General features: G+C 35.1%; 9 protein-coding genes and 1 long non-coding RNA gene across 38 annotated transcripts in view; 6 read left to right on the plus strand and 4 right to left on the minus strand.

Annotated features, from left to right (window-relative positions):
- Positions 1-20,335: 20,335 nt before the first annotated feature.
- On the minus strand, positions 20,336-33,456 carry LOC141401676 (phospholipase B1, membrane-associated). Of its 2 annotated transcripts, none has more exons than XM_073982012.1 (7): positions 33,032-33,456; positions 32,700-32,972; positions 26,523-26,722; positions 26,098-26,438; positions 25,580-26,033; positions 21,046-21,172; positions 20,336-20,975 (listed from the first exon to the last, which is right to left on the minus strand). In XM_073982012.1, exons 3-7 carry the CDS (start codon positions 26,712-26,714, stop codon positions 20,827-20,829), a joined length of 1,263 nt encoding a protein of 420 aa, XP_073838113.1. In that variant the 5' UTR covers positions 26,715-26,722; positions 32,700-32,972; positions 33,032-33,456; the 3' UTR covers positions 20,336-20,826. The 2 variants fall into 2 exon arrangements, with proteins under 2 accessions (XP_073838113.1, XP_073838115.1); XM_073982014.1 differs by having other exon boundaries at positions 32,700-32,986.
- A 12,486-nt stretch (positions 33,457-45,942) lies between these two features.
- Positions 45,943-46,878, plus strand: LOC141403958 (uncharacterized). Its single transcript, XR_012412927.1, has 2 exons — positions 45,943-46,381; positions 46,471-46,878. It is a non-coding gene; the product is annotated as an uncharacterized lncRNA (long non-coding RNA).
- A 2,492-nt stretch (positions 46,879-49,370) lies between these two features.
- LOC141403959 (phospholipase B1, membrane-associated-like) lies at positions 49,371-56,082 on the minus strand. Of its 2 annotated transcripts, XM_073987083.1 has the most exons (7): positions 55,802-56,077; positions 53,261-53,466; positions 53,029-53,185; positions 52,845-52,959; positions 50,656-51,109; positions 49,712-49,838; positions 49,371-49,646 (listed from the first exon to the last, which is right to left on the minus strand). In XM_073987083.1, exons 2-7 carry the CDS (start codon positions 53,444-53,446, stop codon positions 49,498-49,500), a joined length of 1,188 nt encoding a protein of 395 aa, XP_073843184.1. In that variant the 5' UTR covers positions 53,447-53,466; positions 55,802-56,077; the 3' UTR covers positions 49,371-49,497. The 2 variants fall into 2 exon arrangements, with proteins under 2 accessions (XP_073843184.1, XP_073843185.1); XM_073987084.1 differs by having other exon boundaries at positions 52,845-53,185; positions 55,802-56,082.
- A 5,448-nt stretch (positions 56,083-61,530) lies between these two features.
- Positions 61,531-66,540, plus strand: LOC141403960 (ADP-dependent glucokinase). Of its 2 annotated transcripts, none has more exons than XM_073987085.1 (4): positions 61,531-63,625; positions 64,590-64,754; positions 64,820-65,552; positions 65,773-66,540. In XM_073987085.1, the coding sequence occupies exons 1-4, from the start codon at positions 63,267-63,269 to the stop codon at positions 66,031-66,033; spliced, it is 1,518 nt and encodes a 505-aa protein (XP_073843186.1). In that variant the 5' UTR covers positions 61,531-63,266; the 3' UTR covers positions 66,034-66,540. The 2 variants fall into 2 exon arrangements, with proteins under 2 accessions (XP_073843186.1, XP_073843187.1); XM_073987086.1 differs by having other exon boundaries at positions 63,123-63,625; positions 64,593-64,754.
- A 2,386-nt stretch (positions 66,541-68,926) lies between these two features.
- Positions 68,927-70,849, minus strand: LOC141403961 (uncharacterized). Its single transcript, XM_073987087.1, has 2 exons — positions 70,474-70,849; positions 68,927-70,415 (listed from the first exon to the last, which is right to left on the minus strand). Exons 1-2 carry the CDS (start codon positions 70,496-70,498, stop codon positions 69,055-69,057), a joined length of 1,386 nt encoding a protein of 461 aa, XP_073843188.1. The 5' UTR covers positions 70,499-70,849; the 3' UTR covers positions 68,927-69,054.
- A 3,402-nt stretch (positions 70,850-74,251) lies between these two features.
- LOC141403962 (uncharacterized) lies at positions 74,252-80,983 on the plus strand. 2 transcript variants are annotated; one of them, XR_012412928.1, is made up of 4 exons: positions 74,252-74,440; positions 78,535-79,941; positions 80,005-80,070; positions 80,500-80,983. XR_012412928.1 is itself a non-coding variant. In XM_073987089.1 (2 exons), the coding sequence occupies exons 1-2, from the start codon at positions 74,332-74,334 to the stop codon at positions 79,485-79,487; spliced, it is 1,062 nt and encodes a 353-aa protein (XP_073843190.1). In that variant the 5' UTR covers positions 74,252-74,331; the 3' UTR covers positions 79,488-80,983. The 2 variants fall into 2 exon arrangements, 1 of the variants encoding a protein (XP_073843190.1); XM_073987089.1 differs by having other exon boundaries at positions 78,535-80,983.
- A 3,905-nt stretch (positions 80,984-84,888) lies between these two features.
- Positions 84,889-94,804, plus strand: LOC141402378 (uncharacterized). Of its 3 annotated transcripts, XR_012412616.1 has the most exons (4): positions 84,889-84,911; positions 85,111-85,247; positions 85,331-85,880; positions 93,673-94,804. XR_012412616.1 is itself a non-coding variant. In XM_073983445.1 (3 exons), the coding sequence occupies exons 2-3, from the start codon at positions 85,243-85,245 to the stop codon at positions 94,439-94,441; spliced, it is 774 nt and encodes a 257-aa protein (XP_073839546.1). In that variant the 5' UTR covers positions 84,889-84,911; positions 85,111-85,242; the 3' UTR covers positions 94,442-94,804. The 3 variants fall into 3 exon arrangements, 2 of the variants coding, with proteins under 2 accessions (XP_073839546.1, XP_073839545.1); XM_073983445.1 differs by lacking the exon at positions 85,331-85,880; XM_073983444.1 differs by lacking the exon at positions 85,331-85,880 and having other exon boundaries at positions 84,889-85,247.
- A 3,636-nt stretch (positions 94,805-98,440) lies between these two features.
- LOC141401920 (uncharacterized) lies at positions 98,441-99,261 on the plus strand. 2 transcript variants are annotated; one of them, XM_073982487.1, is made up of 2 exons: positions 98,441-98,835; positions 98,925-99,261. In XM_073982487.1, the coding sequence occupies exons 1-2, from the start codon at positions 98,464-98,466 to the stop codon at positions 98,928-98,930; spliced, it is 378 nt and encodes a 125-aa protein (XP_073838588.1). In that variant the 5' UTR covers positions 98,441-98,463; the 3' UTR covers positions 98,931-99,261. The 2 variants fall into 2 exon arrangements, with proteins under 2 accessions (XP_073838588.1, XP_073838587.1); XM_073982486.1 differs by having other exon boundaries at positions 98,441-98,862; positions 98,925-99,260.
- Positions 99,262-101,771: 2,510 nt separating this feature from the next.
- The window catches only part of LOC141402377 (NADH-cytochrome b5 reductase 3-like), a 45,365-nt gene continuing 2,957 nt past the window's right edge, over positions 101,772-144,179 (plus strand). For 2 of the 22 annotated variants that reach the window (XR_012412613.1, XM_073983438.1), the window contains exons 1-7: positions 101,777-102,113; positions 102,251-102,325; positions 104,236-104,289; positions 104,365-105,036; positions 105,122-105,223; positions 138,626-139,282; positions 139,349-139,448. Coding sequence is in view for 12 of the 22 variants with exons in the window: in XM_073983438.1 (XP_073839539.1) it covers positions 105,200-105,223; positions 138,626-139,282; positions 139,349-139,448 (781 nt within the window). In the remaining 10 variants the exon portion in view is untranslated. Of the gene's footprint in view, positions 102,598-104,235; positions 104,290-104,364; positions 105,224-132,777; positions 133,144-138,625; positions 139,283-139,348; positions 139,449-144,179 lie in introns of those variants that run through there. The other 20 variants (XR_012412614.1, XM_073983440.1, XR_012412609.1 and 17 more) reach the window with 17 other exon arrangements.
- On the minus strand, positions 124,352-126,396 carry LOC141402376 (uncharacterized). The gene is made up of 2 exons (XM_073983429.1): positions 124,802-126,396; positions 124,352-124,727 (listed from the first exon to the last, which is right to left on the minus strand). Exons 1-2 carry the CDS (start codon positions 126,089-126,091, stop codon positions 124,707-124,709), a joined length of 1,311 nt encoding a protein of 436 aa, XP_073839530.1. The 5' UTR covers positions 126,092-126,396; the 3' UTR covers positions 124,352-124,706.

Consider the following 144,179-nt stretch of genomic DNA (forward strand, 5'->3'; position numbering starts at 1 on the left):
TTTTATATGAAAAATTCAATTTACAACAACTTAGTTTTTCATTCATGCTCGATCAGCTGCGCATATGTATCTACCTTGATTATTGAGATATGTTTGAAATCAACAATAAATAAGTGTACTTTAGGATTTTGTGAAATCCAGTGGATTTCGGAGCATGAGTGTAAACCAGCTATATGAGTGGAATAAAGGAGAAACAATAGATGTGTTCGTAACTTCTTGTAATCGGCTAAAGTCTTTTGCATTGTGCTGTAGAGTAAACAAACGACATCCAGTAACAATTTGTACAAACTTTGAGTAATGGCTATATCACACCATATGCTTTTTCACATGCATGTTGTCACTTTGGGTATACTAATATACAGACCAGCTGATGTCATATGTGTGAAAAAGCATATGAGCTCTGTTCCAGAACTAAAAAGTTTTTACAATTTTTACCACTTTTACACATTTTGCGTTCCCGTTCACAAAATTTATATGAAAATCGTTTACGACTTTTACAACTTTTACCACTTTATAAAGTACGGGAACAGGCCAATGGTGTGATATAGCCATAAACTAACACACATTATTGGTCTGTTCCAGTACTGCAAGAATCTACTAATTTTTACTATTTTTTCCGATAACATAGTAGTAAAAAGTAGTAGCATCTTGCAGGTTCTGGAACAGAGCATATGAGAGTTTGGTGTCTAGCGGCAAAAGTTAACTAGGCGTTTACACCAGACAGTTTGTCTTCAAATACAACTCTGATTTACTAACACATACATTCATTTTTACCATCATTTTTTCACAGACAGTAAGGAAGACAAATTTTTGGCATTTTTGTAAAAATAAATGAGATAATAATTGAAATGTGTAAAAAACAAAAGAACATGAACATAAACAAAATATGTGAACGAAAAACAAAAAAAAATCGACGATTTTCATTCAAAATTTTACAACTGTTTTTACAGTTGTCTGGACGCCTACGTCACATAGGCAAGTTGTGGGATTTTGACAATCAATACATGAAGTCAATTGTCCTGTCATTTGTAAACGCAGAGTAAAGGTGAGTTAATATTTAGAAAACCAGATAAATTAGTAACAGTTTTGTACGTTTTTCAATTTTACTTATAGATGACAACTGCCAATAGAATCATTAAAGCTCAAAACACATCCAATGTTTGAGCTAAGTTTTGTGTCATTTCTGGTAGAAGAATAAAGAATAATTAAAACCAAGTTTTAAGTTCCTAACATTATGGACGTACACAGGGGATGACTCAGCGGCAAAACTGGAAGGTAAGTTATTATTTGAAAACCAGTTTATTTGTAAATAATTTGTTTATTCTTTCAATTTTACTTACAGATGACAACGCATTAATGTCGTTAATGTCTGAGGAGTCAAAAATGACGTGTTGTCAACTAATTGCAATAAAATGAATTAAACATATTTAGCATAGACTTAGTTTTTGTTCATTACGTCAGTATGAAATGACTTCATAGCATAAATGAAATCTTACGTTACATCAATGAAATGTATCATTGATTTTGAACCAACGTTAGACTTCATTGCATTAATGAAAGTATTTCATTGCGTTAATGAAAAAAGTTTCATTGCATCAATGAAGAAGTTTCATTGCATTAATGAACAAATTAGTTAATTTTACTGCAATGAAACTCAATGAAACCTTTTTCGTTTATTCAATGGAGCTCCACGTTCAAAATCAATGACAAATTTCAGTGATGGACAGTAAGATTTCGTTTATGTTATGAAGGTTTTTCTTTCAGTGTACAGATGCAGCAGCGTCAATTATTTCTAAAATTGCAGAGATAGTCCCGGTCCACACTAGAGCAATTTCAATAAAATAATTTAATGAAATTAGGCGTTCTTAGACCGAGTTCCATACTAAAGTAATTTTATGAAATTGTGGTAGTTGGGACTCGATCTAAGAACGCATAATTTCATTAAATTATTTCATTGAAATTGCTCTAGTGTGGATCGGGACTATCTCTGCAATTTCTAGAAATAATTGACGCTGCTGCATCTTTACACTGAAAGAAAACCCTTCAAAACCTTTCAACGCGCAACGCGTCGCATAACGGATCGTATGTGCCTAGACCTTAAGATTGATGGAGAGAGAGGTGAGGCATATGGTAACCCTTTGCCTGTCAACACCCTCTCTCACCGAAAAACTGATAATTGCCGCATGGAAATGTGTGTTCCCGTACTTAATGGTAAAAGTAGTAAAAGCGCGAGCTGTTAAAAATGAGATAGGGTAAACGTTCCTATTGCCGGCCGGTTCTGGTAGTAGGCCAAATTTTTATAAAGGGTGATCCGTTTAGAGGTTCTTACTTTCTTTAAAGAAAAAAAAACACAGAAAAATCAAATTGAATGGGGAATGTTTATTATCATGTGAAGGAACATTCGATGGCATTTATTTTTTGCAGATTATGTCTAACAAATATTGGCCGAGGCTACGTCTAAGACGGTCTGTCCGTAGAGTCCAATTTTCGCAGAATTATTCGAACATTTCGACTGGTAACTGACGAATGACACGTGTAATGTTTTCCGCCAAGGCATGAATCGAAGCGGGGTTGTCCGTATACTCTTTAGACTTAGCATAACCCCACAGGAAAAAGTCTAACGGAGTGATATGAGACGATCTTGGTGGCCAATCGACTGGTCCAAAACGTGCTCACCGAATTGTTCTTTCAATAAATCCATTGATTGATGCGATGTGTGGGAAGTGGCGCCGTTTTGTTGAAACCAACTATCGCCGAGATTACGAGCTTCAATTTCAGACATCAAATAGTCGCCATTAACGAGGAAGTCCTAACCGGCATTATTTTGAAGAAATAGGGTCCGACGATTCCACCGACCCACAAACCGTTATTTTTTCTGGATGGAGTACCAACTCTTGAATCTCTTTAAGTTGCTCTTCTTTCAAAATGTTACGTACCTATAAAGCCAGAAATGTGCCTTAGCACTGAACAAAATTAGGCTCAAAACACACTCTCCACATAACGCGAATTTTTGTAACAAAGTTGAACGATTTGTAAACGTTCTACAGGCGTAAAGGCCTGCGTACATAAGCTGCTCTGCCTGATTGCCTTGCTTTTCTACTTCATTTTTGACATAATAAAAATAAAAGAATAAAGAAGGCCAAGGAAATTTCGAACTGGGTTGCCCTTTTCTTTTTTATTCTTTTATCAGAAGTAAGCAAGGTAAGCAGGCAAGGCAGCTTATGTACGCAGGCCTTAAGCTTTTCCATGATAAAATGGCAAACAGTAGTAAAGTCCCGGTCCACACTAGCGTGAATTTCATTAGAAAATTTCATGAAATTAGGTGTTCTTAAATCGAATTCCCTACTACAGCAATTTTATGATTTTACTCTACTATGGACGTCGATCTAGAGACGCATAATTTCATATCAAAATTTCAGTGAAATTACTGTAGTGTGGCCCGGGACAAACTAAAATAACATGAACACGTGACACGACTCACGCGTGATCTGTCAACAAAAAGAAAGATTTCTTATTGTCTTTTTGTTTTAAATGTAAAAATTGTTGTTTGTTGTCGATTTATATAAGAAAAAAAAAAAATAGTAAATAAATCTCAGCATTTTTCTACACAAAATAACAAGAAAAATTGGGAAAAGTCCTTTGCCATCGTTTGAGAAATAGTAATAAAATTAGAATTAAAATAAATATACAAACTTATGAATTTATTAAGGGCTGAGTACATAAGCTGCCTTGCCTGCTTACCTTGCTTACTTCTGATAAAAGAATAAAAAATTAAAGGACAACCCAGTTCGAAAATTTCTCGGCCTTCTTTATTCTATTATTTTTATTATGTCAGAAATGAAGCAGGAAAGCAAGGCAATCAGGCAAGGCAGCTTATGTACCCAGGCCTTTAGCCAAAATTTACTGTTTGCAGTCTTTAAATATAATTATATATAATAAAAAAATATATAATAAAAAAGTAAGCATTTCCGCAAAAAATTAATATTAATAGCCTTTTTTATAGGTAAACAACATTTAATAGAATACATCCGCCCTTGATTACCAAATGAAAGATTCTCTCAGAGAGGCTAAGCAAAAACCCACCAAATTCTCTCTCATTTATTTTGAGAGAGAACTATTAAGGTAGATGTATTAGCAATTTGTTACAACAATGTCAAAACATAGACAATTTTTTTATTTTCTTAGCACTACTTCATTCCGAAATTATTATTCGATGTATTGTTCAACAAATTCCACTAATATTTACATTTTTCATTCAAAATTTTGGTTTTTAGTTTTTGTTTTAAAATAAACACATTTTTTGGCGTCTACCTTCATAATATTCCCTGATCGATTACCGGTTACTATCGAAAACATCGATAACATTGCTTGAATGTGTTCGATCGAGTCTTTTCATGTCGTTTTTTATCGTGTCGAAAACTTATTCACGAGCAAATTCTCGATCGAATCGAATGTCGTAATTAGGCCCCAGTTAAGGCCCTGGCACATACGGCGCGGTGAGCGTCGCGCTACAACAACCACATGAAAACTTCAAGAACAAACTTGGCATCACTCACACATTTTTCATGTGGTTGTTGTTTTCAACGCGCAACGCGTGACACAACGGACCGTATGTATTTGGCCCATTATTTTTACACTCAAACAAGATCACTTTTACCTAAGGATTACACATGCAAGTAACTTGCAGACAGTTGTGTATACATATTATAGTCGAAACTTCAATTTTTTCGAACTGACACTTGCATGTGTAAACGTTCGGAAAAAATTGAAGTTACTTTCAAAGCACTTACATTGATTACTGACAAGGAAATTTTGTCGGCAGTGAGGTTGTTAGTTGGTGTGGCAGTGAATATGTGTGAGTGTATTGGTATTTTTCGAACTGTCACTTGCATGTGTAATCACTGGGTTAAGCTCTCTGCAAATAAAGCTGAAAACAGATACAACGTTTGATTAAAGTTTTGCGTTGGGCGTCGAGAAAAAACAACAACAACAGGGCGACGACGATACCAAAGTCCAGCGTTTATCTGTTTGTCGGCATATATTTCAAATGAATTTGAATTTTTCGGCATCATGCCCAACAGTGTAAAAAAGTCCAAAACGACACAAAACTTTAATCAAACGTTGTATCAGTTTTCAGCTTAAGGCTTTTTCTTATCTAAACCTTTCATCTTCTATTTGTTCCAACATCATTTGTTTCCAAAAAAGCGTTTACTTCTATTCTTCTTTGATCATACGTTAGTTACTGACCTGCCGTATCATTTTTTCGGATAGTTAGGTTGTGGTGCATGGAATAATTAAATATTTAAAAAATCGTATATACACTAAAACCGGTTTAATATTGTATATTAATGACCCACTTAAAACACTGGTCGATTCAAATAAATGCATTAATCCCGCTCATGTTAGATATTAAAAATGTATTATCTCCAAGCAAAAACATAAATTACTTCCAAAAATTATATGTGTTCTAAAACAAATGCAATCCAATACGGAACTGCCTGTATAAATAGAATTTCGATCTCAAAACAATCACGTTTCACAGAATAAATTATGCTGACACAATGTCTTCTTGTGCCGTCTAATCACCCATTAAACCGGTTTTCGCAGTCGTATAATATTTATTTTAAAATGGCATGGAAGGAAATTGCAGCAATTAAGCTGCAAGGTATGACCATAGCATCATTAAGAGGAGATCTGGTGTTGATGGTGGGGGCAAAACTAAAAATAAATTGTCTAGAAATAATACTTTGTGGCTACTAGATTGAACAAAATACAGTGGTTTGTGGAAAGGAGCGAAAGCAGTTTGACATTTCTTTTACTGAGAGTTTGCAAATTCTTGCTGGACAAATTTCTTCTAGCAAGAACTTGCAACTCTTCTTCTTCCTGAAAACAATCAATCATCTGTTTTTAATTTTTCGTTGATTTATGTTTGTGAAAATTAAAAACAATTTTATTGCGGAAATAGCAAGTCTAATTGTATTATTTTGTAGAACATTTTCTTTTCTATTTTTAATAAAATGCAACACTGTTTCTTCCTTTGGTTCCTTCATTGGCGGACAAATTAGGTGTGTTCGTTTACTCAATAATTTGTACAAATTTGTACAAGTCCAGTAACTTCTTGCAAACGACTAAGGTCTTTTGCATTGTACTGAAGAGCAAACGAACAACATCCAGTAACAATTTGTACAAATTTTGAGTAAACGAACACACCTAATTTGTCCGCCAATGAAGGAACCAAAGGAAGAAACAGTGTTGCATTTTATTAAAAATAGAAAAGAAAATGTTCTGTTGTGGCAAGTCAGCTGATTGCTTGCAGGTTTTTGCTGGTAAGCTGTCTGTCATGGTACAATAATACAGGTAGCATTATCATGCCAGCTGATGGTAACATAATGTGTCAACTGCATTGAATTGATGTCAAATTTTGACACCTTATGTTACCAACAATTGCCGATGCGGCTACCTGTGTATTTGTACCATGCTGTCTGTTTACTTTTTACAATTTTCTTGCAAAAGAGAATAAAAACTCCTTACTCTCTGAGAAAGTTCTTGCTGGAAAAGTAACCAGACAGATTTCAAGTTACTATTTTTTACACGCCCAAATTTGTTTGTTTAAAGAGAAGTGAACATTTTACAACTTTTTTGTGTACGGAACGGTTTTTCGGGTAAAAGTGATAAAAATTGTAAAAACCTTTTAGTTCAGGAACAAAGCTGAAAAATGCAAAACCAATTCAATTGAATTACAATGTACAAATTTGAAGAATTATTTAGTTGACGTTTTCTATTTTTAATTCACTTATTTAAAATAAAATACAAGAAATGAATTTCAATAGTAAAATAAAACTACTATTATAATTATTTGTTAAAAAAATTTTTTGGGATTTTTTTGGGAAATTCAATCTGGGGAATTTGGTGGAGTTGGGGAAAAGAGGTTGAAATATACTGACAAAGGTGCATACAGATATGGCCAAAATAAAGGGGAGTACACTAGAGTTGTATAGTTCATGAACGAACTAGTTCAATTGAACGATTCATTGAATAGAGCGTATGAACTAGATCAGTCGATATAGTTCATTATAGTTCAATAGTTCACTATAATCAGTCGGCGACCGTACGATCAACGAACGAACGATTCACAATCTAGTTCAACATGTCGTTCACATATGCATAAAGTTACGCCGTCGTCAGTGTTAAGTGATGCCTTCGTAATGTGATGAGTTTGTTTACGTTTTGGATCAAGGTACAATGAATAGTTGTTCGAAAGTGAAGATTTCTTCGAAAACACATCAAATTCCACATATTCCCATATTAAATGTGCCTTAAGGAACAGAACAATTGTTCTGAATAGAAAAAAATAAGAAGAAACACACACGCACAAAGCTTATTCGCATTGACAGTTTCTACACACACACACACACACACACAACATAAGATTTTTGCTATTGTTTGTTTCTATTTGGTGTATGTTGCGTTTGATTGAACGATTATGATCCGATTGAATGAACTGGATAGTGAACTATGAACTAGATTACTGAACTAGTTCAGTTAAAAGAGCTGAACTATTGAACTAGATCTTTCAAATGAACTAGATTGTACAACTCTAGAGTACACACCATCTTTCCAAATTGACAGTCAAGGAAGTTTTACGACAGTTTTTTTTGCAAATAAAAATTTGTGTTTAGATGAAGATGTTTAAATACATTATGGTATGTATTATCTAGAGATTAGGAAAGTAATTATCCAGCTAGCTTAATAGTTCTGCTCTGTACAAATTTGTACAAACTTTTACAAAATGCTGTTCGATAACAAACTTGTTCATGGTCTAACCACTGTGTTTGTTGCCAACTTACAATTGGCCTTGACTTTGACCGTTGTTGGAATGTTGGTATTACAATCATAAACATGTTCAACAAGTGGATAACAACGGTGTGCATTGTTGTCTGCATAGTTTCACTTTCAAGAAAATACGTTGCAACAAAAACAACAGCAACGAAGCAACGTTATACATAAACAAAACAAAGAATGGTAGTGTGTGGCATTTTAATTGGTTTGTTGGCTTTTTAAGAACTACTATTTTCAGATATTTATGTGCGGACAGAATTTTATAGATGCACATCTAAAAAAGTGTGTGTATATAAATAGAAAATTAAAACCTAAATTACACTTACAGTATGTGGGGAAAATACGTCATTTATTTGACAGATACTTAATGGAATTTGCAACTATAGCTCTGTTCCTTTACGTTCAAGAATCTTAAAGTGTTACCACTTTTTACTCGAAAGGCGTTCCTTTACTTCAGACACAATACAATTCATGTGGGATCAGTTTACAACTTTTACTATTTTTGCCGGTTTTACCATTTTCAGAAGTAAAGGAACAGATCATATATTGAAGCATGTTTTATAAAATTTATAAGAATGATGATAAGAAATGTAAATAAATAAATACAATTTATAAGAATGATAAGAAATGTTAAAGCCCTAAACACATCCAATCCATTTGAGTAAAATTGGACGTCATATCTGGTAAAAGAATAAAATAACAAATACAATATAGTTCAAGTTTTTCTGTATTCTTTTATCAAAAATAACTACCAACTTTACTCAATACCTTTTGTATGTCAGCTATACCTAATTTAAGTCGTGACGTACAAAAAATATTCACCTACCTACCACAACAACGCTCTCTGAGCGTCCGTATTACCCAAATACGTTGAATCCGAAATCCCATTTAAAACACAAAAACCGCGACAGGAACTTTATTAAACATTTTCATTCGTAAAACAAACATTTTTCCTTTGCAATAAATTGTATTTCAAGTTTTGTTGGGCTTTTGTTTTCAAAATACAAAACCCACACACATACAGACATACAATAACATATAGTACGTTCTGTCAAAGTTGAAAATTTTCTACTTACAAAAAGTATACGCTCGACGTATTTCGGTAGTTCTCATAAGAATACATGTGTTCTACTTTTTTCATCACACACGCCCTGGGAATACGGTCGTATTTAGGCACAGCAGTTTATACCATCGCAATGGCCTGGGTACATAAGCTGCTGGTTGCCTTGCTTTCCTGCTTCATTTTAGACATAATAAAAATAAAGGAATAAAGGAGGCCGAGCAAATTTCGAACTGGGTTGCCCTTTTCTTTTTAATTCTTTTATCAGAAGCAAGCAAGGCAGCTTATGTACGTAGGCCTTTAATCCTCATAAAGAAGGTTAACCCTGCAAAAAGCTCTAATGCAACATAATTCCAACATAATTATGACATAAAGAAATAATTCCGCATTTACCTCATATTACGTAAAAGCTCTGTTCCAGAACTAAAAAGTTTTTACAATTTTTACCACTTTTACACATTTTGCGTTTCCGTACACAAAATTTATATGAAAATCATTTACGATTTTTACAACTTTTACGACTTTTACCACTTTATAAAGTACGGGAACAGGCCAAATTTAAATTTTTAATGATGAATTTTACAAAAAAACTTGTTTGTTGTAAATGTGGTATAAAATACATAATCTTATGCTTGGTTTACATTTACGAAATCCACTCGATTTCAACTGTCAAATCCATAGGTTAAACGTCAAATGAAATCCAGATGAGATTTCATTTGACGTTTGAGCTATGGAATTGACAGTTGAAATCGAGTGGATTTTGTAAATGTAAACTTAGCATAAATGAAACAGTTGTCATTAAACGCCTTTTAGACTATGCACTTATAACATGTTTAAGCGCATTATCTCGATTTATTTGACGTATATTGTATGAAAATGACAACTTAAATCGACTGTATTTGCTAAATCCACCATAGTCTAAAAAGTTTTATTATCGCTTCACCTTATAGTGTTTTTAGATTATCACATTATATGATATCGTTTTACGATGTGATATACGGCGAAAAATGTTGCATTCTAGCAATTAAATGACGAAACAGTCCTAAAACCTGTTTTTCCTACTAATCTAAAAACCCTATTATGTGTTGCACCATGGGTACCAAAACAGATGATTTTCGTTCTTGTTGTCAAAATGCATTATTTTTAATAAAACCCATGGTACAATAATACAGGTACAACGGCAAAAACAGCTGATTATCACATTAGTTGTCAAATTGCATTATTGTGAATAGAAATACATACAAAATGTAAACAAGTCATTCACAGTAATGCGTTATTTTGACGATTGGTGTGGTAAATGGCCCGATTTGTGTTATCGATGTAACACCTTCTTATTCCGCCATGATAAAACCACATAAAAACGTTAGCAAGTAATTCACAGCACCGACGTAGCCGACGTAGAAATGATTTTCGATCCTATAAGATATTAGCTTATGGTACACATATTTATAATTTTTGAATAAAATTTTAAAATGTTCTAAATGTTTCAAGAAATATATAAAGTATCAGGAGGAAGTATTACAGAGAATTATTTAAATACATTGGTATACTTATTGTCCAACATATTTGAAAGTATAAAGTCGAATGAACACGTTACGCTTTTTGAGCAATTTTCCGCATAGTTGTTGTTAAGTTTTAAGGCGTTGTTTAACCGTTTATTCGTAATTTTAGGCTGACTGCAAGTGTTACTGATTTCAGAACAAGATATTTATTTGTATTTGTTGAACGTTTGTTGCATATTACGTCCAATAATTTGGCTTATAAACAACATATAGAAAAAACATTCTTGGGATCTTTTGTTTTTTTTTTTTTTTAATTTTTGATAAAATCAGTTCAACAATAAAAGATAAAAGCGTTGCTTAATTTTGTGGTTTTAAATTTTTGTATATAGTTTCTAACACGTTTTTGTAATGAACTATTTTGAACATCATAACAATTACAAATTCTTTATTATGTTTGTAATTTGCAAAAAAAAAAAAAAAACTATATCAACCATTTTCTTATGATATAATTCTTTTTCACCGCAGTGTCGCCCGTTGAGATTATTTGAAACTGGTCTCTTGCTAAACATTAGTAAATGCCTATTGTACAAAAAGGATTTTCTGTCCTATTTTTCAGGGTGATTATGAATGTAAACTACTGTTGATATTCATAATTGGGCTGTTTATGTTTGGTTCGTGAGTTTTCTCACGGGGAGTTGATATTCATAATTGGGCCGAATGACAATAACATCAAGATTATTGAGGTTAAAGTTTATATTTTATTTATTGCATATTATTTCTAATATTTCAAAATTACATTGAATTGAATTGTATTTTGGGACGTACTTTCAATGGATACACATTTCTAGAAATGTTCCTTTTTCCTTCTTCGGCAAAGGACTTTGTGACGACAAACGAAATCAAACAAGTGAGCAAAGGCTATAGTCGGGACGGGGCTGACCATGTGATACCCTACACCACTACCCCTGTGCATAAGCTTTTCACTGGTAAACATTTTTTTAGGGAATATAATCCGACTACCATAAGCAACCAAAATTTCGTGACTATCCGATCAAAATTACGACCTGTAGCGTAATTAAAAGGTTTAGATGGACAGACAGACGGATGGACACACATAGCCAGATGAACTCAGCTCGTCGAGACCAACTTATAATACCCTCCCCACATAGTGGTGTAGGGTATAAAAAAACTGGTCGGAAACAGATTCTTCTTCGTCAAAATCTCAACAAGTATCAGTCGGCTTTGCGGACAGGAATATACCCAGAGCCTGTGTGAACTGAAACTTACATCTATGGAGAGATTGAATAGCGGCTTCATAACCAAAATCCTTTAAGCCGAAGCTATGTATTAGGAGGTTTTCAGAATTGTGTAGCCATTTGCGGACGTATAAACTTGCCAACAAAATATAGATTTTATCATTGATCACAAGTGTTGCGAAGAAAGTACCTGAAGGAATGGACCGGACCAACATTGTTTATTTTGGAAGTAGATATTATTTTGGGGGTCATTCCTTTTAAAAGATATTGCGGCCACCAGTAATTTCAGTTCTACACCAATGTGGTTCATTTTCGAGCTAAAACTAAGTTTGGACAAAATATTACTAAATCCAAAATTTGGCCCAAATCTGTTGCTCCATTCAAGAAAAATAGCACATAACGCTTTAGCTAAAATTCTTGAAATTTGAGGGGAAATACCAGAAGGAGTAGACCGAAAATCACCTTCTTTGAACTTCATATAAGGCTCGCAGAAATATGGCGCTAAACAAAGTTTAAACCAACGTAATATCCGGTTCGAACATTGTTGTGCGCACATGGTAGGTGCCGTAAGTGTTCTTTACAGCTTTCGAGCCATTTTCTCTGGAAGTATGGACTTGCCCCTGAAAAAACTTGTGCTGTAGTAATAGCGGACCCGAGAACGCTTGTTGCAAAAAAGCAAAGCGTATATTTATTTCATGTTTTTACTTATAACTAAATTATTAGCATAAAGGAAGTGAGACCATATTTACTAATTATCCAGAGAGGTCTGCAACTGCACTTTTCTGAAAATTTTAGAAATACTCTGTGGATGGATATCGAAAGAGTGGATCGATATTGTCCATATTCGAAGTGGATCGAAATTTGGACAAAATATCACAAAGGCCAAATTTTGGACAGAATCGGTTGATCTGTTCGAGAATTATCGTGTTCTCCAGGCAGCCACCCAGATGGATGGGCATATATAAGTGGACTCCAAATTTTCTGAAACACATTTCTTCCAAACACTCTTTGCCCTTAAAACCATTATTTCGACGAGGCACATTTTTACTAAATGCTAAGAGTATAAAAAATGTAGGTTGGGGAAAATTGTGTTTATGGATTTGTATACATGTATAGACCTTGGATTGGCGGCAGAATTTCATTTTAAACGAATTCAAGACTGGTTGCCAGAGTTTTCCTAGTTCCTAATCAACTTATGAGAAGATCCACGATAGGAAACCAGAATTTCTATAAAAGAAGCCCGACGATTGTCCCGCGATTGGGTGCTAGAATTTCATCATGGATAGACTTACTATTGCTCAGCATTAGTTCTCTATCAAGAAAACCACTATCAGCCTTCAGAAATTCTTTGCGATAAGATCTACGATTGAACACGAAAATATACTTAGGGAAATAACTACAATTGGTTTCTTTATGACAATAGCAACGATTGAATTTCCGAAATTGACCATATTCTGACACGGCAGCGTGATAAAAGACAAAAAAGAAGACGCGTGTCTCGGCGTTTTTTCCTTTATTTATATAACTGCTAAATAGACCTGTAAATATAAAAAATACTACTGGATAACGTCATGATATCCGCACGCATAAATCAATTCTCTACTAATCTCATTTTCCTTCCACAAATTACTCAATAAAATTGGAGTGGAAAATTAAAGCCGTGATTTTGAATTTTTGTGAAGTAAGAGACAAAGGAAAGGTCCTCAATATTCCATGTAAACAAAAAAGATAAATCTTAAGATATTTCTAAGGGTTTCCGATTGTATACTCCTTATTTTGATCTTACCGAAGTGATATCACTGAATTACATAACATTCACTGTAGTTGTGAGTTATTTGATAAATGATACACCCAAAAATATATGCGATGATTAATATATCTATTGTTTTGAACATATATTAACTCTGATATATTGTCAAAAAGACAAGGGACATTGGCCAAGAAGACTTACGTCATTTTATTTAAAATATAGTAATGAACATCAGTAATATAAGTGTAAAATAAGGTTTACGTCTTTGCTAAATAAGAAATTTTCGCTAACATGAACTTTCAAAATTTTGGTCAGGTGGCCCCCCCCCGAAATGAAATCCTGGCTACGTCCCTGATTCACAGTAATGCGTTATTGTGAACAAATTTTGAAGTTTATACCCCGCATGGCATTCTTGCTTAAGTCATATCTGGTAAATGACTAAAGACCAAGTTCGACCTAATTCAAATGTGATTCTAAAATCTTTTTATTAGGTCGAACTTGGTCTTTAGTCTTTTATCAGATATGACTTCAGCAAGAATGCCATGCTTGTTATGTGTCGAGCCCTTTAACCGGATTTAATATACCCACTGGGGTTTTAAATGTCAATTCCATAGCGCAAACGTCAAATAAGTCCACATAAAGAAGGTTAACTAGACAAAAAGCTCTAATGCAAACGCCGTTTTAGACTGATTCCACCATGATTAGGTATGTACGATAACCCAAAAGTTTGTACAAATTTGTACAAACTTTTACAAAATGCTGTTCGATAACCCTGCGTTTACAAATGACAGGACAGTTGACTACATGTATTGATTGTCAAAAGCCCAAAACTTGTCTGTGTGACGTAGGCGTCCAGACAACTGCAAAAACAGTTGTAAAATTATGAATGAAAATCGTCTATTTCTTTTTGTTTTACGTTCACATTTTTTGTTTTTGGTCATGTTCTTTTGTTTTCAACACATTTCAATTATTATCTCACTTATTTGTACAAAAATGCCAAAAATTTGTCGTCCTGGCTGTCTGTGAAAAAAGGATGGACAGCTGGGAGACAGCCGACAAATGTTTGTATGTGTTAATAAATCAGAGTTGTATTTGCAGACAGACTGTCTTGTGTAAACGCCTAGTAACAAACTTGTACAGTAAGGCTGGGTACACATTGTCAGTTTTGAATGACGACATTTCGCATTTATCGATAACTGTCAAACCGTCCAGCAACCTCAAAACATTTTGTGGTTGCATGATGAATGACAAAAATGAACGGCCAAACTAGCAAGCAACAACAAAGCTGTCATTCAAAACTGACAATGTGTACCCAGCTTTAAAGAGAACTGAGAAGCATTGCAAGTAGTTGCAAGAACTTGCAAATTCTTTTTACTTGCGAAGTTATCGAACAGGCCTATTATGTCCTGACATTTACACAGACTTACACCATGGCACAATTACCCTGGTAGTGGCGTCGTAAAATTTTGAATATGTTATGTCAAAACGTTCTTTATGTTGTTGGGGAAATTACAACATACAAAATGTAAACAAACAATTCACTCCAATGCATTATTGTGACCAAACGTTTGGTATGATTTGATGTAACACCTCCCAGCAAAAAGTTTGGAAGTAGTGCAATGCAGAGTTATGATTTCAATACATCTTTCGAGGCAGTCCACACGGAGTTATGAAAAATGCACTCCGCTCGATACATTTTAGAAGCACTCGCTTATAGATCTCTAGCCAAGCAAGCCAATTTTTTGATCCCCACAGTCGCAGTCTTTTTTCTGAACACAAGAAAGAGTGTAAAATTATAAGAATTTGTTTAAAAAAATAAAGAAATACAAACTAAAGATAAGAACATTGCTGTACTTCACGAGACGCAAATTATTTTTTAAGTGGAGTTAGAGTTTTTTTGGAAATCTGATGCATTTTATAAAAATGTGTTTAAAATACATAATCTTAAAGAAACATTGGTTTTATTGAGTAAAAATAATATCATGAAATAACATCTGTTTGTAGCAATGTTTTATAAGGAATTTGTTAAGCTAATGCAAATATAACTTTCTTTTTTGCATCATGTGTATTTTTATACTATTTATTATTCTCTAGCAGTTGTGTCCATAACTTATAAATAGTGAAGCAATATCACTTTTATGGCAAAAACTCATATGAGACGAATATTGCCACAGATATCGTATGATTTTATTTGAAATTAATATGCGAATGTAAAAGTTAACATCGCGATTTACACGGAATATAAATAGAATAGTCAACAATTCAATAAAAGTGTAAAATAAGCTCTGTTCCAGAACTAAAAAGTTTTTAAAATTTTTACCACTTTAACACATTTTGCGTTTCCGTACTCAAAATTTATATGAAAATCGTTTACGACTTTTACCCCTTTGTAAGGTACGGGAACAGGCCAATAATCTTAATGCCTAAAATTGTCAATTAATGCACATTCCACTAATGAATATTAAGATGAGAAACTTTCCAAGCAGAGCTTAAATCGTGGATTTCTATTCGAGAATAATTTTACATACATTAAAGTACAAACGATATGTTTGGGCAGACAATAGACCTTTTTCACCAAAAATACCCCCTCACATTCTTTTACCAGAAATGTCCCAAAACTTTACTCAAACGTTTAATCGTCTTCTAAGTGTATAGTCTAGACCAAGTTTTAGTGTGAAATTCAAATATGTATTGAGCATCATTATTTATGCAGTGATCATCTAAATCCATTTCAGTGTGAAATGCATAATTAAGTGCAGTACACATTGTCAGTTTTGAATGTCGATTTTTCGGAATTATCGATAATTATCCAACCGTCCAGTAACCACAAAATATTTTGTAGTTGCATGATGTATGACAAAAATTAACGGCCATACTAGCAAGCAACCGCAAAGCTGTCATTCAAGCCCGATAATGTGTAGCCAGCTTTAGTGATCATGATTTTAAGTGCGTTTATAAAAAATTGCAATAGGTATCCATTGCAAACGGCATTTGTAATTTGTATTTTCATTTCTGATCTCAAGCATTTAAATATAATGATGTCGTCTCTGAGTCTGACAATGTAACTTGCCTACTGGTTGTCATTCATTCAATTGTGTCTGCTGTTGCTGATTGACATTGATTAATTTTATTCATTTATCTATTCAATTGTTAGCTGAACTTCTTGTTGATATGTTAATTTTTCTCTTTATAATGAAGCTATTAATTTTGCATTAAAACTAAATAACGTCAATGTAAAAAAGGTTAAATCAGGATTTAGAAGGATGATGATAATGCAAATTTCCTTGGAACACCGTGACAAAATCAAATATGTTTTGCTGTAGGTCTATAATAGCACGGTTACACTACAGCTTTTTGCCGGGTTAACCCACTTTATGAGGATTTATTTGCTTAATCTGCTCAAATCTGACCAGATTTGCCATACAAAAATTAAATCCTCTCATGACTGGGTTTATTTTAAATCCGGCACAAATCCACCAAAAATACAGTGTTGTATTCGGTATTTGTGCAAAAAATGCAACTCTACTCAAAAAGTACCAACAGAGTTTGTCGGATTTTACACGTTTACGATTGGTCGCATGAGATTTTATAGAGTTAATGAATCTAAAGTTATTTGGAAATCATAAAATTATTTATTTATTTGTTCATTAAACACTTTTTTAACAAAAAGTATGATTGCTACCGTGATACAAAAATGTTTCCCTGTGTGTAAAATATACCAACATGAGCAAAGAGGGGACGATATCTCATACGAGAAATTGTAAAAGTGTAAAACACGACTTTATTAGTTATTTTGTATGTATACGTAAACAAACATCAGCTGACAGTTTATATCCTCGAAAAGCTAAGTGTAACCAGCAAAGATTAACCCACTGGATTTATTAAACCAAGTGGGTTAACCTTCAATAGTGTAACCGGGGTATAAGGTAATGTTTGCACTAATATTAATTAATTGGCCTGTTCGATAACTTCGCATGTAAAAAGTATTTGCAAGTTCTTGCAACTACTTGCAAGTACTTCTCACTTCACTTTTATTGAACAAGTTTGTTATCGAACAGCATTTTGTAAAAGTTTGTACAAACTTTTGAGTTATCGTATGCTTGGTTTACATTCGGCGTCGTTTCGTGATTTCGCGCGGAATTAAGCAAAATTTATCTAGATTTCGCATACAAAAATGAAATCATCTCATGAAATCTCATCTGGATTTCATTTGACGTTTAACCTATGGAATTGACAGTTGAAATCGAGTGGATTTCGTAAATGTAAACCAAGCATAAAAAGTACCAAAAGTTGCAACACTTTTCACGTATCACAATAAACAAGGTAAATGGTCAATTGCTGCAACAGAAAATTTTAGTATCAAAATGTATAAACAATGTGAACAAAATATTAAATTAATTTGTTACAAGGATATATTCCATCGTGTTCCCGTACTTTTTAATCATAATGTTAGAATAAAGAGCGAATTGTCAAAAAATTTCTTTCCCATACAAATTTCCTAAAAAATACGGGAATGAAAAAATTACGGAAATTGTAAAAACTCCAGCAGAAATGTCAAAATCAATGTATCAGCTATCATATTCAGATGCCAATAAACATGCTGCTAGTTTTTACTATGCCAAATTTGTATAGCAGAAAAGAGAAGAGGGTGTTTGTTATTCAGCACTATTTTGGTTTAAAGAGAAGTGTAAGTTTTGCTAGATTTCGGAGTACGGGAACGCATTTGTAGCACTAAACGGGAAAACTACTGCAAGTAGTAATATTTTGCAGGTTCTGAACACAACTTTTATCTATAAAAATTTATTATTATGATGTCTCAACGATAAAATCATTTTTTTATTTTTTTCATTTGTTAGTATTAAACACAATTAACACGATATATAGATAATTTTCGAAATAAAGCAGCAAAGTTCTATATTGTAGTATTTTTTTGATGACTAATTCAATTTAAAACAGCCTCTTTTGAAAATTCATGTTCGATCAGCTGCGCATATGCATCTACCTTGATTATTGTGATATGTTTGAAATCAACAAAAAATAAGTGTAAACACCGGGGTGTATTTCAGGATTTCGCGAAATCCAGTGGATTTTGGAGTGTAAGTGGAAACTTGGTAGTACCGACCTAATATTTGGTGTGTCTTTTTACTTACTAATACCCTAGACAGACGGCAGCGTTAATTTTCATTAAGGACGACATTTAATTTTACAGTGACAGACGACAGTTTTTGCATTTACGAAACATCTGATTGCTGGTAAACAACTGTTTGCTATGTAAATTGTGTCTCTGAGCATGAATATATGACTATGCTCTCTCTCCTACATGAATATGGACTCTCTTTTACAGCATTGCCATATTGAAATACCTAAATTCAGTTTAAATTCCCTTTGATTTTATGTGTGTTCGTTTACTCAAAATTTGTACAAATTGTTACTGGATGTTGTTCGTTTACTCTACAGTACAATGCAAAAGACCTTAGTCGATTACAAGAAGTTACTGGACTTGTACAAATTTGTACAAATTGTTGAGTAAACGAACACACCTTTTGTGCATTAATAATACGGTTACACTAGAGTTTTTTGCCGGGTTAACCCACTTCGAGAGGATTTATTTGACGTTTGGGCTATGGATGATTGACATTTGAAATCCAAACCCACTGGGTTAATCCGGTTAAGTGTAACCGGGGTATAAGAATGTGGATAAGGCACAAATTAATTTGAAGTAAAGCCCCAAACACATCCAACGTTTGAATACAGTTTTGTGTCATTTCTGGCAGAAGAATAAAGAAAAGTTGAAACTTGGCAGCACTTTGTCTTTTATTCATCTACCAGAAATGACACAAAACTTTACTCAAACGTTTGATGTGTTTACAGCTTATGCTAGGTTTACATTTACGAAATCCACTCGTTTTCAACTGTCAATTCCATTGGTTAAACGTCAAATGAAATCCAATGGATTTCAGATAAGTTTTCTCTTGACGTATGCGCATAGGAAATGACAGTTGAAATCGAGTGGATTTCGTAAATGTAAACGTAGTATTAGGGCAGTTAATGCAAATTAACGCTGCCGTCTGTCTACGATATAAATGTAGCTGAAAATTTTTTTCAGCAACTTTTCCTTTATACAACTGTCAAAATCTGCAACATTAGTAATAATTACAGCTAATTATCACGTAAAAAGACACTGCTATTACAATAACTGATATATCTGTAGTGAGATTCTCTAAAGCCCTAAACACATCCAACGTTTGATTAAAGTTTTAGCTTCGTTCCCGTACGTTTTAATAGTAAAAATCGTAAAAGAGAGAACTTTAAAAAAATTATTCTCCCATAAAAGTTTTTTGAAAAGTTTTTACAATTTTTATGACTTTTACACATTTTACCCGAAAACCCGTTCCCGTACACAAAAAAGTTGTAAAATGTTCACTTCTCTTTAAACAAAAATGGCGCTGAATGACGCTCTCTTTAAAAACTTTTTACTCGACAAATTTGAGCGTGTAAAAATATAGTAACATGTATGCCGGCGTCTGATTGGCTGGTACGCCGACTTTGACATTTGTTCCAGCTTTTTTGACGTTTTTTCCATTTTTGCGTTCCCGAACTTTTTGAAAAAAACTTTTGTATGACAACAATTTTTCTCTCCTCTCTTTTACGAGTTTTACTATTAAAATGTACGGGAACAAAGCTAATGTCTACGATTTTTGTCGGTAACTCAAAAAATGAGTTAGAGAATCGCACTACAGGTCACGTTCTGTTTTGGTCGAAAATTCTGCAATATGTCAAAATGTTTGTTTACGATTTCATACAATTTATTCACAATAACAAAAAGTTTGACAGATTGAAACCAATCAGCTGGTCGTTTTACAACACCTTATAATTTCATCATGCACTAAACATATTTTTATTAAAAAAGTAAATTGAACAACGATTACCATTTTGCCACTTTTTTATTTTTTTGAAAATATACAAATAAAAAACAATTTTTTTAATAATAAAAAATGTTGCTGGTACTTATCTCTTTATTTCTAAATGTATAAAATATAAACATGATTTATCACAGTTTTTAGAAGAAATGCATGAAATTGACTAAAAATTACAAAACACTGGAGCTGAGCTAATAAAACTCTAATTCAGTTGAGAAATTTCTTGCACATTATGAAATCATGACATATGACATACAATTTGTTGGCTTATTTTTTTTTTCAAAAACAATTTGTATGTCATAATAAATTCTACTCCAAGCTCAACCCTGGGGCTGGATTCTTGTTCTATGAAAATTTGAAATGAAAAATATTTCCTTTATAATTTTTTTTTTTCATTTGACAGTTTTTTCCTTTATAAAAGTTTTCATTTCACATTTTCATAGAAACAGAATTGAGCCCCTGCTCCACTGTTGACAATGATAATTATTCTAAGGACGGCTTAAACTTTAAAATCTTTACGACTATTAACTCTAGTTATAATATATGGATGCTCTTCGGTGGGACACAAAAAATTGTCATAGATATTTGTGTTAAAAGATGATTTGTTATTGGGCATCTCAAAGAGATTATTCCAATAAGAGTTGGCACCTGCAACAAAAAAAATAGCAACAATTAATATTTTTTAATAACAAAAAAAAATATATTTAAAATAACTTACTTGCTGCATGACCCTTTTGACTAATGTGGAAACAATCTTCTGAACTATAGGAGGTATCGGTGTTGCCATTGGGTAATTTTGGAAACACAAAATCTTTGGTAAAATGTTCAATGTTAATGGTGAAAGTCTGAAAAAGAAGAAAATAAAATATTATATACATTTACATACAAAAAAAACGTTGTTATTATAAAATATTTCTACAGAAAAGTTTGTTAGCCGACAACGTTTCTATAGAAAAACTTGTTATCGGACAACTTATACATAGAACAACTTGTTATCGCACAACTTTTCTATAGACAAAGTTGTTATCGGACAACTTTTCTATAGAAAAAGTTATCATCGGACAACTTTTCTATAGAAAAAGTTGTTATTGAATATCTTTTCTACAGAAAAAGTTGTTATCGGACAACTTTTCCATAAAAAAATTGTTGTCGGACAAGTTTTCTATTGAAAAAGTTGTTATCGGACAACTTTTCTATAGAAAAAGTTGTTATCGGACAACTTTTCTATAGAAAAAGTTGTTATCGGACAACTTTTCTATAGATAAAGTTGTTATCGAATAACTTTTTTATGGAAATAGAGGTTATCGAACAACTTTTCTATAGAAAAAGTTGTTATCGACCATCTTTTCTATAGAAGAATTTGTAATCGAACAACTTTTTTATAGAAAAAGTTGTTATCAAACAAATTTTCTATACAAAAAGTTGTTATCGAAAAACTTTTCTATAGAAAAAGTTGTTATCGAAAAATACTTTTCTATACAAAAAGTTGTTATCGAAAAACTTTTCTATAGAAAAAGTTGTTATCGGACTACTTTTCTATAGAAAAAGTTGTTATCGGACAACTTTTCTATAGAAAAAGTTGTTGTCGGACAACTTTTCTTTAGAAAAAGTTGTCATCGGAAAACTTGTCTATAGAAAAAGTTGTTATCGGACAACTTTTCTATAGAAAAAGTTGTTATCGGACAACTTTTCTAAAGAAAAAGTTGTTATCGAAAAATACTTTTCTATAGAAAATATTGTTATCGAACAACTGTTCTTATCGGACAACTTTTCTATAGAAAAATTTGTTATCGAACAACTTTTCTATAGAAAAAGTTGTTATCGGACAACTTTTCTATAGAAAAAGTTGTTATCGAACAACTTTTCTATAGAAAAAGTTGTTATCGAACAACTTTTCTATAGAAAAAGTTGTTATCGGACAACTTTTCTGTTGAAAATGTTGTTATCGAACAACTTTTCTATAGAAAAAGTTGTTATCGGACCACTTTTCTATGGAAAAAGTTGTTATCGGACAAATTTTCTATAGAAAAAGTTGTTTCGGACAACTTTTCTATAGAAAAAGTTGTTATCAGACAATTTTTCTATAGATAAAGTTATTATCGCATAATTTTTCTATAGAAAAGATTGTTATCAGACAATTTTTCTATAAAAAATATGTTATCGAACAACTTTTCTATACAAAAGTTGTTATCGGACAATTTTTCTATAGAAAATGTTGTTATCGAACAAATTTTCTACAGAAAATTTTGCTATCGGACTACTTTTCTATCTAAAAAGTTGTTATCGGACAAATTTTCTATATAAAGAGTTGTTATCGGAAAACTTTTCTATGGAAAAAGTTGTTATCGGACAACGTTGCTATAGAAACAGTTGCTATTGGACAACTTTTTTTATAGAAAAAAAAAAATTATCGAACAACTTTTCTATAGAAAAAGTTGTTATCGGACAACTTTTTTATAGAACTTTTCTATAAAAAAGTGGTTATCGGACAACTTTTCTATAGAATTGTTATTGGACAATTTTCTATAGAAAATGTTGTTATCGGTCAATTTTTCTATAAAAAGAGTTGTTATCGGACAACTTTTCCATGGAAAAAGTTGTTATCGGACAACTTTTCTATAGAAAAAGTTGTTATCGGACAACTTTTCTGTAGAAAATGTTGTTATCGGACAATTTTCTACAGAAAACTTTGTTATCGGACTACTTTTCTACGGAAAAAGTTGTTATCGGACAACTTTTTATAGAAAAAGTTGTTATCGGACAACTTTTCTATAAAAAAAGTTGTTATCGAACAACTTTTCTATAGAAAAAGTTGTTATCGGACAACTTTTTTATAGAAAAAGTTGTTATCGGGCAACTTTTCTATAGAAAAAGTTGTTATCGGACAACTTTTCTATAGGAAAAGTTGTTATCGGACAACTTTTCTATAGAAAAAGTTGTTATCGGACAACTTTTCTATAGAAAAAGTTGTTATCGGACAACTTTTCTATAGAAAAAGTTGTTATCGGACAACTTTTCTATTGAAAAAGTTGTTATCGGACAACTTTTCTATAGAAAATGTTGTTATCGGACAATTTTCTACAGAAAACTTTGTTATCGGACTACTTTTCTATGGAAAAAGTTGTTATCGGACAACTTTTTTATAGAAAAAGTTGTTATCGGACAACTTTTCTATAAAAAAGTTGTTATCGAACAACTTTTCTATAGAAAAAGTTGTTATCGGAAAACTTTTCTATAGAAAAAGTTGTTATCGGACAACTTTTCTATAGAAAAGGTTGTTATCGGACAACTTTTCTATAGAAAAAGTTGTTATCGGACAACTTTTCTATAGAAAAAGTTGTTATCGGACAACTTTTCTATAGAAAAAGTTGTTATCGAACAACTTTTCTATAGAAAAAGTTGTTATCGGACAACTTTTTTCATAGAAAAAGTTGTTATCGGACAGCTTTTTTATAGAAAAAGTTGTTATCGGACAGCTTTTCTATAGACAAATTGTTATCGGACAACTTTTCTATAGAAAAAGTTGTTATCGGACAACTTTTCTATAGATAAAGTTGTTATCGGACAACTTTTCTATAGAAAAAGTTGTTATCGGACAAATTTTCTATAGAAAAAGTTGTTATCGGACAAGTTTTCTATAGAAAAAGTTGTTATCGGACAACTTTTCTATAGATAAAGTTTTTTTCGGACAACTTTTCTATAGAAAAAGTTGTTATCGGACAACTTTTCTATAGAACAAGTTGTTATCGGACATCTTTTCTGTAGAAAAAGTTGTTATCGGACAACTTTTCTATAGAACAAGGTGTTATCGGACAACATTTCTATAGACCAATTGTTATCGGACAACTTTTCTATAGAAAAAGTTGTTGTCGGACAACTTTTCTTTAGAAAAAGTTGTCATCGGAAAACTTGTCTATAGAAAAAGTTGTTATCGGACAACTTTTCTATAGAAAAAGTTGTTGTCGGACAACTTTTTTTAGAAAAATTTGTTATCGGACAACTTTTTTTATAGAAAAAGTTGTTATCGAACAACTTTTCTATAGAAAATACTGTTATCGAACAACTTTTCTATAGAAAATGTTGTTATCGGACAACTTTTCTATAGCAAATGTTGTTATAGGACAACTTTTCTATAGAAAAATTTGTTATCGGACAACTTTTCTATAGAAAAATTTGTTATCGGACAACTTTTCTATAGAAAAATTTGTTATCGGACAACTTTTCTATAGAAAAAGTTGTTATCGGACAACTTTTCTATAGAAAAAGTTGTTATCGGGCAACTTTTCTATAGAAAAAGTTGTTATCGGACAACTTTTCTATAGAACAAGTTGTTATCGGACATCTTTTCTGTAGAAAAAGTTGTTATCGGACAACTTTTCTATAGAACAAGGTGTTATCGGACAACATTTCTATAGACCAATTGTTATCGGACAACTTTTCTATAGAAAAAGTTGTTATCGGACAACTTTTCTATAGAAAAAGCTGTTATCGGACAACTTTTCTATAGAACGAGTTGTTATCGGACAACTTTTCTATAGATAACGTTGTTATCGGACAACTTTTGTATAGAAAAAGTTGTTATCGGACAACTTTTGTATAGAACAAGTTGTTATCGGACAACTTTTCTATAGAACAAGTTGTTATCGAACAACTTTTCTATAGAAAAAGTTGTTATCGGAAAACTTTTCTATAGAAAAAGTTGTTATCGGACAACTTTTCTATAGAAAATATTGTTATCGAACAACTTTTCTATAGAAAATGTTGTTATCGAACAACTTTTCTATAGAAAATGTTGTTATCGAACAACTTTTCTTTGAAAATATTGTTATCGGACAACTTTTCTATAGAAAATGTTGTTATCGAAAAACATTTGTATAGAAAATGTTGTTATCGGTCAACTATTCTCTAGAAAAAGTTGATATCGGAAAGCTTTTCTATAGAAAATTTTATTTTCGACCAAACAAAGGTTTGCGTCTGCAGAAAATGTTGGTATCGAACAAATGTTCTATAGATAAGGTTGTTATCGTATAACTTTTCTACAAAAAATTTTGTCGGTTACTTTTTCTACAGAAAAAGTAGTTATCGATCGCTTTTTTCATTGAAAATTTACTGTCGGTTATTTTTTCTTTACCACCGATAATATTGATACTTGTTTCTGTAGAAAAGCTTCTTATCGATCACTAGTTTTTAGAAACATTTGTTATCGATCTCTTTTCCTTTAATGTTTGCTAATTTTTCGTGTTTATTCTTACCTCACTATTAAACTCCTCCCTATTGGCAATTTCATAATCTTTTCTTATCCATTTCTCCATCAACTTATTCATATACTCCTGGCGCTTCCTCGACTTACCAATAAGGCATGGACATTCGAATGGCAGTGTTATGTGACACTGAGGCGGCAAACCTTTCATCTTTGTCAGCAGTAATAAATTCGGTGCTGGTACAACATTTAACATAAGCCGCGGTACATTATCCCTAAGATAACGATAAGTTTTCAACATATTCTGTTCGTGATAATCGATCGATTTCATTGGATCGGCTAGATAACAAACGTCAGAACAAAAATCATTATTACCAATCAACATGGTTATGAGCTTCCAGTGATGCGTCATATTGACATTGGGATCATGTGACATGCGGGCAACCAAAACCTTGGCCATATAGGGCATGTCACGTGACATGGCGCCCAATTCGGCAACATTGAATCTGAAAACGAAGAATATTAGAACTATTTTTTTTGAGTTGTGTTTGGCCTTTTTATTCAACATACCTTGATGTCCTGTCACGTCCCAAACCATCCTTGAGCGAATAACCATATAGATTTGGATTATATTCCTTGAGAAGATTAGGTATGGTCACATATTGACGCCAATTTCCCAGTCCTCCAATTGACCAAACCACACCTCTGTTCTCATGTATAACTTGCATTAAATTATTGGCTATAACACCATTACCAGCTGTTAAAGAATCGCCCATGGCGGCAATAATATCAATATCGCCAGGTCGTAGGCGATGTACCGAGGTAGGTGGCTGTGGGCTACGTTTTCCCGGTCCCTTGACATCACAAAATTCTTTGGTTGATCTGGAACGTTTATCGGAATGTTGGGTTTTCTAAAGGAAAGGGGAAATTATGAATATAAATGCACGTACTTTAAATATCTAAGCATTTGGATAGACCTAATATTCCCCACTCACCCCTCTCCTTCTATGCAGATCCACATTGCTGGGAACATCACCGGATCTTCCCATTACATTTAAAATTAAAGGGCGTATTAGGCTCACCAAACCACCCAAATTAGTATCGAGCGCTGTTCTTTGGGCTTGAAGAAATTGGACATCGAAAAATGCGCAGTACAACAGAATTGGAAATATATTTCGAAAAAGCATTTCGTTTTCTTTGAAAATAAAAGTAGATAGAAGAAGAATAAAGAAAATAAATTATTAGCGACTTGGCCATTTAAAAGGTTATCGAACTCATTTGTTAAATTCTTCTTAACTTAATTATAATTTTTAAATTTCAAAACAAAATGCCTATATTAGGAAGTGGAGACAAAACAAAAGACACTAATATTTGCCAAAAAATATGAAGATTTAATATCGGTGTTTGTTTCAAATCAATTGCTTCAGCAACTTCTCAAGAATTTCTTTGTTATGTCATTAAATTGAAACACAACTTATATCTGATATTGTTGTTGTCATTTTAATACTTTGTGAATACAAATAAAATTTTTGTAACTTTTTTATACAAGGAAATTGTAGTATTTGTTTTCTTTAATTCTCCCAAATCGTGTTCAAAATAATTGCTTTTATGTTTCGATTTGTTGTTTTTTTTTTTTAAACAAACAAAAAAACTTCATTCATTCAGGCGATATGTCAATTATCGATAGAATGAATGAAATTCTAATTAAATGAGGAACTATGGAAATATTGCATGATGACAAAAAAGATAAAGTGGATAAAGAGGAAACTTCATTTTGAGAATGTGTATAAAGCAATTAAGAGCTTATGGATAATGCGGGTAACAGATAATTAGCGATTTGGATAACATGGATAAGTTGTCATCGGACAACTTTTCTATAGAAAAAGTTGTTATCGGACAACTTTTCTATAGAAACAGTTGTTATCGGACAACTTTTCTATAGAAAAAGTTGTTATCGGACAACTTTTCTATAGAAAAAGTTGTTATCGGACAACTTTTCTATAGAAAAAGTTGTTATCGGACAACTTTTCTATAGAAAAAGTTGTTATCGGACAACTTTTCTATAGAAAAAGTTGTTATCGGACAAGTTGTTATCGGACAAGTTGTTATCGGACAGCTTTTCTATAGAAAAAGTTGTTATCGGACAACTTTTCTATAGAAACAGATGTTGTCGGACAACTTTTCTATAGAAACAGGTGTTATCGGACAACTTTTTTATGGAAAAAGTTGTTATCGCACAACTTTTCAATGGAAAAGTTGTTGTCGGGCACCTTTTCTATAGAAACAGATGTTATCGCACAACTTTTCTATAAAAAAAAGTTGTTATAGGACAACTTTTCTATAGAAAAAGTTGTTATCGGACAACTTTTCAATAGAACAAGTTGCTATCGGACAACTTTTCAATAGAAAAAAGTTGTTATTGGACAAATTTTCAATAGAAAAAAGTTGTTATTGGACAACTTTTCAATAGAAAAAAGTTGTTATCGGACAACTTTTCTACAGAAAAATTGTTATCGGACAACTTTTCTACAGAAAAATTGTTATCGGACAACTTTTCTACAGAAAAATTGTTATCGGACAACTTTTCTATAGAAAAAGTTGTTATCGGACAACTCTTCTATAGAAAAAGTTGTTATCGGACAACTTTCCTATAGAAAAAGTTGTTATCAGAAAACTTTTCTATAGAAAAAGTTGTTATCGGACAACTTTTCTATAGCAAAAGTTGTTATCAGACAACTTCCTATAGAAAAAGTTGTTATCGGATAACTTTTCTGTAGAAAAAGTTGTTATCGGACAGCTTTTCTATAGAAAAAGTTGTAATCGGACAACGTTCCAATAGAAAAAGTTGTTATCGGACAACTTTTCTATAAAAAAAAAGTTTTATCGGACAACTTTTCTATGGAAAAATATATTATCGAACCTCTTTTCTATAGAGAAAGATGTTATCGGACAACTTTTCAATAGAAAAAGTTGCTATCGGACAACTTTTCTATGGAAAAATATATTATCGAACCTCTTTTCTATAGAAGAAATTGTTATCGGACAACTTTTCTATAGAAAAAGTTGTTATGGGACAACTTCTATTTCTATTCTATCGGACAACTTCTATAGAAAAGGTTGTTATTGGACAACTTTTCTATAGAAAAGGTTGTTATCGGACAACTTTTCTATAGAAAAGATTGTTATCGGACAACTTTTCAATAAAAATAGTTCTTATCGGACAACTTTTCTATAGGAAGAGTTGTTGTCGGACAACGTTTCTATAGGAAAAGTTGTTATCGGACAACTTTTCTATAAAACAGTTGTTATCGGACAACTTTTCTATAGAAAAAGTTGTTATCGGACAACTTTGTTATCGGACAACTTTTCTATAGAAAATGTTGTTATCGGACAACGTTTCTATAGAAAAAGTTGTTATCAGACAACTTTTCTATAGAAAATTTGTTATCGGACAATTTTTCTATAAAAAAGTTGTTATCGGACAACATTCCTATAGAAAAAGTTGTTATCGGACAACTTTTTTATAGAAAAAGTTGTTATCGGACAACTTATCTATAGAAGAAGTTTTTATCAGAAAACTTTTCTATAGAAAAAAATTGTTATCGGACAGCTTTTCTATGGAAAAAGTTGTTATCGGACAACCTTCCTAATAGAAACTGTTGTTATCGGACACGTTTCCTTTAGAAAATGTTGTTACCATGCTGAGCAGAAATATTCCAATGACTTAAGCAACAAACTTCATTCTACAACGGTTGAAATCATTCCTCGTGTTTGTTTCTTAAGTCTTTTGTTTTTAATAATGTTTTTACATTTTTAAGAGGAAAATAAAACAAATTTTGATCTAATTTCAAAATATTCCACCAAGAAATGGAAACTTATATACATACATACATACATTTTGCGCAGACTTTGCCTATGCACTTTCACGATAAATGTATGCATCCAATATTTGAATATTAATTAATATATAATATTTCATAAAACCAGTTTAAATGATCTAACGGTTCTCCCTCTCTATTCCTTCAACACAATGGAAATGACGATAATTTCTAATCTGAAGGTTATTATAATCAAAACAAATTTTGTAAATAAGCAAAAAATATTCAAATATTCGCATCTTCACGCAGTTTTGTTCAGGCAATAGTTTGTTATTATTGTTGTTTTATTTGACTTTTGTTTACATGGCGTGCTGTTTGTTTTGTTTTTTTTTTTTGTTTGTTAATATTGATTTAACATGTTAATGTTAATTTCAGCATTTAACAGAAGCTTGTTAGTAGTTATAAAAATGGGCGAATAGTTCTAGAAAAAAAAAAAAATAATAAAAACAATGGTTTTAATTTATTACGTTGGAGCTAATGATGGTTTTAAATGGTGATTTTTTAAAGAATTTTCTGAGCTAACTTGTGACTAATAAAAATAATTTTTCTGAGGTAACCTCTGACCAAAAAAAGTTGATTTTTTAAAGAATTTTTCTGAGCTATCATCTGACCAATAAAATTTGATTTTTTAAGATTTTTTCTGATCTAACCTCGAACTAATAAAAGTTGATTTTTTAAAGAATTTTTCTGAGCTAACCTCTGATCAATAAAAGTTGATTTTTTAAGGAATTTTTCTGAGCTAACCTCTGACCAATAAAAGTTGATTTTTTAAAGAATTTTTCTGATCTTACCTCTGGCCAATAAAAGTTGATTTTTTAAAGAATTTTTCTGAGCTAACCTCTGACCAGTAAAAGTTAATTTTTTAAAGAATTTTTCTGACCTAAGCTCTAACCAACAAAAGTTGATTTTTTTAAGAATTTTTCTGTGCTAACCTCCGGCCAATAAAAGTTGATTTTTTAAAGAATTTTTCTGAGCTAACCTCTGACCAATAAAAGCAGATTTTTTTAAAGAATTTTTCTGAGCTAACCTCTGACCAATAAAAGTTGATTTTTTAAGGAAATTTTCTGAGCTAACCTCTGACCAATAAAATTTGATTTTTTAAAGAATTTTTCTGAGCTAACCTCTGACCAATAAAAGTTGATTTTTTTAAGAATTTTTCTGAGCTAACCTCTGACCAATAAAAGTTGATTTTTTAAAGAATTTTTCTGAGCTAACCTCTGACCAATAAAAGTTGATTTTTTTTAAGAATTTTTCTGAGCTAACCTCTGACCAAAAAAAAAAATTACCTCTGACCAATAAAAGTTGATTTTTTTAAGAATTTTTCTGAGCTAACCTCTGACCAATAAAAGTTGATTTTTTTAAGAATTTTTCTGACCTTACCTCTGACCAATAAAAGTTGATTTTTTCAAGAATTTTTTTGAGCTAACCTCTGACCAATAAAAGTTGATTTTTTTTAAGAATTTTTCTGAGCTAACCTCTGACCAATAAAAGTTGATTTTTTAAAGAATTTTTCTGAGCTAACCTCTGACCAATAAAAGTTGATTTTTTAAAGAATTTTTCTTTAATTTTTCTGAGCTAACCTCTGACCAATAAAAGTTGATTTTTTAAATAATTTTTCTGAGCTAACCTCTGACCAACAAAAGTTGATTTTTTGAAGAATTTTTCTGAGCTAACCTCCGGCCAATAAAAGTTGATTATTTAAAGAATTTTTCTGTGCTAACCTCCGGCCAATAAAAGTTGATTTTTTAAAGAATTTTTCTGAGCTAACCTCTGACCAATAAAAATTGATTTTTTGAAGAATTTTTCTGAGCTAACCTCTGACCAATAAAAGTTGATTATTTAAAGAATTTTTCTGAGCTAACCTCTGACCAATAAAAAATAATTTTTTAAAGAATTTTTCTGAGCTAACCTCTGACCAATAAAAATTGATTTTCTAAAGAATTTTTCTGAGCTAACCTCAGACCAATAAAAATTGATTTTTTGACGAATTTTTCTGGGCTAACCTCTGACCAATAAAAGTTGATTATTTAAAGAATTTTTCTGAGCTAACCTCAGACCAACAAAAATTGATTTTTTGAAGAATTTTTCTGAGCTAACCTCCGGCCAATAAAAGTTGATTATTTAAAGAATTTTTCTGTGCTAACCTCCGGCCAATAAAAGTTGATTTTTTAAAGAATTTTTCTGAGCTAACCTCTGACCAATAAAAATTGATTTTTTGAAGAATTTTTCTGAGCTAACCTCTGACCAATAAAAGTTGATTATTTAAAGAATTTTTCTGAGCTAACCTCTGACCAATAAAAGTTGATTTTTTAAGGAATTTTTCTGAGCTAACCTTTGACCAATAAAAATTGTTTTTTTAAAGAATTTTTCTGAGCTAACCTCTAGCCAATAAAATTTGATTTTTTAAAGAATTTTTCTGGGCTAACCTTCGGCCAATAAAAGTTGATTTTTTAAGAATTTTTCCAGAGCTTACCTCCGGCCAATAAAATGCGACTTTTAAGGAATTTTTCTGAGCTAACTTCCGGCCAATAAAAGTTGATTTTTTAAATAATTTTTCTGAGCTAACCTCCGGCCAATAAAAGTTGATTTTTTAAAGAATTTTTCTGAGCTAACCTCTGACCAATAAAAGGTGACTTTTTAAGAATTTTTCTGGGCTAACCTCCGGCCAATAAAAGTTGATTTTTTAAAGAATTTTTCTGAGCTATCCTCCGGCCAATAAAAGTTGATTTTTCAAAGAATTTTTCTGAGCTAACCTCTGACCAATAAAAGTTAATTTTTTCAAGATTTTTTCTGACCTAACCTCTGACCAATAAAATTTGATTTTTAAAGAATTTTTCTGAGCTAACCTCTGACCAAAAAAAGTTGATTTTTTAAAAAAATTTTCTGGGCTAACCTTCGGCCAATAAAAGTTGATTTTTTCAAGAATTTTTCTGAGCTAACCTCTGACCAATAAAAGTTGATTTTTCCAAGAATTTTTCTGGGCTAACCTTCGGCCAATAAAAGTTGATTTTTTAAAGAATTTTTCCTGAGCTTACCTCCGGCCAATAAAATGCGACTTTTAAGGAATTTTTCTGAGCTAACATCCGGTCAATAAAAGTTGATTTTAACACAGTTTTCTGTCCTAACCTCTGGCCAATGAAAAGTGATTTTAAGAATTTTTCGGACCAATAAAATGCAATTTTGTTGAGAATTTTTTTTTAATTTTTTTTAACACATTAGGTTTGAACGCTGTTTTTTAGAGCCACATTGCACAATGCACATAATTTTTAGTTTCCACACCTCGGATTGACTTACTTTTATTTTAGATAATAACAAAATAAATTTGTTGATTTTTATTTTTTTAATTATTTTTTTTTTATTTTTTACTTTTAATATTTTTTAATTATTTTTCTCTTTTTAATCCGTTATAATTTCGTTTTGATTATTTTTTTTTCTTTGTTCTTCAACTTTTTGCACAAACGCGTCCTTCGCCCAACAAGCAACGACTGAACACTACCGCTGCATTACTGTGCTATAGAATCCGTTGTCGTCTTCTTCCCAATCCAATGCCGATCGCAAAGCAGAATACTAGAAAATATATTCTGAATGTGATTATTTTTATAGATCTCAATATTCTATACACTCACTTATACACACACGCACACATGTCCACGGAAAGACATCTTTTTGGATGGATAGCAAAATCATCTATCCGCTGCTTGCCTTTCAAAGTTGCCGGTAGTTATGCTTCACCCGCCACACACACTTGTCTTTTGCGGATTTTTGATTTTTTTGGTGATTTTATTCTTCAGTCTACAATTGTGACGTGATTGCGTTTATTCTGAGTTCCACTGGCAGTGCTACACACTCGCCTCTTTCTCCATCTGATTAGCAGCTAGAAGTAGACGTAAGAAAAAAAGTTGAAACCACGGTAAAGAAGAACAATGAGCAACAATTCTTTTAGGGGGAAAAAGTGCTGCGAACGTTAAATGCTTATCAATTTCAACAAATTGACAGGGCACCAAAACAATGCGGCTGTCATCCCCATAGCGTTATCATCGATCAAAAGCCAGTATTACAACAACAATAACGGTTATGGGGTATAAAGTTTGTTTTTTGCACATTTAATGTAAATCAATATGAGGGGGAGGCACGATAAGTTAAGGGTATATAAGGGTCAGAAGATACCACAGAAGAATCCAGAAAAATCCTTAAAAATAATCAACTTTTATTGGTAAGAGGTTAGATCAGAAAAATTCTTTAAAAAATCAATTTTTATTGGTCAGAGGTTAGCTCAGAAAAGTTCTTTAAAAAATCAACTTTTATTGGTCAGAGGTTAGCTCAGAAAAATTCGTTAAAAAATCAACTTTTATTAGTCAGAGGTTAGCTCAGAGAAATTCTTTAAAAATCAACTTTTAGTGGTCAGAGGTTAGCTCAGAAAAATTCGTTAAAAAATCAACTTTTATTAGTCAGAGGTTAGCTCAGAGAAATTCTTTAAAAAATCAACTTTTATTGGTCAGAGGTTAGCCCAGAAAAATTCTTTAAAAAATCAACTTTTATTGGTCAGAGGTTAGCTCAGAAAACTTTTTTAAAAAATCAACTTTTATTGGCCACAGGTTAGCTCAGAAAAATTCTTTAAAAAATCAACTTTTATTGGTCAGAGGTTAGCTCAGAAAAATTCTTTAAAAAATCAACTTTTATTCGTCAGAGGTTAGCTCAGAAAAATTCTTTAAAAAATCAACTTTTATTGGTCAAAGGTTAGCTCAGAAAAATTCTTTAAATAATCAACTTTTATTGGTCAAAGCTTAGCTCAGAAAATTTTTTTTAAAAAATCTACTTTTAATGGTCAGAGGTTAGCCTAGAAAAAGTCGTTAAAAAACATCCTTTCCCTTCTAAACCCACCCTCTTTTTTTCTCTCGCCTGTATAAGAAGAACTAAAATACTTCTCATGATGACAAGTAAAGTGGTGACAAATGACAACAGCAAATAGTTGGTTGTTTAAATTCATGTATGGTAATTAATTAAATATTTCAACGACGTGCGTTTTATAAATTAAAAACACAATTTTTTGCTACTGCTGCTGCCGACAACTGTCGTCTGGAAGTCAGTCAGCCAGCCAGCCTTATTAAAAATTTATAACTGTTTGAATAAATATCAGTTGGTTGTGACGTATTGCGTGGTCTGTATGTTTTGCTTCTGGATTACGAAGTGATGTTGACAGTTTTTTATCACACATCCAAATCCTCCACTTGGGTGATGAAAGTAAGTTGTAACAAATTATATTTTATTGAAATATAAATAAGATTGACTAATTAAAAAGTATTTAATGAGCAGTTAATTACAAAGTATTTTATAGATCGGCTTTTAATTGGTTTTTTTTCAGGCAACATTTCTATAGCAAATGTTGTTATCGAACAACATTTCTATAGAACATGTTGTTATCGCACAACATTTCTATAGAAAATGTTGTTATCGGACAACTTTTCTATAGAAAATTTTGTTATCGGACAACATTCCTATAGAAAATGTTGTTATCGGACAACATTTCTATAGAAAATGTTGTTATCGGACAACATTTCTATAGAAAATGTTGTTATCGAACAATATTCTATAGAAAATTGTGATATCGGACAACATTACTATGGAAAATGTTGTTATCAGACAACATTTTTATAGAAAAAGTTGTTATCGGACCACTTTTTTATAAAAAATGTTGTTATAGGACAACATCTTTATAGAAAATGATGTCGTCGGAAAAATTTTTATAGAAAAAGTTGTTAGCGAACAACATTTCTATAGAAAATGTTGTTATCGGAAAACACTTCTATACAAAATGTTGTTATCGGACAACATTTCTATAGAAAATGTTGTTGCCGGACAATATTTCTATAGAAATTTTGCTATAGAAAATGTTGGTTTGTTCCAGAACTGCAAGAATCTACTAATTTTTACTATTTTTTCCGATAACATTAAGGGAAAAATGCTATCGTAGTAAAAAATAGTAGCTTCTTGCAGGTTCTGGAACAGAGCAAACATTTCTATAGAAAATGTTGTTATCGGACAACATTTCTATAGAAAATGTTGTTATCGGACAACATTTCTATAGAAAATGTTGTTATCGGACAACATTTCTATAGAAAATGTTGTTATCGAACAACATTTCTATAGAAAATTGTGATATCGGACAACATTTCTTTAGAAAATGTTGTTATCGGACAACATTTATACAGAAAATGTCGTTATCGGACAACATTTCCATAGAAAATATTGTTATCGGACAACATATCTATAGAACATGTTGTTATCGGACAATATTTCTAGATAACATGTTGTTATTTGACAGCATTTCTATAGAAAATTTTGTTATCGAACAAAATTTCTATAGAAAATATTATCGAACAACATTTCTATAGAAAATGTAGTTGTCGGACAACATTTCTAACGAAACCGTTGTTATCGAACAACTGCTGAATGATCTCTCACGTTCATGGATGATTGAAAAATCCACAATTAGTGTTTTTTTCGATTACCAGAATTGTCCATATGTGAAATCATCGATTTGCAACTATTTACTTTTATTAGCATAATTAGATAAACATTTCAAATAAAAATTAATTTCCGATTCGAAGCTCATTGCACCCATCAAATTGACGCTCAAACACAGATCTTACAATTTAAGTAAACATCTCAAAGTTTAATCTGACATTTTTTGTCAAAAATCTTTAGCCACAATTAATTAATTAGTAACCAACAAGAACAAAACGAAACTCATCCATCATATTTTCTGCAAAACCATCATTTCAAATACAAAACAAAAAGTTGTGAAAACAGTAAAAAGAATAACATTTTTTATTGCAACCAGCAAATCTGTTTTGAAATCTTTAACATTTGCCGATTAGTGCGGAAGAATGATATTTGCAAAAATAACTTTTCTGGCACGAATCGTGCTTCAAAAAAAAAAATGAACTGACAATAACCTATCAAACACTCAAAATTAATCCCATTAATGATGTGCCGAATTTTTTTCACACACTTTAATTAAACAATTTATTTTTTGTTGTATATATTTTTATATACAATAATATATAAATAAATATATTTTTTGCGATGAAATATCTCCACTTAATGAGATTAATTTAAGCAATTTTAACATGTCATTCACTTTTAACTTCCACCTTTTGAGAAGCAAATTTTTTTCACATCTTCTAGGTAATTTTACATTTCAAAATAAGTACTAAAACCAATTAAATTCATATCAATTCCTCCCAATTTAGGTAGCAAAACATCGCAACACATTAAACCGCAATACTAAGACATGCTGTTCTGACATGCATTACGTCGTTAAACGGTTTAAGTTAAGTTGTCACGCTTCAATTTCAAGTGCATGGCCAATAACAGAAATAACCGGCTACCATTCTAGCAGGTTAGTCGTTCACAACTGATTCATAGAAAGCCAGTTGGTATGATCGACGTCATAACTAAATAATAAAAAATTAACAACATGCAATGTCTGTTATTGTTACCTCATGGATTATTGATGTTGTTAACATTACGATTACCATACAAATTTGTAATCCGAAAGGTGTGGAAAATTAGACAAATTAACAACTTGGGACATTTACTCTTTTACTTTATGTTCAGGTGTAATCAGAATAATAAACAAGTGCTCTGTTCTAGAACCTGCAAGAAGCTACCACTTTTTACTACGATAACATTTTTTCCCTTTATGTCATCGAAAAAATAGTAAAACTTAGTATATTCTTGCTGTACTGGAACAGACCAATATATTCTTAAAATTAAATATATTATTTACTAGGCTTTTACACAAGACAATTTCTCTCAGAATACATCTCTGAGTTACTAACACATACAGACATTTGTCGTTTGTCTCCCAGCTGTCCATCATTTTTTGACAGACAGTAGGGTTAACAAATTTTGGACATTATTGTAAAAATAATTAAGACAATAATTGAAATGTGTTGAAAACATAAGAACATCAACAATATCAAAACATGTGATGGAAACCAAAAAGAAATCGATGATTTTTATTCATAATTTTACAACTGTTTTGGAAGTTGTCTGAACTCAACTGTCCTATCATGTGTAAATACAGGGTTAGGGTCTAAAGGACCAGTAAACGTGGAATATTTTTTAGGAGTCTAATAATTAATTTATCTCTAGCACACGAATTTTGCGAAAAATACTTCTTATAGTACGTTTATATATAAGAGGATTTAACAAACCCACTGGGTTTCAAGTGTCAATTCCTTTGTCGTATACTTCAAATAAATCCTCATTAAGAAGTTTAACCCTGCAAAAGGCTATAATATAAAGAGCATATTATACTATTCGACAGATATTCTATGGAGTTGACAAATTATTTTTTTAAAACACCTTTAATGTAAATTTGTTGTTACAAACATTTCACCTTAAGTTTTTTTACACTAACGCTTAGCAAAATGATAACTGGTGTATCTCGATTCCATTTGACGCAAAATGTATGAAAACATCTGTCAAAAACTCATCAATATAGAGCCCTTATAAAAAAATAAACATCAGTATAAACGTGTTTTTAGTATTTTGTTCCACGATCCATTGAACGTACGAGTGTTGCCAGCATACATACGCTAGACCGCCCCCACCCCCTTTACATGGCGTTTACACCAGACAGATACAACTCTGACTTGCTAACACATACTACATACATTTGTCGTTTGTCTCCCAGCTGTCCATCATTTTTTGACATTTTTGTAAAAATAAGTGAGATTAATGTCTGATTTAGACTATGCTGGATTTAGCAAATCCAGTGGATTTAAGATGTCATTTTCATACAAAATTGGTCTGTTCCAGTACTACACATTTCTACACATTTTTACTCCGATAACCGATTTTTCCTTTATGTTATCGAAAAAAATAGTAAAAATGTGTAGAAATGTGCAGTACTGGAACAGACCACATATGTCAAATAAAACCAGATAATTGCTAAATCCAGCGTAGTCTAAATGGACTTTAAGGCACATTTATAGAAGGTAGAAGTGGCAATCATCTGTATTTTGACTTTTTTTTTTTTGTAAATTTGGTTTTCAACATGTAATCATGTAATATTTAGGCCGCCATCAGACCATCTGCTTTTTCACATGTATGACATCAGCTGTTCTGTATATTAGTATACCCAAAGTGACAACATACATGTGAAAAAGCAGATGGTCTGATGGCGGCCTTAGTGGTTGCCTGATGACTGACAAAAGTGAATGGCCACACTGGCAAGCAACCGATTATTTGAGCAAAATTGACAGTCAAAACTGATCGTGTGTACCCCACTTTATAGGTTTGGCCCTATAATGGCACAATTATAAAGGTAGTGATATCGCACCAGCTGTTCGAATATGAAGTGTCAAATCCCTCTATAAAAAAATATTTGCTCTGTTCCAGAACCTGCAAGAAGCTACCCTTTTTTACTACGATAACATTTTTTCCTTTGTGTTATCGGAAAAAATAGTAAAAATTAGTAGATTCTTGCAGTTCTGGAACATACCCAGCAAAAAATTTTGGAAGTTGTGCAATTGGAGGTATGATTTCACAACATCTTTCGATGTAGTCCAACAGAGTTATAAGAAATGCACTCCGTTCGATACATTTTATAAGTAGTTGCTGTAGAGATCCCTACAGAAAAAACAGTTGTTTGATCCCTACACATTTCTTCATAAGATAAACAAGAGTGTATACATTTCGGAGAATTTGTTATAAAATAAAGAAATAAAAACTGAAGTTGCAAACATTTTTGCTGTAATTCACGAGACGGAAATTGTTAATGGAGTGAAGTGCAGTTGGAGTCCATGTCGAAAGCTGAACTAGTGATGGGAAGTCAATATAAAAACCTTTAGTATGATGAAGCAAAATCAGATGCGCTTGGATTAATTGGAAAACGGAGAAAGTAAACTCAAATGTGATTGAATTTAATGGAAACTTTTTTAATTTGTGTTTAATAAAGTTCTTTGCATTCTTGTTTTATACAAATAATAAATGCATTTTATTTATTCTGCGATATTTCGCAATAGCTTGCATTTTTACTGCATATTTGGATTGATTAAAAACACAATCCGAAGAGTGCCCTTAAATTCAATCCAAAATACTACATAAAAAGTTGTGATTTGGATCGAAAACAGAGTGCATCCTAGCTGTGTGCCGTGGAAGCAAAATGGAGTGCATCCTAGCTGCGCGCTCTCTTGTAAAATTCATAAGTGAATTCATAGGAAAAGATGTGCTCCAACAGCAAATGTACTGTACACTTGTAGTGATTCTACTGCATCCGTGGATGCAAACTTTTTGCTGGGTACTGTTACGAATGTAACTGATAGGTTTAAGTTAATTTAGTTTAATTTCCGTTAATTTAAAAATTTGAATTGTAACGTAAAGTTTTTATTACTCAGTTACTTTATTTAAGCAACAACAACTACCATGTAGAATTCTCTTCATCATTCTAGTTCTTACTTTGCCTTTTATTAATGTGCTTTTGTTTGTTCTCCATAATCATGTAATTATCGTTTAGTGTCCATTTCTTATTTCTTGCATTTGTTTGTTGTTGTAATTACGTCATTAGTGTGCTTGTCCAATTGTATTTATCTTCCCTCATGTATGTGAGTATGGTTGTTCGCTTAGGCCTCCATCAGACCATCTGCTTTTTCACATGTAAGACATCAGCTGTTCTGTATATTAGTATACCCAAAGTGACAACTTCTTCTTCTTTATTTGCATATCCGTTGTTCGGATGTTAAGCGATCATACATTTTGTTACATTCTTATTGGAAATATTTATTTTATGTGGAAAGCGATAGTTGTCTGTTTTTAGCTGCTGTAAGAAGACTGAGTTCATCACGGTATCCGGTCCAGTCTTGAATATTTTTTAGCCAGGACAGTTCTCTTCGACCTCTACAACGTCTTCCTTCAACTTGGGATTTGAGAATTATCTGCAGTATCTTATATTTATTGTTCCTCATCAAATGTCCCAAATAAGAAATTTTTCGGGTTTTGATGGTTTTCATTAACTGTCGTTGTTCATTAATTCTTCTTAAGACTTCGGTATTTGACACTCGATCGGTCCATGGAATTTTGAGCACACGTCGGTATGTCCACATTTCAAAAGCTTCCAGTTTCTTCTCGTCTGCTGATTTTACAGTCCATGTTTCAGCACCGTATAATAGAACTGACCATACATAGCATTTGATAAACCGTTTTTTAAGTTCAATATTGATGTCGTGGCTGTTTAGTACTTTTTTGTACTTGAGAAACGCTTCTCTCGCCATTTCTATCCGACATCTTATTTCTTTAGAAGACTCCCATTGCTCATTTAATTGCACTCCCAAGTATTTATACGATTTTACTCTCTCTATTTCTGATTCACTGATTTTTAGTGAGGAGTCGTAAACATTGTTACTTTTACTAATGATCATAAATTTTGTCTTATTGAGATTAATATGTAATCCGTACGAATTACTTGTTTCGTTGAGAGAATTAAGGAGATTTTGGAGGCCACCTAAAGAGCTCGCTACTATCATTGTGTCATCAGCGTATCGTATATTGTTAATGAATTGCCCATGTATTTTTATTCCAATCCTCTTTCCTTCTACACACTCTCGAAAAATCTGTTCCGCATATATATTAAATAATAATGGTGAGAGTATACACCCCTGTCGAACACCTTTGGATATTGTTATTTCATCGGATGTTTCACCGGATACTTCTACTGATGCTGTCTGGTTCCAGTAAAGATTTTTTATGCATCTTAGTTCTTTGGGTTCAATACCTATTGATGTTAAAATTTCAACCAGTTTGTCGTGTCGAACTGTGTCAAATGCCTTTTCGTAGTCCACGAAACAAATAAATATGTCTTTTTGGACATCGCGACACTTCTGGATGAGCACTTGAACACCAAGCAGTGCTTCCCGGGTTCCCATTCCCTCCTTAAATCCAAATTGGGTTTCTCCCATTGCTGCTTCACATTTAGTGTATATTCTTTTGTGAATAATACGTAAAAAAATTTTTAAGGCGTGACTCATTAGACTAATTATTCTATAATCGTTGCAATTCCTGGCGTTTGCTTTCTTTGGTATGGGAACAAATGTAGATTTCAGCCAATCTCGTGGATATTGTCCTGTGTCGTATATATCGTTGAAGAGTTTCACAAACAGTTGTATATTATTTTCATCTATTAATTTGAGCAATTCAGCGGGAATTTCGTCTGGTCCCACAGCTTTTCTGTCCTTCAGGGTTTTTATTGCATAGACGACTTCTTCTTTGGTAATAGGATTTTCACTTTCAAGGGAATTTTCATTGCGATTATAGTCTGATCTGTTCTGATCTGTAAACAATTTTGATATGTATTCCTTCCATACTTGCTTTTGTTTTGAGATTTCAAAAACGGGTTGGTTGTTATCGTCAAAGAGTATATTTGGCGGTTTTCTTCTGTATATTCCGGCTGTTTCTTTCAGCTTTTTGTGCAAATTAAAGTCGTCGTGGAGTGTTTGCAGGGCTTCAATTTCTTCACATTTACGTTTGATTTGTTCATTTTTAGCGATGCGCGTTGCGATTCTTATTTCTTTATTGACTTCCCAATATCTTTCAAAGTTTACGTTTTTGAATTTTTTCCGTTCTAATCGAAGTTCTCTGATTTCATCAGTCATCCACTCTTCATATTTTGGGGCTGGATCCTTTTTTAAAGTATTTCTGATAGTATTTTTGATAATATCCTTAACATCATTCCATACCGTTTCTATACCATCTTGCTGGATTATTCTGAGGTCGGAGTTAATAGTGTCCGCAACTGCTCGTCTAATTATGGGATTGCTTAATTTATTGATATCGGGTTTCGGTACATTCTTTTTACGTCTAATTGTTGCCAGCTTTGTCCGAACATTTGCCATAAGAAGGTTGTGATCTGATGGTATCTCCGCTCCAGGATATGTAGAGCATTTTGTTATACAGGAGCTAAAACGTCTGTTAATCAGAATATAATCTATTTGATTACGAACCACATTATTTATATGGTCCCGTGGGGATTTCCATGTATATAATCTTCTTGGATGGAGTTGAAATAGTGTATTTGATATTACAAAGTTGTGTTCTTGGCAGAACTGTACAAGTCTATTTCCCCTTTCGTTTCTCTCCCCCAATCCATGCTTTCCTGTGACGCCAGTTACATGTTCATTGCCAACTTTGGCATTGAAATCACCCTGTATGATGGTTAATTCGTGGGGTTTTGTCATTTTCAAAAGTTTTCCTATTTCGTCGTAAAATTGTTCAACTTCATCTGAACTTCCATCACATGTGGGCGCATAGACTTGAATTATATTCATGTTTATTGGTTTTCCATTTATTTTTACCAACATTGTTCTTTCAGACATTGGGACATATCCAGCTTCGCAATTAGCTATATGATTCTTCATTATAATACCCACGCCTTTTCTATGTACACCGTTTAGGTTTCCGGAGTGGTATACTTTTGTGTTTTCAAATCTAAAATCACCAGAGTCTGTCCACCAAGTTTCGCTGACTCCAAGTATGTCCATGTTTAATCTATTCATTTCACATACAGCATTGTTGAGTTTTCCAGTTTCATATAGGCTTCTTACATTCCATGTTCCAATATTTAGTTTTTGTTTTGTTTTACCTCCGGGGATTCTTAGCACCCTCCTTTCGCCGGAGACTGAGGGCCATTCATTCTGCGATGTGTTATTCATTTGTATGATTTTCAAGGAAAATTACTTCAGTGGTTTCCCGTTTCCTTCTGAAGGGTTTAAAGTTTTCCATCTACATATTCAGCCGCTCCAATGGAGTACAGACGCCGTTTGCTGCCGCTTATTGTAAGACAGACGCAGCTACCTGTTGGTCCGCGGGACGTATTTGATTTCCGTCCTACCACCCATATCTGGGAAGCATTCCCCTATCCGCCACCTGGGGACGCGCCCTATAGGGGTTACAGGCTCCCCCTAGGGGAGATTGGTTGTTGGTGGACGATTGGTTGTTGTTATTTTTCGACAACTATCAAAATAGTTATGTGCATTCTCTGCAATGTGGAGACACATGACAGTGGGAGTAGTTAATTTGGTTTACATATGCGGCTACGAGAATTTTTAGGTGTTTCGGTTGAATTCGCATTTAAACGAATTCATCAGTCACACTTATTCTTGAGCTCGAGTCGTCATAAAATTGGGGAAGGGTTCTTTGTTTCAATACAAAGAACTAAGAGAACTGATGAGTCCAAGTGGCGTTGGACGAAACTAGTCTTCTCTGCCATCCCCGAAAGTAATCAATATTAACTACACCCACTTTAAACTTGTTGTTTTTAAATTTGAAAACAACAAATATGAGATTAAGCTTTACTAACATACAAATAGTAAGTAAAACACACATCTCAACAAAACTGCCAAAGTGAGTTATCGAACAACATTTCTATAAAAAGTTTGTCGTCGAACAACATTTCTATAGAAAATGTTTTTCTCGGACAACATTTCTATAGAAAATATTGTTTTCGAAAAATTTTTCTATCGAAAATGTTGTTATTGAACAACATATCTGTAGAAAATATTATTGGGCAACATTTCTGTAGAAAATGATGTTTTCGGACAACATTTCTATAGAAAATATTGTTATCGAACAACATTTCTATAGAAAATGTTGTTATCGAACAACATTTCTATAGAAAATGTTGTTATCGAACAACATTTCTATAGAAAATGTTGTTATCGAACAACATTTCTATAGAAAATGTTGTTATCGGACAACATTTCTCTAGAAAATGTTGTTATCGGACAACATTTTTGTAGAAAATGTTGTTATCGAACAACATTTCTATAGAAAAAATTGTTATCGAAAAACATTTCTATAGAAGATTGTGATATTGGACAACATTTCTATAGAAAATTGTGATATTGGACAACATTTCTATAAAAAATATTTGATATTGGACAACATTTCTATAAAAAATGTTCTTATCAGAAACACTTCTATAAAAAATTTTGTTATTGGACAACACTTCTATAGTAAATATTGTTATCGGACAACATTTCTATAGAAAATGTTGTTATCGGACAACATTTCTATAGAAAACGTTGTTATCGGACAACATTTCTATAGAAAATGTTGTTATCGGACAACATTTCTATAGAAAATGTTGTTATCGGACAACATTTCTATAGAAAATGTTGTTATCGGACAACATTTCTACAGAAAATTTTCCTATCGGACAATATTTCTATATAAAATGTTGTTATCGGACAACACTTCTATAGAAAATGTTGTTATCTGACAACATTTCTATAGAAAATGTTGTTATCGAACAACATTTCTATAGAAAATTGTGATATTGGACAACATTTCTGCAGAAAATTTTGTTATCGAACATTTTTGTAGAAAATGTTGCTATCGGACAACATTTCTATAGAAAATGTTGTTATCGGACAAAATTTTAATAGAAAGTGTGGTCTTCTGACAACATTTCTATAGAAAATGTTTTTATCGGACAACAGTTCTATAGAAAATGTTTTTATCTGACAGCATTTCTACAGAAAATGTTGTTATCGAACAACATTTCTATAGAAAATGTTGTTATCGAACAACATTTCTGTAGAAAATGTTGTTATCGAACAACATATCTGTAGAAAATGTTGTTATCGGACAACATTTCTAACGAAACTGTTGTTATCGAACAACTGTTGAATGATCTCTCAACGTTCATGGATGATTGAAAAATCCACGTTTAGTGTTTTTTTTTTTTTTGCAATTTCCAGAATTGTCCAAATGTAAAATCATCGATTTGCAACTATTTACTTTTATTAGCATACATATATTAGCATAATTAGATAAACATTTCAAATAAAAATTAATTTCCGATTGGAAGTTCATTGCACCCATCAAATTGACGCTCAAACACAGATCGTCCAATCTAAGTAAACATCTCAAAGTTCAATCTGACATTTTTTGCCACAATTAATTAATTAGTAACCAACAAGAACAAAACGAAACTCATCCATCATATTTTCTGCAAAACCATCATTTCAAATACAAAACAAAAAGTTGTGAAAACAGTAAAAAGAATAACATTTTTTATTGCAACCAGCAAATCTGTTTTGAAATCTTTAACATTTGCCGATTAGTGCGGAAGAATGATATTCGCAGAAATAACTTTTTTGGCACGACTCGTGTTTCAAAACAAAACAAAAAAACTGACAATAACTTATCAAACACTCAAAATTAATCCCATTAATGATTTGCCGATTTTTTTTCACACACTTTAATTAAACAGTTTATTTTTTGTTGTACATATTTTTATATACAATAATATATATATATATATATATATATATATATACATATATTTTTTGCGATGAAATATCTTCCATTTAATGAGATTCATTTAAGCAATTTTAACATGTCATTCACTTTTAACTTCCACCTTTTGAGAGGTAAATTTTTTTCACATCTTCTAGGTAGATTGACATTTCAAAATAAGTACTAAAACCAATTAAATTCATATCAATTCCTCCCAATTTAGGTAGCAAAACATCGCAACACATTAAACCGCAATACTTAGACATGCTGCAAACATGCATTACGTCGTTAAACGATTTAAGTTTAAGTTGTCACGCATCAATTTCAATTTCAAGTGCATGGCCAATAACAGAAATAACCGGCTACCAATCCAGCAGTTTAGTTGTTCACAACTGATTCATAGCCAACCAGAGCAATTATTTACTAGGTGTTTAAGTGTATGAAAACATCTGTCAAACACTCGTGAAGATAGAGCCTTTATCAAGAAAGTATACATCAGTGCAAACGTGTTTTTAGTGTTCTGGTACACGATCCATTGAACGTATGAGTGTTGCCAGCAGATACACGCTCCACCGGATTTTTGACAATCAATACATGAACTCAACAGTCCTTTCATGTGTAAACGCAGGGTTAGCTGTGGCCATGGTATACGCCATGATGAAATTAAAAAGGTGAACCAGTAACTATACCAACAAGCATGGTAGAATAAGGAAGGTAATTTCATGCTAACGGCTGATTTCAATTTTTTTATTTTTTTAAGTTTGAAGTACATTCGTTGTCAAAATGAATTTGACAAACATTGTGTAAATGTATATGTGCACACATACTAACATTTGGAAAAATGTCACATAATCTAAAAAGAATATAACAAGGTGAAAACAAACAAATTCAAATTAAAAATATATTATGTAATCCTGCATTTGAAAACACCAAACAATAGCTAGATGTTTCCTTTTCCAATGTCCAGTACCTTCTCCGTGAACACAGAAACGACGAATCAAAATCCTATTGAAGTGTCACGCAACACAAGAAAAATTCCAGCAATGATAGTATGAATACCAAGGCGTCCAACTTTTAAAACATGTCGGCATTGGTTGGACCAATATTAATAATGTATTTCCTAGAATTTAAACACCAATATCAATAAAATCTTTTTAAATAAGTGATATATTCAAGGAATTATTGAACTTAAACTTAGTATGGAATGACAAAATGACGCAGAGAAAATAGAGCCTTTGCCAGAATGTCTTCTTATAGTTTTTATGAAGAGATTTCTACAGCCTTTTTTGAAGAATACTCAGAAAGTCATATCATATACTTTCTTGTGGAAGACTAAGAAGTCTTCTAGTGAAAAAGCCTCAAAGTGCTTCTTATAAAAAAGAGAAGAGCATTTTTTATGTGAGACAGATGTGCAATTGAATACTCAAACCTCGTCTTATTTTCCTTTGGACGATTACTATTAATATTAAGGGGGTCTTGCAAAAATATGGTGGTAGTAGAAGAGACCAAAAAGTCTTCTTGAAAGTTTCCTCAAAAGAAAAAAGTCACCTTTAAAAGCAGAAGGGCGCCTTATGGAACCAGAAATTATTTGTACGGAAGAATATTTTTCTGGAAGACCCATGTTCTATACCACAGCCTTGTCTTCTCCTACAAGTCTCTCTTGTCTTAATGGGACGGTTATTTAATTAAACACTGAATGATCTTATGAAAATGGTAATATTCTCTTATAGAAACGGTATAGAAGTCAAGACTCGTATTAAGGAAAGTATCGTAAATTATATAGGACTTCAATGTATTTTTTAACAACACATGTTTAGGGTTTTATTGGTGATGATGCATATTTCGTAAAGCCACTAATTGTTGTTGGGTTGATGCGACGGTGTTGGGTTTGATGCGACATCATATATAGTATTTGCTAGGTTGAGATAATACTCGTAATTGCAGATGTTTCTTTTAAAAAATAAAGTTTTCTGAGATCCAATCTGTACATCCGCATTTGGTTTGGGTGAATTCAGTTCCCTGTCCCCCAGAGAATAGAAGTTTTCAGCACCAATAACTTTAACCAAGGAAAGCTTTTATAGAATACTCTTGATGTTGTTGCGTTTCTGCCTTTTGTTGCTGCTTGGTTGTGGTGGGTGTTAGCAAATATTCACTCCGCGAATACCAGGTTTGGGTATCACTCGTAGGATTTGCCGAAATTCTTAAAATGTTCTATTTTTCCAAAACGAAATAGGTGTAATAATAAATAAATATTTTGGTTTTGTAATGAAATGTCAAATACTATTTTTGTTGTTTTATATCTGACACGGTCATGTACAGACATACAGAGTTGTATTTACATATATTTGACAGATGCGACTACCTTTTATTATTCTACCATGACCAACAAGACTATTCTGATTGAAAGTGATTCAAGATGTCAAAATTTTTGTTTACATTTTAGTACGAATAATTAACGATGAATTTGACAAATTGGGTAAAAATTGCTTGTCTTACACATACAATTAATTCACAATAACAACTAATTTGACAGATTGGGTGAAATTAAGATCTATTTACCAGGTCACGCAAGTAGCACAACAACAACTCTATTTTGACCAACAATTGTTCAATACGTCAAAATGTTAGTTTACGTTTTCATACAATTTATTCACAATAACAACGGCCAATCAGCTGGCCACTTTATGCCATATTATAATTTCATCATGGCTGAAATTAGCTGGTCCTATGTTTACATTTACGAGATCCACTCCATTTCAACTGTCAATGAAATCCAATGGATTTCAGATGAGATTTCATTTGACGTATACGCAACGGAATTGACACTTGAAATCCACTCGATTTCGTAAATGTAAACATACTATTACTGTTCCACTTTATACGCAAAGGAATTGACATTTGAAATCGAGTGGATTTATTAAACAGTAGTAGTAAAAATTTGTAGATTTTTGTAGGTTCTGGAATAGACATACATATATAATCATTGCGGAATAAAGAGGTGTTACCAGTTAAACGTCAGAATTTATTCACAATAACGCATTACTGTGAATGCTCGTTTACGTTTTGTAGATGATGTTATTCACAATAATGAATATTGACAACTAGAACAATACTCAGCTGTTTTTGGTGTAGTACCTGAATTATTGTACCACACATATATGCTATGTTCCTTTACTTACCTGAGTTAAACATTTTTACCATTTTTAACCTGCAAAGCGTTCCTTAACCCAAAATGTGGTAAAACAGGCAGCAATTATTAAGAGAGTAAGAGAAGAGAGAGAACATATGCTATTCTCTTCTACCATAGGCTACCAGACAAATTTATGCAGGTAAAAATGGTAGAACTGATTTTTCGACATTTGTTTGAGGATTATTTCACAATAAAGAACAAAATGGACGAAGAACAGAAGAAAAAGTCGAACGCTTACAAAACTAAATTAAAAACTGTGAAATAAAAGACGGAAATTGATTTTTTATGTTTCTTTTTGCCATTGCTACCAGATGTACCATTTTTCCGTTCCTTTACTTTTCTGGTAAAAATGTTCATGAGTGAGCAATTTTGACACTTTTCTCTTTTACCACTTTTACCATTAAAAAGGTAAAGGAACAAAGCTATAACAAACAAATAAGCCTAATTTACACTTGCATTTAAAACCAGTATTTGGGGCAAATACGAAATTTATTTGACATATGGACTTGACAACATAAATGACGATTTTTTTAAACAGACCACGTAATTCCATTTAAAATTTTTTTATCACAGTTTATAATACGAAATTTTCTTAATCTAAACCTTAAAATCACTGCGACTATTGACTCTGGTTATAATATAGGGCTTTTCTTCACTGGGACATAGAAAATTTTCATAGATATCTCGTTTAAAAGAACGTTTTTGATTGGGCATTTCAAAGAGATTGTTCCAATAGGAGTGGGCACCTTAAAGAAAACAAAAACTGTTTAATAAAATGTTCATCAGAACACTTTAAAATAACAATACTCACTTGCTGCCTGGGCTTTCTGGCTGATGTGGAAACAATCTTCTGAAGTATATGTGGTATCAGCATTACCATTTGTCAATGTGGGTAGTCTATACTGGTTCGTATAGTGTTCAATGTTGATGGTGAAAGTCTGAAATTGAAATCTGATGTTAGAGTAGGTTTATATATACCATTCCAGCAAAAAGTTTGGAAGTAGTGCAATGCAGAGTTATGATTTCAATACATCTTTCGATGCAGTCCACACGGAGTTATGAAAATGCACTGTGCTCGATACATTTTGGAAGAACTCGCTTAAAGATCCCTAGCCAAGCAAGCTAATTTTTGATCCCTACAGTCGCAGTCTTTTTTCTAAACACAAGAGTGTTAAAATTCTAAGAATTTGTTTTATAAAAAATAAAGAAAGAGTTAAGACTATGTTTACATTAACGAAATCTACTCGATTTCTTCTGTCAATTCCTTTGTGTATACGTCAAATGAAAACTCATCTGAAATCGATTGGATTTCACTTGACGTTTGAGCAATGAAATTGACAGTTGAAATCTAGTGGATTTCGTAAATGTAAACATAGTATAACACTGCAAAAGGCTATAATAAAAACATGACCTTAGCTGTGTCTTTTCAGGTGATAATGTTATACTTTACTCAAATTTTGACATTTGTATAAAGCAAAACTTGTTAAAGGTCACTTAGGAAATTAATTCCGTGACTTTTATCGATTAAAATTATACAAATTATCTCCAATTATAATGATAATGCTCCACTTTAGTCCAATTGGCCAGTACCAATTATCTCCATTTACATTGATAAATGCTCCATTTTATTTCAATTAGCGAGTACTTTTCCCCGTCAATTAAATCAATACAAAGTAGTTTATCATGATAATAAGCACCACCATTCTACTCTAAGTGGCTTTAAATGTTTACATTTTTTTTTAATTTTCATCTTACCTCTGTATTAAATTCATCCCTTTTGGCTACATCAATATCTCTTTGCGCCCATTTATCCATTAGGTTGCCCATAAATTGTTGATATTTCGGAGATTTTCCAAAAATACACGGACACTCAAAGGTAAGCATTAGTCGACATTGTGCCGGAATACCTTTTTGTTTGGTCAGGAGCAAAAGATTTGGTGCTGGTGCAATATTTAACATTAAACGCGGCACATTATCTCTCAGATAACGAAATGTTTTCAACATATTTTTCTCATGAACATCAATGGCTTTGAGTGGCTCGGGTAAATAACACACATCTGCACAATAATCATTATTACCAATCATTAACGTTATAACTTTCCAATCGTGGGTCATATTAACATTTGGATCATGAAGCATACGTTTAACGAGGACCTTAGCCATATAGGGCATATCGCGTGACATGGCGCCCAATTCGGCAACATTGAATCTGAAGGTGGAAGAATGGAAATAATATGGAAATTAAAGAATGAAGATGACAAGGAAAAACGTTGAACTTTCAAAGGATATACATATATGTTTGTCTGTTCCAGAACCTGCAAGAATCTACAAACTTTTACTAGGATAATATTTTTCACTTATAGCCCATTTAGATATGACTTCATTAATCGGATTTAGCACATTATCAGGTTTTATTTGCTAAATCCTGCCAAAATCTTCCAGATTTCAAATACGAAAATAAAACCTCCTATTTATTTTAAATCTGGAATAAATCCTCGTATACAACTCTGTTTTTTTGCAACATGTTGCTAGAAAATACAAAAAGTTGCAAGCTGGCACAAGAAATAGGGTAGACGCATCGGTCAATTGCTATACTAAAAATAATTTAAAATTTAAAAATATGTAAACAAGGCGGAAAAATTAAGTTTATTTTGATGTACAAAGTTGATTTTATTCAACCAAGACTAACATTTACGACATCTAAACGATAAAATAATTCGTTTATTTATTTTAGATCGGCAAACTGCGATAAAATAATGTGCTAACATTTTCAGTATTAAACAATAAATTTGTAATTTGACGTAAGTTTTTTGAGACGAATTCAATTTACAAAAAATTCTTTTGACTGATGCATCTACCTTGGTAATTGTGCTATGAACAAAAATCAGCTGACTGCCATATAAATCCTCCAAAATGTATATCTAAATGCAATGAGATTTGTACTGGATTTATTAAATCCAGTCGAGGATTTATGGCTAGTCTAAATGAGCTATTATTCTTGCAGTTCTGGAACAGACCATATGTGAAATATAAAAAAGTAACATTTGGGCCGTTGTTAGGGTAGAAACACAATCAGCTCGTTGGTTGCTTTGTCCCGGTCCACACTAGAGAGATTTCATTGAAAAAATGTCATGAAAATATGCGTTTCTAGATCGAGTTTCATAGTAGAGTAAAATATAAAATTGTTGTAGTGGGGAATTCCATTTAAGAACGCCTAATTTCATGAAATTTGTTAATGAAATTCACGCTAGTGTGGACCGGGACTTTCTTCGCTTTGCTCTAGTATAAGAAAAATGAAAAAAGCCACGCAAGCAAAAAAAATCCAAAATCCAAGGCACATTTATATAAGGTAGAAGTGACAATCAGCTGTAATTATAAAGCAATGCCAGAGCCTCTTTGCAAATCCGCCTGCGTTCTCCTTTAGGAGGCTCTGGCATTCCTTTATAATTTGACATTTGCGAAGCAAGCAAAGCAAGTGACGATTGATTCTGTTCTGGCCTTTACAAAAGAATGCTTACACTAAGTTCACAAAGGATAAGACAAATGACAAAATGTAATTTCAAAACTTCAAAAATGTTATCTATTTCAGAACCTGCAGGAATCTACTATTTTTGATTTTTTTTTTTTTTTTTGACAAATTTGTAAAAGAAAATCTCTTCAAACATTTCAATAATTATTTACTGGTTCCTTTCCATTAACATGATAAGTCCCAATTTACATTGGGCGAGTTTACTTGCGGCAATTGTCAGTTTGTAGGTGAGAGAGGGTGCTGAGAGGCAAAGGGTTACCATATGCCTCACCTCTCTCTCCTACAAAATGACAATTGCCGCAAGTAAACTCGCCCAATGTAAATTGGGACTAAACAATGTAAACATACTCTAAGATTATATGAATTCTCCCACTCGGTAATTTCATGATAACTTTGTACGCGTCATTTCACTCACCTGGAAGCCCTTTCAGTGGACATCGAATCGCCCAAAGAATACCCATACAAATTGGGATTATATTCCTTGAGTAAATTCGGAAATGTCATATATTCTCTCCATGTACCTTGACCACCTATTGACCATGAAGCACCACGATTTTCATGTGTTAAATGTAATAGATTTGTACCCAATATACCATTACCGGATGTCAAAGAATCACCCATAGCAGCAACAATATCAATATCACCAGGCCTCAGACGATGAACAGATGTTGGTCGGTCAGTGCTACGTTTGCCTGGTCCATTTAAATCACAAAATTCTGTAATATTCTTAGTAAATGTATCCGATAACTGGGTTCTCTAAGGGAAAAAGTAGTTATAATGAAATGTTAACATCTTTGGTTTAGCCAAGGGGAGGATTTTGATTATACCAACACCTTTACTTTGTAGTAATTTTAAATTACTTGCAGTTCCACCAGATCGTCCCATTCCAGTTAGAATGTTTAAACGAAATTGCCTTAACAATGGTCCGAATGTCACATCAAGAGATGTTCTTTGCGCTTCCACAGCATTATAAGAAATTACAGCTGCTAGCAGTAAATGGAACGCAATTTGCTTCATGAGAAACTTATTATATAGGTCTGAAAATAGAAGTATGATATTTTTATGTTTAGAATCTTTATTTAGAGATATTCAAACAAAATCCGGCATTTATTTAAATGACGCATTTTATTAAAAAGCGTTCGGTGTAAATGCGGCTTTTGAAGGGCATTGACAAATGTCAACGTATCCAAGGAACAGATCTAGTACTAGAGCTGGCAAAAAATCGATGGCACTATCGATAATATCGATTATTATTTAAAAATTCAATATCGATAAATAGTTTTGCCTATCGATATTATAATTGTTCCACAAACATCCCATAAGGGACAAGGGAGACTTCTCTCATATCAATGAGTGCACCCCGATTCATATTAGCTCAATGATATGGGACCTACAGTTTATCGCCGAGTCCGAATGGCGTGTCTAAGACACCACTTTTGTAGAGAAGTTTTACATGGCTGAAATACTCAGGAAATGTCGCCAACATTACTGAGGGGTATTTTGCCACCGTTGAAAAGTGTTTTGATGTTGCCTGGCCGGGGAATCGAATCCACGACCTTATGTGTGCAAGGCGAATGTGCATACCATTGCACCACGGTGGCACCCCAATCGATATTATCCGAATAAAAACCCCTAAAGAGCAGTACACATTGTCAGTTTTGAATGTCGATGTTTCGCAATTATCGATAACTGTCAAACCGTCCAGCAACCACAAAACATTTTTTTTTTGTCAGCTCTATCCAGTACCCCGGTTACACTAAACCGGATTAACTCAGTGGGTTTGGGTTTCAAATGTCAATTCCATAGCGCAAACGTCAAATAAATCCTCATGAAGTGGGCTAACTCGGCAAAAATTCTATAGGCCTGGGTACATAAGCAGCTTCGCCAGGTTGCGTTGCTTGCCTGCTTCATTTCTGAAGCAAATTTCGGCGGAGCAAATTTCGAACTAGTTTGCCCTTTTCTTTTTTATTCTTTTATTTTTTTATTATGTCAGAAATGAAGCAGGCAACCAGGCGAGGTTGCTTATTTACCCAGGCCTTAAAGTAACCGTACTATAGGTCTAGTTAATTGCTCTGTTCCAGAGCCTGCAAGAATCTACTAATTTTTACTACGATAACAATTTTGTTTATAGCCCTGTTCCTTTAATTGCAAGAATCTTCAAGTTTTACCACTTTTTACTCGAAAAGCGTTCCTTTACTTCAGACACCACACAATTCATATGAGTGCAGTTTACAACTTATACTACTTTTGCCGGTTTTACCACTTTCAAAAGTAAAGGAACATACCATATGTTATCGGAAAGAATAGTAAAAATTAGTAGATTCTTGCAGTTCTGGAACAGGCCAATTGTCACGCTAATACCATGTTTATATTACAGCCTTTTGCAGGGTTAAAACGCATTTTACACTTGCACTTAAAACAGGTGTTTTGCGAGTTTGCGTCATTTATTTAACAGATACTGTATGTAAATAGCTGTGTCTTTTTACGTGATAATTTGTAGTAATTATTACTTATGTAGCAAATTTTAACAGTTGTATAAAGGAAAAGTTGCTGGAAAAAATGTTTAAGCAACATTTAGTAAGGCCGTCATCAGACCATCTGCTTTTTCACATGTATGACATCAGCTGTTCTGTATATTAGTATACCCAACATACATGTGAAAAAGCAGATGGTCTGATGGCCGCCTAAGTAAAAAGACACACCTGATGACAACATAAATGATGTAAGTTTTATAAAACATGTTAAATGTAAAATTCGTTTAACCTTCTTAATGAGGATTTATTCGACGTATACGCAAAGGAATTGGCATTTGAATCCCAGTGGGTTTGTTAAATCCGGTTATGTATAAACGTACTATAATAGTGCGTTTGCATATAACAGGATTAAATGAATGTCAATTCCATTGCGCATACGTCAATATAAACCCTCATAAGAAGGTTAACCCGGCAAAACGTTCTAATGCAAACGCCGTTTTGGAATACAACAACAACTCTATTTTGATTGAATATCCTTCAATGAATTTTACAGATTGGGTGAGATCAGCTGGTCTTATTATGCCACCTTGTACCATGGAACAGATTAACAGTACGTTTAGATTCAATAAATCCACTGGATTATTCCGTTGCGTATAAATCTCACAAGGATGGTGAAAGTGATTAAACGATTTTATGTGTATGGTGTTCTACTTCAAAAACAACAACTGCGACAAGGAGAAAAAGATACCAATGCTGTGCGTTGATGTGTTTTGCGGCATCAACGCGGAAAAGTTGAACAACGGCACACAACTTTGTTTTGTTTTCGTCTTACACCCTTGAATAAATCTGTTATTCTTTCCTTCTGGCTTTTCATTATCCATCCCATAGTTAGACTCACCACTTTTATTATCGAATATACACAAAAGAATTCCGTACAAGGATGGCTATTTTTTTCCGCTCGTTTTAAAATTTATTTTCCGTTTCGTTTCTCGTTAGAAAACAACATGTTCCGTTTAACATTACCTGACAACGACTGAAATCTAAAGAAATAAAACTTTACCGCATTGCAATCAATCTCGTCTCGACTAAAATAGAATAATACAAAGTTGTGCCTTAATTAAAAACCGCTTTTATTTTCAATAAACATTATATTTCATTGAACAATTTCCACTTTAGAAATGCACTTCGTCAAATTACAAATGTTAACTGCATTAGTCAAGTGTTGCTGTTGTTGTTGTTTTGGTTGTTGTTATTGAAATTTAATTCTAAAGAGATTTAATTACATAGAGATTAAATTAATTCGTTGCTGGGCAGCAGGTGGAGTGATTTTTTTTGATGAAGTTACATTACAGTTTGCACAGAAAATCTTTACGAAATCATGAAATCACATAAATTTGTGGTTTTAAAAGTTTCTAAAGAGAACGCTATGTCGGGAAGAAAACACACAATTTCAAGAAACTAGTCTAAACGCTTTGTCCAGGTCCACACTAAAGAGGTCGGCACATACGGTCCGTTGTGGGTCGCGTTAAAAACAACAACCACATAAAAAAGTGTAAGTTATGCCAAGTTTGTTCTTGAAGTTATGATGTGGTTGTTGTAAGGTGGCCTTAAGACCGCGGCACATACGGTCCACTGAGCGTCGCGTTACAACAACCACATGAAAACTTCAAGAACAAACTTGGCATCACTTACACACATGTGATTGTTGTTTTCAACGTGCAACGCGTCACACAACGGACCGTATTTGGCCAGACTAGCAAGGTTTCTTGAAACCAATTTCGTTAAATTTTCTGTTCCAGTTTCGTTAGTGTCCACACACGTTAACGTGAAATTTAAGATTTTTTGCGTGTCCTCTTTATTTTACCATTTGCGTTTGTTGTGTTTCTCATACCAATAAAAACAAAACAAACATAAATGAACTAAAAAACAACACAAAATAATTAGCATTTAAAATTAAATTACTTTAAAAGCACGCAATTTATATGGGAGCAGTTCACCACTTTTACCTTTTTTGCCACTGTTACCATGGTATAAGTAAAGAGGTAGATTTAAATGAAAAAAATCTATAGAACCCTTGTTTTTCTTGAATTCCTAAAATTTCAAAATAAAAGCAACAAGTGAGTTTGTTTGCAATGCATTTTTTGAACATTTTATAAAAAACGATAAAAATGAATGAAGAGTTATGTTTTCTCCACATAATCGAATTGTGAATATGATCAACTGATTGTTTCAATGCAAATCTCACCAATCTCTTCCATACAAATGGTCTAAAAACAATTTTAAAAATCATTGAATTCGATTGTTTTTAAGATTGTTTGAAATATTATTCAAACACCACACACACATACACAGTTTGCTTATATTGTTTTGAAGTTTTAGGCATACTCGAATGAAAAAATTTAAATTGACATAAAGCTTTGGCTAACCTTTATTATTAAACCATGACTGTTACCATTTTTAAAAGTAAAGGAGCAGGCCAATTATTTAACTGTTTTGGGACAAAGTGTGCCGAGGGCTTAAGTCCGTATTTACATTTGTCAATTTTCCTTGCGGCAACTGTCAGTTTGTCGGTGAGAGAGGGTGCTGAGAGGCAAAGGCTTACCAGATGCCTCACCTCTCTCCCCATCAAACTGACAATTGCCGCAAGGAAAATTGCCTAATGTAAATATGGACTAATTTAACCCTGCGTTTACACATGACAGGACAGTTGAGTACATGTATTAATTGTCAAAAACCCAAAACTTGCCTCTGTGACGTAGGCGTCCAGACAACTGAAAAAACAGTTGTAAAAAAGTGAATGAAAATCGTCGATTTCTTTTTGTTTTCCATTCACATATTTTCTTCTTGTTCATGTTCTTTTGTTTTCAACACATTTCAATTATTATCTTACTTATTTTTACAAAAATGACAAAAATTTGTCTTCCCTACTGTCTGTGAAAAAATGATGGACAGCTAGGAGACAGCCGACAAATGTGTGTATGTGTTAGTAAATCAGGGTTGTATTTGCAGACTGTCTGTCTTGTGTAAACGCCTAGTAACTAATTTCATTCGAAATTTGAATAATGATAACTTATGCCCGTAATTTCTAGCCCTATGTAACCGGGTAGGTAGCTACCTATTAGTTATCTTTACCTACGAGTTTGGTAATTTCTACGTGCCATTTACCGAGGCGTGTAAATTTTGAAAACATGTGGTAACATTGTTGATTTTCATTCATGATTTCGTAAAAACATTGCCACCTATAAGTGTTTTACAATTTTTAACACATTGGCAACGATCAACCATGCAAAATTTTTAGTGTATGTAACACGGCCGTTTTCGACCCGGTAACGTTACCTATGGATTGAAATTATGAAATTTTGCTTACACGGGGGATATCTATGAACTCATAGATAACTACGCGTAGAAATTACGGGCATTAGAAAGCGTATTACTTTGGTTAAAGTGTTTTTTGTTTTCACTTTTCCTACAAATAAAAAGAAACGTTTAAAAGATTAGGGTCCATTATTACATGTGTTCTTTTACTATCTGATGGATTTGAAAATGCAAAATAAACTAATTTGGAGGCATTAAAAATATAATTTTCACATTGAAAGTTAATGACAAGAAGCTGCTCCTTAAAAATTCAATCATCACTTTTACTTTTAAGTTAACCGGAACGCTATAAATCTGTTCGGTAAATCCAAACTATAACAAAAGATGACTTATAATAATGGGGGTAGGAAATTAAATATTCAGCTAGACTTTGACATTAACGAAATAGACCTCGATGACTGTCTGTTTTGTTGAACGGTGTGTCCCAGCAAAAAGTTTGCATCCGCGGATACAGTTAAATCACTAGAACAATTGATGCTGGAGTACATCTTTTCCTATGAATTCACCTATGAATTTTACAAGAGAGCGCGCAGCTAGGATGCACTCCAGATGCACACAGCCTTTGATGTAGTGTTTTGGATTGAATTTAAATGTAGTCTAAAGATGCTATAAAATGCAAGCCATTGCAAATATCCCAAAATAAATAAAATACATTGCTTATTCGTGTAAACAAGAATATTAACTTTATTACTCTAATACAAATTATAAAAACTCTCCATTAAATTTGATCATAACTGAGTTTACTTCCTCTGCTCTGCTTTTTGTGACACCGCAACTGATATTGCTTCATCATCCAAATGGTTTTTCATTTTTCTTCCGACTCCAGTTCAGATTTCCACAAAGACTAACTCCACTTCAAAAATAATTTGCGTCTCGTGAATTACAAAATGTTCGTATCCTTAGTTTGTATTTAATTTTTTTAACAAATTCTTATAATTTCAGACACCCTTTCTTGTGTTCAGAAAAAAAAAGACTGCGACTGTAGGGATCAAAAAAATGGCTTGTTTGGCTAGGGATCTATAAGCGAGTGCTTCTAAAATGTATCGAGCGGAGTGCCTTTTTCATAACTCCGTGTGGACTGCATCGAAAGATGTATTGAAATCATAACTCTGCATTGCGCTACTTCTAAACTTTTTTGCTGGGGTACTATGCTAAAAGTGCATCTTCTTTACATTCCGCCATTCTACCGATATTCATCGCTAAAATTCCTGTATCGTTAACTTTGAGTTATAGAATAGAACTTTCGGTATTTCAAACGAACATTTTCGTTAATTAACGATATCGGCTCGGTAGAAAAAAATTACAGAATCCCACTACAGTAGTGGGATTCTGTAACTCATTTTTGCTGCTATCGATAATTGTCGGTAAAATTTCGATAATTAACGAACATTTTCGGTAAGTTAACGATGAATAAAAAGTAGTCGCTAGCCTCTACCGATTTTTGTCGGTAACAGCAAATTTGAGTTACAGAATCAACCTACAGATCTACCATTTTTCCCTTCCTTTACTTTTGTGCAAAACTTGTTACGTAAGAGCAATTTTGACAGTTCTCCCTTTTGCTACCTTTAAAAAAGTAAAGGAACGAAACTTATGCAATGGAATTAGGCCTGTTCGATAACTTTGCAAGTAAAAAGTACTTGTAAGTTCTTGCAACTACTTGCAAGTACTACTCATTTCTCTTTAACTGCACAAGTTTGTTATCGAACAGCATTTTGTAAAAGTTTGTACAAATTTGTACAAACTTTTGGGTTATCGTACAGACCTATTGACGATTTGATCCACTGGTATAACTAAATTCAGTACAATGTAAACGTACTATAATAGTACTTTTATATTTTATAGTACGTTTATATATAACCGGATTTAACAAACCCTCTGGGTTTTAAATGTCAATTCCATTGCATATACGTCAAACAAATCCTCATAAGGAAGGTTAATGCTTGGTTTACATTCGGCCTCGTTTCGTGATTTCGAAGGCGTTTCGTGATTTCATGCGGAATCAAGGAAAATTTATCATGATTTCGCATACAAAAATGAAATCATCTCATTTCGTGATTTCAGCGAAAACAACATCGAAATCACAGTACACATGATATACAACCTTGCTTTTGCCTAAAAAAGTACCAAAAGTTGCAACACTTTTCAAGTATGACAATAAACAAGGTAGATGTGCGAACTGCTGCAACAAAAAATGTTAGTATCAAAATTTGTAAACAATGTGAAAAAATATTAAATTACTTTGTTACAATGCTATTTTTCATTGTGTTCCCGTACTTTTTTAATGGTAATTTTAGAAAATAGAGCGAATTGTCAAAAATTTGTTCCCCATACAAATTTCCCAAAAAAATAAGGGAACGGAAAAATGACGGAAATTGCAAAAACTCCAGCAGAAATGTCAAAATCAACGTATCAAAATCAACGTATCAGTTATAATATTAGATACCAATGAACATATGAACATGTTTGCTGCTGGTTTCTACTAGGCCAAAATTTTATGGCAGAAAACAGGAGAAGAGGGTGTTATTCGTCGCTATTTTTGTTTAAAGAGAATTGCAAGTCTTGCTAGATTTCGGTGTACAGGAACGCATTTTTAGCACTAAACGGTAAAACTATTGCAAGTACTAATATTTTGCAGGTGCTGAGCAAAATTTTTATTTATCAAAATTTATTAGTATGATTTCTTAACGATAATCAATTATTATTTTTTCATTTTTTGGTACTATACACAACTAATACGATATATATGGCCTGTTCCCGTACTTTATAAAGTGGTAAAAGTCGTAAAATTTGTAAAAGTCGTAAACGATTTCCATATAAATTTTGTGTACGGGAACGCAAAATGTGTAAAAGTGGTAAAAATTGTAAAAACTTTTTAGTTCTGGAACAGAGCTATAGATAATTTTACGATAATTTTCGAAATAAAGTTTTAAAGTTCTATATTGTCGTATATTTTTAAAGTTTAATTCAATTTACAACAACTTGTTTGGAAAATTCATGTTCGATCAGCTGCGCATATGCATCTACCTTGATCATTGTGATATGTTTGAAATCAAGAAAAAATAAAGCGCTCGGCACATACGGTGCGTTCTGCGTTGCGTTACAACAACCACATGAAAAATGTGTAAGTGAAGCCAAGTTTTTTGAAAAACAACAACATGGCTGACGCATTAAAGTTAAACATAATTTAACTGTTTTGGGACAACGCGTGTCGCAACGTGTCACTAAACGGACCGTATGTGCCGAGGGCTTAAGTGTAAACACCGGGGTGTATTTCAGGATTTGGTGAAATCCAGTGGATTTTGGAGCGCAAGTGTAAACTTGGCATAACCCGACAAAGACATATAATATAAATGGGCTATTATGCTTGGTTTACATTCTGCATCGTTTCGTGATTTCGCAGGCGTTTCGTGAATTCGCGCGAAATCAAGCAAAATTTACCATGTTTTGGCCTACATAAATAAAATCACCTCATTTCGTGATTTCAGCGAAATCAACATCGAAATCACAGTACTCATGATATACACCCTGATTTTGCCTAAAAAATTACCAAAAGTTGCAACACTTTTCACGTATCACAATAAACAAGGTAGATGGTCAATTGCTGCAACAACAAATTGGAGTATCAAAATTTGTAAACAATGTGAAAAAATGTTAAATTACTTTGTTAAAATGCTATTTTTCATTGTGTTCCCGTACTTTTTTAATGGCAATGTAATGCTTGGTTTACATTTACGAAATCCACTCGATTTCAACTGTCAAATCCATAGGTTAAACGTCAAATGAAATCCAGATGAGATTTCATTTGATGTTTGAGCTATAGAATTGACAGTTGAAATCGAGTGGATTTGGGAAAAAACGGTTCAGGTTCTGAACACAACTTTTATCTATCAAAATTTATTATCATTATGTATTAGCGATAAAATATTTTTTTTATTTTTTCATTTGTTAGTACTATACACTGTTACACTACTGTTTTTTGCAGGGTTAACCCACTTCGAGAGTATTTCTTTGACGTTTGCGCTATGGAATTGACATTTTTAATCCAAACCCACTGATTATATTTGACATATATAGTATGAAAATGACAACATAGTAGTACATTTACATTTACGAAGTCGACTGGATTTCAACTGTCAATTCCTTTGCGTATACGTCCAATGAAATCTCATCTGAAATCCATTGGATTTCATTTGACGTTTAAGCAATGGAATTGACAGTTGAAATCGAGTGGATTCCGTAAATGTAAACCAAGCACAAATCGGCTCGATTTGCTAAATCCACCATTGTGTAAATGTTGTACTATCAGAATACTTTTACATTCCATAGCTTATACCGCGGTTACACTTAACCAGATTAACCCAGTGGGTTTGGATTTCAAATGTCAATTCCATAGCGCAAACGTCAATTAAATCCTCTCGAAGTGGGTTAACCCGGCAAAAAACTCTAGTGTAACCGCACTATTATGCGTCAAATTAAATCCATGGATTTCAGATGACATTGCATTTTACGTAAATATTCAGCTAGAATTTGACATTAACGAAATAGACCTCGATGACTGTCAGTTTTCGGTGGAATTGACAGTTAAAGTCCACTCGATATCTTAAATGTAAACGTTCTCTAACCTATCAAAAGCTCCAATGTAAACATGCCATAAAAATCACCGCCGGTGAAATACTCGATTGGCTTCGTCATCAACTAAACAGCTGATTATCAATTTCCCCATGTCTTATTCGTAAACAAATTCAACAGTCGGCTTCAGTTTTGTTTTGGCTACGCATTTTTATCGGTTGTTTCCAATTGTCTGTCATATTCGTATCGCTTGGAACGTTTTTAAATTTGTTTGGTTCATCGACGTAAATCAAAGATGGCGCTTAGCCAACTCATACAGTTCGCCTTTGTAATTTTAGTAGTATTTAATTAAAATAAAAGTAAATTTTATTTTATTAAACAAATTGCTCTATATGCCTTCCGAAACTTGTTAAGAAATCATGGCTCTGCTAAAATATATGTCTTTGATAACAACCTGTTCGGTATTTGCGGCCTTAATATCGATTGTTTGGCAAGCATTTTTATCTTTGAAACAATTGAATAAAGTGACACAGATTTTAACTAGTTTATTGGCCATCGAGAGTCAACTCAAACGACCTTGGGACGCGAAACCACCTAAAGTCGCTTTGGGTTATGGAGCTTGCAGTGATTTGGTGATAAGCGGCACAGCATTTCTCAACTATTCAAGTGCAATCGTGCCCGATGAGCTGGGGCCAGAGTTCACAGTGGATGAAATCAATGATGAAGCGGAGTTGTTGCAGACGTTTGGCTATTATTTTCAAAATGGGGCTGCAGCTGAGTAAGTAAAGGGGGAAACTTTGGGAACATGTCTAGTAAAAACTGCGATTTTTTCAGAGATAGATATTGTTGCTGATCACGGGAACTTGAGAAACGGACGCGGTTATCCATTTATTTGACCCTAAAACCCGATCTATCCGGCTCTATTTTACAAATAATACGGAATTGAATATTAGAGATGTCATAGTAATTGAACCCATTGTCCCCCGTATTCCCCATGAAGAGTATTTTTTGAGGAAATTATGAAATATAATTAGGTCAGGAAGATATTCATAATGTGCTACAACAGATGATGTTGAAAGAGATGAGGAAAGTTTAAATAATCATATGCCTGAATTATCTTCACAAGAAGATGTTAATATTTACGCTTGCATTATTACTAGTGTCTACAAGGAACCGTACCGTTCCAAACAGCTTTAAGTACTTACAAAATAGGTACTACGTTCCAAAATCGGCTATGAATAATCGAGGTAACGCGCAACATATAAAATACTCCCCACACTATAGAAGCGGGTTGTCAAGATTCAAAGGGCCATATATATGGAACCAGAGAAGGTATTACAACATAAAGCGCCATTTTGGAAATGTTAAAGTGCGCGCTATAATCTGGCCAACATCAAGTGAGCACCCATAATAGGCCCATTTTCGATTTTTAGAGGGTTTGAGGGAACGGGTTTTGGGCTATATCATCTTAAAATAATGCCATCGTTGTTGGATAGGTATTTCCATAACCAATTCCATCTTGTAGCAACCGATTCAGTAGAGCCGGGTTTTGTACCCTGACTTTCGGGTGAAATAACCTGCTCCGTGCCCCATGAAAATTATACATACCCGTGATCAAAGCAACAATATCTACCTCTGGAAAAAATTTGAACAAATTGTAGGGTTTTTACTAAACAGAGTTAAGCCAAAATTTGTAAAATTTGCTTTAACTATGTTTTTTTTTTTTTTTTTTTTTGTTTCAGAAGAAGCATGCCTAATCCCTATTTGTTTAGGAAGTTAATACAAATTGCCAAGAAACAGCATCGAGACAGTATACAATGGTTTATTGGTGGCAATGCCCCCTTAATGGGTATACGTTTTGATAAGGAAGGTTGGAATGTCTTATTAGGCGCTCGCATGTCTCACAAGTAAGATGAGTACAAAATTTAAACTTATCAGTAAAAAAATATAATTCGTTCTCTTTTCTCCACAGATTGCGCCGCTTAATACCCAACAGCATAAAAATAGCTGGAGATCAAATCGAAGAAGATGACATCCACATGATATTGGAATACAAGGCTGGTGAAACATGGGGGCCCTTTACAGCACCTCGTGCCAATCGCTATATCCTGCACAATGACCAAAATAATCCCCATTTAAATTCTCTCGAACACTTACAGAAGTCGGTGAAAGACTATCAACCAGATCTGTTTGTTATTAGCGGTATACAAATGATGGATAGTTATAAATTTGAAGTGGGTATACGTGAGGAACGTCTTCTGAAGGTGAATAAACAAATCAATGAATTATCACCAAATACCCAAATCCATTTTGAAATGGCTTCATATGTTGAAATAGAGCTGTTACAGCAATTACGAAAATACATCCTGCCCTATGTTGACTCGCTGGGCATGAATGAACAGGAATTGGAAAATTTAGTACAAGTTATGGAACATGGTAGAACGAGCTTTGCTAGTGATAGCAATCCAAGAGTTGGTGCAACGTTAGATCATATGCGTAGCGTGTTTAGTATATTGGCAAAGGATTATTATCAAAACGCGTCGAGTGTCATCAAGACCAAGCGCCGTATGGTCACACGTATTCACTTGCATACCTTGGCTTTTCAAGCAATGTTAACGGTCAAGGATAGTGCTTGGAAAAATTCAAAAATTGGAGCGGCAAAGGCGTCGTTGGTTGCCCATCGCTACGTCTGTCAAACACAAATGGTGAGTAGATACAGGACTTTTTAAACTTCAGTCTAATCACAAGTCATAGTTAAGCAGCCTTTATTTCAAAAAGGTCTATAGAAGCACCCGTTCTTTTAGAATAAGTCTACAGAAGCAGCCTTTCTTACAGAATAAGTCTTTCGAAGCACCCCTTCTTTCAGAAGCAGCCTTTCTTTCAGGTTTCAAATTGCTAATTCCTCATTTCGTTTCTTTGTTACAGATCAATCCTGAATCAGCAACCCTAATAATGGATGATAGTTTTTCAACATCTTTGGATCCCCTTAAAGCTCAACGTATTCTCTTAGATCCACAAAATGCTGTACCCTGCTGGTCAGAAACATTACGCATCGAAACATCAACCGCACCTAGAGATGTTGAAATTGAAATTTGTGTAGCTCCAGTCCTAGTGTGTCGTGTTGCCAAAAAGACAGCTGGAGCCGGTGATAATATCTCAGCGGCAGGTCTATCACAACAACTGTAGAGGAGGCACATGCACACAGTGTCTCCACTCAAATGCCATGTTTTACTTAAAGAGACTGTTAAAAAGCAAATAAGACGTTCTTTATCTCTATCTCTATCTTGACTAGTTTGCATAGACATGACACGGCAATATAAACTAACCACTAACCTTCAAATCATTCCCCCCTTCGCCCTCAAAACCAAGAATTCCTAATTTTTGATTGTGTTCTTAGTGAAAATTTGATATTTTTGTTTTTAATTTTTAAGTCTAGAAAGTTTTATAATTTTTCTTTTCTTTGTGTAGCTATTGTTGAAAATTTGACAACGAAATTTTAAATTAAGCGCCTTATCCTATAAAAAAGGTATTGGATATTTGAGTTTACCTTATTATCTCAATCATTCCTTATATGTTTAGTTTGTGATTTGTGTAATATGGTTCAACAAAAATTTGTTTAAGAAACCTGTTTATTCCTTATAAAAAACGAATTGCCATAAAAACTATATTAATAAAATATATTTTTAAATAAATGTGTTGTTCAATTTAGTCACTGTTTGCATTTATAGACCCTTTCTCACAAAAAGGGGTGCTTCTATAGATCCCTTTGTGGAAGAAAGAGTGCTTCTATTGACCCTTTCCGAAAGAAAGGGTGCTTCTATAGTCTCTTTCTGAAAGAAAGGGTGCTTCTATGGACCCTTTCCAAAACAAAGGGTAATTCTAGAGGCCCGTTCCAAAAGAAAGCGTGCTTCTACAGACCCTTTCCGAAAGATAGGGTGCATCTATAGAACCTTTCTGAAGAAGGGGTGCTTCTAAAGACCTTTTCTTATAGAAAGGGTGCTTCTATAGACCCTTTCCAAAAGAAAGGGTGCTTCTATAGACCCTTTCCAAAAGAAAGGGAGCTTCTATAGACCCTTTCCGAACGAATGGGTGCTTCTATAATCCTTTCCGAAAGAATGGGTGCTTCTATAGACCCTTTCCGAAAGAAAGGGTGCTTCTATAGACCCTTTCCGAAAGAAATGGTGCTTCTATAGACCATTTCCGAAAAAAGGGAGCTTCTATAGACCCTTTCCGAAAGAATGGGAGCTTCTATAGACCCTTTCCAAAAGAAAGGGAGCTTCTATAGACCCTTTCCGAAAGAATGGGTGCTTCTATAGACCCTTTCCGAAGGAATGAGTGCTTCTATAGACCCTTTCCGAAAGAAAGGGTGCTTCTATAGACCCTTTCCGAAAGAATGGGAGCTTCTATAGACCCTTTCCAAAAGAAAGGGAGCTTCTATAGACCCTTTCCGAAAGACTGGGTGCTTCTATAGACCCTTTCCGAAAGAAATTGTGCTTCTATAGACCCTTTCCGAAAGAAAGGGAGCTTCTATAGACCCTTTCCGAAAGAATGGGAGCTTCTATAGAACCTTTCCGAAAGAAAGGTTGCTTTTAAATACCCTTTCCGAAAGAAAGGTTGCTTTTAAAGACTCTTTCCGAAAGAAAGGGTGCTTCAATAGACCCTTTCCGAAAGAAAGGTTGCTTTTAAAGACCCTTTCCGAAAGAAAGGTTGCTTTTAAAGACTCTTTCCGAAAGAAAGGGTGCTTCAATAGACCCTTTCCGAAAGAAAGGGTGCTTCTATGGACCCCTTCTGAAAGAAAGGGTGCTTCTATGGACCCTTTCTGAAAGAATGGATGTCTCTGTAGATCCTTTTCGAAAGAAACGGAGCTTCTATAGACCCTTACCGAAATATTGGGTGTTTCTATAGATACTTTTCGAAAGAAAGGTTGCTTCTATAGACCCTTTCCGAATGAAAGGCTGCTTCTATAAACCCTTTCCGAAAGAAAGGATGCTTCTATAAACCCTTTTCGAAAGAAAGGTTGCTTTTATAGACCCTTTCCGAAAGAAAGGTTGCTTTTAAAGTCCCTTTCCGAAAGAAAGGTTGCTTCTATAGACACTTTGCGAAAGAAAGGGTGCTTCAATAGCCCCTTTCTAAAAGAAAGGGCACTTCTAAAACCCCCTTTTCGGAAGAAAGGTTGCTCTTTTAGACCCTTTCCGAAAGAAAGGTTGCTTTTAAAGACCCTTTCCGAAAGAAAGGTTGCTTTTAAAGACTCTTTCCGAAAGAAAGGGTGCTTCTGTGGACCCTTTCTGAAAGAATGGATGTCTCTGTAGATCCTTTCCGAAAGAAAGGGAGCTTCTATAGACCCTTTTCGAAAGAAAGGGAGCTTCTATAGACCCTTTCCGAAAGAAAGGGAGCTTTTATAGACCTTTTCCGAAAGACAGAGTGCTTCTATAGATCCTTTTCGAAAGAAAGGTTGCTTCTATAGACCCTTTCCGAATGAAAGGGTGCTTCTATAAACCCTTTCCGAATGAAAGGGTGCTTCTATAATCCCTTTCCGAAAGAAAGTTTGCTTCTATAAACCCTTTCCGAAAGAAAGGGTGCTTCTATAAACCCTTTTCGAACGAAAGGTTGCTTTTATAGACCTTTTCCGAAAGAAAGTTTGCTTTTAAAGACCCTTTCCGAAAGAAAGGGTGCTTCTGTGGACCCTTTCTGAAAGAATGGATGTCTCTGTAGATCCTTTTCGAAAGAATGGATGTCTCCGTAGATCCTTTTCGAAAGAAAGGGAGCTTCTATATATCTTTTCCGAAAGAAAGGGTGCTTCTATAGACACTTTCCGAAAGAAAGGGTGCTTCAATAGCCCCTTTCTGAAAGAAAGGCCACTTCTAAAAACCCCTTTTTGAAAGAAAGGGCACTTCTAAAAGCCCCTTTTTGAAAGAAGGGGCACTTCTAAAACCCCCTTTTTGAAAGAAAGGCCACTTCTAAAACCCCCTTTTTGAAAGAAAGGGCACTTCTAAAACCACTTTTTGAAAGAAAGGGTGCTTCTAAAACCCCCTTTTTGAAAGAAAGGGTAATTCTATACACCCTGCGGTCCCAACAAATATTTTTCATTTCTAAACTTACAGATTTTTTTATTTCTATATTTTTTTCAATACTCATTTTTGATTACACAGTCTCTCTTACAGCAACAGTAGCATCCTTATTTTGTTACAAAGCAGCATACATATACACCTAAAGACCCGGCAAAACATAGGCTATGTTATCCAAAGTCACTGCTAAATTCGTCTTCAATTTCGTCTTCTTCTCCAGGCCCGGCAAACAGGTGGTAAGGCACAACAATGGTCCCAGAGAACACAGTAAACTGTCCAGCAGTACTGACAAACTACCCGATACAGCAATTTGTCCCTCATGGTCTTTGAGGCGCTCACCAATAATGGTTAGACTTTCACCCAATAGCTTTAAATGGGCTGCAGCATCAATGGGTTCGATGGTGGGCAAAGGTGTACTTACATTATAAACCGACGATTTACCACCACCCATAACATCATAATTCGACGTAGAACCACCACCATTGGCATACAAAGCAAGAGCATTTGAATTTTTTCCCGATCCTGATGTTGCCGATTTACGAGTATATGAATTGTTTCGTGTCCTTCGTGATGTGGGTGTTGTCACTTTCACTTCATGGCTCATACTTTCTTTGGCTTTTTGTTTCTCCTCGGCCTGCAGCTGAAGTTTCTTGGTTCGACTTGTTGTGGGCCGGTTTATAAATGTGGAATTTGTGGTATTTGCCGATGGAGACAATTCTAATTTCTTATCACGATTCACATTACCACCGGCCCTTTCCAAGGCCTTGGCTTTGGTTGCCTGAATCTTAGCTTTTCTACGCCAATTATTTTTCTCCTTATTGGAAACGTTGGCCCACAGTTCTCGTTTGGCTGTTGTAAAATCAACTTCTTTGCCAAAATTAGCTGTCTTACGATATTCCCTAGCCCACAAACTATAGGCGGTACAACGTGATTTACCTTTATCTTTACGTTCCAAGCGACCATCTTTAGCCGATCTTTTTTCACTCATGTACAGCGACTTGCGTACATTGGAATCGGGTTTTTGTGAATTGCGATCTAAGCCCGACGAGCCACCTTCAGTGCCCACCAAATCCGCCACTAGTTCACCAAACCCGTCATCATCTGATTCGGTATTGTGGCCCAAAACATCTTCATCATCAGCCATATCATCGTCATCGACCATATCATCAAGGTCGTCATCATCGTCAATGTCATCAATATCTGTATGATTGGATTGCATAGCCGAACCGGCGCCAATCTTTTCATCCAATTCATTTTCATTATCCATTATTTCATCATCGTCCTCAGCCATATCATCGCCACCACCTTCTTGTTCTGCTCGAGCTTGTTGTTTACGTGGACGTCCTCTACCACCATGTTTTACGGGATTTCTTGGGCCCGTAGATGTATTAGATCTTTTATACATTTTCCTTTGTATACTTTCGTCTGGTGACTGAAAATCTAAGAGCTTCGATGACTTTTTTCGTATACGTCCACTCCGCGATACGCCAAGTACCTCGAACTCTGAAAATATTTCAAGCATTTTAAATGGTCTCTCCAGCTGTCATATCTTTCCACTTACCTTTATTGGTGTTTGGAGTTTCCATTGCTGGGTTTGGGTTTTAAGCTTGTGTTGTTTTTTTTTTTTTTTTGTTTTTATTGGAAGTTGGAAATTTGTTGCGTTGTCTTTATTATTCCACGGCCATCTTGGATTTGTTTTGTAGAACCGAACAGATTAAAGAACGTTCCATAAAATTGTAATATGGAAGACAAAAGGGAATCAATGATGAAAAATGAAAACAAAGCAAAATGACCGACAAATAGAGCCTGTTTACGAATGCAGGTGAAGCATAATGACCGACTGGATCTATTGTTTACGAATGAGACATAGAAAAATGCAAATAGCTGTGTCGTTATTCGATTAATCGACTGTGCTTGGTTTCCATCATGGTACAATTAAAAAGGTAGATGCCTTAGCCCAGCTGATCTAATCTAAATCATCAAAAAACTAGGAATTCGCCATGAAAAATCAAAACAAAAAACCCATGGTACAATTAGAAAGGTAGATGCATCGGCGAATTGCTACAACAAAGCAACTTTTTTTGTAATGTAAACTGTCAAAATTCTCGCCAAATGGTCTCTTTTTATCGCTTATGTTTGTCTATAAAGGTAGACATGCTATCTCTTTCTTACCGTAGATGCCTCAGCCCAGCTGATCGAATCTAAAACGTCAAAAAACTAGGAATTCGCCATGAAAAATCAAAACAAAAACCATATGATTCGGTAAGTAATATGAGTAATATGCCATTTTGATATGACACCATTAGCCGGATTTAGCGCATTATCAGGTTTTATTTGCTAAATCCAGCTAAAATCTACCACATTTCAAATACAAAAATAAATCCTCCTATTGAGTGGATTTATTTTAAATCTGGCATAAATCCTCGTATACAACTCTGTTTATTGCAACATGTTGCTAGAAAATACAAAAAGTTGCAAGCTGGCACAAGAAACAAGGTAGATGCATCGGTGAATTGCTACACTAAAAATAATTTAATTTAATTTTTATTTGACAAACACAGTAACCTAGCCCGTAGGGCCATGAGCGGTTCCAAAAACTGCTATACAATAAAATGTAAAAATTTGTAAACAAGGCGGAAAAATTAAATTTGTTTTGATGCACAAAGTTGATTTTAATCAACCAAGACTAATATTTATGATGTCTAAGACCATGTTTATATTATAGCCTTTTACAGGGTTAACCTTTCTTATGAAGATTTGTTTGACGTATATCTAATGGAATTGACATTTAAAACCCAGTGGATTTGTTAAATCCGGTTATATATAAACGTACTATAAACAATAAAATAATTCGTTTATTTCATGGTTTAATAAGAAAGGTTAGCCAAAGCTTTATGTCAATTTAAATTTTTTCATTCTAGTATGCCTAAAACTTCAAAACAATATAAACAAACTGTGTATGTATGTGTGGTGTTTGAATAATATGCCAAACAATTTTAAAAACAATCGAATTCAATGATTTTTAAAATTGTTTTTAGACCATTTGTATGGAAGTAATTGGTGAGATTTGCATTGAAACAATCGGTTTATCATATTCACAACGCGATTATGTGGAGAAAACTTAACTCTTCATTCATTTTTTGCGTTTTTTATAAAATGCTCAAAAAATGCATTGTAAACAAACACACTTGTTGCTTTTATTTTGAAGTTTTAGGAATTCAAGAAAAACAAGGATTCTATAGATTTTTTTCATTTAAATCTACCTCTTTACTTATACCATGGTTTATTTATTTTAGATGGGCAAACTGCGATAAAATAATTCATTAGTCCCGGTCCACACTAGAGTGAATTTCATTAAAAAATTTCATGAAATTAGGCGTTCTTAGGTCGAATTCCCCACAACAGCAATGTCATGATTTTACTCTACTATGGAACTCGATCTAGAGACGCATAATTTCATCCCAAAATTTCAGTGAAATTACTCTAGTGTGGCCCGGGACTTATTTGCTCTTTAGTTAGCATTAGTAGCATAATGTGCTAACATTTTCAGTATTAAACAATACATTTGTAATTTGACGTATGTTTTTGAGAAGAATTCAATTTACAAAAAATTCTTTTGATGTTTCACATTCGTTCAGATGGGCTGATGCATCTACCTTGGTAATTGTGCTATGAACAAAAATCAGCTGACTGCCATTTAAATCCTCCAAAATGTATATCTTGTATATCTAAATGCAATGAGATTTGTACTGGATTTATTAAATCCAGTCGAGGATTTATGGCTAGTCTAAATGAGCTATAAGAGATAGCATTTGTTCACTTCACTGTACAAACACAAGCGATAAAAAGAGACAACAAGAAACCTTTGGGCGAAAATTTTGACAGTTTACATTACAAAAAAAGTTGCTTTGTTGTAGCAATTCGCCGATGTTTCTACCTAAGTAATGCTATGTTTACATTTACGAAATCCACTTGATTTCATCTGTCAAATCCATAGGTTAAACGTCAAATGAAATCCAATGGATTTCAGATGAGATTTCATTTGACGTTTGAGCTATGGAATTGACAGATGAAATCGAGTGGATTTCGTAAATGTAAACTTAGCATAATTGTACCATGCATACGTCAAATGAAAACTCATCAGAAATCCATTGGATTTCATTAGACGTTTAAGCGATGGAATTGCCAGTTGAAATCGAGTGGATTTCGTATATGTAAACCAAACATTACTTTTGTTGCGGAAATATATACTTCCCGAGATATATGCCTCATAAGTTCCGAAAATTCCCTTGTTGACTTTGAAAACATTTTCTATTTAACAGCCTGTTTCGCTATGTCGAACGAAAATGGAAACGAAAAAAAGCCAACTAAGCTCGTGTATGATTTTTAAATTTTGTAGTTGTTTTAAAGCAAACCCAAAGTCAATATTGCCATGAAAACTAAAGTTTAGGTGTTTTTCGTTCGCAATCATTTTCTTTCGACATAGTGAAACAGGCCCTAAAAGAAAATGTTGTGCGCGTAGCAGAAATTTGTTCCTGTTCATAGGAGAAAGACTTTCCCTCCGTTTACACATGACAGGACAGTTGACTTCATGTATTGATTGTCAAAAACCCAAAACTTTCCTTTATGGCGTAGGCGTCCTAACAACTGCGAAAATAGTTGTAAAATTATGAATGAAAATCATCGATTTCTTTTTATTTTCCGTTCAGATGTTTTGTTATTGTTCATATTCGTTTGTTTTCAACACATTCAAGATCTATTTAACAGGTCACGTAAGTAGCACAACAACAACTCATTTTTGGCGCAAAATTCTTCAATATGTCAAAATGTTTGTTTACGTTTTCATACAATTTATTCACAATAACAAAAAATTTGACAGATTGAAACCAATTAGCTGGGCGTTTTACGCCACCTTATTATTTCATCATGAACACATTTCAATTATTATTTTTATTATTTTTACAAAAATTTCAAAAATTTGTTACTCCTACTGTCTGTGATAAAATTATGGACAGCTGGGAGACAAACGACAAATGTATGTGTTAGTAAATCAGGGTTTTATTTCAAGACAAATTGTCCAGTGTAAACGCATAGATAAATCCCCGGCCGGATGCCGCTCACTTAAGAAATGATTTAAAGGAAAATTTTCAAAAAAAAAAATAGTAAAAAGTTGTAGATTATTGGACAGACCAATAATTTTTTTGTTCAATTTCGTTTCCCTCGTAAAATTTCATGATATTTATATAGGGGGCAAAGTTTTCTCCGTGCGAGATAAAAAACTTTCGACGTCACAATTCGAACAGCTGACAACGTTCTCTAATGCAGTTGATCGTTGTGAAACCAACTAGAGCGACTGATTTGTTTGTCGTCTGCTTCAATTTTCGATTTCGTGGCTTTGTTGATCAACGATTGGATAAATATGGACATAATGAACCACCAAAAGAATATTATTCTACTTCAATTGCAATTAATAGTGCAAGTGCCAAAATCAAGTGGAGGTCGGTGGCAGTACAAAATTATTTTGATAAGTATGAAAGAACTGAAACATTCCAGATTTACATAGAATTCCTCTCAAACACCGACAAGGACTTACTATTTCAAGTTACGATATACAGAGAAAACAAAATTTTTACTAAAAAGATAACAACAGACATTATAAAAAATAGAATGCGTTTAATGGCGTATGATATTATATATAGTTATGACGATGATGATAATGGATATAAAGAAGGTGACAATATAGACCACGATATTAAGGTTGATATAAAACCCTTATACAATACAGAAGAATGCATCAGTCTTCAGAATGATTTTGCCAACATTTTCGCCAGTAATGGGTACTTTACACGATATGTATTTTACATATGGATTGTCACTTTGCGTATACATTTTGTATATAAAAAGTGACAAACCATATGTAAAATACATATCGTGTAAAGTACCCATAAGGAATTTAGCGATGTAATTCTTGTTGCAAAAAATGGAAGTGAATTGAAAGCCCACAAATTAATATTATGTGCCCGCAGTCTAGTGTTCGCTGCTATGTTTCGCAATAACTTCCAAGAAAATAAAACAAATTGTATACGGATTGATGATATTGATGCCGAAGTAATTGAGGAAATGTTAAAATTTTTGTACACGGGTGGTGTTATATCGGAAAAATTTGCAGAAGAGCTCTTTGTTGCTGCTAACAAATACTCGCTATTGTATTTGCAAACAATGTGTGAAGATATTTTAATTAATACAATGAAGGTTCCTACAGTTGCTGATATCCTTTTGTTGGCCGATCGTCACACTAATGACCGTCTCAAAACCAAGGCAGTTGATTTTATAGTATACAATATTAAAAACGTTACAGAAACGGAAGCCTGGAAAAAGTTATGTCAAACTGACCATGACTTGTCTAGGCTAGTTTTGGAAAAAACCGCGAAAAGACGGAGGTACAGTAGTGATAGTAGTAGTAGCAGCATAGAAGCCTACGGACCTACCGACCTAGCAGCCGCTAGCCGAAACTCTGTGGTTTCTGGTCAATCCGGTACGTAAGAACACGCTGCCGTGGGATTGCCGATGGTATTGTTCATATCAATGCTGAGTACGCAAGCTGAATTTTTTTCTCTTTATTTATTTGAACCAACAAAAGTATCAGTCTATGAATTCTTTTTTATGTTTTTTTTTTTATTTTATTATCTGTTTCGCAAACTATTTATGACAACTCATATGTCTAAAAAAAAAAAATAAAATAATTAATGGACTAGAAATAATTAATATTAATTTTCCATTATTATTATAATTCTATATAATTCCAGTACATTATTTAGAAACGCATTCGCGTTAACATAAAATCAATAGAACAATATTCAGTAAAAATTTTCAAATTTCAGAGTGAACTTCTTAACAAATATTTGACCATTTCGCAGTTTTTGTTTTGTACAAATTATAAAATCCAAGCTTTGTTCCTACACCCAACGCCAAATTTAGTACCAATACCAAAATGGTTTTGGTACCAAAATTTTACCAAACTTTTCGTACACATAGATATACGTTTCAAAAAATTACATCCTTGTATTCAACATATATCTTAACCCCAATTCACTTTTCCAGCGTTATTATTTAGTACTTTTTGTATAAATAAGTACGAATTTTCAAAACCTCCTCTCTACCTCCACTCTAAACAACAATTGCCAATCTAATACTGAATTTCAAATCCAATACCGAATTTCAAATTTAAAAATTCCACTTCTACCCCTTTAAAAATCACCAATCGTACAAAATTCTGTACCATATAGCAAATATTCGACACGACTTTCCAAAAACTATTTTCATATCTCAGCTCCATCCGTTCATCCAAATCCAAATTGTAGTAAATTTAGTACCATTTAGTACTTTTTGTACCCTTATAATTCGAATTTCCAAAAACCTTTCTTTTTTACTCTCCATCAGTGACCCTCATTCCAAATTTCCGGATTCCAGCTCAATCCGTTCACCCAAATTCAAATTGTACTAAATTTAGTACCCTTTAGTACTTTTCGTACACTTACAGTTTGAATTTCCAAAAACCCTTTGATAAATCTTTCTAGCTCTCCATCAGTTACCCTTATTCCAAATTTCAGAATTCTAGCTATTCCCGTTTGCCTATTACAAAGGATACCATATTTAGTACCTTTTAGTACTTTTCGTTTGTACACATATGCAAGAATTTCGAAAACTACCCCCATTTTTTACCTCAATTATAGACTTCATAAAAAGTTACACTTAAATTTAAGATTTTTCAAAAAGTGGAGTTAATCCACTTGTGCATCGAACGACTAATTTGACAACATGAAATCGATTACAACATATTTGACATATATTCGATAATGGTATTTGTTCCAATCGATCGATTTCTATCTATCAACTTACAATCCCGCGAAAACAGTGTTTTATTGTGAAAAGCCATCAAAAATTAATATCTTTGAAAAAGCCATAATGGATTATAATATGCTATTATCGATACATGAAGCAGTAAAGAGAATCGCACTTGGAAGCCCTCGCCCCTATACGGAGGAGGAAACCCGGCTAATAATACAAAAATCGTTATTATCAAGGAGTGTATACTCTACGGAGCAGGAGGTGATGGGTTCGAAGACACCATCTCTGAAGGAGGTTGAATCGTGGTACCCAAGGCAGCAGATGGGCTTCGCTGATTCAACTAAAATTAAATTAATTGAATTTTTTTCAAATTTGCCTGCGGATCACCGCAAATGCCATTTTGTATTTGATGCCCTTACCGTGAAGATAGCCGAAAACACATTCACTACACAACATTGTTTTGTATTAGTTGGCGCCTTCGAGCAATATACCATTTTCCTTGGAACGGACCTGCGTGAGGAGTATACCGCAGAAGTTGTAAGTGAGATGCTGCAAAATTTGTATTTGGAAGCTGCTAGCGTAGGCGCTCGCGTAATTTCTTACGTGTGCGATTGTAATCAATCGCACACTTCACTACCAATCAACGAGGAAGGTATAATGCAGGTTTGAGAAAGAGGAGCATTTCTTTTGTATGATTTATACCAACTAATTGTCAAATTGGTGCACAAATTTGTATAAGGAGAGTTATAAAATAATGGCACAGATATTGTGTTTGATTTGGTTAAAGAAAACCATTGTACAGATGCAGAACAAGGACAACTTGAGTTGAAATATTCGTACGATACATTTAAAGTTGAGGCGTACGAAGGGATTTTTAATAACACAGTCCTTCGCGAACTGCACGTTAAACGATCACAAGAGCCAACCAATTCAAAAATAAAAGTTACCTTAAAGTTTGTGTGCCTTATGAAAAACTTATTAAAAAAAATACTAACGGTGGAACTTTCATTACAGGAAAAAATGGAGCATTCCTATCAAATTGTTCTATCAAGCCTACTTTTAGGAATACTAGGCATGGTACCTCTTACATTTTAGTTAATTTTGTTTGCACATTACACACATTACAAAGAATGTTCCTTCCTATTTTTCGTACACACTGTTTATGAAAATATGGTTGTGTCGTGTCTCAAAAAGTCGGATTTTGTCGGATGTAATTTTTAAAAAATTTTATTCGAAACGGATGCCTATTTCATGTACCAAACCAAACATTTTACTATTGGTCACTCTCTCTTTAATTCCCAATTAAAAACTTGAACATGTGGTATATTTTTTATAAATTTCAATACCTATAAGCTAATATAAGGACAATTCGACAAGTAATCGCTACGGTTCCACGCAATTTGCAAAAACTGGGAATTTCCCTACAGGAACTCAAATATGGGCCAAAAATAAAATCTTGTTATTTTTCATACAAAAGTAAGGGTCCATTTCACCCGCTAAATAATATGAGATCATCATCCAAAATTTTAGGCATCTTCTTCGACATAAACCGACTTCTAGTGTGCTCTGAACGCGTAAATAAACAAAATTGGCATCAATGGAAAGAAAGGGCAAGATTTGGCCTTCCAAATATTATTTACCTGGGCGGAATGTGTCTTGCAGGAATAAAGATATAAACGATATATTAAAAATTTTCATAATTTTCACACAAAAGTTATGGTCCATTTATCACTCACTCTAAATAATATCGCGGTGTTCATTAATGTCATTTCAGAAACTAAAAAAAAAACATATGTTGATAAGGCAACATCGCCAATCAAAATAATACAAGTGCCGAATACCACCACGACCACCGCTTCACCAACTTTCGTTCCATTTTCCCCCGCTTTCATCGTTCCTTATTCAACTTCACCAGCATCATCGGTTACCACTACCACCGTTGGCAGCGATTCGCGAATTTCACAATTTTGGCCATTTTATAATACCGTTGGCACCGCTAGCTGCGCTTCAGCTATTTCGTCGTCATTGTTTGCGCCTATTACCACCACCACCACCGTTGACACCAGCACCACCACCGTTGACACCAGCAACACCACCGTTGGCACCAGCAACACCACCGTTGACACCAGCACCACCACCGTTGACACCAGCAACACCACCGTTGACACCAGCACCACCACCGTTGACACCAGCACCACCACCGTTGACACCAGCAACACCACCGTTGGCACCAGCAACACCACCACCGCTAGCTGCGCTATTTCGTCGTCATTGTTTGCGCCTATTACCAACACCGTTGACACCAGCACCGTTGCCACCACCTCCGCTACCGCTTTACTACTGTCATCTCCACCACCTTTCATCCCACCACCACCAACACAATCATCAGGAACTAATGATAATGATGATGATTTCATTGCAATAGTAGACCAAGTTTTTTCACAGCCCTTACAGCCCGTAGTGGAGCTAAAAAGAAAAAGAAAAAACGTGGTGGTTAATACGAGAAAAGAGAATATGAAAAAGAAGCGAAAGCAATACTCACCGCAACTGATGGAATATGCAGTGGATTTGTGCCTCCAGAATAGGTTAACGGCGGCTCAGGCTAACACGTATTACAGTCTCCCAGCTAGAACAGTTTCTTCAAAATTAAAAGCGGCAAGGGAAGAAGGTATTATTAATAAGGCACCTTCTTCCTCCGTATCAGGATACATGCCTGATGATCAATAAACAATTCATTTTTTTCACAGCCCTTACAGCCCGTAGTGGAGCTAAAAAGAAAAAACGTGGTGGTTAATACGGGAAAAGAGAATATGAAAAAGAAGCGAAAGCAATACCCACCGCAACTGATGGAATATGCAGTGGATTTGTGCCTCCAGAATAGGTTAACGGCGGCTCAGGCTAACACGTATTACAGTCTCCCAGCTAGAACAGTTTCTTCAAAATTAAAAGCGGCAAGGGAAGAAGGTATTATTAATAAGGCACCTTCTTCCTCCGTATCAGGATACATGCCTGATGATCAATAAACAATTCATTTTTTTTTAACGACAATGTGTGTGGTGTGGCGGGTGGTTTGCACATTTTTCAGATTTGGATGACTATACATGAATATGAAATTAAAACCAATATTGGTCCATTTTTACAGTGTTGTACAGTATTCAATTTTACATGCTTTTCAAATCTGGTAACTAATTTTTCACGCAGTTTGCAGTTGATCAATCGAACTAAAACTTTGCACATTTTTCAGATTTGGATGACAATACACGAATATGAAATCAAAACCAAAATTGGTCAATTTTTACACTTACTTACAGTAAGTGTATTCATTTGTATTATTTTAAATGTTGTTGTTCTTTATTGTTGACCTGGGGCTGGATTCTTGTTCTATGAAAATTTGAAATGAAAAATATTTCCTTTATAATTTTTTCATTTGACAGTTTTTTCCTTTATAAAAGTTTTCATTTCACATTTTCATAGAAACAGAATTGAGCCCCTGATGTAATTCTCTTTTAATCTTGATTGTTGGATCGGCTTTAGGTCATAGAAAATAAAAAGATGTTTGGTTTTTGTTTTTTATTATTCTTTTATTTCTCCAATATTTCGATTGTCATCGACAATCATCTTCAGGGATATTTTCTTAGCAAAGATCACCTGTGCTGGTTTAATGTCACCATCAAACTAAAGCCATCTATGACCTAAAGCCAAACCAACAATCAAAATATTATTTTAAATTTCTTTTTAGTATTTGGATTTGTTTGAACGCCCTGGCATAGATCGTGATCTCAACGAAAAACGACATATTTCACGCTAACTGAACTTACATTATTGTCGTTTCAAATTGACCGTCGCACAAACTCACTACAATGAATTACTATTATTACTATTTCAATATTTCAATTTGAATAAAGGTTTTAAATCATTTTTGTAGTTTGGAAACTAATATTGGTTAAGATTGTACATAATTGCCTTGGGCTTGATTCCAATTCCAATCTATTACGTAATATTTATTTTTTTATTTATTTCATACTGTAATACAAAGCCTTTATGGCCAAAAAATATATTACATTTTGATAATACCTGAAATCTTAATCATAATACATATACAGTTAGTCAACTTAATTATTGCAAAACCAAAATTATTACAAAATTTAAAATAAAACCTTATTTTATTGGTATAAATAAATAACATTTTTAATATTTTTGTTAACACTATAATTCTTACAGATGTTTATTAATATAAAAAAATAAAAAGTAGCTAAATTTTACCAAACATTTTTTTAAAATTAACAAAAATGAGAACAACTCATTATTCGCACTGTCAACTAAAGAATTGCAAAATTCACAACTTTTCAGTCTTTCTCGGTATTTTTCGAAAAGTTGGTTGTAATATTTCATATGCCCAAATTTGACATCAAAAATAGCTTGTAAACGTATCAGAATTTAATAAATAATTTTCGGAATGTCATATTCCATTGGCATTTTTTGCCATTATTCTATATTGCATTTTATAATAAGCCTCCAGGTTAGTGGGCGGCCTATTGCCAACTTTTTCCTTCAGGTGTACCCATGAATTGGCGATGGGGTTAATATCTAGACATTGGAACCGGGTGTAAATGATTTTGGTACAGTTGTGTAACAACCAAGTCTTACATAAATTAGATTTATGCTTAGGGGCGTTGTCTTGGTAGTACTTATATTGCAATTTGTTTAATTTTCAGGGCCAACAGGCCTAAATTTCTTGACGCTTTTGGTTAAATCATGTTTTGAAACATCTAAATAAACTTCCTCTGTCATTATTTCCTCCAAAATCTGGATGTTACCAACGTCACTGCTTGGTGTACAACCCCATACCATAAATGACAGTTTTCCGAAATTTACGGTATATATTAAATTTTGATTTTCCATGGCTGTAAGGGGTTTTCGCAACACTTTTTGAGACCCATCGTGATAGTACAGCATAATTTTAGTCTCATCAGAAAATATATCGTCATGCCGATACTAAAGATGGCGTGAAAAGTTGTCTGTAACAAGTCTGAATAGTTTCTATATATTGTGCTTTGGGAGGGCAATGGTATTTACCTAGTCACTCGTGATGAGTGCTTGTTATTATGTAGCAATTTTCTGACTCTTCCATGTAACACACTTACTCCAAAATCATTTTTAATTAAAAAAATGCAATTTTCTGGTGCTGCTTTGGGCTCTTTCGTCAATTTCTTTAATCATTCTCCTGTCAATTCGTGTGGTTACTAGAGTTGGGCAATATAGTTCCTGGAGCGGATCGATCTTTCTAGTTCCTTTTGCCAAAAGGAACTAGTTCCTTAATATAGTTCCATCGTTCCAAATAGTTCCGAGAGCGATATAGTTCAATGCATCTTTCTCGTTCCATGTTCTTTTTATTTCCTTCATTCCAAATAGTTCCGGGACCGTTTTAGTTCAATGCATCTTTCTCGTTCCTCGTTCTTTTTATTTCCTTAATTCCAAATAGTTCCGAGAATGAAGTAGTTTAACGCATCTTTCTCTTTCTTTTTGTTTTCATTTTTTGGTGGATGAATTGACACAAAAATAAATAAATTGCAGCAATGTAACGAGGATGTAATTTACATTTATTTAACAATGTGGCCGCATCTGAATGATGAAGGAACCAAACGTGAAAGATCGAAGAAAGAAAATGAATTATATAAATGAAAGGAATTACAGTATGCAAAGTTCATATTCGTACACCCCTAAAACATTAATAAAATAGTTATTAATTCCATATTTTATGTGTAAATATGAAATAATTGATAGGAACTATCATAACGAAGAAAGATTTGAGAATAACAAAACAAATTTTTAATTTATTCCGTCATTTAGGTACAGATGGCGCCTGTGTGGGTGGCAAAGTTCGTATTCGTACACCTATAAGCACTATATATTTGGAGTTTTTTAAGAATTTTCAAAGCAAAATACCGCACAATTTTATTCTTTTCTTATGTTGGAATGCCTCTACTATAAAAATAAGTAAAAACAACGGTAATTTTATTAAAAATTTTGCATGAATAAAAAGTCGGACGAATATTTGAAATACTTAAGAAAAATGTTCTAGATATGATTAACTATTGCAAATTATTCCCGAATTTTGGGCGAAAATAGCTAACAGCAGTCCTTCTGTAACAATATTCGAGGTCCAATATGAAAATAAATGTCGTCAGCGTTTGGAATTGCAAAGAAACGTAATTCGGGCTTTGGAAAAGTAAACACATTTTTGGTTTTTACTTGGTGAAAATCGCAAGTTTCGTTTTATATTTGACATTAAATGTATTGAAGTTTTAGAATACGGTTTCGAAAATCATTTTGTGTCAAGAGATATCGGAAATAACGAGGAATAACAAATTTTTAAGGAAGAAAATTTACCCGAAAATAATGCATTTCTTCAAAAGGTTGCCCCACGTTCTTTCCTGGAAAATGTACTTCATTCTTTTGACATTTTTGTACTCATTTTGGATCCTTCGGTAAAGAAATATAATTTTCAAGAAGTACAAACCATTATTTTCGCAATTTTGGCAGCCATAACCCTCGATCATATTAAGCGTAGAATTTCATTCGTACGCAGACAGTATGAAAACTTGTACAGTTTAATTTTTCTTCATAATTTCTCACAGTTTTCGACACAAAATGATTTTCGAAACCGTATTCTAAAACTTCAATACATTTAATATCAAATATAAAACGAAACTTGCGATTTTCACCAAGTAAAAACCAAAAATGTGTTTACTTTTCCAAAGCCCGAATTACGTTTCTTTGCAATTCCAAACTCCGACGACATTTATTTTCATATTGGACCTCGAATATTGTTACAGAAGGACTGCTGTTAGCTATTTTCGTCCAAAATTCGGGAATAATTTGCAATAGGTTATCATATCTAGCACATTTTTCTTAAGTATTTCAAATATTCGTCCGACTTTTTATTCATGCAAAATTTTTAATAAAATTACCGTTGTTTTTACTTATTTTTATAGTAGAGGCATTCCAAAAGAAGAAAAGAAAAAAATTGTGCGGTATTTTGCTTTGAAAATTCTTAAAAACTCCAAATATATAGTGCTTATAGGTGTACGAATACGAACTTTGCCACCCACACAGGCGCCATCTATACCTAAATGACGGAATAAATTAAAAATTTGTTTTGTTATTCTTAAATCTTTCTTCGTTATGATAGTTTCTATCAATTATTTCATATTTACACATAAAATATGGAATTAATAACGATTTTATTCATTTTTTAGGGGTGTACGAATATGAACTTTGCATACTGTATATGCACGGCTGGAACTATATGAACTAAAGGAACTATATAAATGAAAGAGCCGGATATAGTTCCAATAGTTCCTTGTCCGGAATAGTTCCTTGGAACTAGTTCGTTCCGGAACTACACAACTCTAGTGGTTACTATTTTGGGCCAGCCTTGTAACGCCTTCCGTTTGAGCCTGGCTTCTTTCTTGGTACGGTATATTATGTTGGATACCCTTCTCAGCTTATGAGAGGTGACTTTAGGGATTTCTCTTTCGGATTTACCATTATTACAATTGGAATAGACCAAATGTAGCATATTTTCCGAAACCGTTTACCTGACTTTCTCTTTTTCTGATTATACTGCCTATGTTACACACACAAAAATTAATTGATGATCAAAAATTATGGATCTACATGTCCACATACCATAAAAATCCTTATTTGGAAAAAAAACGCGGGGAAAACACACGATTTTATTGCACATTAATTCATTTTGCAATTATTTAGTTGACACCGCAAAAACCAGGTACCTATCCGTTTTGCCCGTTGTTTTTGTTATTTCCGACCGATTTCTGAATTTGTTGGCTTGATGTTGTCATTGGACAAATTTGAATAATTTGCCATTCACCATAAAATGAAATTTAATGAATTGTGAATTATGTAGTTATAGTTTTAAGTACATTGAATTATCACCCTAGCGTTAAGTATATGAATTATTATATTTAGCACTGAACTATTGTTATTGAATAAGTATCCTAATTCTAAGCGGTTACTTTCGTCATTTCCCTATTTTGAATTGTTAAAACTTAACGAAGTAACCTAGGCTAAGCTTTAACCTTTTAGAAATTGCACACTTACTTTTACTTTCAAATCAACAAGCAAACGGTGAGCATCCTCTTCTCTACTCTCTTTTATTTGTCTCTTCTCTTTTTCCCAATAAAACAGAAACCTACGTTTTATAACGTTTTTCGAAATCTTTTCTTTTTATTTCATGCTATAAACATCATCATTAAAACAATATTATCTCCCTTTGGTTGAGAAATAATATTGTCACAACAACTACAATAATACAGTCCACTTAAAGGTTTTGGATTCCTCTTGGTTGTCTTTCCCTATCCTGGTTTGGAATCCCCCTCTCCACTCAGTCATTTTTATTCATGGTCCTTCGAGCCGGATACAAAGAAGCAGTGATCTTTTGTTATAAACAGCAACAACTATGAGGTAACTTCATCATACTTCTCGTACATACATTTATACCTGCGGTTCGGTAAGTGATACAACTTTTTTATTATTCTCCCCATAAGTGAAGTGATAGCCAAGCACAAAACATAGTGAAAAAAAATCAGTGAAAAAAAAAATATACATATATATGTACATACATCCCAAACGAGCGAAAATCAATAACTCATAAAATTAACGAAAAGAATTGCAATATTTTACAAGAATATATATGTACATACATACATACCTGCATGTTCAAGTGACTTGTGTTTGGCTAAGCATAAAAAAATAACATATTAAACTAACAACAACAAGGCATACATCAGAAAAAATATTACAGTGAGTGCAAAAAGAAAGTGTCAAACTTAGAAAATTAAAGCTGCAAATTGGTGGAAGTTGTGTAACAGTGTTTGTGTGTGAGTGGGAAAAAATCTGTCCGTCCGCATAAAAGTGACGTAATATAAAGAATATATATCGTGCCATTATTGTCTGTCTGCAAAGTAGCGGTGCCTATGTACAAAAGAGGTCAGTGAACCCGACATTTAAAATAAGTGCAAAAGAAGAGGAAGAAGAAGAACGGCGTTCCAAAAGTACATGAAGAAGAAAGTGGGAAATCGAATACTGCAATAAATAGTAAATCTATTCACATTTATTTACACGATACATAGATGCACATAAATAAATACACATATTTTACACAATATATGCGAAACAACACACACATACACACACGTACACACATAAAATTCTAAATTTTTTTAACAATTTCCATTTTCCATTTAAAAATAAAACGTTATTTGCACCCAATAATTACACTCATTTCACATTAAATCACCTTATACATTCTTTTCGAACTCACTGTAGTAATACAACATATACGGTCTTTTGACGCTCACTACACAACATAACAAAAAGAAAATATAAAACGAAAGGAAGATAACAAGAAATATCAACAACAAAATTCATCATTACCCATCAAACACACAGCATATACCCATCATATATACACACAAGCATACATATCTACATTAATAGCGGCAAACAGCTAAAGCAATAGCTGGATATTCTAACTACGTTGAGAGGCGCCAATCCAGCGCTGTAGTTAGAATAGAGAAACACAAAAAATAAGAGAAAACTAATTTCTCGTTGAATAAGGGGAAATAACCCACACAACCAAAATTAAAATTTTTAAAACATTTCATGATTTTTTCAACGCATATATTTTAACTAATAATACTCAACTAACCCGCATGTGTAGTATAGTACATACATTCATATATACATAAATATTTTTGATTCTTATCTGGGTTGCCATAAAATACAAAAAACATCTCGTTTTTTGTGGTAAGTGAAAACAAATATTTTCAAACATTTAAAAATTTATGTCTGTGCGAAAAAGTGGTTAGTAAATTCGTTGGCGAATTTACTACCCTTTTTTGATAAATTCTTGCGAAAATTACGACATTTTGGTCGAATTTTTAAATATTGTAACTTTTTTATGGGATTTTGATCCGAAAATTTTTTCTACAATTCCGATTACACGAATTGAGCAAGCTATTTGTTATCAAGCTTTAACCCATAGCTTATAACATTAGAGTTGCCAGTTGTTCTGTTCACTCATTTTTGGTCGAATTTATTAAAAATTTTTGGTCGAACTTTTTTATTGAATTTTTGATTCAGCTCCACGTCAAACATTTATTATAAGTGGAAAGCAACAAATCGTACTACGTGCGATAGAGTTGCCACTGTTCTTTATCATCCCAATTTGTTCTACTATTTTTTTTGGTCGGCTTACTTTATTGACTTTTTGAGTCAAAACATTTTCAAATCCAAAATTTTCGGGAAAATTTATTAAGATTTGAGAAACTCACTCATAATATTTGGGAAAAGTTGCCAGTTTTATCTGAACTTATTTTGGTCGATTTTGAATATTTGGTCATTTGATTATTTTTGGTCAAATTTTTTTTAATAAGGCTCTAGTTGGCGGGAAATTTTATTACAATCTGATTGTGTTACCCCGAAAAGAGTTGCCAATTCGTCGGATTGTCTCAATTTGGACGTTTAACTAGTTTCTCGAATTTGGTCATTTTTTTAAATAATTATTTTCTGTTGATAATCTGAATGATCCCTTCATCATTCTGATATTTTTTGTTAAATTTTGGTAAAGTTGTTCAGAATTGTCAGAGTTTAAAAAGTTATTTGAACATTTTTGGAAATTGTGCCTTTGACTATTTTTTGGTCGAATTTTTTGGTATTAATAATTCACTAATTTCTATAGCAATCGCCATTGTTTTTTTCTAATTTTTGAGCTGATATACCCAAGCAAGTCGCACATTGCAAAAATTGGTCGAATTTGTTATTTTTCGGTTTTGACTCATTTTTAATTTGGTCGTGTATATGCATATTTGAAGCAAGTTTTCCGCATTTTTCTTCAATAGATTGGTTTTCCTGCAACTTAGAATTCATTTATTGTGCAAAATTTCGCTTCAAGTTCACAAAAATAACAATTTGGTCGATTTAGCTATTTGGTCGGATTTACAATTTTTCCATTAAATACAAAGTTGCTCGGATTTTTAATTTGGGAGAATATTTTTTGAGTATTTAAAGTCGTCTTATTAGAAGTTTAGCTAATTTCAACAAAGTTGCTTTGGATAATTGTCCCCGCTCTTTTCATTCTTAAAGGTTATATAGTCACCCTTTAAAACTATTGCTTTGGTTTCGTAGTCACCCCTTAAAACTACTACTCTTTCTATTAGCAACTCCCCCTTTTCTTTTGTTCGAAAAAAGCTTAATTTGTTGATTTTAGCACTCTATTCAAAATGAGTTTAAACGCTTCTACATCCGAAGGCTCAAATAGCCAAATTTCAGACGGCGCTCGCCCTTCAGTCAGTTCCGCACACACATGTCCAGAGCAAAGTAAGTTCTTGTTTGAATGTGACCTTCTGCTCAATTTTTGTACTCAATTCGAGGCTAGTGACATTACTGATCAAACTGATACCGTTTTAGAGGTTAAATTGGAGGATTTAGAAAAACGATGGCAACGTGTTCAAAATGCCTATGAGAATTTAATACTTTCCCCAAAAGCGGCTGGTATCAAAGATTTCAAAGAGAATGCTATGGTAAATTTAAATGCAACCACCGAGGCCTACTATACTGCTAGATCACAGATTTTAGATATACTTAGGATATCAGGTGCAAATAATGTAAAAGCAAGGCAGAGTATTGTCCCTCCTCATTTTTCGCAAGCTATAAATCAAGCCCCCGTTACAAAGTCAAGCGTCTGTATCAAAGTGCCACCTTGCGATACTGAGGTATTTAAAGGAGGGTACGAAGAATGGCCGTCTTTCCGTGATATGTTCACGGCGGTCTACGCGGATCATCCCGAATTGTCTCAGGCTCAAAAACTGTATCATCTTAGGAATAAAACCAGAGGTCCTGCCGGTGCGATAGTCAAAAGATATCCGTTGTGTGACGATAATTTCAAATTGGCATGGGATGCTCTGAAGGCTAGGTATGAAAATAGGCGTGTTTTGGTCGACAATCAGCTTAAAATCCTATTTAATATCCCAGTTGCCACAAATGAAAGTAGCGAATCACTTCAGAAAATACATTCTACCGTTTCCGATTGCCTCAGTACTTTGAAAACTCTCAATGTTAATGTTGAAAGTTGGGACCCCATATTGATTCACCTTATTTCTACAAAATTGCCAGACGAAACCCTATCTCATTGGGAGCAATCTCTGAAGTCCCACAGAGAGTTGCCAACTTGGGCTCAATTAGATGAGTTCCTTGTAAATCGATTTGAAGTAGTTGAGAGAATTTCTAGCATTCGTACCACCAAACAAAATAACTCTGCCCCTTCTCAGAATTGTAATAGATTCCAAAATCAGCCGTCTCAGAATAGATCAATCACGTTATGTCCACTTTGTAATGGGAATCACGCAATAAGAGAATGTCAAGAGTTTCGACAACTTACCTCCCATCAGCGTTTAAGTTTTGTATTCAAAAATAAACTTTGCTCGAATTGTCTTTCCCCGTCTCACATCAAAATCAACTGCAAAAGTATCAATACTTGCATTATTTGCCACAAATCACATCATAGTCTTCTGCACGTCAACGATTCTTCTTCTCACGAAGATGGTACTGAAAATAAGTACAATCCCAATAAATCGTCTTCTAAATTCTCCCCAAAACAAAATTACTCGTCTCCTCAAGAAAAGCCATCAACGTCAAATAAAAAAGGCTCCAATGTTCAAGCTAATTTCTCTGCCAATAATGACATGATTCTCCTAAGAACGGCTCTAGTGCAAATTGAACATCTTGGGGAACTGTTCACTGTGCGAGCGTTAATTGACTCTGGGTCTCAAAGAACATTTTTATCTGAAAAAATCAGAAATCTTCTCAAAATTCCCACCATTCGAAGCCATTTTGAAATTTCTGGAGTTGGAGGTCAACAACAAGTTTCTGATAAAGAGTGTGAGTTGACTATTGTCTCTAAAAAGTGTGATGTTCGATTCTCTATATCTGCTATTATCCTTCCCAAGGTAACAAAGCCAGTGCCGGCTCTTTCCTTTGAAATTGCACACCCATCTGATCTCAAAGAACTAGATTTGGCAGATCCACACTTTAATAAGTCCTCACAAATAGACCTCATACTTGGTAATGACGCCGACAGATTTATAAATCTTGAAGGCATTAAAAAGAATATTTGTGGCAATACTTCCGCTTATAAAACTATATTCGGTTGGGTTTTAAGTGGACCCATTAAAACCGAAAGTGTTCAACTCTTCTCCACTACAATAATTGAAAAAAATGAACCTCCAATAAGCGAATTGCTAAGGAAGTTTTGGGAACTAGAAGAAGTTCCAAATGTACCAAAAGTCTCCACAGCAGACCAGTTCTGTGAAAAATTTTATAATAAAACCACTTCACGTTCACCTGATGGGCGTTACATTGTTCGGCTTCCTTTTAAGAAGGAATTTGCTGACTCAATTTATCTCGGCTCGTCTCGTCTCATTGCATTGGCACAATATGCTCGAATGGAAAAAACTTTATCTCATGATCTTGACTTACGTACCGAATACAGCTCGGTTTTAAACGAATATGTCGCGTTAGATCATGTAGAAGAATGCTCGTCTCGAGAAGTCTGTATTGATAACAAATACAACTCCTATTATCTTCCTCATCACGCTGTTGTTCGCCCCGAACACAAATCAACGAAAGTACGAATTGTTTTTAATGCATCTCGCAAAACAAAGTCCGGTTATTCGTTAAATGATGTTCTCCATACCGGCCCAACTCTCCAAACAGATTTAACGTCTGTAATTTTAAATTGGAGAAAGTACCCTTATGTCTTTAGTGGAGACATCCAAAAAATGTACAGACAAATACTCGTACATCCTCATGATAGACCCTATCAGCGCATTTTATTCCGTCAAGATGACGAAGGCCACATAAAAGATTACCAACTTAAGACTGTAACGTTTGGTGTGAATTGTGCGCCGTTTTTGGCGATCCGTACACTTTTGCAATTGGCAAAAGATTCCGAAGACCAATATCCTGATGTGGCAAAAATTTTACGGCAAGAAACTTATGTCGACGATATTCTCTCTGGCAGTTTCTCAATTGAAGAAGCTATTCAAAAGCAAAACGATCTTATTAATGTTCTTAAAAGTGCTGGTTTTCCTCTGAAAAAACTTACCGCTAATGACCAAAAAATTTTGGCTAATATTGACACCGAAGATTTATATGATTGCGATTTCCTCCGCTTACATGAATCAAGTTCGACCAAAACATTAGGTATGAAATGGAATGCATTCTCAGATCAGTTCTCATATTCGCTTGGCTCACTTTCGACGAACTCCTCTATGACTAAACGCATGGTTCTATCGGCTGTTGCACAGTTATTCGATCCTGCAGGGTGGATTGCCCCAATTATTATTCGGTCGAAAGTTTTAATGCAACAGTTATGGTTAGAAGGTATTGATTGGGACGATAATTTAAGTCCAGAGTCTCAATCGAAATGGAACAATCTCGTCTCCGATTTCCAAAATATATCATCGATTACTATTCCTAGGTGGATTCAGTATTATCCGACTGATTGTGTGGAAATCCACGGATTTTCAGATGCGTCTCAAGCCGCATATTGCGCATGTGTGTATGTTAGATGCCAGAATAACAAATCTGTAGTGTTCTCCAATTTGCTAGTTGCAAAAAGCAAGGTTGCTCCTCTTCAACCTGTCTGTTTACCAAGACTTGAGCTCAGTGGAGCAGTTCTTCTCGCAAAGTTGGTTAATTATGTGATTTCTACTTTCGATTTTAACTTCACAAGTATAACTTTATGGACAGACTCAACAATTGTTTTAGGTTGGATGTCAAAACCTCCTTGGTCATGGGAAACTTTTGTTGCCAATCGCACGGCTCAGATTCTGGAATTAGTTCCAAATGGTGTGTGGCGTCATGTACCCACGCATGACAATCCAGCCGATCTTGGCACCAGAGGATGTAGACCTCAAGATTTAGTGACAAATCCTTTATGGTTTAATGGTCCCAAATGGCTAACAAACCCCCATTCTGAATGGCCCAAGAAAAATCCAATAGCTATCCCAGATATGGGAAAACGTGCAAACGTACAAGCTATGGTAGCCGTTGAAGAAGATACCGATTTATTGAACCCATTTTCCACTTATCATAGAGCTCTGAGAGTATTCTCATATGTATATCGGTTCTACAACAACTGTTTAAGCAGGAGTAGAAATTCCCCCAAAATTATTTCCCCGCAGTTTTCACACTCTGAAACTTTTTCGGCCAAATATGGACTGATATATTTTTATCAGCGCAAATTTTATGAGCAAGAATGTAAGGATTTGGAAGACGGCAAAGATATTTCACTCAAAAGCCCTTTAAAATCCCTTAATCCGTTTTTAGATCACAACAACATTTTGCGTGTTAATGGTAGATTGGCCAACGCAGATCTTCCCTATAATGAACGACATCCCATGATAGTTTCTGGAAATTCTCGCTTCTCTCGGTTGTATTTATTACATTTACACTTATGTCTGGCTCATGCAGAGTGTAATCAAATGTGCAGGATGGTCCAAAACGAATTTTATATATCTCGTCTCAAACCTAGAGTGAAAAGCATCATTCATAAGTGCAAAACATGCATCATTTTCAAAAAGAGACCTTGTACCCAGATTATGGCCCCATTACCTCCAGAAAGATGCGCTTTGACTCCCCCTTTTCATATAACTGGTATTGATTTTGCAGGCCCCTTTGAAATTAAGAGTTCCACTTTGAGAAATGCTCCCATTCTAAAAGGTTACGTTTGCTTATTTGTGTGTTTTGCAACCAAAGCTATCCACTTAGAGCCATGCACTGAACTCTCATCTGCGGCTTTCGAGGCGTCCTTTGCTCGATTCGTTGGGAGGCGAGGACTACCCTTTCGGATAGTATCTGATAATGGGAAGAATTTCATTGGTGCTAGCAGAAAGTTGCTTAGAGAATTTTCGCATTTTATTAAAGCTGTTCCCAGTGAGATTGCTGGCAAATATTCTACTCACGGGTTTGAATGGCGTTTTATTCCACCACATGCACCTCATATGGGTGGCTTGTGGGAATCAGCTGTAAAAAGCTTTAAGCACCATTTTAAACGGATAGCAGGAGCACACAGATTTACGTTTGAACAATTTGCGACCGTTTTAGCTCGTATCGAAGGTGTTCTCAATTCTCGCCCCATTTCTGCTGTCTCTGAAGATCCTTCTGACATTACCGCCTTAACTCCAGGACATTTTCTTAGAGGTTCCCCAATTATGGCACTACCCGAACCAATATCAGAAAATCTATCTCTTGTAAATAGGTGGATTAAACTAAAAGCTATTCATCAGCAATTCGCAAGAAGATGGAAAGAGGATTACTTAAAATCTCTACATAAACGCTACAAATGGAAAAACTCCACTCCCAATTTAAAACCTGACGATCTAGTTGTCGTAATGGACGATTTACTACCACCGAGCGAATGGCGGTTAGGTAGAATCGTAACAACACATTCTGGTAGTGATAGTCACGTGAGAGTGGCTGAAATTAAAACAGCTTCTGGTATAATTAAAAGACCAATTGTCAAACTTTGCTACTTACCTCTTCTCGATTCAGATACGTAACGTTATAGTGCTCATTTCATATACCACCCTTCTCATCTCTACTCAAACTCGTGTCATTCTCTACTCAAGTTGTCTCATTCTCTAACTCTTCTCACTTGCTACTCTAAAATACTTTTCTCAAGCTCGTCTCATACGTCACTTTGAAGAACGAGTAATATATGCGCTCAATGAATTATCTCGTCTTATACTCGTTTACTACACATGCACATTATCATTTCCATTTCCACCATGCCATTACACTTTACTAACAATGTTTTACATTGTAGGTCTCGTCGCAACTCTAGCACTCGGGAACTGTACCAGTGTGTCATATGTGATAGAAGCCATGCCTTGCGCTTCTGTCCAGAGTTCGTTCTGATGCGAGTGGAAGACCGAAGGAAGGTAGTCCGAGACAATGATTATTGTATGAACTGCCTCGCCCGAAGCCATCAGGTGCGAAGATGCCACTCTAAAGTTGTTTGCAAGAAGTGTGGCAGCCAGCACCACTCAATGCTGCACCCAGAGCCCTCTTCCACTGCCATCGTTCGCCATGAAGACTCCCAAGAGCTGTCACGAGCAACGATACACGAGCGAGTCGTACCGCCCAACTCCCCAAGCCGACACAGAAAGCAAACCCGCTCAGGACATCAACCTAGGCAGCAACATAGACCAAGACAGCGCCAAAATTGTCAACAACAACACCATCGGTCGAAACGCCAGCAACAAAAACGCCACCGTCAGCAACCGAAACGTGAACAAACACAGCGTCAACAATCCCAACCGCAACATCATCCACGCTCAAGCGGCCGCCAGCAAAATTACCGTCACCACAATCCACAGCCCAATCGCCCACAAAACAACCACCAGCAGCGCCCACGTAACAATCGTCAAGCTCACCAGTCTCAATCACGCAACATGCAGCTAAAGGCGCCAAGAAGCAGTGTCCTTATGCCAGATCAGTTGGTGTTATCCCAGGCAATCAAATCGTTGGCTGAAGTCATGTGCGTCGCCTCATCAGTTGCACAAGTGCAAGGCCGGCGCCATGGACAAATTTGAATAATTTGCCATTCACCATAAAATGAAATTTAATGAATTGTGAATTATGTAGTTATAGTTTTAAGTACATTGAATTATCACCCTAGCGTTAAGTATATGAATTATTATATTTAGCACTGAACTATTGTTATTGAATAAGTATCCTAATTCTAAGCGGTTACTTTCGTCATTTCCCTATTTTGAATTGTTAAAACTTAACGAAGTAACCTAGGCTAAGCTTTAACCTTTTAGAAATTGCACACTTACTTTTACTTTCAAATCAACAAGCAAACGGTGAGCATCCTCTTCTCTACTCTCTTTTATTTGTCTCTTCTCTTTTTCCCAATAAAACAGAAACCTACGTTTTATAACGTTTTTCGAAATCTTTTCTTTTTATTTCATGCTATAAACATCATCATTAAAACAATATTATCTCCCTTTGGTTGAGAAATAATATTGTCACAACAACTACAATAATACAGTCCACTTAAAGGTTTTGGATTCCTCTTGGTTGTCTTTCCCTATCCTGGTTTGGAATCCCCCTCTCCACTCAGTCATTTTTATTCAGTCATTAACAAGTAAATAAACCGATATTTACAAAAAGCCCAACATTATTGAAAGAATTTCTTGTAGTAATTCCTAATTAAACATCTAAATTTTTAAAAATTCATCGTTTGCAATAGTATAGTTGACTAACTGTAATTAGATAAACAAACACGATTCTCACAGGTAAAGTCAAACAAAAACAACCTGTAACTTTCGCGAATTCCTTGCAAATTACCCCATATTCTCTTGTCCGATAGGTACAATAAATATAAACATAAAATTCACGAGTTTATAAAGAAAAACAAAAAATTGCAATAGTGTCAAAAGTTCCTAATATGCTCCAAAATGGCGCGATTTGAGAACAAATTGGTCCAGAACGGTTTGATAATTGGCCTGTTCCCGTACATTATAAAGTGGCAAAAGTCGTAAAAGTTGTAAAAGTCGTAAACGATTTTCATATAAATTTTGTGTACGGGAACGAAAAATGTGTAAAAGTGGTAAAAATTGTAAAAACTTTTTAGTTCTGGAACAGAGCTAATGGTTTTTAATTAGGTTACAAAAAAATAAAAAATTTAATGAAAAGCAAATATGCTGTTATAACAGATAAAATTGAAAAATGCATTACTGAACTTCAATGTATTTGGTGCGGAAACTTTTTTCGCGATAGAGAAAAATTTACACCATATTTCGTAATAGTTTTCCATGCTCTACACGGCTATGTGGTGGTATTTTTTTGGTTATAGCCCTAATATACATATGTCTAAAAAAATTAAACTAATTAATGGACTATAAGAAATTAATATTAATTTTCCCTTAAAAACTCTGTTGTTTGTTTTGCATAAATAAATATCACATGATTCATAAAAATCAACATTAGGGACTTTGTCGACCTATTTTATGCTGTGTATATTTTAGAAATGGTGTAGTGGGGGGATTCCCTAATTCATTTTTCAGTTACCAACAAAATTAAAACGCAATATTATGATTGAAAATTATAAATAAACAGCCCAATCATGAGCATTCTTGCGGAATAGATTTTTCTCTATAGAACATTCCTTCTATCATGAAAAATGCGAATTTCATCATTGAATTTGGCAGCACTGTAGGGTCTTTTTCATACCTTGTGTGCCATAATTGTTGTGAAAACAAAGAGAAAAACTTAAAGGGGGTTTATCATGAATGATATTTCCCCGTAAGTTTTGTCTTTCTGCCGTTGCAACTTAAGGGAGAAGGTGAAAAAATTCACGGGGAATTGCCGTAATAAGTAACATCTTCTGAATATCTTTGATGTGTAAAAGTGTAATTTATTTGATTAAATTTGTTTGTTTTGTCTAAAAACACAAACACTTAACATTTTCTCTTTGTTTTCACAACAAATAGGGCACACAAGGTATGAAAAACAAATTCAAATGACTATTTTTCTCACATTATTCATGATAGGAGGAATGTTCTCTCGAGAAAAGTTTATTCCGCGAGAATATTCATGATTGGATTCATGATTAAATTTGTTTTTAGAACATTTGTATGGAAGAAATTCTTCAGCTTTGCAATGAAGCAAACATTTTATCATATCCACATCGATTATGTGGAAAACCCGTATCGCGTCGAGTTGCCACATGCAATTTTTCGATTCCGTACGACAATATTCGCCTAACGCCGTCAAATTTTGTCACCGTAATGTTAATTTTCCGGTGACAACAAATTAGCTGTCGCCGTACATTTTTACTAAAGCTGGGTACACATTGTCAGTTTTGAATGACGATATTTCGCAATTATCGATAACTGTCAAACCGTCCAACAACCACAAAACATTTTGCGGTTGCATGATGAATGACGAAAATGGACGGCCACACTAGCAAGCACCAACAAAGCTGTCATTCAAAACTGGCAATGTGTACTCAGCTTAACGAATAAAAACGAAAAATTTAAACGTAAGTAACATTTTTATTTATTTTAAGTGAATTTTATACATTTTTGTTGTTTCAGAACTTATAATGGTGAAAATTACTACAAGATAGCAATTTGAAATTCTGGTTGAAAAAATGGAAGCCCACCCAGACGTAGCTCGTGGAGTAAGACTTTTTGGCGAAACTAATGGGTCGATTCCGTATTGCGAGGCGAGTCATGTCGCGTCGTCTATCGTCTCTGTGACAAAATTTAAAAAATGCGCTACCTAAAGCGATAGAAAATAATCGTCGATAACAAGTTATCGGTGATGTAGCGGAGCGTTTTTTGTTTTGATTTGAATAAATCAGAAAAAAAAAATCAGAGCAAGTTGTACACAAAAGTTATAGTTTTCTAAAGTGGAGTACACACGATCAGTTTTGCCTGTCAGTTTTGCTGAAATAATCGGTTGCTTGCCAGTGTGGCCGTTTACTTTTGTCAGTCATCAGGCAACCACAAAATATTTTGTGGTTGCTGGACGGTTGGACAGTTATCGATAATTCCGAAAAATTGTCAGTCAAAACTGATCGTGTGTACCCCGCTTAAAATGATAAGCCCAGTGGAACTATTTTTTGATGTTAGTGAAGATAAACTGTGTAAAATTTGGATTATTTCCAAATTAACAGAAGAGGAAAAGCGTCAAAAGAAAAAAGCGTTGTCGGATGCATTGACGGAACACACGTACATACATATAATGGGACCAAAGGAAGATGTTCGCCATTCATATCTGAATAGAGAAGGATATTTTAGTTTAAACGTTTTGTTGGCAAGTACGTTGTCAATTGCTACTTCATTTTGACGTTTTTCATTTTCTACCCCATCAGATTGTCAAATTTCACTGTTATTGTCATCCCATTTCTCTTTATTCCGTAGATTGCACCTGCAGGATTTGAAACCATATTAATTTGTAGTAAGTCTGCTACCGCTTGCTCCATTGACGACAAAGATATTTCTTGTGATGGCCCACCTCCTGTAGCTGTAATATTATTTTGTGTAATTATTTTCTTTCGTTTGGATTTAAAATGAGTCCACACTCTGTGCCATTCATCTGGTGTACGGGTTGGTGGACCACAACTATTTAATTGCTCCGCAACATCCTTCCACACCTCATCAAAAGTGGCTTTAGTTTCGCCAAAAAGTCTGACTCCACGAGCTACGTTTGGGTGGGCTTCAATTTTTTCAACCAGCATTTCAAATTGCTGTCTTGTAGTAATTTTCACCATCATAAAGCCCTCGGCACATACGGTCCGTTGTGTGACGCGTTGGGCGTTGAAAACAACAACCACATGAAAAATGTGCAAGTGATGCCAAGTTTATTCGTGAATTTTTCATGTGGTTGTTGTAACGCGACGCTCCACGCGCCGTATGTGCCGAGGGCTTAAGTACTGAAACACCAAAAATTCACTTAAAATAACTGAAAATGTTACTTACGTTTCAATTTTTCGTCTTTATTCGTTAGTAGAAATGTACGGCGACAGCTATTTTGTTGTCGCCGGAAAATTAACTTTATGGTGACAGAATTTGACGTCGTCGGGTGACTTTTGTCATGCGTAATGGAAAAATTGCAACTGGCAACGCGACACGACTCGCGTCGCAATAAGGAATCGACCTACAAAGCCACTTTTGATGAGGTGTGGAAGGATGTTCCGGAGCAATTAAATAGTTGCAGTCCACCAACCCGTACACCAGATGAATGGCACAGAGTGTGGACTCATTTTAAATCCAAACGAAAGAAAATAATTACACAAAATAAGAACATTACAGCTACAGGAGGTGGACCATCACAAGAAACATCTTTGTCGTCGATGGAGCAAGCGGTAGTAGACTTACTGCAAATTAATATGGTTTCAAGTCCTGCAGGTGCGATCTACGGAATTGAAGAGACATGGGATGATAATAACAGTGAAATTGGACAATCGGCTGAGGTAGAAAATGAAAAACCTCAAAATGAAGTAGAAATTGATAACGTACTAGCCAACAAAATGTTTAAACTAAAATATCCTTTTCTATTCAGATATAAATGGCAAACATCTTCCTTTGGTCCCATTATACATATGTACGTGTGTTCCGTCAATGCATCCGACAACGCACGGGAAATTTGTTGTTGAATAAAAATAGTTTTTATTTCGACGCTTTTCCTCTTCTGTTAATTTGGAAACAATCCAAATTTTACACAGTTTTTCCTCTATTAACTCCAGAACTTCACTTACCACAACAGCATAAAATATATTTCTTGAAATTTACTACCAATTGTGATAAATATATCAATAAAATATTTAATATTTATCAATAAAAAGAAAGTTGCAATGGAAACTATTGTCAAAAGCCGGTTTGTTTATGTGTAACGGTGTATGTGTTTTCATTGAAGCGAAGCATTGAAGAAGATACAAAAAAACAAACAAGATAAAACACGTTTTGTTATGCTAAGTTTACATTTACGAAATCCACTCGATTTCAACTGTCAATTCCATAGCTCAAACGTCAAATGAAATCTCATCTGGATTTCATTTGACGTTTAACCTATGGATTTGACAGTTGAAATCAAGTGGATTTCGTAAATGTAAACCAAGCATTATCATCCATTGAAAATTATTTATAAATTCTGACGTGTTTTGTTTATTTGCAAAAAATGTATGTAGAACATACGTATTATCTAATGAAATCAATTTTTGGCAAATAATAGTTAATTGAGAAAGAAAAATTTTTGAGAGTATATTATAGTGAGAGAGAAATATGAAGAAAGAGAGAATGGCACAAGGCAAGTAGAGAGCAATGTTTATATTTTTCTTTCAGTGGCGTAGGGTTGAGGGGGGGAAAATAAATTACTATTTTTATGAAGATATTACAAAGAAAAATTATATACAGTAGAACTTCTGTATAACAAACGTGCCAATAATAAAATAAATTCTCTATAACTATTTGTCTTATATGTACATCATGGCAGAATGAACAGGTAGGTAGGTTGGATTCAGAACGCCCATCAACGTCGGCAGCAGCAGCAGCAACACCAGCCGCAGCAGCAGCCGCAACGACTACTACTGCGGACTCCTACTCGGACTTGGATTCGGAAATCCCATCGGCAGCAGCGGACTCGGACTGGGACTCAGAACGCCCATCAAGTTCTGCATCAAGCATGGAAGATGCAAACTTTGCGGATGAAGTTGTACCAGTCGCCAGGAAAGCCAGGAAAAGAAAGCAGTACAGCGATGAAACAGTGGAAGAAGTTGTACAACTGTGCCTAAGTAATCGTTTGTACCCTACAAAGGCACAAGCAATGTATGGCACCCCTAGGACTACAGTTGCGAGAAAGGTGAAAAAAGCTAGGGCAGAACTTCACAGAAACAGGAGATCCCTTTCCACTATAACAGCATCCTTAATGGGCGACTAAGTATCGGTAAGTATTGAAATTATCATTAATTATTTTTACTATTAATATATATTAAAACTGTTTATCTTTATTCCCTTTACATTTTCAGGTTTCACAGGCTAATTTTTTTTTTAATCTTCCCCCCCTTGAAGCCTTTTAGTCGAATTTATGTGTTATGTTTGTTATTAAATTATATCCTACCTACCTACCTAAAGACTGTTATGTTACAAGAAAGACTGATAATTTTCCATTATTTAATAAATTTAAATTATAATTCCATAACTAATTATTAAATATTATATTTATGGCCGTTTCTGACCATAATTAATTATGGCCGTTTTTTACCATAATTAATTATGGAACAACTCTAGTTTAGTAAAAACTCTCCGATTTTTTTTGAAATTTTTTCCATTTGTTGTTGTATGGAGTATTATTCGAGTAGCTATGGCATAAAGAAGAAAATATTGGTTGTACCGATGATATTTTTTGAAAATTCTATATTAATTCTTACCTATTTTATAATAGGCCTGTTCGATAACTTCGTAAGTAAAAAGTATTTTCAAGTTCTTGCAACTACTTGCAAGTTCTGTCAGTTCTCTTTTACTGAACAAGTTTGTTATCGAACAGCATTTTGTAAAAGTTTGTACAAATTTGTACAAACTTTTGAGTTATCGTACAGACCTAATATGTTGATAATATACATATGAGTAGTTATGATGTAAAGGAGGAGTTTGTAAGAACAATAATGTTTAATATTTTATTTATAGAGTAGCTATGAAGTAAGGTGGAATCTTTGTAATTATATCTGAATTGGCCATTGAATTAACCATATGGCTTCGATTGCAAAGTAATGAAATAAATAAATAAAATAATACTTAGAATATTAGACACTCTTTGCTGTATTTGGATACTGCGACATATTTTGTAGGGATTGTCTTACATATAGAGATCTTTAAGCGAGTGCTTCTAAAATGTATCGAACGGAGTGCATTTTTCATAACTCCGTGTGGACTGCATCGAAGGATGTATTGAAATCACAACTCTGCATTGCACTATGTACTTCCAAACTTGTTTGCTGGGATACCATTTAATGAATCATGAAATCGTTCATTTCATACATTTCGTGCATTTTCTTTCCCTCTATCACTCTATTTTTTGCAAAAAAAAAAAAAAAAAAAGTGATGCATGTATCAAAAGATGCAGTGTGTGTACTCACAAAATGTAAAGTATAGTACACATTGACAAGCAAAACTGACAGTCATCGAGGTCTATTTCGTGAATATCAAAGCCTAATTAAAAAATGTCTTTTATAATCTCTAAATAATACCGTAAATATTGTATTTCAAACGTTTTTAGCTAAATAAAAGTTGTTATTTGCCGGAAAATTGTCCTTAAAGTACGTTGACTGTCAGTTTTGACTGTTAGTGTGTACTCCCCTTAAGCCTAATCTAACATTACACGCCTTTACTATAGGTTGTTCTTATTTTGGCACTTGTAACAGTACACAAATGGAGTAGGTAGAACACGGAAGTTTTTTGTAACGGAGGCAACTCTAGTTTTTGCATCTCTTTTATTATCTATCGGAATTTAATAATTTTAACGACGCACAACAGCATAAAATATATTACTTGAAATTTACTACTAATTGGGAGAAATATATCAATAAAATATTTAATATTTATCAATAAAAAAGACGGAAACTTTTGTCAAATGCCGGTTTGTTTATGTGTAACGGTGTATGTGTTTTCATTGAAGCGAAGCACTGAAGAAGATACAAAAAACAAACAAGATTGAATATTTATAAATTCTGACGTGTGTTGTTTATTTGCAAAAAATGTATGTAAACCACTGTTGGGCAGAAATGCTCGGCCTCATACACAAAAGTGTAAAAAATACATGAGTCTCTCGCAATTTGCCCACCATTGATGTAAACATATGTATTATTATCTAATAACATTTTTGGCAAATAATAGTTTATAGAGAAAGAAAAATTGTTGAGAGTATATTATAGTGAGAGAGAAATATGAAGAAAGAGAGAATGGCACAAGGCAAGTAGAGAGCATTGTTTATATTTTTCTTTCAGTGGCGTAGGGTTGTGTGGGGGAAAATAAATTACTATTTTTATGAAAATACAAAGAAAAATTATATACAGTAGAACTTCTGTATAACTAACATGCCAATAATAAAATAAATTCTCTATAACTATTTGTCTTATATGTACATACATATAAATATCAAGGAAGTATATTACGTATTGTTTTTTCGTCCTAAACCGGCTACGTTGTAGAGAAGTTTGACAGTTGGAGCCTTATGGAGTATGGTAATTACAGTGTTTAAAGTATTGCCAATATATTTTTTATACCTTTCTTTTTTAAAGCACAAAAGAGTGAAATTAGTTGCAGACCAAAAAAGAGCAACAAAGGATTTTCCGTTTATATTTCCTTTTTCCTAGTCGAACGCCCTTACCCGTCCATAACACCTTATTCTTTGTGAATATAATAGCACAGTCAAAATAGACATGCATAAGGGGAATAGCAAAAATTACCACAAAACTAAATTTTGGTGGAGAGCTAGGGTTTACCATTAGAAGCAACCTCCTAAAAGTCCCCATCGATCCCATGTGGTGCAAAAAAAGTTATTCGGGACAAAAGGTCATTTTTGGAGGCATTTTTCATTTTACTCAAAAAACGGTAACACTTAGCAAAAGCCGGCCAAAGTAAAAGATGTAGATTTGACAATTGTCGGCAAGAATGGTCTTTATGATTTTTACAAAAGACTTACCATTTTCGAGATATCGCCATCTAAAGATCAAAGCCGCGTAAGTACATTATGAGGCGAACCGGTTAAAATAACCACACTGTGTGTTAGGTATTTCCATAAGCTTTAGCTTTAGCTTATCTTTGGGCAGAACTTAAAAGAAATCGGAGAATTTTCGTTGGGGTCGTTCCCTTTGGGTTTTCGACTACACAGGTGGGTTAAATGGACTATTTTTGCATAAAATGACTCTAACATGGAAAAACTGTACTAAACTCGCTCCGATTTTGTTGGAGTTTTTTTTTTAAATGATGATAAAAATCATGTGTTTTTTAGAACATCTCAAGAATGGTTCCTTCTAGGAAAAAATTATAAAGACCAAACTTGTAGATAATTTTCCTGTCCACAATATTTACTTTAGTTACTTTTTGATTAGATCAAACGTTTTCAAAAAATAAATCCGAAAACGTAAAAAACCCTTCAAATTTGACCTTTGACCACGAATAACCTTTTTGCACACATGGGATCGATGGGGACTTTTAGGACATTGCTTCTAATGGCAAACCCTAGCTCTTCGCCAAAATTCAGCTTTGTGGGAATTTTTGCTATTTCAATGTCTATTTTGACTGGGCTATAAGGATTTATTAGTACGCCACCTCAAGTTTTCTGATGTTATTTATACACCTGTTCAACTGTAATGCACGTAAATATTCCTCCAATGAAATGGCGCTCATAACTCAGCAAATATTTTAAAATATTTCGAGAATGGTCGTTTAAAAAATTTATGTTTATTTTTAATAGGTATATAGCTAAGAAATAACAACAAAATTGCTTGTTTAGACTAGGGAAATGTTTAAAAATATTTAAAACACTTTACGCATTTAGTTAGCCAGAGATGGAAGCTGTTGCCATGAATTTAATAAAATGAAATGAAGCTATAAGATGCTATAGGATAACTGGTACTTTGAAAATGGATGCCATGCCACCCGAATTCCTATGAAATTCTTAACATATGTATTATTTTTGATTGTACTGAATACGATGACATACCGTAATTGTGGCGGAAGTGTATAACAGGCAACAATAACATACCCTGCAGCTATTTTTTTTTAAGAACCGACAAAAACAAGACCAGATTTGTACCATACTTAATATAATCCCTGTGGTACATATATCTAATCCCTTTCCTTTTATTTCCTTCCAGCAATTTTACCATTACATGAATTCCAAGAATCTCAGTAGACTCCACTTTTGAAAGGTAAAATTTGAAATATAAAAAACATATTTTTTAAACAAAAACAAATAAATACATATATTTTTTTCTTTTTTTAAGAATTTGCGGCATAAAAATATATATTCTTGCGTCTCTTCCTATTCCTGCTTTACACTTTGTGTCTCTTCAAATAGAGTCAAGAGGAAGAAAACACGTCAAAATATTCTATGCAAGAGCATCTGCTTGGCCCAGTGATTGTTTGAGTAACAATTCGAAAAAGAGAGAAAAAAGGCAAAAAAAAAAAAAAAACGAAAGTTTTCTGACACTGCGTCTTTACATTTGGCCCACACAACAGAAAACTAAGTGCATCATCGTTCAGTAGTCCGTCAGTCACAGCGGGTACAGAGTGTGGAAAAGACCTAAAATATCCAATTCCAAAAAGTGAAAAGTGGTTTCCGAACAAAAAGAAATTGGCAAAGAAAATTATAAAAAATTGTCTAAGAAGTTTTGGTGCCAAGAAAAAAACAACAAAATAGGAAATGAAATTCCTTCCTTCATGACACCCAAATAAGTGAAATTCATATTATCCATTGAACCCCAAAAACAAGCAACTGACATCCACACTCATCTAAGGTGCCTTGAGAAACAAAAGAAAACTAACAATAACAACAACAACAAAACTAAACCACAAGAATATCGTATAGATACTTTTGTATGGAAACTACAAAAACAACCGAAAAAACAGGAATAGCAGCAGTTCTGACATCACTCGAATTTCATTAAAGAAAAAAAGTAACACATTGCATAATAATAAAGAAAACTTATAATTATATTTTGTCTAATTGTTAAACATCACATCCATCCATCTATACATAAGTTGCTGTGCCGTCATCCCATAGAAGCTTCGTGTTTTTTGCTGTGTGAAAGAACTTAACCATAACCTTACCCAACACCAATGGCTCGTCCAATTAATGATAATGTAAGTAAATTATTCCATTGGAAATTTGCAAATGATGTGAAATTTATTATTCTACTTTTTTTGTTTATTTTTTGCTGGATGGTAGGTAGATATAAGTTCAAGTTCAGTGATAAGGGTAATGGAAAATGTTCGTTGGAGAATTTAGCTTTTGTTATGTCATCAACAATGAGCAAATAATATTTATAATCCCATATTGGATAACAATAATACATACATAGATACATACATAGGTACTTGGGAAATTGGAAATGAGAAAAGTTGAGAGGAATCAACTTTGTTATTATTGGCCAACTCAAGGGCCGTCATGGGTAATAAAAAAGATTTTTTTTGAGAATATGACCGCGTAGATTCTATTAAATACATTTTTTTCTATAATCTAGAAAGACTGTAACCAACAAAAACCTTTCCGAAAAATATACCCCACATATTTAGTATAGATTTACATATTTTGTGAGCGAAAGGGTGCCACTGAAGTTCCGAAACTTTAAAGAAAAATTTGAACGCATAGCCCAGACCTTTTCATGTCCATGCCCATGGACTTGACATAAGTCACGAATGCGGATCACAAATATTAAAATTAGTTTCAACTGGCCTATTTCGCAGCAAAGATGGAAATATATTTCTAATAGAGGTGGGGAGGAAGAAATTGAGGTCACAAAGCAGCTCACGGAGATTTTTCTATAGAATAACTTTTTGCATAAACTAATGAAGACATAGACGTCAGATCACACAATTTTTCCGCGGTCTAGGCACTCAAACCCGAAAACTCAAAAAAAAGTTCGAAGACGATTTTTGGGGGAAATTGCAATATTTTCTTGGATATTTTTATCTGAGGATATAGTTCCCATCAAAAACTATCCCCATGTAGTCTTTTGCCAGAATAAAATATTTATTAAATTGTATTTTTTTTGGCGTTTAATATTGAGTTTCTTATTTACCACACTCAATTCGAACATAGTCGGTGAGAGAGTTCCGACATCTATGTCTTCATTAGTCTATGCTTTTCGGAGATTTTTATAACCTCCACCATAATATGGAGATTACATTAAATTTGTCCGCTAAAATTGAGGTAGAACGCTATATTTTTGCACCCGAGTGTATTTTTTTTTCCATAGGCAGGTCAAATTCGAAGATGGACTTTTTCGACCCACGTTTTGGTATAGCCCCCATATAACGGTACCTACCGGTTTTTGGTATTTTGATGGTTTTGGCTACATTTTTAGACCGAACTACCTGTAATTAAAAATTTGAGGTTCCCAGTGGTCAAATAATATCTCCACCAAAAATTGTCAACATAGGTCCATGTTTTGGTATATCCCCCATATAACGGTACCTCCCGATTTTCGGAATAATTTTTAACCGAACTAGCTGTAATTTGCAAGTTGTGGTCCCTGCAATTGCGAAACTACTCCACTAAAAATTGTCACCAAAGGTCCATGTTTTGGTATAGCTCCCATATAACAGTGTCTCCCGATTTTCGGCAGTTAAGGCCATGTTTATATTATAGCCTTTTGCAGGGTTAACCTTCTTAATGAGGATTTTTTTGAAGTATACGCAAAGGAGTTGACATTTGAAACCGAATGGGTTTGTTAAATCCGGTTATATATAAACGTACTATAAGATTCCCAGTGGTCACAAAACTTCTCCACCACCACCAAAAATTGTCAATATAGGTAGGTACATTTTTTGATAGATTTTCTGATTTTATTTAGGCATTTGGGTATCAGAGGTCACAAAATATCTCCACCTAAAATTGTGGACAGGAAAGAAACTGGGTATACAACTTCATCCCGGCCGAACCTAACGCCTTTTTTACTTGTTCTAACTGATCTTCACCCTTATATTCCATGAGTGAACCTGACGGATGTCTTCTATGTGACGGAAGATCTTTCCGGATAGTTTCTTTTTGACGGAAAACCTTTCCGGATGGTTTCTATACAATATAGAATACACTTCCGTATGGTTTCTATTTGGTAGAAGACTTTTCCCATAGGTGTTCTGTCCTATAGAAGATCATCCTATAGGACTTATTTTCTACAGAATATCTGACCGCAGATCTTCTATTCTATAGAAGAACCTTGACTAGATCTCCTCTTCTACAAAATATATTATCGGAAGACTTGTATTCTATAGCAGACCCTTCAGGGGATCTTCTATTCGGTAGGAAACTTTTGCATAGGTGTTCTTTTCTATAGAAGATCATCCTATATGTCTTACTTTTTACAGAAGAGACGTCCGTAGGTCTTCTATTCGATATTAGATATTTTCCGATTACTCCTCGGCATCATCTAATCTATAAAAAACCCTTGCGGGGCTCTTATATTCTATAGAAGATCATTACGGAGTGTTTTTCTAAACCATCGAAGCTCTTTTAGTACATTAAAAATGCCTACGCAGCTCGTCGGTATTACAGAAGGCCCGTCGAGATGTCTTCTATTCTGTAGAAGACATTTTATGAGGGCCTTTTTCATTAAAAAAAACTTTTAAAGCTCTTTATATTTTAGCAACGACTTTTTCCAAACTTCTTGTATTTTTTAAAAGAACTTTCCCAAGTTTTTTCTATACAGCACCATTCAGGAGCTCGTATTATATCTATAGAAGACACTTCCAAAGGTCTAAAGGACCCTTTGTGTGATCCTTCCCGAAGCGATATGTTCTTAATTTCCATATGTCTTATATTCCATGTCTTATATTTATAGTATGTAAACCCTTCCGGAGGCCTTCTATTCTATAGTTGACCCTTCCGGAGATCTTCTGTTCTACACTATACCTAGTAGACCCTTCCGGTGGACTTCTATTCTATAGTTGACCCTTCCAGAGGTCCTCTATTCCTAGAGCCTTTCGGAGGTCTCATATTCTACAGTAGACCCTTCCGAAGGTCGTATATTCTATAGTAGATCCTTCCGGAGGTCTTATATTCTACAGTAGAGCCTTCCGTATATCTTCTAATCTGTAGACGAATCCTTCGCTAGTAATATTTTGTGGTTGAGGATATAAAAAGTTCGACCCGGCCGAACTTAACGCTTTATACTTGTTTAAACTGATTTTTCGCTATTCATCTATTTTGTAGACTATCCCTTCGATAGTCTTTTATTGTATTGAAGACAATTCCGGGTGTTTTCTATTCCATTGAAGACAACGTCCGAATATTTTCTGGTCCCCAGATGACATTTATTCAAAAAGACACTTCTAGCGGTCTGCTACTCCATAGAATACACTTCCAGAAATATATTCTAGAAAAGACCCTTAAGGTAATCTGCGACTTCTCAAAAAATATTATCCCGAAAGACTTTTATTCTATAAAAGGTGCTAAAAGTTCTTCTGTGTTATAGAAGACTCTTCCTGATGATTTATATTCTAAAGAAACACTTCCGGACTTCTATTTTATAGATTACCTTTTGGTGGCCGCTTGTTATACCCTTATTATTAAGGGTGACAAGGGTGTATACACTTTGATTCGATCAATGGATCTTACCGTGAAATAATGGTTTCAGACCCCAAGTATGTTTGGACGAAATCCGTTTCACAGAATTTAAGGTCGATTTAGTCCTGTCCGTCAGTCTGGTTGGCTGGTGCGCACCATAACTAAGTTCGAAGTTCCGATACCTACCCACAAAAGATCAATTCTTTTTCGTTAAAATGATGTGCATAATAACTCTCGAACGGATCATACGATTTTGAGCCTCATAATATTTCTTCGAAAAAATACATCAAGTTTGAATGTGGACTCCTTCGGGTACCTCGCACACAAAACTTCAATATTTGCCGCAATCTAAAGACATGGATCGGTTCGTTTTGAATTTTCAGAACGCGTCTATAGAAGCACCCTTTCTTGCAGAAAGGTTCTATAGAAGCACCCTTTCTTGCAGAAAGGTTCTATAGAAGCACCCTTTCTTGCAGAAAGGTTCTATAGAAGCACCCTTTCTTGCAGAAAGTTTCCATAGAAGCACCCTTTCTGCAGAAAGGTTCTATAGAAGCACCCTTTCTTGCAGAAAGGTTCTACAGAAGCACCCTTTCTTGCAGAAAGGTTCTATAGAAGCACCCTTTCTTGCAGAAAGGTTCCATAGAAGCACCCTTTCTGCAGAAAGGTTCTATAGAAGCACCCTTTCTTGCAGAAAGGTTCTACAGAAGCACCCTTTCTTGCAGAAAGGTTCTATAGAAGCACCCTTTCTTGCAGAAAGGTTCTATAGAGGCACCCTTTCTTTCAGAAAGGTTCTATAGAAGCACCCTTTCTTGCAGAAAGCGTCTATTGAAGCACCCTTTCTTGCAGAAAGCGTCTATAGAAGCACCCTTTCTTGCAGAAAGCGTCTATAGAAGCCCCCTTTCTTTCAGAAAACGTCTATAGAAGCACCCTTTCTTTCAGAAAGCGTCTATAGAAGCACCCTTTCTTTCAGAAAGCGTCTATAGAAGCACCCTTTCTTTCAGAAAGCGTCTATAGAAGCACCCTTTCTTTCAGAAAGCGTCTATAGAAGCACCCTTTCTTGCAGAAAGCCTCTATAGAAGCACCCTTTCTTGCAGAAAGCGTCTATAGAAGCACCCTTTCTTTAAGAAAGCGTCTATAGAAGCACCCTTTCTTTCAGAAAGCCTCTATAGAAACACCCTTTCTTTCAGAAAGCGTCTATAGAAGCACCCTTTCTTTCAGAATGCGTCTATAGAAGCACCCTTTCTTTCAGAAAGCGTCTATAGAAGCACCCTTTCTTTCAGAAAGCGTCTATAGAAGCACCCTTTCTTTCATAAAGCGTCTATAGAAGCATCCTTTCTTTCAGAAAGCGTCTATAGAAGCACCCTTTCTTTCAGAATGCGTCTATAGAAGCACCCTTTCTTTCAGAATGCGTCTATAGAAGCACCCTTTCTTTCAGAAAGCGTCTATAGAAGCACCCTTTCTTTCAGAAAGCGTCTATAGAAGCACCCTTTCTTTCAGAAAGCGTCTATAGAAGGACCCTCTCTTTCAGAAAGCGTCTATAGAAGCACCCTTTCTTTTAGAAAGCGTCTATAGAAGCACCCTTTCTTTCATAAAGGGTCTATAGAAGCACCCTTTCTTTCAGAAAGCGTCTATAGAAGCACCCTTTCTTTCAGAAAGCGTCTATAGAAGCACCCTTTCTTCCAGAAAGCGTCTATCGAAGCACCATTTCTTTCAGAAAGCGTCTATAGAAGCACCCTTTCTTTCAGAAAGCGTCTATAGAAGCACCCTTTCTTTCAGAAAGCGTCTATAGAAGCACCCTTTCTTTCAGAAAGCGTCTATAGAAGCACCCTTTCTTTCAGAAAGCGTCTATAGAAGCACCCTTTCTTTCAGAAAGCGTCTATAGAAGCACCCTTTCTTTCAGAAAGCGTCTATAGAAGCACCCTTTCTTTCAGAAAGCGTCTATAGAAGCACCCTTTCTTTCAGAAAGCGTCTATAGAAGCACCCTTTCTTTCAGAAAGCGTCTATAGAAGCACCCTTTCTTCCAGAAAGCGTCTATAGAAGCACCCTTTCTTTCAGAAAGCCTCTATAGAAGCACCCTTTCTTTCAGAAAGCGTCTATAGAAGCATCCTTTCTTTCAGAAAGCGTCTATAGAAGCACCCTTTCTTTCAGAAAGGTTCTGTAGAAGCACCCTTTCTTTCAGAAAGCGTTTTTAGAAGCACCCTTTCTTTCAGAAAGCGTTTATAGAAGCACCCTCTCTTTCAGAAAGCGTCTAAAGAAGCACCCTTTCTTTCAGAAAGCGTTTATAGAAGCACCCTTTCTTTCAGAAAGCGTCTATAGAAGCACCCTCTCTTTCAGAAAGCGTCTATAGAAGCACCCTCTCTTTCAGAAAGCGTCTATAGAAGCACCCTTTCTTTCAGAAAGCGTCTATAGAAGCACCCTTTCTTTCAGAAAGCGTCTATAGAAGCATGCTTTCTTTCAGAAAGCGTCTATAGAAGCACCCTTTCTTTCAGAAAGCGTCTATAGAAGCACCCTTTCTTTCAGAAAGCGTCAATAGAAGCACCCTCTCTTTCAGAAAGCGTCTAAAGAAGCACCCTTTCTTTCAGAAAGCGTCTATAGAAGCACCCTTTCTTTCAGAAAGCGTTTATAGAAGCACCCTTTCTTTCAGAAAGCGTTTATAGAAGCACCCTTTCTTTCAGAAAGCGTCTATAGAAGCACCCTCTCTTTCAGAAAGCGTCTAAAGAAGCACCCTTTCTTTCAGAAAGCGTCTATAGAAGCACCCTTTCTTTCAGAAAGCGTCTATAGAAGCACCCTTTCTTCCAGAAAGCGTCTATAGAAGCACCCTTTCTTTCAGAAAGCGTCTATAGAAGCACCCTTTCTTTCAGAAAGCGTCTATAGAAGCATGCTTTCTTTCAGAAAGCGTCTATAGAAGCACCCTTTCTTTCAGAAAGCGTCTATAGAAGCACCCTTTCTTTCAGAAAGCGTCTATAGAAGCACCCTCTCTTTCAGAAAGCGTCTAAAGAAGCACCCTTTCTTTCAGAAAGCGTCTATAGAAGCACCCTTTCTTTCAGAAAGCGTTTATAGAAGCACCCTTTCTTTCAGAAAGCGTTTATAGAAGCACCCTTTCTTTCAGAAAGCGTCTATAGAAGCACCCTCTCTTTCAGAAAGCGTCTAAAGAAGCACCCTTTCTTTCAGAAAGCGTCTATAGAAGCACCCTTTCTTTCAGAAAGCGTTTATAGAAGCACCCTTTCTTTCAGAAAGCGTCTATAGAAGCACCCTTTCTTTCAGAAAGCGTCTAAAGAAGCACCCTTTCTTTCAGAAAGCGTTTATAGAAGCACCCTTTCTTTCAGAAAGCGTCTATAGAAGCACCCTTTCTTTCAGAAAGCGTCTATAGAAGCACCCTCTCTTTCAGAAAGCGTCTAAAGAAGCACCCTTTCTTTCAGAAAGCGTCTATAGAAGCACCCTTTCTTTCAGAAAGCGTCTATAGAAGCACCCTTTCTTTCAGAAAGCGTCTATAGAAGCACCCTTTCTTCCAGAAAGCGTCTATAGAAGCACCCTTTCTTTTAGAAAGCGTCTATAGAAGCACCCTTTCTTTCATAAAGGGTCTATAGAAGCACCCTTTCTTTCAGAAAGCGTCTATAGAAGCACCCTTTCTTTCAGAAAGCGTCTATAGAAGCACCCTTTCTTTCAGAAAGCGTCTATAGAAGCACCCTCTCTTTCAGAAAGCGTCTAAAGAAGCACCCTTTCTTTCAGAAAGCGTCTATAGAAGCACCCTTTCTTTCAGAAAGCGTTTATAGAAGCACCCTTTCTTTCAGAAAGCGTCTATAGAAGCACCCTCTCTTTCAGAAAGCGTCTATAGAAGCACCCTCTCTTTCAGAAAGCGTCTATAGAAGCACCCTTTCTTTCAGAAAGCGTCTATAGAAGCACCCTTTCTTTCAGAAAGCGTCTATAGAAGCATGCTTTCTTTCAGAAAGCGTCTATAGAAGCACCCTTTCTTTCAGAAAGCGTCTATAGAAGCACCCTTTCTTTCAGAAAGCGTCTATAGAAGCACCCTCTCTTTCAGAAAGCGTCTAAAGAAGCACCCTTTCTTTCAGAAAGCGTCTATAGAAGCACCCTTTCTTTCAGAAAGCGTTTATAGAAGCACCCTTTCTTTCAGAAAGCGTTTATAGAAGCACCCTTTCTTTCAGAAAGGTTCTGTAGAAGCACCCTTTCTTTCAGAAAGCGTTTTTAGAAGCACCCTTTCTTTCAGAAAGCGTTTTTAGAAGCACCCTTTCTTTCAGAAAGCGTTTATAGAAGCACCCTCTCTTTCAGAAAGCGTCTAAAGAAGCACCCTTTCTTTCAGAAAGCGTTTATAGAAGCATCCTTTCTTTCAGAAAGCGTCTATAGAAGCACCCTCTCTTTCAGAAAGCGTCTATAGAAGCACCCTCTCTTTCAGAAAGCGTCTATAGAAGCACCCTTTCTTTCAGAAAGCGTCTATAGAAGCACCCTTTCTTTCAGAAAGCGTCTATAGAAGCACTCTTTCTTTCAGAAAGCGTCTATAGAAGCACCCCTTCTTTCAGAAAGCGTCTATAGAAGCACCCTTTCTTTCAGAAAGCGTCTATAGAAGCACCCTTTCTTTCAGAAAGCGTCTATAGAAGCACCCTTGCTTTCAGAAAGCGTCTATAGAAGCACCCTTTCTTTCAGAAAGGTTCTGTAGAAGCACCCTTTCTTTCATAAAGGGTCTATAGAAACACCCTTTTTTCAGAAAGCGTCTATAGAAGCACCCTTTCTTTCAGAAAGCGTCTATAGAAGCACCCTTTCTTTCAGAAAGCGTCTATAGAAGCACCCTTTCTTTCAGAAAGCGTCTATAGAAGCACCCTTTCTTTCAGAAAGCGTCTATAGAAGCACCCTTTCTTTCAGAAAGCGTCTATAGAAGCACCCTTTCTTTCAGAAAGCGTCTATAGAAGCACCCTTTCTTTCAGAAAGCGTCTATAGAAGCACCCTTTCTTTCAGAAAACGTCTATAGAAGCACCCTTTCTTTCAGAAAGCGTCTATAGAAGCACCCTTTCTTTCAGAAAGCGTCTATAGAAGCACCCTCTCTTTCAGAAAGCGTCTATAAAAGCACACTGTTTTTCAGAAAGCGTCTATAAAAGCAAACTGTTTTTCAGAAAGCGTCTGTAGAAGCACCCTTTCTTTAAGAAAGGTTCTGTAGAAGCACCCTTTCTTTAATAAAGGGTCTATAGAAACACCCTTTTTTCAGAAAGCGTCTATAGAAGCACCCTTTCTTTCAGAAAGCGTCTATAGAAGCACCCTTTCTTTCAGAAAGCGTCTATAGAAGCACTCTTTCTTTCAGAAAGCGTCTATAGAAGCACCCTTGCTTTCAGAAAGCGTCTATAGAAGCACCCTTTCTTTCAGAAAGCGTCTATAGAAGCACCCTTTCTTTCAGAAAGCGTCTATAGAAGCACCCTCTCTTTCAGAAAGCGTCTATAAAAGCACACTGTTTTTCAGAAAGCGTCTATAAAAGCAAACTGTTTTTCAGAAAGCGTCTGTAGAAGCACCCTTTCTTTAAGAAAGGTTCTATAGAAGCAGCCTTTCTTTCAGAAAGGTTCTGTAGAAGCACCCTTTCTTTCAGAAAGCGTCTATAGAAGCACCCTTTCTTTTAGAAAGCGTCTAAAGAAGCACCCTTTCTTTCAGAAAGCGTCTATAGAAGCACCCTTTCTTTCAGAAAGCGTCTATAGAAGCACCCTTTCTTTCAGAAAACGTCTAGAAGAATGATCTAATACAATAAACAACATGTACATACCTACTCTTCCACCCACCATCTAATCATTTTTATTATATTTGTTACACAATTAAAATGACTCAAATGCAATTATTATTAAAATACTATTTGTATGAAGTCATTTGCTGACATAACACTCCTCCTTACCTCCATTGACTTCTCATTTACAATCACAATTAGATTTTCTCTGGCCATTATGAAATGTCATCAATCATAGGAAAGACCCAAGTCAGGCACTTAGAATTTCTAAGCAGTTTGTGACATCGAACCTTTACAAGATATACAATCACGACAGACTTCAATTTAATAACGCAAAAGAAAAAGAATGCAAATAGCACCTGTCAAGAGCACAAAAATGTATCTACATATGAATACGACGGGTGGTCGCACTGGTGCATCAAAAATGTGCGGTGTCTGTGTCTGGCTGGCATGAATGAATACCATATGTATGCGTGTGCGTGTGCATGATGTGTTGCTATCGTATCGAAAAATTAAAAATCTTGAATAAATGCATAAAAATAGAGGGAAATGATTCGTGAATGCAACTATTTTGAGAATAATCCGGTGGTTGACAATAAAAATGTGTGAAATTATTGAAATTAAACGTGCCAAGTTGAATCATTATCATCATCATTGTAAAAATGCATGAGAAATGTAATGATGGAATTATGTTTGGAAAATAAAAAGAGTTCCTAACACACACTACGTTGAATAAATATTGGAAAGAAAATCTACTCCTTGGTTCATGTTGAGACAGATTTGGCTTCTTTATAAAAGCAATAAATCTTTAAGTCTTTAATTTTAAAAGTGGAAGTAATATTTGCAAACAATTTTTTTATAAAATTTTTATTTTTATATAAAAATTAGTTCTTTTGACAACTCCAACTTCAATAACATACCAACTAATGGTCTTCTTTTCGCTAATTATTGAAGGATCAACCTATTATTTGTAGCTGTTGTAGTAATTTGTTATTTATGTTTTCCAAATCTATTCAAAATTTAAAGAAGCCTTGCGAATAAATTTAAATAATTTAGGGTAAGGGCTGCGTACATAAGCTGCCTCGAATGCTTGCCTTGCTTTCCTGCTTCATTTTTGACATAATAAAAATAAAAGAATAAAGAAGGCCGAACAGATTTTGAACTGGGTTGTCCTTTTCTTTTTTATTCTTTTATCAGAAGTAAGCAAGGTAACCAGGCAGCTTATGTACTCAGCCCTTAAGTCAATCCTTCACCTTCACCCTTTGATAGAGCAATTTGGGATTTGTCAACCCACTTTTCTCTCGGCATCTTAGGTCGGCTATTTTTCGGCCCATCTTTTACATTATCTACCAAGTATGAAATAAATTTTTTTTTTTTTAAGTTGACTCATACCCACTATTATAAAACAGCTGTTTGTATTGAATATTGTACTACGTAATACCCTGTCTGTGGCATGTATCTGATGAGGGTGGCAATTATTTTTTTTATATCGAATATAGATAGCAGCCAGTGACGACAAGTGCATTTTTCTATAATATAACCTTGAAATCTGTCTGATACTTTGTAAAATGTTTTCTCTTTTGACACAATTTTCACATGATAAATCTCTTTCAAAAGTTAAGAGAAATTTGGGTTTAAAAAATTCTAATCTCTTATTATTTCTGTGAATATCTAAAAATGCTATAATTTTTTTATTAAAATCAAATACAAATCAGCAAAACATTGTGTGTGTTTACTACTTTGTTGATAACTATTGTACGTCACTTTCTCTTTAAGTTTAATAGACAGAGTTGGGAGTTTGGTATTGATACATACATATATTATTATTACTGAAAAATTATTCAGGGGTTGGTTACTGCAAGCCGCACAGCCTGAAAAATATTTTTTTTTGTTAAATAATAGGTGTGTACGATAACTTTCCCAGCAAAAATAACTCAGTCAGTTCCAGCAACCTCCATCAGTGAATTTTACTCTCTCAGGCAAGAAAAATTGCAGAGAGTTATCGAAAAACATTTTGCAAGAAAGTCAGCTGTTTCCGAAAAGTTATGAAATTTGTTATTATGTGTGTTCGTTTACTCAAAATTTGTACAAATTGTTACTGGATGTTGTTCGTTTACTCTAAAGTACAAGTACAATGCAAAAGACCTTAGTCGATTACAAGAAGTTACTGGACGTGTACAAATTTGTACAAATTGTTGAGTAAACGAACACACCGTTTGTTTCTTTATTTTAAATCAAATACCCCTGTTACACTTAACCGGATTAACTAGAGCTGGCAAACTATCGATATCGGCCACATTCGATTATTTCGATATTTCCGTTTCAAAATATCGATAAAATCGATACTATCGTAGATTTCCTACTCCTATTTATTTAGAATCCTAATTGGCCGACAAATGTGTTTTCTTTACATTTCGCATGTCAGTGAAATACGAGGCGAATTAGAAAAGTTTGCGGCCTAAGCAACATGCAGTGTCGCCAGTCGTCATTTAACATTTTTGGAAAGTGCGACAATTTTTAGCCTAAGCGTACTCAGGACAGTTTGACATACGACCACGTGTTGTGTTGTTTACAGTGACTTGAAAAAATGACTTTGAAAAAAAGGAATTTACTTGTGAACATTTTCGTCCGATAATTGGTCTGTTCCTTTACTTTTGAAAATGGTAAAAGTAAAGGAACGCTTTTCGAGGAAAAAGTGGTAAAACTTGAAGATTCTTCAACGTAAAGGAACAGAGCTTATTTTCCACAACTTTCAACGTGGATAATCACGGCAAGAGTGCATCGATCAAATTGAATCTTTGTATGTCAATAAAGGACCATCCTATAGCACTATAAAGAACTGGTTTAATGAATTCAATCGTGGCCGATATTCGCAAAAAAAAAACGAAGTTCTTGAGGATCGTCCAAAAACGGTCGTTGTTCCAGAAAAATTTAAGCCGTGCGTGAACGGATAATGCAAGATCGCTATGTTATGTACCGTGAGATAGAGGCATCCTTGGGCATTTATTCCACCAACTAACATATTGCATGCACACTTAACGCAAAAAATGTTTTTCTCGTCGGATCCCTCGTTGATCGGTGCAAGAAATTTCGAAAAACTACGATCGCGGTGATTTAAAAGACGTTTATAAGAAAATGCAGAAAATAATTTCGACACGATCCGAGCGGAGCTATTAAATTTCACTTGTTCCGAATGTGGGAGCTATCCGAAGGCGTAAGCCGTGATAATTTATATTCGAAGCCGATCTATATCTGGAAGGAATAATACGATGTTCAAAGTTTGGAACAAATCGTTTGATCTCTTCGATAGTTTACACCATTTTACAAAAACATTTTGAACTTTCGTGGGGTAGGTACTCGAAGAATTGAACCGATATGGTTCATATACCGATATGGCTCATATTCGAACTTAAACTAAGTTTGGGCAAAATATTACGATATGCAAAATTTGGTTCGAATCGATTGATCCGTTCAAGAGTTATCGTGATCACCAGCCTGACAATACGACAGACAGACGGACGGACGGACTCTAAATGCTAAATCGACTCCAAATAGTCCGAAACGAATTCCGTCCAAAAATACTTGAAATCTAAAACCTTTATTATAAACATTTCTGGCTATTGCTTCTATTAATTTTCTTTAGTGATGTCAAAATGGCCGATAATATCGATATAAAAAACTATTTGTCGATATTGGCGTAGAAAATTAAGTATCGATAATATCGATATTTCCATCGATGGTTTGCCAGCTCTAGGATTAACTCAGTGTGTTTGGATTTCAAATGTCAATGCCATAGCGCAAACGTCAAATAAATCCTCTCGAAGTAGGTTAATCCGGCAAAAAACTCTAGTGTAATCGTACTAAATCGGAACAAAAACATAAATTTTAAAATTGCAGTTTACTTATTTAATGCTTTAATCCTATCCACAACGCTTTAGAATCTAAAAAAATGTGCAATTGTGAAATTTTCTTGGTCAAAAATTTTAACATTTCGAGTTGCTTACATTGAACAGCTGATTAAAAGTCAGCTGATCAGACTTGCAAATTTTGCGGGACAAATTTTCCCAGCAAAAATTTGCAAGTTCTCAATCACAAAACTCTCCAAACTCGCTCTCTTTTGCTGGATAATTTTGTTATCGAACAGCATTCAGTAAAAATTTGTACGAATTTGTACAAATTTTGGCTTATCGTACAGACCTAATATTGCATAGTTTTGTGACAAAAAGCTGCCGTTTTGTAAAAGCGTTAAGTATTTAATCACGGCTGATGAGGAAAATTTGTTTAAAGTGGTTTTCGAATATTTGTAAAAATAGGCTTACATCTCCCTCCAGATGAAATCCATCCTAAAGGCCAGAACAGAATCGATCGTCTTGCTTGCTTCCCTAAATGTCAAATTATAAAGGAATGCCATAGCCTCTTTTCAAATCCAGTTGCGTTCCCCTTTAGGAGGCTCTGGCATTCCTTTATAATTTGACATTAGGAAAGCAAGCGACGACTGATTCTGTTCTGGCCTTTAGCGCAACTGACATTCTTAAAAACAAACTAGGCAAAATCACCGTAAGAGGAAAATCCAAAATATGAATGTCAGGAGATGGCGTCACCCAGAGGCAAATGGCAACACAACATAAGCAAGAACCCCAACCACTGCACGAATTCAAGGAGGAATTGTTTCTAGGCAAAGATAGGTGTCAGCCCCATCACCTGACAGACCAATCATCTGCGTAGGTGGAATAAAACAATGATTAAAGACTAACACAAGCCAAAACGAACAATAACAAGTAAGAAAGGTGTTAAATTCTGCCGGGCCGAACTTTTTATACCCCCCACCACGAACTGTATTGAAGAGAATTCCTAAATTCCGAAAATTGGGAGATATCGTCCTATGGGGGCTATATGAGGGCGTTGACCTATACCGACAAATTTCAGGTGGAAAGTTGTATACCCTTAACGAAGACTAACTACCAAATTTCAATCATTTCGGTGGGATATTGAGGTCACAACCTTCAAAATACCGAAAATCAGGATGCACCATTCTATGGGGGCTATACGAAGACGCGGACCTATACCGATAAATTTCAGGTGGAAAGTTCTTTACCCTTAACGGAGACTAACTACCAAATTTCAATCATTTCGGTGGGATATTGAGGTCACAATCTTCAAAATACCGAAAATCAGGAGGTATCGTTCTATGGGGGCTATACGTGGACCTGTACCGACAAGTTTCTGGAAGAAAGTTTTATACAACCAACAAAGACTAAATACCAAATATCAGCCATTTCAACCTTCAAAACACCGAAAATCGGGAGGTAAGTTCTATGGGGGCTATATAAAGGCGTGGACCTATACCAACAAATTTCATATGGAATGTTTAGTACCCCAAATGAAGACCAAATACCAAATTTCAGCCATTTCGGTGGATAAATGTGGCCACAACCTTTAAAATACCGAAAATCTGGAGAAACCGTTCTATGGGGGCTATATGAGGGCGTGGACCTATACCTACAAATTTCTGGGGGATAGTTTTGTACCCCCCCCCCCCCCCACGAAGACTAAATACCAAATTTCAGCCATTTCGGTGTGATAATGAGGCTAAAACCTACAAAATACCGAAAATCGTCCTATGGGGAGTATATTAAAACGTGGACCTATGTAAACATTTTATGGTAAAAATGTTTCTTAGCCTCTGGAAACACAAAATACAATTTTACAGCCGATTCTGTGGTCAAATGGGACTAACCCCCAGTTTTTGTAACTTATTTTTGTTCGTTCGTCTATATTCGTAATAATTTAGGCATTCATAGCTCAGCCCCCAGATGACATACACATCTAATTTTTAGTATACCCGTTCCATATATCGTTAAGGATTCCTCATTTAAAAATCAACGCTCTACATTTGCGCTAAAGCGAGTAAATCGATCTACAAAATTTGACAATTCGTGTGAGAAGAATAAAAATTTTTACAAAAACTGGGGGTAATACATTCAAAATATTGTAAAGTGACGCGTACTAAATACGGGGTGTTATATGGGGGCTATACCAAAACGTGGACCTACATAAACAAACTTTGGTAAAAATAGTTTTTAGCCTCTGAAAACACATAATACCAAATTACAACAGATTCGGTGGTCAAATGGGACAAATATCTTAAAAATTCCTTAAAACGATGACGCGTCACTTTGTATGGGGGCTATACGAAAACGTGGACCTAGCTAGCTCGCTTCCAATACCAAAAGTCCTATGTACATATTGTTCACAATTCAAGTTCTACCAAACGAATGGCGTCTCTTTATTCAATATCTTTTCTCTACACGTAATTTCTTAAATCTACTTAAATACATGGTTGTGTTTTATATACATGGTTGCATTATTGTGTACTTTATGTTATCAATTCAAGGTTTATTTACAATGGGTGTGTTCCTTTATGCTTACAACTCGGCCAACCTGACGGTAGTGACCGCCCCGGTCACACGGGGTTAGAGTAATTATAAGGGTTAGTAGGGTACTTAGTCTATCTATTTACATACTTATGCTAAAGGTGAGTATTATGTGCGCTAAAATCTATGACTATCTACAACTATATACAATCAGGTAGAGCAGCTCTGGGTTCCTAGCCTGGGCCATCCTTTTTCCACAACCTCATGTTGCATGCCTCGATTACCCCATCATAGGGGATCTGCGTAATCTGGCAGTTCTCTATGTCCCTAACCACATATCTATCATTCGGCAGCACTTTGTGGATTACGTAAGGCCCCTTAAATTTGGGCACCAACTTTTTATTGACTCCCACTGTGGTGTCTATGTTCTTAATTACAACAAAATCCCCTAACCGAAATGAATTAACTTTGTATCCCTTCTCTTCAGATCTCTTTTCACTGTACCTTTGCGCCCTCGCAATCGCAGCCTCTGCTTTATCCCTGATTTCCTTAGTACCCCCCCCCGGGCCCAAAAAGTTCTCCTCCAGGTACTCTGACAACTTGTCTACAACTTCTCCCCTTTGATTCACTCCGAACAAGAGTCTACTTGGAGTGTCACCTGTAGATCTATTAACTGTATTATTAAACGCAAACTCAATCTTCCCAAGTTGCTTCACCCAGTCACCATGTGATACTGGCTCACTTAATTTAGCCAACATACCCACCAGTGTTCTGTTCACTCGCTCCACTTGACCATTAGCCTGAGGCGAGTGGACAGCCACCTTTACGTGGTCTATATTTCTTTCTTTCAAAAATTCCGTAAACTCTCCTGAAGTGAAACAACTTCCCCTATCCGTTATACATCTAACTGGCCTACTATAATAATCAAAATATTTGAGAAGTGCCGCCTTGACTTCTTTGGTGCTTGTTGTTAATACTGGGTACAACCTAACGAACTTTGTAAATGCATCTATAACCACCAAGATATGTTTCCTTTTAGATTGTAACGAAGGTAATGGACCTAAATGGTCTAAATGTACCGTATGAAAAGGTCTCGGTTCCTTCGGGATACTGTGCAGTGCTCTTGCATTAGGCCTATGTGGAGCAGAGTACATTATACATTTCACACAATTCTTACGATGATCTTCTATTTTCTGTCTCATATTTGGAAACCAATAGTGTTCTTTCATTTTCAAATACATTTTATCCACCCCTAAATGACCTAACTTTTCGTGTATGTCTCTAATTAACTCTGTTTCCATTCCTTTTGGTACATAAAATCTTAATCCCTCATTTATCTTCCTATACACTACTCCATTTACCATATCGTATCCACCCACGTCACCCTCTTCTAACTTTAATTTTAGATCCCTTACTTCCTGGTCCCGTGCCTGGGCCGCACATAATTGAAAGTCTATATCCTCTGATTCTATCGTCGCTACTACTTTACTATTATCCTGATCTATTCTAGACAATGCGTCCACATGTCCCATTTTCGCTCCCGCCCTATGTACGATGGTATAATTATAATTTTCTAGCTCGAGAGCCCATCTTGCTATTCGACTATTTATATTCCTTTTCGCTAGTGTTAGTGTGAGCGAATTGCAATCTGTCAAAATTTTGAATTTTATTCCCTCCAAATATGCCCTAAATCTTCTCAACGCATATATGATAGCTAACGTTTCCAACTCAAAACTATGATATCTACTCTCCGGTTCTGTGGTTCGTTTCGAAAAATACGCTACTGGGTGAAATACATTGTCGTCCTGTTTTTGTAATAGTATTGCTCCAAAGCCTGCTGCGCTTGCATCGCAATGCAATTCCGTTTCTCTTTGCGGATTGTATATTGCTAAAACCGGGCTAGACGTTAAATGTTTCTTTAATGTTTCTATGGCCTTTTTACATTCATCCGTCAATTCGTATTTGACCCCATCTTTCGTTAGTGCATACAAAGGTTTTGCTATTAAAGAAAATCCCCTTACAAACTTACGAAAGTATGCACATAACCCTAAAAATGCTTGCATTTCCTTGACATTTTTTGGTACTGGGTATTGCTTTATCGAATTCACATGACTTTCTGACGGTTCTATACCCTTCCTAGACACTTTATACCCCAGGTATTCTATTTCTGTATACGCGAATTTACACTTCTGCATTTTGAGTTTCAGTCCATACTTTGCTAACCTGTTCAAAATTCTTCCTACCAACTGGATATGCTCTTCCAATGTTTTTGAGGCTATTACAATATCGTCCATGTAAATTACTATCTCGTTTCTCTCTAAAAAGTCCTTAAAAATTCCCGCAATAAACCGTTGGAAAATAGCCGGTCCATTTTTCAGCCCAAATGGCAACCTCACAAACTCATACTGTCCGTTAGGAACGACAAAAGACGTATACTTAATTGAGCTCTCTTCCATCCTGACCTGGTAAAATCCTGACTTCAGGTCCATGATGGTAAACCATGCTTTCCCCTCTAAATACTCTAGACAATCCTCGATCAATGGAAGAGGGTAATTATCCCTTACTATTATTTTATTGAGCGACCTATAGTCTACACACATTCTTGTCTCCCCATTTTTCTTTTTGGCTAACACAATCGGAGAAGCATATGGAGAGTCACTCGGTCTTATAATCCCCTTGTCTAGTAAGTCCGCTATAATTTCGTTGACCTTTTGTTTCTCCGCAAACGACAGCCGCCTTGGGGAACAATACGTTGCATTTCCGGACGTTACCATTATCGGCGCCCTATAATCCGATATTTCCGGGTCGTTATTAAGTTCCCTCACATAATTTTCTTCTATGATTTTCCTTACCTCTCGTTTTTCCCGCATACCTATTTGTGGATTTATGTCCCATTCCTTTCCATCGTCCCCCTCTATGCTACCCACCATAAATGCCTGGTTTGAATGCCTTTCCTCGCTGTCTGGATTCTCACCATATTCCTTTACTTGTTCTACTTTATTATTGTTGTCCTTAAATTCCTCTAAATTTTCTTTAATTTCCAACAATTCAACTTTTCTTTCCCTTTCCTCATTTAATTTTTTATTATTTGCCACCATTTCTTTGTTTATTTCCATTTCTTTATATTTAATCCCCTTATCAATTTCATTTCGATCTGTTCCAATCGTTGTTGTTTTTTGTTCTCCTTTTCCTTTACTTTCCTTATTCTCTACTATACTAGTTACTTTCTTTCTCCCTTTATCGATTTCGTTTCGTTCCACTTCAGTTACTGTTAATTTTTGTTTTTTCTTTTCTTTATTTTCATTACTCTCCACTATACTAATCACTTTCTTTTCCTCTTTATTGATTTCATTTTGTTCCATTCTAGTTATTGTTACTTTTTGTTTTCCTTTCTCTTTACTTTCATTGCCACTCGCTACATTAATTACTTTCTTTTCCCTTTTATTGAATTCATTTCGTTCTGTTCCAGTTATTGTTATTTTTTGTTTTTCTTTCTCCTTACTTTCATTACCCTTTATTCCACTAGACACCTTCTTCTTTTCTTTGTCTTTGTACGTTACCTTCTCACTACTCTTTTCTTTTTCTCCTTTTGGCCCAATGCAAACACCATACAGTTTTCCATTGTTTTTTGGTTTTATTTTGTGTGGCTCCAATTTTTCTTCATTTTTCGAGTCCACACACAAATATATCTTAAAGCTATGTTTTGCATTAAATTCATCATGTTGCAATGGTTTGTTCTTATGGCTTAAAACTACTCCAAATAATTTAAGAAAATCTCTTCCAAATACCAATGAACAAGGGGCCTCTCTTTTCAAAATGTTTAAATTTAACCTTCTTTCCTCGCCCCTAAATTCTACCTTAATATTCATCCTTCCACATAGTCTCAGCTTTTCCCCGTTCAGACCTCTTAATCCCGAAATTTTCTCCTCCTGAATATTTACACCGGGGCTTAATGAACGGATTACGTCTTCATTGATAAAGCTGCACGGGCTACCGGTATCAATTAAAGAATTAACAAAACGGAAATTAGACCCAGGACTAGAAGATCCCAAAACTACTCTTACCTTCATTCTCCATCCGATTTCTTCCTCTTCCTCCTTTTCCTTCTCTACTGCTGCCACTGCTCGCTGGGGGCAATTTACTTTGAAGTGGCCCATCTTCCTACATTTGAAACACGCACCTTTAGGCAAATATTCTTTTGTGCACGTACTCGCAAAATGCCCAAAGCCTTGGCATTTAAAACATCGCACATCAGCCAATTTGACCTCTTTTCCAACCGCTACCCGCTGCTGTCCCCGTTCTCGTAGCATCTTTTCATACTTTGGTATGCTACCTTTGAAGCTTCTCAATGTTGTATGGTTGAACAACATTGTGGCAGCTAATGCTCTGTCTTGGATGCCTTCCACAATGTATTCGACCAACTCTGCCTCCGTTATCGGGGTGCCTTCCGCTAATTCTTGCATAATGAGGGTATATGTGTGTAGGCTTTCTCCTTGCCGATCCCACTTTCGGCGTTCTAATCTTTTCAGCGCTTCCTTAACACCTATAGATTGTTTAAACTCGTCCTGCAGCTCACCTTTGAGTTCTTGCCAAGTTTTAGCGTTGGATGACCGCAAAAACAGGCCTGCACTTCCAGTCATCAATCTTCTTGCGTACAAAAACTTGTTTGCTTCAGTACAGCCCAACACTGCTGTTACTCTGTCGAACTCACTTATCCATTTGGACACACTTTGGCCGTTGTCCCCACTAAATTTTACTACAGCCGCTTCCACATCTATGAAATGCACAACCTTTGCATTCGCTTCTTTTTCTTCTTGGTTCATTTCATATTGCATTTTTAACAATTCCAACTTTCGCAGCTGCTTCTCTACTTCTGCCCGTACGTTTGCTTGCTTGTACGTGTTCATGGCGGCGGTTTGCTTGTCTGCATAAACTTGCATGCTTGTGGCATTTTTTGCCACCACCTTTTCGCCTGCTTGATCACGTACGCCCATTCTGCTTGTTTGTCCGTCTGTGTTTGCAAGAATGTCTACTTCCAACTCGCACAACTGCTCTTGCTCGGTCGTAATGGGATGTTGGTCGGCTTCTGCATGTTCGTTGGTGGTGGTTTTTTCGCATATACACACTTTTTCTGTATTAGCAACGTTTACCTCTGTGCTTTTTTCTGCATTGATTTCATCATTAGGCACGTTTGCCTGTGCCAACTTTTCCGCTTCACCACCACCAATTTTTTGCTCCTGGCCACTCGTCCCAATTACTGCTTGCAACATACCTCGCAACTGGGATACCGTAGCAGTTTCTGGAAAGTCCATTCCCAATTCCTTCAGGCTTTTCATTAACTCCTCTCGTACCATTTTGCTTTTAATAAAAACACTTCCTTGAAATTCTATTTTACTTCAGCTTCTGTGTATACTGGTTTGGCTTTGTTATACACACACACACAATTTGTTCGCTTGCCGACGGGTTCTTTTTCACACCTGAGTTGTTCACAATTCAAGTTCTACCAAACGAATGGCGTCTCTTTATTCAATATCTTTTCTCTACACGTAATTTCTTAAATCTACTTAAATACATGGTTGTGTTTTATATACATGGTTGCATTATTGTGTACTTTATGTTATCAATTCAAGGTTTATTTACAATGGGTGTGTTCCTTTATGCTTACAATATAATAGATTTTACCAAAATTTCATTCACCTACTTCAATCCGTCCGGACGCTAGAGTGATTTCCACAGAGGGACAGACGGACGGATATGGCTATATCGATGTAGAATTGCACGCTGATCAAGAATATATATATATAGTTTGTGTGGTCTACAATGATTATTTCGAGTAGTTACAAACGGAATGACAAATTTAATATACCCCCCATCTTATGGTGGAGGGTATAAAAACTGGATCTTATGGCAATGACCTTTGGCACACAAAATAGCACGCACATTGCGCAATGGAAAGTACGAGCACTTCGTGAAGCATTGAGCACAACTTCAATTGCAAATGGCATCGTATAAAATAGTAGTTGTAGTTGTTGTAGTAGTATTTTTATTTTATGTTTATAAGTTCATTTTCAGATCTACTGGATGGAGTTAGTTGAGTATCGTGCGGGTCTGGGCCACGTGCTGGGCAGATTTTTGCACGTTTTCGATCCTTGCGCTATAGGAATTTTGACGTCTCTAACGGTAACACCCGAGTTGAACTTCATACAGGAAACGGCAACTGTGACTTTACAGTGGAAAAGAAAATAGTGGTGAAAGCTGTTTTGGAATCATGATGTCGAAGAATGCTAAGAGGTCATTTCAGACATGGAAACGAATATTTGACCGTATGATAATGGCTCGATTCAAGACCAATGTAACCATAATCATGTCGAAGTTTGCTAAGAGGTCGTTTCAGACATGGAAACCAATATTTGACCGTGTGATAATGACTCGATTTAAGACCATTGTAACCATAGTGCAGTGCTATGCCCCCACAAAAGATGCTGAAGATACGGTGCAAGATAACTCAAAAATGACTGACGGCTCATAGAACTGTCTCAAACATTTCAGCTGGTCATTGGTTCTATCCTTCCGCACAAGAAGATTCATAAATGCACATGGGCTTCACCGAGTGGAAGCTCTCTGTCAGAAACAAAAGAGGTGGAACACAACCAGAAACACCATAGTCACGGCTATACGCGAAAAGTTACCAATAAATCAACACCATATATGGAAAGACATCACATCAATGTATCACCAAGTTGCGGAAGAAACATTGACCGTTAGAAAAAAAAAATTGGATATCAAACCACACTGGGAACCTAATTTCTTAAAGAGGTGATATTGGGGTACCGTTATTAAACAACAATATCACAAGAGAGCAATGTCAGCCACTCCACCAGACTATTGAATTATATGTATTGTAGAGATGATTATGTTGTTGTGTTGTGATGGTGTGAACATTGGTTGTGGGTGTTCCGGTTATAGATTCGGCGATGGTATGGAAGAGATGTAAGTTAGGTTTAGGATGCGTAGCTGCCATTCTGGCAGCCACTCCACTCGGAGACTTTGAGGTCCATTGTGATCATCCAGACTATTGATTTATGTGTATTGTAGAGATGAGGATGTTGTTGTGATGTGTAAATTGGGTTATTTGTTTGTAGATGAAGAACGTGGCTATGCGTGTTGCTAAACGGTGTTCCAGTTGTTGATTTGGCGATGGTATGTGAAAGATGAAAATGTGTTGTTAGTTATGTATGGGGTGGTTGTAGTGCGGCTATATGGTGATTTTTGCATGCAGATGGTGATGGTTTGTGAAGATGATTATGGTGTGGAAGAAAACGAGTGATGTGATGCCTTTTATGGATGAAACTATATGGTGCTGTATGACTGTTGATGACGATGTGATGTGCTATGTGGGGGGAGATGGTGGATTAATTTGAAGAGGTTGGACAGGAAAGGAATTGGAAATTGGTAGGACAAGAGAGAAGAATAAGAATAGTTCGTGACTGTAGAGGAGAGAACAGATTGTTTTAAGAAGAAAACATTTAGTACCTAACTAGAATTTATTTACTAACGGTTCTAAGTCTGAACTGACCTGCCCCAGAGCCACTTGAGGCTCTTAAAGAGATTCAATCACGTGTACACCAAATAGTCTATGTCTTTTGACCATCAGTCTAGGACATCTACATAGAATGTGCTCGATTGTCTCCGTTTCCTCCTCATCCTCGCATAACCTACAGTACTCAATGTTGTTGCCATCCCACTTACATGTCTTAGATCTTATTCTACAGTGGCCAGTTATGACCCCTGTAGCGATTCTGATTTCCGACTTGCAGAGCGAGAGAAGGGACGCAGTTCTACGCCCTGAGATTGCCGGCCGGATTGACTTCGGTACCTTGCAACCAGGTACGTCTTGCCAAATTCTTACGGTTTTCTCTGCATAGAACTGACTGAGTTTTCCGAGGAAGAATCAGAGCGCTGGCTTGACATAGTGCTCTATCATACGGCTGGATGTTCAGTACTGCATTCAGTGCTGCTTGAGGGGAGCTCCTCACTGATCCTGTAATAAGAACTGAAGCAGATCTTTGCACAGTAGCTAAAAGAATGGTTGTCAAAGCAGTCGGTGCGTTCTGAAGCATCGCTGGAATGATACCATCAGGTCCAGGAGACTTATATGGCTGAAAAGTACTTATCGCCCATGAGATTTTGTGATAGCTTATTAATCTGTTGACAAGAGCCAACTCCCCCGGAGTGCGGATCCTGCTTTTGCCCACACCAGGTGTGCTCGAGCTGGCATCCTCACTTCCAGGGAAATGTGTTCCTGTCAACAGATCTAAAGTCTCTAGAGCGGAGTTAGTCCAGGTACCGTCATCCCGTTTGATGCTCCCAAAGGGTTTTGGGTCCTTCGAGATCACCTTACGGAACCTCGCTGCTGCATTAACCCCCTCTATAGATTCACTAAAACTTATCCACGAGTATCTCTTAGCTTTCCTAATTTCACTTTTATACCGGTTGAAACTCTCTCTATAGAGATTCCAATCGGTATCAGATTTGGTGTGGTGGCTTTCCTGCTGTTTTTCCTAAGCTTTGCTAGCTCTTTGTTCCAACAAACTAATTAAGTTCTCCTACCAGGATAAGATAATGGGCAAGACTTCTCATAGCAACCCCGGAGGACACGCGTAAGATCTACATCTTGGCCATCTATTTCCTCCGCTGTGCGTGGTTCAGAGAACTCGCACAGCCTCGAGGAAACAAGGGAGTTGCAGTTTTCCCAGTTTGCTCTCCTTGGATTCCTATGAAGCAATAGCCGTTTACTTCCATAGTGAACTTGAAAGTGTACCGCTCAGTGATCTGAAAATGAACACTCCTCCGATAGTCTCCAGTCCACTATGGCTGTATCTTCCATATTTGTAAGGGTTAGGTCAATGACCTCCTCCATTACCCTATTATGAAAGGTGGCAGTGTTACCCCTATTACATACTCGTAGATTATTAACTAAAATAAAATCGAATATGGACTCACCTCTCGTATTGGTGTCACTGCTTCTCCAGTGGAAGTGGTGAGCATTTGCATCACAGCCCATCACTCGTCTCCTCCACTAGTTTGCGCACCAATCCGCTTGGCGGGTCGGGTGACTCATACGGCATGTAGACCAAGGCTAGCACTAAAGTCCTACCGGTAACTTCGTCTAGCCTCACTGCAGTTGTGTCGCCATCACTGTAATTGTAGAGTTGGATCAGTTTTAGACTTTTCCTAGCTACAATACAGGTTCTTACCTTGTCTCCATTATTCGTGTAGAATAGGGAGAAGTGCTTATCGTTTAGTCCAGAAACCCTATTTTTATATAAATAGGGTTCCTGGACCAAAGCGATATGTATTGCAGAGTCTGTGAGGGAGACAAGGAGTTCGGCAACCGCGGCCTTACAGTGGTGCAGCTTGATCTGCAATACCCGAAGGCCATGCTGCGAACTACTTTACTGCGACCTCGAGATCCGGAACCGAAGTCCACCAGAGCCGAAGAACAGCACTCCCCCACAGTCTTTGATATAGTCCGCACTCTCACTATCAATGGTGAATCGCATCGCCATGCCGTCCCTCTCCTTGAAATGGTTGAGAAGCCTCCAACCCACAATGGAGAGACCTCTGTTCTGCTTCTTCAGCATCTTAACCACTTCCCCTGCATCAGAGTCAGGAGGAGGCACCCAGGAGGATCGTAGCTCCTGGGTACCTCATCAGCAGGGACAGCGGCCAGCCTGCAGCCGTCCCAGAGTTCACCAGCACCCTCTATTAACTGGATAAGGAAGTCTCTCGACTCCTCATCCTGACAAAAGAGGATTTTGATGCCCCTTTGGAAAACCGCCCTGCCGATGCCAGTCTTACTGGCGTCTACCTCATCGGAGGTGATGGCCCTCCTCAGGAGGCGTTCCACTGCAAGCCAGTGCGTATCGCTGATCCTCCCATCCAGATCAGCCTTATCGATGATCGCCACTCGGAGGTTCTCCGGAGCGATAATCCCTTCTGAGCTCGCTGACTTCGGTGTCCTGTCTTCAGAAGGCTGTGGGGGTATCAGACTTGGGTCAGCTTTGTTGGCCTTCCCTAGTTGAGCCTTTTCTGCCTTCTTATGACCGGTCCCCTGTGAGTGGGAATCCATGTGGCTGCTCGGTCGACGATCCACCATCCTCTTGGCAACAGGATGCGGATCTTCAGAAGACCTGACCCTCTTAACGCATTCCTGCGCAGATGTCTTTGAATGTCCGCCCTGTTTCGAGGTCGATAACCCATCTCCTGGCACAGGGTCAGCACTGCTCTTAATATCAGAAGAGTGAGGTCTAGCAGGTGCCGATGGCTTTACAGTGGTCTGTTGCCCAGTCCTCTGCACAGTCGTCGGCTGTCTTGCTTGTGGCTGCAACTTTTCCTGCGCCAACTTCGAAACGGGAGGGATCACACCAGTGTTTCCCTTACGTTCCATCGTCTTCGGGGCCAATGGAGCCGGGCTGCCCGATCCTACCGCATTCATCAAGGATGTCCGCAAAGGACTCGAGCAATTCGTCACCATTGGATTTGTTAGTTTCCCTGTAGAGGTTGCCTTTGTCACAGCCACTGGGCTGGAAACTGCAGCCTTTACAGGGGTCGGAATTTGATCGATTGGAAGGAAGATCTTCTCAATGTGAGGGTATTTCCTCTCTATATTTTCCAATTATTTTCTATTTTTTTCTTGCAACATAACCATCAAATCTCTGGATTTTGGAACCTTGTGGACACTTCATCCAAGACATTGTTTCCGAGATTAATATTGAAGACCCCATTTGCCTCTGTTCTTGATTTTCATAGTTCCAAGTCGAAATTTCTTTCACTATTTGCGATGCATCTTAGCTTTTTATTTATTTTTTACACATTTGTTATGATTGAAATGTAGCGGCGAATCATTTTTCACTGATAATCTTAGAGATTAATGTCGGTAATGATCAAAATTAATGTAACATATTGTTGAAGAAATTAATGTAGGAAAATTGGAGAAAATAACCGCGAAAACATGTCGCAAGATGGTGGAACTGGTGCCGAAACAGTTGTAGAATGTGATAATCTCCAACGGTTGCTATAAAAATCTTTAGCGTGTAACAAAAATGTAATTTTCTCAAAAAATATGTTAACGCAAAATACTTTTTTGAGGTAAAATAGTTTGTGTTGTTATAGATTTTTGTCAATATTTAGAAGACCATTAAGTCTTTAGCAGCGGTTCTTACAGTTATTGGATATTAAACTATCAAAAAAAAAAAACTGTTTGACCACGAATAAACGAATTTATTTCAACTTTTTTCAATTTTCTAAAGAGGCTAAATACTTAATTGACTCGCAGAAAGTTATAAATCTGTTTGAAAAATCCAAACTATAACAAAATAGGCCTTATAATAATGGGGGTTAGTATTACGATGTGTAAAATTTAGACTAAATCGATGACTACCGTAAGAGTTATCGTAAGCACCATTTTAGAGAACTTTTGGGTGGGAAGTACCCACAGAAGTGGACCCATATGGTCCATCTTCGAACATAATCTAAGTTTGGACAAAATTTTAAGAAGTGTGAAGTTTAGACCAATTTGATTTATCCGTTCGAGGCTTCAGACAATTTGAAGTCGATTTAGCCCTGTCCGTCCCACTCTCTACCGATGTAAGCTTTAGTGGCACACGATATCAGCTGAAATGTATTTCGTCCAAATATACGTGGGGTCTAAAGCCATTACTTCTGTGATGAGTTTATATCCTCGTTAGTTATACATAAATTGTACGATTGTCATTCATTCAGATAGTTTGTTATAGCCTTGCAATTGCATATTTCCTATTGACATATAAAATGTTTGAATTTATCAAGTGATTCCACGAAATATTTGCAAATTCCCAGCACTGCTTTTGGACTCTCTTAACAATAAGCACATGCTTACTAAAATGAAAGCTCTTATTTTCCCCAATTTAAGAGTGTGTGAGCATTGGCATTTTTATCATCACAAATATTGCGCGGGCTTTTTGTTGTTGTTATTTTTAATGGCACATAATCGTATCTCATAAGGTCTCCGGTCTCTGATTACAATGGGGTTCGTTGTTTTTGTTGTTTACTTGGGGAATATGGGCGGCATGCTTAACACAATCTCTAGCAAAGCAAAAAAAAAAAAAAAAACGTTTGCGAACTCTCAAAAACTCGGACGAAAAAAAAGCCGCACAAGTCAGCAACGGTAGTAGAAAAACGAACACCTAATCAGTATTTGGTTGTCAGACGAGGGAAACTGATATACAATTTTAATTTATTTAAAAGAAATATACATATATTAACTACAAATAGTAGTTCTAATAAAGTTAATACGGGTAGTTAGTTAAGTGTGCATTTATAAGAAACGTCATAAAATATGACACCCAAACTGGATGACAACGATGTAAGTTTTCGGTGGCTGACAAGTGTATACAATTTACATAATTTTCATGGTTAACACCTTTACGAGAAGAAGGTGTTTTGATGTAAAAAGTGTGTTATTTACAAAACGCGTGTTATTTGACATTTGGAAGTGCTTCCCTGAATTACATGTGTAGAATTTGTGTTTTATATTTAGTTTTTTTATTAAAACTTTTAACTTTCATTTGCTTTGTTGCATCTTTCTTGCCGCTTTCAAATCATTCGAGATCAATCATTAGAGGTCAGGGTCTTTTTCGTTTAATAATTGTTTTGTTTTTGTTTGATTTGCGCTGTCACGTAGACGTCGCAAAAAATTGTTATTAGTCCCATAATTGGATTTCAAATGAGTGAGTTATTACCTCTCCTCCACATCCAAGCAAATTTCAAAACGCAAATATAGTTACCTATGCATGCATGGCATAACTTATGTGAAACAATGACAATAGAAATCATCTGTTGAAGATTATTTTGTTTATTTTTTGTATAATCAGGCTGGCTACGTTGCTGTTGGTTGACACTTTGGCTCGTATCTGCAGTTAATCAAAAGTTACTAGAAATATGGTGAACAAAATTTAATGTGATAATACTACATGGAGCTGATAAAAGTCCACTTACCCATTAAGTCTAATCAGTGACCAGCAAAAAAAAAGTATGACCAATCACATTCTGACTAATGATTAATGATGGAAGAAAGGATAAAAGGGAAATACGATCATCACATAGAAATTGGCAAAAAAATAAAAATAAAATCAAAAACCCATTGTGAAGAAATCTTTAAAATGTGACCTCTTAATTGAGCCCAATCATAAAACACATATTTGGAGGCAGTATGGTAACCCGAGCATGAACGAAATGCAGAGGAAAATTTACTCACACATAGGTATCAAAATAACGATTATAAATTTGTCAAAGAAAGAAAGTGAAATTAACACCGGGATTCTTTGCAATTTCAATACGATCAGAAAAGTGGCCTTACTTCGACTGGACTAAAGTGCAAAAGTGATGAGCTTCTGCGGAGGAAGAACCTAAAAGAACTGGATGTATTTTAGGAGTGATTTCGTTTGATAGTTATCGTGTCAACCAGTTATTTTACTTTGTCACCGTAAGATTTTTAGAGCTTTTGGTGGATCTTTATCAGAATCAAAAAGGCAACTTTTTATAGGATCGCAAAATAATAATAGTTCTGGTATCACCGTAGGATTTTTTAGAGTTATTGGGTCATTATGTCAGGAAGCATGTACTTGCCAACGAAAACATTATGTCGCTGTAAATACAACTTTCAGAAAGGGTGCTTCCATAGACCCTTACTTTCAGAAAGGTTTCTTCTATAGACACTTACTTTTAGAAAGGTTGCTTCTATAGACCCTTACTTTCAGAAAGGGTGCTTTTATAGACCCTTACTTTCAGAAAGGGTGCTTTTATAGACTCTTACTTTCAGAAAGGGTGCTTTTATAGACCCTTACTTTCAGAAAGGTTGCTTTTATAGACCCTTACTTTCAGAAAGGGTGCTTTTATAGACCCTTACTTTCAGAAAGGGTGCTTTTATAGACTCTTACTTTCAGAAAGGGTGCTTTTATAGACCCTTACTTTCAGAAAGGGTGCTTTTATAGACCCTTACTTTCAGAAAGGGTGCTTTTATAGACTCTTACTTTCAGAAAGGGTGCTTTTATAGACCCTTACTTTCAGAAAGGGTGCTTTTATAGACCCTTACTTTCAGAAAGGGTGCTTTTATAGACCCTTACTTTCAAAAAGGGTGCTTTTATAGACCCTTACTTTCAGAAAGGGTGCTTTTATAGACCCTTACTTTCAGAAATGGTGCTTTTATAGACCCTTACTTTCAGAAAGGGTGCTTTTATAGACCCTTACTTTCAGAAAGGGTGCTTTTATAGACCCTTACTTTCAGAAAGGGTGCTTTTATAGACCCTCACTTTCAGAAAGGGTGCTTTTACAGACCCTTACTTTCAGAAAGGGTGCTTCTGTAGACCCTTACTTTCAGAAAGGGTGCTTTTATAGGCCCTTACTTTCAGAAAGGGTGCTTCTATAGACCCTTACTTTCAGAAAGGGTGATTCTATAGACCTTTACTTTCAGAAACTGTGTTTCTATAGACCCTTACTTTCAGAATTGGAGCTTCTATAGAGTCTTACATTCAGAAAGGGTGCTTTTATAGACCCTTACTTTCAGAAAGGGTGCTTTTATAGACCCTTACTTTCAGAAAGGGTGCTTTTATAGACCCTTACTTTCAGAAAGGGTGCTTTTATAGACCCTTACTTTCAGAAAGGGTGCTTTTATAGACCCTTACTTTCAGAAAGGGTGCTTTTATAGACCCTTACTTTCAGAAAGGGTGCTTTTATAGACCCTTACTTTCAGAAAGGGTGCTTTTATAGACCCTTACTTTCAGAAAGGGTGCTTTTACAGACCCTTACTTTCAGAAAGGGTGCTTCTGTAGACCCTTACTTTCAGAAAGGGTGCTTCTGTAGACCCTTACTTTCAGAAAGGGTGCTTTTATAGGCCCTTACTTTGAGAAAGGGTGCTTCTATAGACCCTTACTTTCAGAAAGGGTGCTTTTATAGGCCCTTACTTTCAGAAAGGGTGCTTCTATAGACCCTTACTTTCAGAAAGGGTGCTTTTATAGACCCTAACTTTCAGAAAGGGTGCTTTTATAGACCCTTACTTTCAGAATTGGAGCTTCTATAGAGTCTTACATTCAGAAAGGGTGCTTTTATAGACCCTTACTTTCAGAAAGGGTGCTTTTATAGACCCTTACTTTCAGAAAGGGTGCTTTTATAGACCCTTACTTTCAGAAAGGGTGCTTTTATAGACCCTTACTTTCAGAAAGGGTGCTTTTATAGACCCTTACTTTCAGAAAGGGTGCTTTTATAGACCCTTACTTTCAGAAAGGGTGCTTTTATAGACCCTTACTTTCAGAAAGGGTGCTTTTATAGATCCTTTCTAAAGAAAGGGTGCTTCTATAGACCCTTTCTGAAAGAAAGGGTGCTTCTATAGACCCTTTCTGAAAGAAAGGGTGCTTCTATGGACCCTTTCTGAAAGAAAGGGTGCTTCTATAGACAATTACTTTCAGAAAGGGTGCTTTTATAGATCCTTTCTGAAAGAAAGGGTGCTTCTATAGACCCTTTCTGAAAGAAAGGGTGCTTCTATAGATCCTTTCTAAAGAAAGGGTGCTTCAATAGATCCTTTCTAAAGAAAGGGTGCTTCAATAGATCCTTTCTAAAGAAAGGGTGCTTCAATAGATCCTTTCTAAAGAAAGGGTGCTTCTATAGACCCTTTCTGAAAGAAAGGGTGCTTCTATAGACCCTTTCTGAAAGAAAGGGTGCTTCTATAGACCCTTTCTGAAAGAAAGGGTGCTTCTATAGACCCTTACTTTCAGAAAGGGTGCTTCAATAGATCCTTTCTAAAGAAAGGGTGCTTCAATAGATCCTTTCTAAAGAAAGGGTGCTTCAATAGATCCTTTCTAAAGAAAGGGTGCTTCAATAGATCCTTTCTGAAAGAAAGGGTGCTTCTATAGTCCCTTTCGGAAAGAAAGGGTGCTTCTATAGTCCCTTTGTGAAAGAAAGGGTGCTTCTATAGTCCCTTTCTGAAAGAAAGGGTGCTTCTATAGTCCCTTTCCGAAAGAAAGGCTGCTTCTATAGTCCCTTTCTGAAAGAAAGGCTGCTTCTATAGTCCCTTTCTGAAAGAAAGGCTGCTTCTATAGTCCCTTTCTGAAAGAAAGGCTGCTTCTATAGTCCCTTTCTGAAAGAAAGGGTGCTTCTATAGTCTCTTTCTGAAAGAAAGGGTTTTTCTATAGTCCCTTTCTGAAAGAAAGGGAGCTTCTATAGTCCCTTTCTGAAAGAAAGGGAGCTTCTATAGTCCCTTTCTGAAAGAAAGGGTGCTTCTATAGTCCCTTTCTGAAAGAAAGGGTGCTTCTATAGTCCCTTTCTGAAAGAAAGACTGCTTTGATAGACCCTTTCTGAAAGAACGGTTTCTTTGGTAGACCCTTTCTGTAAGAAAGGTTGCTTTGATAGACCCTTTCTGAAAGAAAGGTTGTTTTGATAGACCCTTTCTGAAAGAAAGGTTGCTTTGATAGACCCTTTCTGAAAGAAAGGGTGCTTCTATAGTCCCTTTCTGAAAGAAAGGGTGCTTCTAAAGCCCCTTTTTGAAAGAAAGGGTGCTTCTATAGCCCCTTTCTGAAAGAGAGGGTGCTTCTATAGTCGCTTTCTGAAAGAAAGGGTGCTTCTATAGTTCCTTTTTTTAAAGGAAGATTGCTTCTATAGTTCCTTTTTTGAAAGAAAGGGTTCTTCTATAGTCCCGTTCTGAAAAAATTGTGCTTTCGTAGTCCCTTCCTGAAAGAAATTGTGCTTCTGCAGCCACTTTCTGAAAGAAAGGTTGCTTCTGTAGTTCCTTTCTGAAAGAAAGGATGCTTCTATAGTTCCTTTCTGAAAAAAGGGTGCTGTCATAGCCGCTTTCTATAGAGTTAAACACGATTGTTGTTGTTTTTGTAAAACGTTGTTTATTATTAGCCCGCTGTTTAAATTTTTTTTCTTGACATTTACTGACAACTTGTTGTTATCTGCTGCTTGTAATTAGTAAAACGTAATAAGACTTATTAATATCAACTTGTTATGTATATTCCAATCTTTTCAATACATATTACGACGCTACACGCGTAAAAAAGTTATGACGAAACCATAAAGTAGCTTTTTTATGTTTATTAAACTAACTCTCGTCTGCCCTCCCATACACACATCTTTGTGTGTTGGACCTTTGAACTTTAATCTTTCGCAGCTAATCTTTAACACATTTTTACGGTTTGTATATCTCTATCCAGTCATATAGACTAATCGCACCACCAATAATGTGTAGCTTTTATTTTATAGTTTACTTTTTTCGTTTGGTGATCAACAAAAAATGAAAATCGTTTAAAAGTGTTGAAAGCTACATCCTATCGTTTTCATTTCTTTTTTGCAAAATTTTTCAATATGATGATAACGATCTTTTTAAGTAAACACTTTGCGAACAATTTTGTTGTTGGTGTCATATTCTTGTTTGTTTTTTAGTTTTGTTTTTGGAGAAGCGTTCATAAATATCAATTTTGATGAGATTTGTAGAGGTGTTATTTGATTGTATTTGAGGTGTCTGTCTCCCTAGGGTAATGCATTTCACATAGTCATGTCACAATGAGTATTTTTTTTCAGTTAATAATTTATAAATGTATTTAGAGATAATTTATTGAAAATCGTCATGATTTTCAATAATTTTTTTAGGAAATAAAAAGGTTTGCTTTGTCTAAAATAACTTCTGGTGGTAACGCACAACAAAACCCCTGATTATTCAAGTTGCCTCAGTATTTATTATTATTTCAAAAATTCATAGCTGTATTTATAACAAACTTTATGCTTTTTGTTTATCTCTACCTCAATACCCGTATTTATTTATTTACATATCTCAAAATTCGTTTATACTTTTGCAGATAATCCCCATAGCAGTTGGCATTGTTGCTGTGGTAGCTGGTGCTGTTATCGTCCACTATCTTATCAATAAGAAATCCACAAAAAAAGCCCGCCCAGAACCAAATAGAACTGCTCGCCTGCGTACCTTGATCGATGCCAATGACAAATATCAACTGCCTCTCATCGAAAGGGAAGAGTTGAGTCATGACACAAGACGTTTCCGTTTTGGTTTACCCTCACATCAACATATTTTAGGTTTACCCGTTGGGCAACATATCCATTTAATTGCCACCATAGATAGTGAACTAGTGATACGTCCCTATACCCCCATCTCTTCGGATGATGATGTTGGCTATGTTGATCTTGTCGTTAAAGTTTATTTCAAAGATGTCCATCCCAAATTCCCAGCTGGTGGTAAAATGTCCCAGTACTTGGATCAAATGAAAATTGGTGATAAGATCGCTTTCCGTGGTCCCTCTGGACGCTTGCAATACTTGGGTAATGGTCAATTTTCGATTAAGAAATTGCGCAAAGATCCTCCCAAAACCGTGACGGCTAAACGTGTTAACATGATTGCTGGCGGTACTGGTATTACACCCATGCTGCAGTTGATTCGTGATGTTTTGAAACACAATGAAAAGGATAAAACTGAATTGGCTTTGTTGTTTGCCAATCAGGTAAGTGGGATTTGTGTTATTTTGTTTTTGAAGAGAAATTAATATTTTTTTGAATTTGTTTTATAGAGCGAAAAGGACATTTTACTGCGCAATGAATTAGACGAATTGGCCAAGAAACATCCTGAACAATTCAAAGTATGGTACACCGTTGACAAGGCCACTGAAGGTAAGTTTTATAAAAGTTTAGGTTGCTTGATTTTGATTTTAAATTATCTTAACCCACTCTGTTGATTTTCAAAGATAAGTTTTTAATTTTGTTAAATCATGTCTTTCGTGTTGAAGTCGATTCCATGGATATTTTATAAAAAGTCAAAACAATTACTACAATTGCATTTATATTTCTACACACATAAGGCAGTGTTGCACATAATTTTGTGCGGGAGTATTTCTTTTGCTAACGCAAAAGTCACTTTTCGGAGGTATTTTAGGAGGCCTTCTATGAATAGAAGTCCCTTTAAGGAGGTCTTCTATTAATAGAAGTCTCTTTTCAGATGTATTTTATAAATAAAAACCCCGTTTAGGACGTCTTCTATCAATAGAAACCCTTTCAAGGAGGACTTTCATCAATAAAAGCCCCTTTAGGAGGCATTTTAGGAGGTCTTCTATGAATACAAGCCCCTTTAAGGAGGCCTTCTATTAATAGAAGTCTCTTTTCAGAGGTATTTTATAAATAGAAACCCCGTTTAGGACGTCTCCTTCAATAGAAAACCTTTCAAGGAGGACTTTCATCAATAAAAGCCCCTTTAGGAGGCATTTTATGAGGTCTTTTATGAACAGAAGCCCCTTTAAGGAGGCCTTCTATTAATAGAAGTCTCTTTTCAGAGGTATTTTATAAATATAAACCCCGTTTAGGATGTCCTCTATCAATAGAAACCCTTTCAAGGAGGACTTTCATTAATAAAAGCCCCTTTAGGAGGTCTTCTATTAATACAAGTCTCTTTTCAGAGGTATTTTATAAATAGAAACCCCGTTCAGGACGTCTATCAATAGAAACCCATTCAAGTGGACTTCCAACAATAAAAGCCCCTTTAGGAGGCATTTTATGAAGTCTTCTATGAACAGAAGCCCCTTTAAGGAGGCCTTCTATTAATAGAAGTCTCTTTTCAGAGGTATTTTATAAATGGAAACCCCATTTAGGACGTCTTCTATCAATAGAAACCCTTTCAAGGAGGACTTTCAACAGTAAAAGCCCCTTTAGGATGTCTTCTATGAATAGAAACCCCTTTAAGGAGGCCTTCATTAATAGAAGTCTTTTTTCAGAGGTATTTTATAAATAGAAACCCCGTTTAGGACGTCTTCTATCAATAGAAACCCTTTCAAGGAGGACTTTCATCAATAAAAGCCCCTTTAGGAGGCATTTTAGAAGGTCTTCTATGAGTAGAAGCCCCTTTAAGGAGGCCTTCTATTAATCGAAGTCTCTTTTCAGAGGTATTTTATAAATAGAAACCCCGTTTAGGACGTCTTCTATCAATAGAAATCCTTTCAAGGAGGACCTTTATCAATAAAAGCGCCTTTAGAAGGCATTTTAGGAGGTCTTCTATGAATAGAAACCCCTTTAAGGAGGCCTTCTATTAATTGAAGTCTCTTTTCAGAGGTATTTTATAAATAGAAACTCCGTTTAGGACGTCTTCTATCAATAGAAACCCTTTCAAGGAGGACTTTCATCAATAAAAGCCCCTTTAGGAGGCATTTTAGGAAGTCTTCTATGAATAGAAGCCCCTTTAAGGAGGCCTTCTATTAATAGAAGTCTCTTTTCAGAGGTATTTTATAAATAGAAACCCCGTTTAGGACGTCTTCTATCAATAGAAACCCTTTCAAGGAGGACTTTCATCAATAAAAGCCCCTTTAGGAGGCATTTTAGGAGGTCTTCTATGAATAGAAACCCCTTTAAGGAGGCCTTCTATTAATAGAAGTCTCTTTTCAGAGGTATTTTATAAATAGAAACCCCGTTTAGGACGTCCTCTATCAATAGAAACCCTTTCAAGGAGGACTTTCATCAATAAAAGCCCCTTTAGGAAGCATTTTAGGAGGTCTTCTATGAATAGAATCCCCTTTAAGGAGGCCTTCTATTAATATAAGTCTCTTTTCAGAGGTATTTTATAAATAGAAATCCCCTTTATGACGTCTTCTATCAATAGAAATCCTTTCAAGGAGGATTTGCATCAATAAAAGCCCCTTTAGGAGGCATTTTAGGAGATCTTCTATGAATAGAAGCCCCTTTAAGGAGGCCTTCTATTAATAGAAGTCTCTTTTCAGAGGTATCTTATAAATAGAAACCCCGTTTAGGACGTATTCTATCAATAGAAACCCTTTCAAGGAGGACTTTCATCAATAAAAGCCCCTTTAGGAGGCATTTTATGAGGTCTTCTATGAACAGAAGCCCCTTTAAGGAGGTTTTCTATTAATAGAAGTCTCCTTTCAGAGGTGTTTTATAAATAGAAACCCCGTTTAGGACGTCTTCTATCAATAGAAACCCTTTCAAGGAGGACTTTCATCAATAAAAGCCCCTTTAGGAGGCATTTTAGGAGGTCTTCTATGAACAGAAGCCCCTTTAAGGAGGTTTTCTATTAATAGAAGTCTCTTTTCAGAGGTATTTTATAAATAGAAACCCCGTTTAGGACGTCTTCTATCAATAGAAACCCTTTCAAGGAGGACTTTCATCAATAAAAGACCCTTTAGGAGGCATTTTAGGAGGTCTTCTATGAATAGAAACCCCTTTAAGGAGCCCTTCTATTAATAGAAGTCTCTTTTAAGAGGTATTTTATAAATAGAAACCCCGTTTAGGACGTCTTTTGTCAATAGAAAACCTTTCAAGGAGGACTTTCATCAATAAAAGCCCCTTTAGGAGGCATTTTAGGAGGTCTTCTATGAATAGAAGCCCCTTTAAGGAGGCCTTCTATTAATAGAAGTCTCTTTTCAGAGGTATTTCATAAATAGAAACCACGTTTAGGACGTCTTCTGTAAATAGAAAACCTTTCAAGGAGGACTTTCATCAATAAAAGCCCCTTTAGGAGGCATTTTAGGAGGTCTTCTTTGAATAGAAGCCCCTTTAAGGAGGACTTCTATTAATAGAAGTATCTTTTCAGAGGTATTTTATAAATAGAAACCCCGTTTAGGACGTCTTCTGTCAATAGAAACCCTTTCAAGGAGGACTTTCATCAATAAAAGCCCCTTTAGGAGGCATTTTAGGAGGCATTCTATTAATAGAAGTCTCTTTTCAGAGGTATTTTATAAATAGAAACCCCGTTTAGGACGTCTTCTATCAATGGAAACCCTTTCAAGGAGGACTTTAATCAATAAAAGCCCCTTTAGGAGGCATTTAAGGAGGTCTTCTATGAATAGAAACCCCTTTAAGGAGGCCTTCTATTAAAAGAAGTCTCTTTTCAGAGGTATTTTATAAATAGAAACCCCGTTTAGGACGTCTTCTATCAATTAAACCCTTTCAAGGAGGACTTTCATCAATAAAAGCCCCTTTAGGAGGCATTTTAGGAGTTCTTCTATGAATAGAAACCCCTTTAAGGAGGCCTTATATTAATAGAAGTATCTTTGCAAAGGTATTTTATAAATAGAAACCCCGTTTAGGACGTCTTCTATCAATAGAAACCCTTTCAAGGAGGACTTTCATCAATAAAAGCCCCTTTAGGAGGCATTTTAGGAGGTCTTCTATAAATAGAAGCCCCTTTAAGGAGGCCTTCTATTAATAGAAGTCTCTTTTCAGAGGTATTTTATAAATAGAAACCCCGTTTAGGACGTCTTCTATCAATAGAAACCCTTTCAAGGAGGACATTCATCAATAAAAGCCCCTTTAGGAGGCATTTTAGGAGGTCTTCTATGAATAGAAACCCCTTTAAGGAGGCCTTCTATTAATAGAAGTCTCCTTTCAGAGGTATTTTATAAATAGAAACCCCGTTTAGGACGTCTTCTATCAATAGAAACCCTTTCAAGGAGGACTTTCATCAATAAAAGCCCCTTTAGGAGGCATTTTAGGAGGTCTTCTATGAATAGAAACCCCTTTAAGGAGGCCTTCTATTAATAGAAGTCTCCTTTCAGAGGTATTTTATAAATAGAAACACCGTTTAGGACGTCTTCTATCAATAGAAACCCTTTCAAGGAGGACTTTCATCAATAAAAGCCCCTTTAGGAGGCATTTTAGGAGGTTGCTGGCGACTATAATTAAAGATTTGTTGGCTGTGTTGATACTGGTCAATGAGAGGGAGGTTCATGCACTTGTGGAAACGAAGGCTGAGGTTGTCGAGGAATCCACACCAACATCAGTCGAAGGATTATTTTTGTGTTTTTTGAGGAGAACTGCGGTATACGGGTATGTTCTACTGAGACACACTTCACCTCTCACTTCGCGCCTCAAGCATTTTGTTCAACCCACTTACTCCTATTTTTGTATACGAAATATTTTGTCCAGATTCGATTTAAGTTCAAAGATGAGCCGTATAGGTCCACTCCTTCAGGTACCTCCCCCACAAATGTTCAAAAATATTCGGAAAAATTGTCCGCACGATAACTCTTGATGGGAGTGACCGATTTCGTCGATACTTTACACATTCTCGTAATATCTACCAGATATAGAACAGGTTCGAATATGGACTATATTTGTCCACTCCATCCCGAACCTCCCACACAAAATTTTCGATAAGTTCACTTTAAGACCAGCTATTGAATCACTTTGATTTTTGTTGAAGCAACTTACATTCGCTGTCTCAATTACGATGGTAAAAGTTGTTTCAGGGGCAAGTCCATACTTCTTGAGAAAACAGCCCGAAAAGTGTAAAGCGGACGGAGACTCCCTTCATGAGACTCCCTTCAGCTCGTTTATAAAGACTTCCTTCAGCACGTCTATAAGGACTCCCTTTCGCTCGTCTATAAAGACTCCCATTCGCTC

The sequence above is a fragment of the Musca autumnalis genome, unplaced genomic scaffold (genome assembly GCF_047663935.1).
Source record: "Musca autumnalis isolate F117 unplaced genomic scaffold, ASM4766393v1 scaffold_4, whole genome shotgun sequence".
In the NCBI taxonomy this organism is placed as follows: domain Eukaryota; kingdom Metazoa; phylum Arthropoda; class Insecta; order Diptera; family Muscidae; genus Musca; species Musca autumnalis.

What these genes read in the sequence shown, in the direction of transcription:
- LOC141403962 (XM_073987089.1), top strand. Translation starts at nt 74,332, where the DNA reads ATGGACATAATGAACCACCAAAAGAATATTATTCTACTTCAATTGCAA. An exon ending in GTACAAAATTATTTTGATAA is followed by an intron (nt 74,441 to 78,534) that starts GTATGAAAGAAC and finishes ATGTCATTTCAG; the next exon opens with AAACTAAAAAAAAAACATAT.
- LOC141401920 (XM_073982486.1), top strand. Translation starts at nt 98,464, where the DNA reads ATGGAAAAATTGCAACTGGCAACGCGACACGACTCGCGTCGCAATAAG.
- LOC141401676 (XM_073982012.1), bottom strand. Translation starts at nt 26,714, where the DNA reads ATGCTTTTTCGAAATATATTTCCAATTCTGTTGTACTGCGCATTTTTC. An exon ending in GGACGTGACAGGACATCAAG is followed by an intron (nt 26,034 to 26,097) that starts GTATGTTGAATA and finishes CTTCGTTTTCAG; the next exon opens with ATTCAATGTTGCCGAATTGG. An exon ending in TCAAAAGGGTCATGCAGCAA is followed by an intron (nt 20,976 to 21,045) that starts GTAAGTTATTTT and finishes TTTTTGTTGCAG; the next exon opens with GTGCCAACTCTTATTGGAAT.
- LOC141402376 (XM_073983429.1), bottom strand. Translation starts at nt 126,091, where the DNA reads ATGGTACGAGAGGAGTTAATGAAAAGCCTGAAGGAATTGGGAATGGAC. An exon ending in AAATCGGATGGAGAATGAAG is followed by an intron (nt 124,728 to 124,801) that starts GTAAGAGTAGTT and finishes TGATACCGGTAG; the next exon opens with CCCGTGCAGCTTTATCAATG.
- LOC141403961 (XM_073987087.1), bottom strand. Translation starts at nt 70,498, where the DNA reads ATGGAAACTCCAAACACCAATAAAG. An exon ending in AACTCCAAACACCAATAAAG is followed by an intron (nt 70,416 to 70,473) that starts GTAAGTGGAAAG and finishes AAATATTTTCAG; the next exon opens with AGTTCGAGGTACTTGGCGTA.
- LOC141403959 (XM_073987084.1), bottom strand. Translation starts at nt 53,446, where the DNA reads ATGAAGCAAATTGCGTTCCATTTACTGCTAGCAGCTGTAATTTCTTAT. An exon ending in AATTACTACAAAGTAAAGGT is followed by an intron (nt 53,186 to 53,260) that starts GTTGGTATAATC and finishes TTTTTCCCTTAG; the next exon opens with AGAACCCAGTTATCGGATAC. An exon ending in TCCACTGAAAGGGCTTCCAG is followed by an intron (nt 51,110 to 52,844) that starts GTGAGTGAAATG and finishes TTCCACCTTCAG; the next exon opens with ATTCAATGTTGCCGAATTGG.
- LOC141403960 (XM_073987085.1), top strand. Translation starts at nt 63,267, where the DNA reads ATGGCTCTGCTAAAATATATGTCTTTGATAACAACCTGTTCGGTATTT. An exon ending in CAAAATGGGGCTGCAGCTGA is followed by an intron (nt 63,626 to 64,589) that starts GTAAGTAAAGGG and finishes TTTTTGTTTCAG; the next exon opens with AAGAAGCATGCCTAATCCCT. An exon ending in ACGTCTGTCAAACACAAATG is followed by an intron (nt 65,553 to 65,772) that starts GTGAGTAGATAC and finishes TCTTTGTTACAG; the next exon opens with ATCAATCCTGAATCAGCAAC.